At 41.9% G+C, this 138,510-nt stretch overlaps 3 protein-coding genes and 1 pseudogene across 7 annotated transcripts; 3 read left to right on the top strand and 1 right to left on the bottom strand.

Moving 5' to 3' along the window:
- Positions 1 to 19,931: 19,931 nt before the first annotated feature.
- RDH10 (retinol dehydrogenase 10) lies at positions 19,932 to 49,880 on the bottom strand. The gene is made up of 6 exons (XM_033203584.1): positions 48,822 to 49,880; positions 46,974 to 47,209; positions 26,015 to 26,113; positions 24,126 to 24,271; positions 22,394 to 22,525; positions 19,932 to 22,292 (listed from the first exon to the last, which is right to left on the bottom strand). The coding sequence occupies exons 1-6, from the start codon at positions 49,108 to 49,110 to the stop codon at positions 22,169 to 22,171; spliced, it is 1,026 nt and encodes a 341-aa protein (XP_033059475.1). The 5' UTR covers positions 49,111 to 49,880; the 3' UTR covers positions 19,932 to 22,168.
- A 27-nt stretch (positions 49,881 to 49,907) lies between these two features.
- Positions 49,908 to 53,782, top strand: RPL7 (ribosomal protein L7). Of its 4 annotated transcripts, none has more exons than XM_033203588.1 (7): positions 49,908 to 50,536; positions 51,600 to 51,708; positions 51,981 to 52,147; positions 52,497 to 52,634; positions 52,746 to 52,855; positions 53,157 to 53,366; positions 53,717 to 53,782. In XM_033203588.1, the coding sequence occupies exons 2-6, from the start codon at positions 51,706 to 51,708 to the stop codon at positions 53,363 to 53,365; spliced, it is 627 nt and encodes a 208-aa protein (XP_033059479.1). In that variant the 5' UTR covers positions 49,908 to 50,536; positions 51,600 to 51,705; the 3' UTR covers position 53,366; positions 53,717 to 53,782. The 4 variants fall into 4 exon arrangements, with proteins under 4 accessions (XP_033059479.1, XP_033059477.1, XP_033059476.1 ...); XM_033203586.1 differs by having other exon boundaries at positions 49,908 to 50,809; XM_033203585.1 differs by lacking the exon at positions 49,908 to 50,536 and adding an exon at positions 51,013 to 51,086.
- Positions 53,783 to 58,060: 4,278 nt separating this feature from the next.
- CUNH8orf89 (chromosome unknown C8orf89 homolog) lies at positions 58,061 to 117,550 on the top strand. Of its 2 annotated transcripts, none has more exons than XM_033203582.1 (5): positions 58,061 to 58,746; positions 101,238 to 101,404; positions 103,922 to 104,075; positions 108,215 to 108,270; positions 117,345 to 117,550. In XM_033203582.1, the coding sequence occupies exons 1-5, from the start codon at positions 58,355 to 58,357 to the stop codon at positions 117,473 to 117,475; spliced, it is 900 nt and encodes a 299-aa protein (XP_033059473.1). In that variant the 5' UTR covers positions 58,061 to 58,354; the 3' UTR covers positions 117,476 to 117,550. The 2 variants fall into 2 exon arrangements, with proteins under 2 accessions (XP_033059473.1, XP_033059474.1); XM_033203583.1 differs by having other exon boundaries at positions 58,669 to 58,746; positions 101,258 to 101,404.
- LOC117079560 lies at positions 66,122 to 67,306 on the top strand (annotated as a pseudogene).
- Positions 117,551 to 138,510: the final 20,960 nt, after the last annotated feature.

Genomic DNA, 138,510 nt, shown 5'->3' with positions numbered 1-138,510 from the left:
TCTTCAATGACTGACCCAAGACAGTCTAGTCCACGCTCTCAGTTCCACAGATACGTGTAGAAATCCATCCTGAAAACCCAGACCCAACACAGGAAGATTCCTGGGCACTTCCAGGGCAGGCTCAAGACACACATAGGCTCTCTAGTCTCCTCTGAGGAGTTCCAGAGCTGCCACCCAGCATGTGCCACGGAATCTACCAGGCTCCATTGTGGCACGCTAAGTGTGCAGGTCTGCAGTGACTGGAAGCTCAAGTTTCCCACAGCTTCAAATCCAAGTTCCTCTATGAGCATTCGCCTCTACCTACTTATCGATTTAAACTAGTGGATCATTCAGCCTGCTAGTCACTGCACTCCTCATGTTATCTTTCAAGAATTACGGTGGCTCATGCCTGTAATCCCAACATTTTGGGAGGCCAAGGTGGGTGGATCACTTGAGGCCAGGAGTTCGAGACCAGCCTGACCATCATGGTGAAACGCCATCTCTACTAAAAATACAAAAATTAGCCAGTGTGGTGGCAGGCACCTGTAACCTCAGCTATTCAGGAGGCTGAGGCATGAGAATCACTTGAACCCAGGAGGTGGAGGCTGCAGTGAGCTGAGATCATGCCACTGCTCTCCAGCCTGGGTGACAGAATGAGACTCCAACTCAAAAAAAAAAAAAAAAAAAGAAAAGAATTACCAGTAAGAGGTCGCAGACTGAGTTGGGGCAAATTGATGCCATCACCTGGGGGCTTCGGGGAAGCCTGAAGGCCTCAGAGAAGGGAAGGGAAGAGGTGGTGCTCCGGCTCCATACATGGCATTGGCCTTAAACTCTGACACAAATGCTTGCAGCCTCCAAATCTGTGCACCGCTCTTCCCTCATCTTCTCTTTGTAGAGGTACAAAGAATCCCACACCATGTGATTGGGCCTTGGGAGGATCCTTGGGATGAGGTTGACGAGAGGGAGACACAAATGTGCCTGTGCATGTGTGAGTGGAGACCCATCCATGGACTCTAAAGAAGCAAAGGAATATGTCCCTCTGTCTCCATATCTGTAGTCAGCTGTGAGATGACCCTTCTGTTGGATAAGCTCAGGGCTGGGGGCTGGAGGGTCTACTCCTCAAAATTCTTCAAATATGGCTGCTATGCTCCTGCCTCGGGGCCTTTGCACTGGCAGTTTCCTTTGCTTAGAACACTCTCCCCCGGACTTCTCCATGGCTCACACTCTCACCTCCTGCAAGCCTTTGCTTTGAAGTTACCTTTTCAATGACACCCATTCCATCCCCTGACCCTACTGTATTTCCCTCCAAGTCATGTAACATCTTCTATAATTGTCTTATTTCTTGTGTTTTCTGCCCTTGTCTCTCTAGTACAGCATAGTTCCCTGGGGACTTGGTTTGTCACCACTGTACCCCCAGTGCCTGAGATGGTCCCTAACCATCTGTCTCATAGTGGGCTTTCATTAAATATTTGCTAGATGAACTAATAAGGGAATGAATGACTTGTAAGGTATCCATTAGCTTTAAGAAGCTGGAATATTGGATCTTGAATCAGAGGGCCCGGGTTTGAGTTCCAGCTTTGTCACTTGAAAACCAGATTACCTGAAGAAAGTTAGCTGAAAGTGTGGGAGTCTCAGTTTTCTCATCTGTGGAGTGAGGTTAATAATAGATCATATTTATTTTGTGTTTGCTGTGTTCCGGGCACTTACTAAGTGCATCGCCAGCTTAACTGAGTTGTAGCAAGGGAGCCTGTTATTAGGTGTCTCCTAATGTGACTCAATATTCAGTACACACCGTCACTTAGGAAGTATTCTTGCCAAAAATATTTAACCTGAACCTAAATAAGCCTTTTGTTAGTTTACAAGAAAACCAGAAACAGAGAAACATGTTAAAACAATGCTACGAAGGAAAAGCTGACAAATTCAGAATTTAGGACATTTTTCATGACAACTGGCCTAGCCACTGCACACAGATTAGTTTCAGAAAAATAATCATAAAGGTGAAGGATTGTTTTAGATTAAAATGATATAAAGATACATATGATGCATAATGATTTGCTTGGAATGTTGTTAGAAAAAATCATTTGAGTAGGCAAAAACTAGAAACAACAATAATATAGATAATCAGTTGAATGGATCTATAAACATGTATATTATACAATGAAATATTAGACAGCCATGAAACAGGATGTACTATATGACATAAATGTATCTCAAAAATATAACATGAATTAAATAAACCAGACTCAAAAGAAGAAGAAACCCATCATTTGGACACATCTGAATGGGAACCGGGATTTAGATGACATTAGGAAATTGTTACCATTGTCAGGTGTGATGTAACATTATGATTATGAAATAAAACATCCAGGAGATTTATACTGAAGCACTTTGAGATAAAATGTCATGAGATAACCTGAGGTAAGGAGTTCGAGACCAGCCTGGTCAACATGGTGAAATCCTGTCTCTACTAAAAACACAAAAATTATCTGGGCATGGTGGTGTACGCCTGCAGTCCCAGCTACTCGGGAGGCTGAGGCAGGAGAAACTCTTGAACCTAAGAGGCGGAGGTTGCAGTGAGCCGAGATCACACCACTGCACTCCAGCCTGGATGACAGAGTGAGATTCCATCTAAAAAAAAAGTCATGATATCTGCCAGTGATTGAAATAGTTCTATATGTAGATAGATAGATAGACCGATAGAGCTAGTTACAAGTAAATAAAGCCACTGTGACAAAAAGTTTACCACTGTTGAATCTAGGTGGTAGATAAATGGATGTTCACTGTACTGTTTTTTCAAGATTTTGCATATTTGGCAATATTCATAAGAAGGTGGGGAAAAAAAAAATCCAGGGAGTTTCTGTGCCTGTGCACAGCAGGGATTAAGGACAGGAACACCTGGCCTTGATGTCAGCTTGTCTCCAGGTGTCCCTCTTTCTCATGCACATGCCCCGTTGGCAGACCCTGTGCTACTTCTGTAAGGTGCTGTGGGCACCGTGAGTTGATTGTTTAAATCTCCTTGAGGGGAGCTTTGTGTGTGAAAGGAGAGATTCTATTTGTAGCTATTTTTCAAAAATTATATTCAATTTATTTAATACATTGAAAAGAACCCTCGTTTTCTATAAGCTTTTAGTGTCAACTGACAACTCTCATGATTTTATTTATAAATCTAATAAATTTTAACAATCACTTTTAAGGGGGCTTTTTACCTCTTAGTTAATGAAATCCCCTTATATATTTTAAACTGAACTTATAAATTTAGTATATTTGAATTCATTTATAAACACTTGAAATCCTTAACAATCGGAACATTCCCAAACACTTAAACAATTCTAATAAGTATAATAAATTGAACTTTAAAATACAGTGAGTCTCAAGTTCTCATGAACATTCCAATATTGTTTACAAACCTAGTAAAATCACAAATCTAAACAATTACTCAATAACACTTTTGAAATTGGAATCATGAGGCTAATATATTAGAGTATTTTATGCCGACTCCTTTTAAACATTACAAACCCTCAAAATGCCCAATCTAAACAGATCTTTGCTAAACCTAATAGAAAAGCATTGATACAATCTGAACCCTTCCCAAGGTCAACAGACACTCATGGAGGAAACATTCAACAACTTGAACAGTAAGCAAGTTGCAGTTTCCATCTCAGTGGACTGAGGTGATACAGCAGATTTTGCTGTGGACCAAGATCCAGTTTTCCTGATGACACTGACAGGGAAGTTGAACGATCTTAACAGGAACTCCTTGCCTGCAGAGCGGGGCTGGAATCTCTAGCGTTTACGTGATTCTATTGCCTAAGTCTCCCATCAGGTTTGAGTTTCTAACTCCTTATACCTAGGTTGCTTCGCTTTATTTATTGCCTGATTCTGTTCAGAATTCCCTGCAAGTGTATCCCATCCCGGTATATCCTTCCTGTCTAGTGGGACAACAACTCTCAGCTATTTAATGACACCCAGTTGGATTCTGCACTTCTCTAATGACTTTGTTCAGCTCCACACTCAGAACACAAATCTTGCTGGAGAACTGACTGGGGGCCCAGGAGTTGTTTACCGCCTCTAAGGCAGCAGGTAGCCCGAACAATGTCCCTGGGAGAGGGGTACGGGTCTCTTCTATGCTCAAATTCCAAAAAATTGCCTTGGCTGTTGCCACTTCCCCAGGGCTCTGCACGGGGTGAGGGCAGGGACAGGGGCTCTTTATTTGGAAACCACAAAAATCCATATTTTTTTGACGACTCCTCTCTAACTTTCTTCTCTTCATCTGCTAGCCCTGTGTATATTTGTGTATTTTCATAGTGTCAGGGATGAGTGGGATCACTTTATCTTCCTTAAAACCCCTGAACCCAAGAACTTTGTCTATGTGTCCCCTTTCTCTAAGGAGTCAAGTACTCAGGGTTTAGAAAGCAAACACTAGGAAGAGATTCATTTCTCTCTTTCTTTCCTTCCTTTCTTCATTTCTTTCTTTATTTTCCTTCTCTCTCTTTCTTCCTTTCCTTCCTTCCTTCCTCTCTCTTTTCTTTCTTTCTTTCTGTCTTTCTTTCTCTTTCTTTCTCTCTCTTTCCTTCCTTCTTTCCTTCCTTTCTTCCTTCCTTCTTTCTTTCTTTTCTCTTTCTTTCTTTCTTTTCTTTTCTTTTCCTTCCTTCCTTCCTTCCTTCCTTCCTTCCTTCCTTCCTTCCTTCTTCTTTCTTTCTCTTTCTTTCTTTCTTTCTTTTCTTTTCCTTCCTTCCTTCCTTCCTTCCTTCCTTCCTTCCTTCCTTCCTTCCTTCTTTCTTCTTTCTTTCTTTCTTTCTTTTCTTTTCTTTTCTTTTCTCTTTTTCTTCCTTTCTCTCTTGCTTGCTTTCCTTCCTTCTTTCTCTTTTTCCTTCCTTCCTTCTTTCTTTCTCCCTTCCTTCCTTCCTTCCTTCTTTCCTTCCTATTCTCTTTCTTCCTCTCTCTTCTTCCTCTCCCTTCCTTTTCCCTTCTTTTTACATTTTTACTTTTAGAAAACTATGAAGTATTTCAAGCATGCAAGAAAGAATAAAAGTTAATATAAAGAAAACCCAGCTATTCATCACCCAGTCTGTTCAAGCTTAGCATTTTGCCATATTTGCTTCAGCTACACATACTTTAAAAAGGAAACACAAAGCATTATACAGTGGAAGCCCCTGTATACTCGTCTCTCATCTGATCTTATTCTTTTTCCTCTAAGGAGATAAGCACTACCTGACATTTGGTGCTTAGAATTTTGAGTATGCTTTTCTACTCTTATTTAATATGTGCATCCATAAATCAACATAAAACAGTTTTGCATCTTTTTTTTTTTTGAGGCAATCTTGCTCTGTCACCCAGGCTGGAGTGCAGTGGTGCAGTCTTGGCTCACTGCAACCTCTGCTTTCTGGGTTCAAGCAATTCTTGTGCCTCAGCCTCCCAAGTAGCTGGAATTACAGGCACATGCCACCACGCCCTACTAATTTTTATTTATTTATTTTTATTTTATTTTTTTGAGATGGAGTTTCGCTCTTGTTGCCCAGGCTGGAGTGCAATGATATGATCTTGGCTCATCGCAACCTCTGCCTCCCGAGTTCAAGCGATTCTCTTGCCTCAGCCTCCCGAGTAGCTGGGATTACAGGCATGTGCCACCATGCTCAACTAATTTTGTGTTTTTAGTAGAGACAGGATTTCTCCATGTTGGTAAGGCTGGTCTCGAATTCGCAACCTCAGGTGATCCGCCTGCCTCGGCCTCCCAAAGTGCTGGGATTACAGGCGTGAGCCACTGTACTTGGCCAGTTTTGCATCTTTTAAACTGTAAATACATGATATTGTATAATGTGTCCTTCTGCGGTTTACTTTTTGTATCCAATAATAGGTTTTGTAAAACAACAGCAGTACCTTTTGAGGTGTATCCATGTTGGTGCATATACCAATAGTTCAATTCTTTTTCCATTGTTTTGTAACAATTAATTGAATGAACATATCACGATGTATTAATTCTCCTGTTAATAGACATTTAGGTTGTTTCCAGTTTATTTATATAAACATGCTACAATGGCATTCTTGTTGACATCCCCTGTGCCCACATGTGAGGACTTCTCTAGGCTTTCCGTATAGGGGTGGGCTGTTGGATAATTCAGCATGTGCTGTCTTCAGTTTTGTTGGGTGTCAGAGGTTATATGCTCTTTCCAGCAATTATGAGAGTTCTTGTTGCTCTATACCCCAGACGAGTATTTGTATTGCTGGGGTTCACTTTTGCAATCTGATAGCCATGAAATGGTATCTCTTTGTGTTTGTTTTTAATTTTTTAATTTTTTTTTTCTTAAAACAATGTTTTTTTCTTTGTAGAGACAAAGTCTAACTATATTGCCTAGGCTGGTCTTGAACTCCAGCCTCAAGTGATCCTCTTGCCTCGGCCTCCCAAACTTTTGGGATTACAGGCATGAGCCCCTGCACCCAGCCTCTTTTGTGATTTTAAATTGCATCCCCCTGATTACTTCAGTTTCTAATGAGGGTGAACATTTGTTTATTGATCTTTTACTGCAGTTTTCTAGTCTGTGGCCTCTCGCCCAACTGTTTTAAAGAGGTGGGGGATGTGAAACAGGTTTGGGAAAGAACTAATAGTTTCAGCAACCATTCTAACCAAAAAAGAATAATTCGTTTTGTTATTCTGTAAACGTGTGGTGGTTGGCTATAAGTGCAAGAGAATCCATGTGCCATTGCTGTCATATATCCTTGTCTACCAATCTTGCTTGATCAATTTTGCACTGCCTTCACCAGCAAAGTCTCATTCCCCTATTTCTCCCTAAGCAACTCCAGTGCCAAAGGTGAGGTTCAGTTGCCTAGGACTGGCTATCCTTGGCCCCAAAGGCTTGCTACCTGCCTGGAAAAGTCTTTATCTCCAGCCAGTGTGCTTTGTTGGTGTTCTAATACTAACTTGGAGTTACTCTCCTGAAATGAGCACTGCAAATCTTGACATTCTGCCTCTAGATTCATGATGTCTTCCTCCCTTCTCTAAAAGGCAGGGTTCTAAATATTAGAATCTCAATATTTCACATGAAAACTCAAAGACTTTCATGAAACTCTAAAATAGTGAACAACATCATCTGTTTATACTTACTGACTTTATGGCTGTCTTCCTCTCACCCCAATCAGGGCCATTTTTTCCCCGAAAAGAAAGTGATATTAGAGGTCGGGCCCGGTGGCTCATGCCTGTAATCCCAGCACTTTGGGAGGCCGAGACAGGTGGATCACCTGAGGTCAGGAGTTTGAGACCATCCTGGCCAACATGGGGAAACCCCGTCTCTACTAAAAATACAAAAATCAGCCAGGCATGGTGGTGCATTCTTGTAATCCTAGCTACTTGGAAGGCTGAGGCAGGAGGATCGCTTAAACCTGGGAGGCAGAGGTTGCAGTGAGCCAAGATGGCACCACAGCACTCCAGCTTGGGCGACATAGTGAGACTCCATCTCAAAAAAACAAAACAAAACAAAACAAAAAACAGAAAAAAAAGTAGTATTAGAGTTTCTATCTCTGCTCTTTCATCTTAATTTATAAAGCGCACTGATGTTGCATGGGTGAAGGAATATAGCTGGCATCCAGTCTTCCCACTTGGCCCAGGGACTCCCTAGAGTATGGCAGCCTCTTGGCTTATGGAATTCAAATTGTATGTCAGCAATTTTAAATGATGGCATATCATAGAACGCTGGGGTATTACATGCATATTCTTAGACATGAATGCTAAAACTTGAATGCTTATTAAACATATTCATTCATTCTGTCTTTAAGAAAATGCTCTATCGGAATATAATTTACAAACCATACAATTTACCCATTTAAGGAGTGTGAGTCAATTATTTTTAGTATAGTCACAGATATGTGCAACCATCACCACAGTCAATTTTATCACCCCAAAGAGGAACCCCATACCCTTCAGCTATCACACTCCCATCTTCCCATGTCCAGTCCTGCACAACCACTGATCTTCTTTCTGTCTCTATAGGTTTCGCCTATTCTGAACATTTCATATGAATGGAATTGTACATAATATAAGGTCTTTTGTGTCTGACTTCTTTCATTAAGCATAATGTTTCCAAGGCTCATTCATGCTGTAGCAAGTATAGTACTTCATTCTTTTTTATGGCTAAATAATATCCCACTGTATGGATGTACCACATTTTCTTTATCTATTCATCCACTGACAGACATTTGGATTGTTTCCACCTTTTAACTATTGTGAATAATGCTGCTACAAACATTTGTGTACAGGCTTTTGTTCGAATATGTAGTTTTAATTCTTTTGGGTATGTAGCTAGGAGTGGAATTGCTGGATCATTTGATAATTCTGTGTTTAACTTTTTGAGGCACTACCAAACAGATTTCCACAGCAGATGCACCATTTTACATTCCCATCACCAATGAACTAGTGTTTCAATTTCTCCACATCCTTGCCAACACTTATTTTCTGTTTTTCAAAAAATATTATTATAACTACCTTAGTGGGTATGAAGTGGTATCTCATTGTGGTTTTGATTTGTATTTTTCTAATGACTAATGATGTTGAGCATCTTTTCACATGCTTTGTAGCCATTTATATATCTCCTTTGGAGAAATATATATTCAAGTCTTCTGCCAACCTTCTAATCGGGCCATTTGAATTTTTGTTGTTGGGTGACATGCATCCTTCAGTTAACATTTTCTGAGCACAAATTGTGTGCTGGGCATGGGGCTGTGGCACTTGGGAGGAGGAATGCAAAGATGAGTAAGGTACAGCCCCTGTCTCGCAGCTGCCTTCAGCTGTCATGTGCACAGTGAGTGACTCTAGTAAGGGACCCTGCACGCTGAGAGGTCAGTGGAGGGAAGGAGATGGCACTTCCACCTGGCCAATTCTGGGACTCTGCGGAAGGAGTAGGGCCTGAGCTGGGCCCAGGGAAATGGGAGCTGAGTGAACTTGGGAGCCAGTGTTGGAGGTGGGAAAGCAGTAGGAATGCCTGGTTAGAGCCCAGGGATCCCCACGGGGACAGTGAATCCAAGAGGATGTCAAGTGTGGAGGTGGTGGAAGGCACATGGATACAGGAAAATGCATAAATGAGATGATACACAGTTAAAAATTGACAGGGAGGCTGGACGCCGTGGCTCATGCCTGTAATCCCAGCACTTTGGGAGGGCAAGGTGGGTGGATCACCTGAGGTCAGGAGTTCGAGACCAGCCTGACCAACATGGTGAAACCCTGTCTCTACTAAAAAAAAAAAAAAATACAAAAATTAGCTGGGTATGATGATGCACTCCTGTAATCCCAGTTACTCCGGAGGCTGAGGCAGAATGATCACTTGAATCTTGGAGGTGGAGGCTGCAGTGAGCTGAGGTCGTGTCACTGCACTCCATCCTGGGTGACAGAGCGAGATTCTGTCTAAAAAAATAAAAATAAAAATAAATAAATAAATAAATTGACAGGGAGACGGGTGAGGCTGTAGCCTGTAGCTCCAGTTACTCAGGAGGCTGAGGTGAGCGGATTGCTTGAGAACAGGAGTTTGAGGCTGCAGTGTGTACTGTGGTGGTGCCTATGAATGACCACTGCCCTCCAGCCTGGGCAACAAAGCAAGACCCTGTTTGTAAAAAAAAGTAAATAAAATACAAGGTAAAACTACCAAAAAGAAAAAAAATGAACGGGAAGTTTTGCCTGATGACCATAAGTGCCTGGATCGTGAGTAACAAGGTGCCAAGAATGGCCTGTAGATGTAGCAACAAGTGGGTTGTACTGAACTGTGATTGGGCTGTTATACTCAAGTATATGAGTATGCCCAAGAAAAGGTGGCCCAGTGACCTTGGAGCCCAGAGGTGTCCTGTTTCTTACTAGAGAGTGTCTGCATTAATAGCTGGGCTGGTTTGCAAGGCCTAGATTGGTTGGTGTGGCGTCACTCCCTGTCTCCGGGGTCTCTGCTCAGCTTCTTGGGAGCCACAGCTAGCTCTGCCAGCTGCCTTTGCACTGTCGGTTCCCCAGCAGTGCTTCAGCCTCACGGCTCTTTGTCAAACCTCAAGTCATCTACACATCTTCACCCACAGAGGTGAAGGACCAGAAAACTTGTGGAAAAAGCCAGCCTGGCTTCATTACTTTCCACCCCAGGCCAGTCAGAGAGTTAATTTCCAACTGGGTAAACTCCTTCCTTATCTTGGCAGGAAGACAGGCGTGGAGGACAATAGCTCATGTGCCCTGAATACCTACTGGGTACCAAGCACTCCAAGGGGAGGAAGGAAAGCAAGATTTCACCCTGATTCCAAAAGGCTACCCAGTCCAGCCAGGATCAAACACACCAGGAAGTATAAAAGCTGCATTCCCAGGGTTGCTCAGCAGGGAGTTGTTCCAGTGGGCAGGTCTAAGCAAACCTACCTCAAAGTCTGAGGAAACTGAGAGGCCCAAGTGAGAGGCTGACATATCCATTTCTCAGAAGGAAACATTTAATAAGGACTTAGAAAAAGAAACCATGTCTGTGACAAGATGGTGGATCTGCTTGGCATTACCTCTCAAACTCAAAACCTATACATACCATAGAAAAAGAAGCTGAAGCTGACACCTCAGGGAAAAGCAAGAATGCCATGTGAATCTGCCCAAGGGCAGGATTTATGGTTAAGGTTGTTTTGACCTAAGGGCAGGATTTACAGTAAGTACATGCTCTTACACAAGGAACTCTAGACACAATAGAAACCTTAGAGGTATTCCTGGAACAGGGGTTAATTAGAAGTCAACATGGCGGATCAGCATCCAAGATGCAGTTACTTTAGCCTCTACACGAGTGCCCCTCAGCACTGAGGGGTGTTCATGGTGCAACTGGGAACAGTCTTTGGCCATGGAGTGCTTGTCTTCTCTTTTTTTGAGAGAGTCTCGCTCTGTCGTCCAGGCTGGAATGCAATGGTGTGATTTCGGCTCTTTGCGAACTCCGCCTCCTGGGTTCAAGTGATTCTCCTACCTCAGCCTCCCGAGTAGCTGGGATTACAGGTGTGCACCACCACGCCTGGCTAATTTTTGTATTTTTAGTAGAGATGGGGTTTCACCATGTTGGCCAGGTTGGTCTCGAACTCGTGACCTCAGGTGATCCACCCGCCTGGGCCTCCCAAAGTGCTGGGATCACAGGCGTGAGCCATGGCGCCTGGCCCATGGAGTTCTTTTCTAATAGTATCTCATGAGACCAGTGCTCCAAGTGACACACTTGGGAAATGGTGCCTTATGGCCTCTTGTACATGCTTGACCTTATGTCTGGGTGTGTTACCAGTTTTAAGGTATCTGAGTTACCAGCAGTGAATCCACACAGGTCTGCAGTAACCTCAGTTCTTACCTCCTCAGAAGAAATAATTCGACTGAGGGGATAAGGCTGAAAAGGAGACTGAGGCAAGTTTCAGAGCAGGAGTGGAAGTTTATTTTTTTATTTTATTTTATTTATTTATTTATTTATTTATTTATTTATTTTTTTGAGACGGAGTCTCGCTCTGTTGCCCAGGCTGGAGTGCAGTGGCCAGATCTCAGCTCAGTGCAAGCTCCGCCTCCCGGGTTCACGCCATTCTCCTGCCTCAGCCTCCCGAGTAGCTGGGACTACAGGCGCCCGCCACCTCGCCCGGCTAGTTTTTATTTTGTATTTTAGTAGAGACGGGGTTTCACCGTGTTAGCCAGGATGGTCTCGGTCTCCTGACCTCGTGATCCGCCCGTCTCGGCCTCCCAAAGTGCTGGGATTACAGGCCTGAGCCACCGCGCCCGGCTGGAAGTTTATTTAAAATGGCTTTAGAACAAGAAAGAAAGGAAAATACACTCAGAAGAGACCCAAGCAGGACACAGAGGTCAAGGGCGATATTTAACCTTGATCCTAGGACTTGATAGGCTGGCCCCTTTCCCATACTTCTTCCCTGAGAGTGGGCTGCCCACATGCGCAGTGCCCTCCTTACCCTTGGAAAGTGAGCATGTGCAGCGTGTTTAGGAAGTTGTACGCATGCCCATTTGAGGCTTTCTTCCTTTTTCCAGTGGAATGCCCTAGAAGGTCATATGCTGCCATTTTGTCCCTTAACGCACATGCCCAGGAAGTTGCTTCTCCCTGGCAGCTGCATTCAGTTAACACTTTAGTGCAATAGGTGTGGACCATCAGGAAATGCCCTCTCCCTAGCGCTGGCTGCCCGTTTATCACTTTTACAGAGGCAAAGCAATAATTCTGAAACCGTCACTTGGCATTCCTAGGGGCGGGGGAGAGCCTTCTCCTGGTCTGCTCATGCCTGTCTAACTACCTGTAACAGGTGCAGCCTAGGAGTGGTCAGGGGAGCTGGAGAAACCACGGAAGCCAGGGAAGACATTGCTAGATGACTTAGGATGTACAAATAGCAAAAGCCTTTGTACTGTTCATAGGGAAATTATTTCATCTAAATATTTTGGCCTTTGGTGCCCTGAGAACAGGGGACTTCTGTGTCCTGGCCCCCTTTGGGTTTTCAGTCCCCAGCAAGTGGCATCAGCTAACAGTGTTTGTTCTGTGATCTATCCTCTCTTGTCATAGGCAAGCATGACATAGAGTTAAGAGACCATCTGCTGCAGCTACTTATAGATGGAAAGCTGTCTTCTCAATAGTGGCTCCAAAGGCCAGGTCATTCTAGTCTTTTCTTAAAAAAAGAAAAACTGCGGTAAAATACCCATGACATAAAATATACCAGCTGGATCATTTTAAAGTGTATAGTTCTGCAGAGTTAAGTATATTTACACTGTTGTGCAACCAATCTCCAGAATTTTTTCATCTTGCAAAGCTGAAACTTTGTACCTATTAAACAGTAGCTCCCCATTCCCCCTTTCCCACCCGTTCTTGGCAACAACCATTCTACTTTCTGTGTCTGTGATTTTGACTACTCTAAGTACTTCATATAAGTGGAATCTCACGATATCCTTTTATGACTGGTTTATTTCACTTAGTATAATCTCCTCAAGGTTCATCCTTGTTGTGGTATGTGTAAGAATGTCCTTCTTTTTTAAGGGTGAATAATATTTCACAGTAAGTGTATGTCATATCTTGTTTAAGCCGTTCATGTACCAGTGGATCTATGTGGTGGTTCCACCTTTTAGTTACTGTGAATAGTGTTGCTATAAAGATGGGTGTATGAATGATCTCTTCAAGACTCTGCTTGCAATCCCTTGGATATATACACAGAAGTGGAATTGCTAAATCATATGGCACTTCCAAGGTTTAATTTTTTGAGGAACTGCCATACTATTTTTTTACAGCGGCGGCACCATCTTACATTCCCTCCAAAAGTACCCAGGGGTTCTAGTTTTTTAAATAGCTCTTGTAAGAGCAGAGTGTGTTCTCTAAATAGGTTTCACTTAAAGTTGGAAATATAGACCGTTTTCTTTTCTGCGTCTCTTACAACTTTCTGCTTCCCAAAATTTCCAGTATGTCAATAATTTTGCTTGCAAATGGATCTAATTTTAGGGGCCTGATACAATGAAAAAACACTAGAAACCCCAAGGCTGATAAAGAAATCAACGTCAGTCTGCAAGCCTCCACTGCCAGGGAAAGCAAAGCAAACTGACCTGGTGAACCCTGCCATTTTGTGCATTTTTCTCTCTAGTCCTCCAGAACCTCTCCTTTTCCTTTTAAGCTGACATTTAACTGATCTCTGAAGTTACTTAAATTCTTTTTCTCATACATAAAATACTTCTTCCCTTCTAAGATAAATCATTTCAAACTGACACTTCCTCATGAAGAATAAGCCAGAAGCACCCACATTGCACAAATTTCTTATGCGTGGCTCATTGAGCTAAAACCCTGAGGTACAAGTGAAACTCATTCCCAAAAGCCCAGTCCCAGAGAGGGAAATCTGGCGGATCCCTCTTCTCCAGAATGTGCTCAGTTCCCTATGGCCTCTGTAGCAGGTAAGGAGAAATGGTTCCTGGGCTTTCAGCTGGCTGTGGGGAGGTCTTCAGGGACAGACTCCAGGCGGCGGTGAAGCAGGAAGTTGGAGCAGCTGGAGGAACTGTGGTTAGGGAATCTCCCCCGGGGCTGCAGCTTTTGCTCCATCTACTTCCTTCCCTGACAGCCTATTCATTTCTTCACTCCCTGGCCAGATTCTGCATTTCCCGGCTCTCAGTCCTCAAGGGCCTCCGCTTCAGGAGCGTGCAGGGCAGTGGATTGGGCTCCCAGAGTGGTGGTGAGAAAAGCATCTCAGGTCCACTTCTGGGGGTGTTTCAAAGACCCCCTCAGCGTACTGCAGTGAGTCTGAGGAAATCTGACAATGCCAAGCCATCGCCAAAATCAGAGAAAAGGGCAGAAAATAAAGATGGCTTCTGGAGAATACAGACCACTATTTATTCTTTTTTTTCTTCCCCCCGAAAGGATAAGCTTTCCATTGTCACTGCAAGCCAGAAGAAAATGGTGTTTATAGGGGTCAGATGGAAGTTCTCTCTGTTTGCATCTGCCTCAATGTTTGTCCTATTCAGAACCTGGCTAACTTGTTTTACTCTCTGAACTTTCCAAGACTGGCCAGATATTCTGAGGGCTTGTTTAATTTTGGTAGAAGGAGCATCTGTGCGGTTGCCTTACAGACTTTTCTGGCTTTCGGTAACCTCTGGCATACAGGTGAGGTTGCTCAAAGCAAAGTCTCAAAGAGCATGTAAGTAGTGAATTCCTATGTCCTCATAGCTTGTTTAGAAGTAACAGGGCAGGAAAAAAAAATTCTTTAGTGCACAGACTTGGGAAAGCCGTTTTCTTGGGTATTCCTATTTCACAGACCACCAAGTATTTGAAGAGCACAAAGAGCCATGAAGATCAACATTTATTGAGCATCTACTGTGTGCTTGGGTCTATGTGAGGTGTTGGAACTAAGACTACCAAGATCGATAGAACAGGACACTTGTCTTCAGATGTACCAATAACTAATTGCAACACGCTAGGTACTTGCGGTAGAGTGAAGACTGTATTTGGTCTTTGTCCCTAGTTTCTGGCACAGAGCTCCTAAAACCCTTGGAATTTCCAGAGTGACATGAGTGTCTTTTGTTATTCATAACCAGCCTCTTTCCATCCTACCTGAGTCTAAGCTAATGAGGTGGGCAGGGTGGGCCCCGAAGAGTTTCAAGGGAGGAGTTGAAGTTTCAAACCCCGCCACTTCTGGGGAGAAAAGAGGGGTAGAGACTGAATTGATTCACCAGTGGCCAATGGTTTGATCAATCATGTCTACATAATAAAACTTCAGTAAAAACTCTTTACTGAGAAGGTTTGGAGAACTTCGGGGTTGGTGAACACATGGAGGTGCCGGGAGGGTGGCTCCTGGGGAAGGCATGGGAAGCCTGCACCCTTCCCACATGACTTGCTCTGTGCATCACTTCCGTCTGGCTGTGCCTGTGCCACCCTTTCTAATAAACTGTAATTAAGGACTGCATAGTGTTTTCCTGAGTTCTGGATCATTCTAGTGAATTATCAAACCTGAGCAGAGGTCTTGGGAACCCCTGAATTTGTAGTCAGCTGGGCAGAAGCATGGGTAGCCTGGGGACCCCATTTGCGATTCTCTGGCTGGTGTCTGAAGTGGAGGCAGTCTTGTGGGATCAAGACCTTAACCTGTGGGACCTGCACTAACTCTGGGGAGTGTCAGAATTGGACTGAACTGTAGGACATCCAGTGGGTGTCAGGAAGTGAGAATTGTTGGAAACACAAAACAGTACTATAAATAGAGACTCTGATCTAAGTACTGTCACTATCTATCCCCCATTATCACTGTTAGTTGAACGAGATAAAAGTGCCTTTTTTGTAGGTCAAAAGAATTCAGTCACAGCAACTTCATATGATTCAACCTAATGCAACCTATTGCACAACTCCAAGGTGTAGTAGGCACAGTCCTAAGTGCTTTACCTGTGTCCTCCCACATTCCTCACGATGCTCTTGATATAGGTACTGCTGTTATTCCCAGTGTACCCATGAGGAGACTGAGACTTATGAGGGTTAAGACAAAGACCTGGGATCCATGGCTAGGGAGATGCAGAGCTGGACTTGCACTCAGTCTGTTTGACAACAGACCTTGAGTGTATTCATTTGCTAGGGCTGCTGTACCAAACCGTCACAAACTGGGTGATACTTAAAATAACAGAAATCTATGCTCTCACAGTTCTATAGACTATGTGTCTGAAATCAAGGTGTCAGCAGGGTTGGTTCCTTTTTGGAGGCACTGAGGAAGGGTCTGCTGCATGCCTCTCTTCTAGCTGCTGGTCCTTGATACAATTCCTTGGCATTCCATGGCTTGCAGCTACATCAGTCCAATCTCTGCCTATTGTTACATGGCATGTTCTCTGTGTGTGTGTCTGTGTCTCTTTGTATAAGAACACACCAGTGATGGGATTTATGGCTTATTCTAATCGAAAATGACCTCATTTTTTTCATTGTTGAGACAGGGACTCCCTCTGTCTCCCATGCTGGAGTGCAGTGGCATGATCACGGCTCACTGCAACCTCAAACTCCTGGGCTTAAGCGATTCTTCGGACTACAGGTGTGCACCACCACACCCAGCTGATTTTCGCATTTGTTGTAGACATGGGGTCTCACTATGTCATCCAGGCTGGGCTCGAACTCTTGGACTCAAGTGATCCTCCCACCTCAGCCTCCCAAAGTGCTGGGATTACAGGCATGAGCCACTGAGCCTAGCCAAAATGATCTCATCTTGATTACATCTGCAAATACCCTGTTTCCAAATAAGGACACATTTGCAGGGACTAGGGGTTAGGATTTCAACATATCTTTTGAGGGGACATGATCCAATCCACAACACTGAGCTCTTAAGCAGGAACTCTGTGGTTGCCGGATACTATGCTGTCAACATACTTAAGTATGCCTGTGTCCAGGCAGGACTCCCATCTGCTCATTAGCCTCCTGGACCACTCAGGCCCTCGATGAGCTGGGCTGGCCAGGAGATGGCCACCTGCTAGCAGAGGGCTGGGGTGGAGAAGCCAGGCTCGGGTTTCTCCCTAGGGGGAGGGGATGCCTGCTGAGTGGCATTCAGGTGGACCACCCATGAGATATGGACAAGGAGAGGGGCAGTCTTCATAGCTGCTATGCACACACATTTCTCCCTGCAGCATGGTTTCAATCACCTTGACAGGAAAACCTCAAACTTAGAATCTGGGCTGAAGATGCTTTGTTTTTCTTGCTAATCTATTCTCTCGCATTTTGCTAGTGGTAAGAAAGGTTTCAACAGTCACAGCTCAAAAGCCTGTGAGGAGCTCCTGAAAGACATTGTGTAAGTTCTCTACAGCAACGGAGCAAGTTAAATGAGAAATAGTTACTCAATGAGCAGGATTCTCTGGCCTGTGTGGCTGTGTGTTGTCAATGCTTTCCCCCAAATAATAGATGAGTTGTGAAATGTGTAAATTCTTTGGTATAGCTATTGTAATGTAGGAACTGCAATCCCCAGAAAGGGTCATAATAAACAGTAGCAAGACTGTGGTTCCACACTGCTCTGCCGTGACATTTCCTGGGAAAGCTGGGAGTCACTGCATGTTTACCTGGATCCAGGACCTGCCTGAAAGGTTCTTGGCCCGCCGTGAGTTTAGTGCTTCAAGGACCAGATAGGAACCCGTCTTTTTCAGCACCCTGATAGAAGCTAGTCCTGTCTCATCTTTTTGGCATATAAAAATAGTTCATTTGCACTAACATGTATCCATCTGGTGATACTGGAAGTGCATTTTGTTTTTCCCCAGGGTTCTGATGAAACATTGCCTGCGCATTTAAGCGAGTCATGCTTCTGAGGCCAAGCAAAGAAAATCGCCAAAGAACGACAGTTTCCAGGGTTCACTTAGGAAGAAATTTTCCTTTGGTTCTTTTAACAATGGATTCAGTTACTAGAAACCTGAGTGCACGGTCGAAGCCTCCATGTGCTATCTGTTAACACTGCCCTTCACCTTTTGGACCTCTGCCCCAGGGCTGGCCACACAGACTCTTTTTCTTGGGCCAGACTGAGGTTTCTCAAGTGTGACTCAGCCTGGGGATTAGGTCCAAGCAGAGAAGATAATTGTTTCTAGTTTGGTTTCTCCTTGGGAGGAGGAAGTTCCCTTCTTAACTTTACTCCGTCACCTTTTACACCTTCTGCTGCTGCTCCCCCACACTCCCCAAGCTGGGTCCTTGGATCTCCACTCATTCTGTGCTTTCCCCCTCCCAGGTTTGTTCACTTCACAGCTTCTATGTAGATGACTTCTGGATCCCAGTACCAACCTGTTTCCTGAGGACCAGAGTTAATATCTGCCTGTCCACCAGCTATTGTCACCCAGCATCTCAAATGCAACATTTCTAAATCAGATTCACTGTTGGTGAATTCTGTTCTTCCCATTTAAAACCACTCGGCTCATCTCGAGTGATAAGCTATCTTCAGTCACCTGGGCTTGCAAGTTCAACCTCCTGTGGGAAGAGTTGCTCAGCCTGGGTTTCTCCCTCCATTCCCTGTCCCCTCTCTTGTGGGCCCATTCCTACCACCTCCCTGTGGACTACTGCAATAGCTGCCCTCCTCACTGCTCCCTGCTTCTTGTGCTTTGAAATTCTTCACAGCGGCTTCATTGATCCTATTAACTCACAGCTCTGCTCCTGTTACTTTCCTGCTAAAAAAAACTTTCTAGGGCTTCTCTCTTCCGTATCAAATGAAGGGTCCATTCCTCAGCCTGGAAGGAAGGCCATTCTCAAGATAGGATCTCCTTAGGGAATGCATGTCATTCTCTTCCCATGTTCTATGCTTCAGTCATGAGTATAATCTAACTTTTTTTATCTTTAGGCCTTTCCGGAGAATCTGTTCCCTGGAATCCCCAAACTCCCATTCCCAAATTCATCTACTGCATCACCAACCTTCCAGGCCACGTTTCCCTCTGTACTGAGATGAGATGTCATCATACTCTGGGGCTTCATTTGTGGCATGTGCACACAGATACATACATGTATACTTGTGAGTTACCTGCAGGCTCCTTGAGTCCCTGGGATGGGCGCTTCGGCCTAGCAGATGCCTGGTGTGCAAATGCTGACTATGCAAACCCAGGGCCCACATCTCACCACTTCGGAACCATTACATCCTTGCTTTCCCCACTCTTCTGATTCAGGCACAGGCAATACATTTGGCATAGAAAGAATGACCCTGTTCCCCCAACCCCTACTGATTTTATACTTTGTTGGAGGCAAAAGCAGATTTCCAAGATTCAGATCAATGTCAATTTAGAATTGTTTCTGCCAGTTGGAAAACATTTTGAGAAAATTTGAAAGCTATAGCCTTCTAAGGAAACAGGATACCAAACACATACATGCACCACACCCACCCACCCACACACACACACACACACACATACAAACCCAGCCTGGCTTTACATAGCTCAATCCTGTCAGGCTAATCTTTTGTGACAGAGCAGCAGACCTGGTAGATCAAGGGGGAAACAATAGTTGGAATTTATCTTTGCTGGCTTCAAAACTTTGGAGTCCTGGGTCCCACTCAATGTAATTATCATTAACTTGGTTGAAAGGTTAGAGAAAGGGAGAGTGCCAGTATGAGCTGGGGGTGGTGCTCCTTAGGGGATCAGCCTTGAGTCCAGTGGCCCTGAACACCCACATGAATGGGCCAGATGACAAAAAAGAGAATATATTCAGAGTCAGCATTCATGTTAAGGGGTGGGGGTAGGTGTAGATAAATAACCAGCCAGAAAAGCAACCTTGGCAATTACATAAGTGATCAACACAAACAGGCAGACTTGTCTAGAAGAGATTTCATGTTTAGAAATAATCACACACACAATCAGCAACACAGCATTAGTAAGAACATGATATTGGGATGAAGAAATGCAACTTGCAGGAATTCCATAGTTCTAAACCTGCATTAACTGTATCCCTTTCCAAACTCCACAGCTAAAGATGGGAGGGAGAATTTGGACAACATTCAAGGAAGTGCCACAGAAGTGACTGAACTGGGCTGGGACGTGGGAATGTAAGACTTCTACAAAAAAGTTAAATGAATTAGGTTTATTGAACTTGGAGATAGACACCTTTATAAGGGCAATACTAAAAATAGACAAAGGTTTAAGTTAAAACACACAAGAATAAAATTAGATGTAAAGAAGACTTTCCTCAGTTTTAAGGTGGATAAGTGGGTTGTTAAATTACAACAGATTTCTCTAGGAGGGTCTGTTGTACTCCAGGCTCGCTGGGAGGCAGACCTGGATAACCTCTGAGTATATCTGTCCCCACCTGGCACTGCTGAGACTACTAGAGTACTTATTTAGGTCCATGATTGAAAATTAAGAGGCAGCCAGTGCCTCCATTGTTATAAAGGCCACAAGATTTGGTTATCTTTTATAAAGAGAAATGGAAACATATAACAGAGCTCTTCCTCAAGTCCTGCATTGGGAACATTAGCACACAGCAGGACCTTTCCTATGTAGACACAGTGCAGATTTGATCTGTGGTGCAGCCAAACTAAAACACAGGTCATGGATTGTTTCCCCACTTTTGGTACGAACAAGCCCTTAATCAAGTATCTAATCTGGCTATTTGAGTGCAGGCACCCTAGGTTGTTAATGTCTGTTTCCCAACACTATTCCATTCCAACATTTTTCTTTACCTAAAGTGGGATAATGATCATTAAAAAAGAACACAATAATTTTCCTTACAACACTGCTGATAACTAATAATCACACAGTTGCATGTAAGTTAATTCTTTAAATTTAATCAGTCATTTATAAAACTCCCCAATTAGTAAAAGTTGGCTTATTTTAATAGCCTTAAACATTGGCCACTATTTAAAGAAGACATTCTAAAAAAAAAAAAAAAAAGCAATCACATAATAGTTTATAGTAATTTACAAGTGGATGGTATACATTTAGATACAGAGGTAGAAGTTCACTTTTACAATGTTTCACTAATACACATATACCAAATTCAAGGCACAAAATAGTTTGCTTTACAAAAAAATACTGTAAAAATGTCATTTGCTGTTCTACAACGTGAATAAAACTTTCAAAAGAATCTTTACACCTTTCCATACATATGCCATAGAATAAGATTTCTCCCTCTCACTCATCATAGTTGGCACAAAAATGGGGATTTTCAATGTAGAAGTTCCCATTTTTAAAAACTGTTTCTTTGCAGAGCTGCTATGTATTCTAGGTAAGAGTCCATCCAAAGAAACGAAACACAGCAACTTCCTGAGGAAAGGGCACTTTCTGTATGCAGCAAAATTCATAGGTAGAAAATGGATGATCTTTTAGGATAATTAGGTCTCCAGACACTTAATGAAGTATTTCAGAGATAAAATTAAAAATTCAAGGCTGGGTGCAGTGGCTCATGCCTGTAATCCCAGCACTTTGGGAGGCTGAGGCAGGCGGATCACGATGTCAAGAGATGGAGACAATCGTGACCAACATGGTGAAACCCCATCTCTACTAAAAATATAAAAATTAGCTGGGCGTGGTGGCGCGCGCCTGTAGTCCCAGCTACTCGGGAGGCTGAGGCAGGAGAATCACCTGAACCCGCGAGGCAGAGACTGCAGTGAGCCGAGATTGTGCTACTGCACTCCAGCCTGGTACAGAGCGAGACTCTGTCTCAAAAAAAAAAAAAAAAAAAAATCAGCTAATACTTTAGTCATTGTGACTTTAAGAAAGAGACTTGGTCACCTTTACTGTAATACTCAGACATCATTTACTTCAGTTGATGCAGATTTCAAAATTCCTTTTCAAAAGAGCTAAACGTACAAACACCATGAAAAAGCCACCTAGGCCTTGCAAAACGGAAACTTAGAAAACATGAGAAAATATAGCACTATCAGTCCTTGAAATTGCAAAGATGTCAACTGGCTGGAGTTTAATAACAAGAATGAGTAAACTCTATAGGAATTCTGAAAAATCACACACATGAAATATACAGTCTAGTTATCATTTCTAGACTTCCTGCTCATTAAAAAAATAATGGTAACCTGAAGATGTCACACAGTGCTTCTCTAAAGATTTGACTGGTTTTTGGGTTCTGCCTAAAAGGACCCTGTTGGCAACAACCTAAGTTCACTTTTACTGATCACATTTTCCAAGTACTCTAGTCGGTTCATTTACACTTTATTTTTTTAAAAAGTTGATTAAAAAAAGAAACAACACAAGTTTAGAATCCATAAAACGTCAGCAACGCTGATGTGCATTGGACTGAAACATCTGGATCATCTTCTGACAGAAGTAATATTCCATCTAAAAAGATTCTTAGATTCCATTTTTTGCTTCATTATTGTTTGTGGCTTGTTTTCTTTGAGCAATAAAGGGGTACATGCACTTGTCCGCTCCTAGGAACCGATACATGCACACAACTGCTTCAAACGGGAGGATACTGAAAAAGGAAAGTCACAGCTGTTAGCAAACTTGAAGTTTCAGCTAAGACACTGGGCAGGCATGGAGAGACCCGGTCAGTGAGGGAACCCTCCCAGTTACCTCTTCATGAAGGTCACGATATACATGAGGCGAGGGGTGCAGATCATGGGCTGGTCAGTGAGGATGGCCTTCATGGCCTGCTTCACACAGTAATCAGGCTTCAGAGGTGGCAGAAAAGGCTCAATTTCTTTCCTGAAAGTTATTTATTCAAAAACAAAATGAAGAATTAACACAATAGAAAAGACTGGAAATACATATCAAAACATTAACAGTGACGTTATCTGAGTGATGGGATTTTGGGTACATTTTGTTTTCTTCATAGCGCTTTTCTGTATTTTCCAAATTTTCCTACTATGAACACATTTTATTGGCACAGTCTAGAAAACAAGTTGGGGGAAAAAAAGTAAAATTGGTCTGCTTTTCCATAAGATGAAAAAGTCATGTTTTTAAGATGCCTTAAAATGTATTTCAAATTATTTTCCTATGTTTTGCTTTCAATAGAAAGAGGAGAGGGTGTTTGGCATAGCAAACACTAATCCCAAGCAAGATGCCAAGCTTTTAGTATTAGGTGTAGTCAAAATGAGGGCATAAGCTTTCAAAGTGAAAGGAAGGCCAGGTATCTACTTTCCAGGATGCTGGAAGAGGGAAAGCTAAGGTATATTCTCTAGGGGCCCCTGAAATGAAGGGCATATAGACATCCTACCTTCAGTTTAATTCACTAGGTTACATGTTGGAATGATGGTGTGCAATTTATTCCTTTCATTCTTCATTTTGCCACCATAGTTTTGGACCCCTGCACCTGCTGCTATGCTACACTGGAGGAAACAGAGCTCTGCAAGACCCTCAGCAACTGCTTCCCAAGTACATAAGAGGAAAACAAAACAAAACATAACAAACCACCAACACACACACACGTTCACACAAACACACACGTGTGTGGGATAAGAGGCAGAGCTGGAGTCCATTTTCCAGTTCAGACTTGGAGTCACCCTGACTTTGGAGTGATTCAAATCACCTTCCACCTATTTTGCTGCCTGTTCAGTTCAGTACACGTTAAGAATGGCCCCCAACCAACAGGGAACTGGTTTGGTTATCTTCCTTTGCCTTTCAAATTCACCCAAGCAAAGATTTCAAAGTAAGCATGTCTTCACAAGCATCCTCTTAATGATTCACGGTTTTGTTTATTCTGCTGAGCTCAAGTCAGATGTAACTTGACATTTATATTCCCACATGCCTCCTTTCTATGTGTGTGGGTATTTTATTTCATTTTTCAGTACATCTAAATGGTTCTTCTCATTCTGCCAGAGTGAATCTAGTTACATACGCTTGCTGCAAAAAGGACGTTTCCAAATCTGGAGTGTAATATTCAATGGTCTTTTCAGAAGAAAGGCACGTTAATCTCTGTGACAGTGACATAGTTTCATATCCAGACCCAAGTCACATGAAGGAATTTTCTTCTGGAATCCCTATTTACCAATACCAGTATTAAAGAAACAAAGTAACTCCAAAAGATGAGCTTCTAAGGAAAAGACTGGATATCTATGTTTTCTCTTTACAGAGAAGCCATTTCCTATCTGATGATTCTGGATTAATTTCTGCAAATTAGTATCAGTGTGGCACCAGTCTCTCCCTTGCCAATCTTATACACCAATTTTACAAACTAAATCTTGACCAATGAAAGCCACAGATTGTCAAATGATAGTTAAAATACAAGGCTATGTTTGAAAGTCCAATTCCACATATTCTCCCAATATTATTCTTTTTATCAGTAATAATATGGGTTCTCACTGACCTGATTCGGCAGCCTCGGAACATGCCAGTGTCTACAAGATAAGGGCAAACCAAAGTTGTTTTAATTCCATCCTTTTCAGCAGCCTTTAGTTCATGGCTCAGGGATTCATGAAAACCCACAACTCCAAATTTACTGGCACAGTAATCCTGAGTTAAAGAGGGGAGAAAGCAGAAATACTAAGCCCCATCCCCAGAAATAATATGCCCCATCCCCAACCAAACTGAAGCCTCCCTGGTCCTATTACTATGGTTGGATGTCTAATACATAGGGTTACAGGTGACTACACAAAGAAAAGGAAATCATTTTAAAAAACAGATACCTGGCTGGGCGCGGTGGCTCACGCCTGTAATCCCAGCACTTTGGGAGGCCAAGGTGGCTGGATCATTTGAGGTCAGGAGTTCGAGACCAGCCTGGCCAAAATGGTGAAACCCCGCCTCTACTAAAAATACAAAAATTAGCTGGGCATGGTGGGCATGTGCCTGTAGTCCCAGCTACTCAGGAGGCTGAGGCAGGAGAATTGCTTGAACCTGGGACGTGGAGGTTGTAATTAGCTGAGATCATGCCACTGCACTCCAGCCTGCGCAATAAGAGTGAGACTCCATCTCAAAAAAAAAAAAAAAAAAAGAAAAAAAAAAAAAACAAAGACAGATACCTGATGTGGTTCAGTGCAGAAATAATATTTTCAAAGCAACAGCAGAAACAGATGAATGCTTTTTGTCACATCAACTAAGTATCATATTACTTTGGGGAAGTTACCATAAAGGATTCTGTGAAAGCTAACAAGCTAACAAAGCTAAAGTTAAAATGGAGAGAGGTTCACTTTGAAGTGTCTGGAAAATTTACAAATGGTCTCTTGTTCAGTAAAGGAGAAAGAAAAACCAGTTTGTTTAAATTAATGCAAGAAGAATAAAGGCAAATCTAGCTTAGCCTATAAATTGTTATGATTTGACTTTCTTTGTATGGTGAAGTTAAAATGAAAATGATAACCATGCCTTGTAATCTTAAACTAGAACTTAACCTAAGGGCACACAATATAGGAAAAAAGTTATTGTCCATGGCCCAACTTTAGAAATGGAATCCCTTGATATGGGTGCTATTTAAATAATGTGTCCTTTTGCATATTTGCATGGAGTGATGTTTTCAGTTTTACAAGCATGCAGAGGACAAACAGGATAGAACAATATACATATTCATGCTTTATCATCTGAATATCGTGAAGAACAGGGTTTGATGAAATCCAGTTCTACAATTCTACAAACTTACAATGCAGGATACCTGACCACCTCATCTGATGGGCTAATACAAGATAGCTCAGTTTTGGCAAGGTGACCACAACCGAATGTGAACCTCTGGCCTCATTCTTCTGTTCCCCGCAGCCTCCCATGGTTCTATTCTTGGCCCTGTGCCTCCTGCCATCGTCAAGCGAAGCTGCTAATAAAAATGGGCACACTGAGGGCTGGCCCATATACTTTTCTTGTTGCTGCTGCTTTGTCAAACTAGTGTAAGAGATTTTATGGCAGAAGAGGCAGAAGTCCATTCCCTTTTTTCATTTTGTTTTAGAGACAGGGTCTTGCTCTGTCTCCCAGGCTGAAGTGCAGTGGTGCCATCACAGCTCACTGCAGTCTTGAACACCTGGGCTCAAGCGATTCTCCCACCTCAGCATCCCAAGTAGCTAGGACTACAGGTGTGCGCCACCACACCTGACTTAGAATTCCCTTCCGGTGGCTGGCCCTGGGTTCCTGTGGAACATCCTACACGCAGCACACATGCAGAGTGCCTTTGTGCAGCTTTCATGAATGGAGGGGCAGCAGGTGCTCTCCTGGAGGTTCTGATGTACTTATCACAGGATAAACAGATTGAATGAAAGAAATGCTATATATCTGACAAACCTCAACTCCGGCAGTACTGAACAATCCCAAGGAACTTGCAACTGTCACAATATGACCATGATTAATCTCCAGCATCGTAGGAAGAAAAGCCTTAGTGGTCTGAAACAAAGTTAGATTCAAGTTTTAGAACTGACATCATGAATTTCATCTAAAACCCAATCCAAGATCACAAAACAAATTTTTATTCACATGATGTTACATTTCCCAATTCCTTTAAAAATATTTTACGTTTATCAAAAAAATCTTTTAATTGTCTGGTTAGCTTAGCACTGTATCATCGGCATGGCAGGCCTATTATAAGTCATGACCGACAAGACTGTAATGTAAGAGCTTTTGTGGACAGTGTCTAGAGATGAAAAGAGCCATTGGCAGAAGGTTCTTCATCACCTTTCAAGTGACAGTTATCTGCCCAAGCCAGAGATTTGTTTCTGCTCATGACACTTCAATGCAGCTATCTCATGGTTTGGGAGGGACCACAGCCTACTACAAACATTGCCTTGTATTAATGTGTGCCTTATGGTGATGTCTACATAGTAACAGACCCATCAATGAAGAGATACTCCAGCAGTGTGCTCTGGAATCCCAAGGCTTACCACCAAAGTGAACTAGCAGGAGACAAAGTATTTTAGGATATAAAAAACAGGGTAAATTATAGAACTATTTTTGTGAAAAACATATTATAATGCCAACTGTACACTGACAAGAACGTGTATCATTCTGAACAGTCACATTCCAATGTGGGTTTCACTGCAAGGACTCTGCCACAGATGCAGGTGACTGGCCACAGAGTGAGGCAGAGTGTGGCACACATTCCAGGGTGGGGGACCCAGAGGCCCTGGAACTTGTGCCAGAGGTGGCACAAAATCAGAGGCGGAGCTGATTTCTTACTCACTAAACTCTTTTCTCTCTAGCTCGCTTGTCTTCAAAACGCAAGGCTGTATCAGACAAAAAAAAAAAAAAAAAAAAAATTACTTCAAATTGCTTACAATGATCTATTAACTACTCTACCAGGCTCCCAACAGTTTTATAACCTGCTTCTTAAAAGAAAGCAGTGAAGAGCAATCTGTCTACTGCTGAGTTATCTCCTATTGCCAGCACAGCTTCCCATGATTTATGAAGTTAAAAAAACCCACACAACCAAACACTACAGAGCAGACTTAAGGAAGAGCTGCATTCCCTTCTCAGAGGATTTACTGGCTAAGGTATCACTGAGTTTTTGCATGAAACCTAATTTGGGTTTGTGGGTTTTTTTTGGGGGGGGGGTGCGCATGGGGTGGGGGACAGGGTTTTGCAGTGTTGCCCAGGTTGGAGTGCAATGGCATAATCATAGCCTCGAACTCCTGGGCTCAAGTGATCCTTCTGCCTCAGCCTCCCGAGTAGCTGGGACTACAGATGCACGTCACCATGCCCAGCTAATTTTTAATTTTTTGTAGAGAAGGGATCTATGTTGCCCAGGCCAGTCTTGAATTCCTGGGCTCAAGTGATCCTCCCATCTCGGCCTCCTAAAGTGCTGGGATTACAGGCATGAGCCGCTGCCCTTGACCCTATCTAATTTGTTATAATTTTTGTGTGTAAAGATTGAAAACAGCAATTCCATTAATTCTGATGTTTTTCTATGCTCCCATCAATTATTCATACAGATGCCACATGAATTTTTGTGAAGTATCCCAAGGTCTTCCCCAGTCATCATGCAGCACCCCAGTCCCAACTCACACCGTTTTGAGTTTCCTCATCAGTACCCATGAAATGCTTATTCTCACCTGTGTCATTTGACCCAGGAACTCTTCTGATAATCTATCCCAGACCCTTCCTATGTAAATCAAAGTGTAATATTCATCACATATTTATATAGTCTCTCATACTTTTCAAAGTGCTTTATGTCACTGGAGTCTCCTAATAATTCTTTATTGAAGGTAGTTAGGGTGTTAAACCTTTATCTAGTATTATTCTAGGTCAGCCTGACTTTGTCTATATTTCTGTAAGACGTATAGTCAGTACCATTCACCTTAATACGATTATGTTTTATAGTGTTTTGATTTTGATTGTCTTATACTTATTTGTCTGACTGTTCCAGACTAAGCTGGAAGACCCAGATCAATCTTCCAAATATTAAGGGAAAATTACTTTGCTACACAGAGACAGGCACTGTGGAGGAGAGCTAGTGATACGGTTTGGATCTGTGCCCCTACCCAAATCTCATGTCAACTATAATCCCCAATGTCAGAGGTATGGCCTGGTGGGAGGTAACTGGACCATGGGAGTGATCTTTCATGTATGGTTCAGGACCATTTCCTGGTGCTGCTCTAGTGATAATGAGTGAGTTCTTGCGAGATCGGGTTGTTAAAATGTGTGCAGCCCCCACCCCCACACCCCCCTCACTTCCTCCTGCTTCTGCAGTGTTTACTGCTGTACCCCCTTTGCCTTCTACGATGATTGAAAGCTCCCTGAGGCTTCCCCAGAAATGGAGCAGAAGCCTCTATGCTTCCTGTACGGACTGCAGAACCACAAGCCAATTAGACTTCTTTTCTTTGTAAATTACCCAGTCTCACGTATTTCTGTATGGCAGTATGAGAACAGACTAATACAGCAAGTGAACTCACTCCTTATTACTGCATTGCCCAAGTACAGTGCTGAGGAAGAGAGACACATGTTTCAGCTTGATTGTATTTCTTTGTAGTAGTAAAAACAGAAAGAGTAATTATGACAGTAATTATTATTTTGATCTGTTAGCAAAAAAAGTCAATAACTGGTACTTCAGGTTATTATGGGTTCAACTTTAGGCTCTATAATTTATACATGGGTATTATATCACAGAATTGGAAAAAAGTAACATCACAATGGAATTTATGTATTCCAATCTAAACTAGAAAACAGCCGGGCACAGTGGCTCACACTTGTAATCCCCAAGCTTTGCAGGAGGCTAAGGCAGGAGGTTCACTTGAGCCCAGGAGTTCAAGACCACCCTAGGAAACACTGTGAAACCCTGACTCTACAAAAAATACAAAAAGTTAGCCGGGCATGTACTTGGTTACCTGACAAATCTGAATCACTCACTCACATGTCCACTCTAACTCGAGCCAGCGGCTGGGTCTGACTAGAAACTCAGACATCATAGCAGGTTGGCTCTAATGACTTCCCTGTATTCACGTGCTCTGGTCTTGCCTGCAGGTGTTAAATGACTAATCCAGATCCCCAGCACCAATCAAGGTAGGTGACAGAAGATTAACAAGTTCCTAACTGTTCTTTAAGTGTAATTTGTTGCAAGGTTCTGAAACTGATTAATGTCCCCTCCCCTTCTTGCCCTGAAATGAATCTGGTGGTATTGTTATATAAAATAGTTCCAGTTTCTCCATAAGGAGGGTACTATGGCTGCATGTTCTAAAAAATGTGATTTGGGGACACATTTCCCCGTGTGGGACCCTCCCCCCACCCCCAAATTGTTTGAAGAAGAGTTGAGCTACTGGTTTAAAGAAAAAGGAAAGAAAAAAGGGCGAGGGGGACAGAGAGAGAGAGAGAGGAGGCGGGAAGAGAGAAGAAGGGAGAGAAAGAGAAACCAAACAATCGAGATATGGCTATGTGAAAAAAATCGTTTCCAATTGTGGGCTATAAACATTTGGGGAAATACATTCCAATTTTAAAGAGTAAAGTATGACACAGATTGGCTTGTTGTAATATGAAGCTTTCTTTTGAGAGGGAGATTGTTTTGCTTTGTAAAGCACAGATGGGTCAATGTTCAGTTTAAAACGTGATTTCTTTGCCTAATCAAGGACAAATTTGGCCTTCTGTATAAATTAAATCCAATGTATCTTTGCATTTTCTACATTTTAAGACAAAGATCCATATTCTTTATCTGAAAGGCTCATTAATTATAGGCAACACTGCAATTACTATAACAACCACTCACAGCGTCAACAACCACCAAAGAGCTGCGCGGAGGGAACTGAGAGGTGAAGAAAGCTATCTAGGGCCGCTAATCAGCCTGAGATCCCAGACAGCTTGTTTCTAAGGCTGGTGTCAAACATTTACTCAGCTCTGCTCTGTGTCGGGCAAAGGCAGGCTTGGGGTAGGAGCACCCACATGAGGACCACTCGGGTTTCTTTTAAGCCTGTGCTCAGGTTCCTGCTAGAGCCCAGTACACGTGACTGAGCACGAAGGCTGTTAATCATTTCCTTTGCTGCCTGAATAGAGGCGAGCAATTACTCCAAACTCCTGCCTTATGTCTGGGGCGCATTATTAAACAAACTTTGATCAACATGAATTCTATTCCATACTTTGCAAGAAAAATGCTATAGTTGGGTGACTAGAAAGCATCACATTTTCAGGAATTTTCCCAAGTAACCTGACTAGTTTTCTTTTCTAATTACTCTTGCCCTCAACAGTCTGGTAGATGACATTTGAGATAGCACAGCATATTCTGTCCTTGACACTGCTTGACAGCACAAAGAAATCTGGCACTTTGCAATGAATTATTAATGTGCACAAATATTGTAGCATGTATGAGGTAGAGACCAGCAAAAGGTGAAGTGCTAGTTGCCATGACACCAGTCAGTTCAAGCTAAGGTTCATAATCTTTAACTTTGTCTCAAAGAGTCGTCAGAAGAACATAAAGGGCAAATCTGAAACACACAGCCAAACGGCTTCAGTATAAATTAATGCCTGTGAGGCATGGGCGGATCTGAGAGGGCAGCACAGATAATCTGCTGACCAATAGGACTGCTGAGTTATACCAACTATAAGGATGGATAGATCAGGAGTTATCATCTAGTAAAGGGGTCTCCAAATGCAGTACATGTGATCAGTCTCCAGAGTGAGCTGGTACCCATGCTGGTTGGCAAGGTTTGCTAGATGCTAACTGTAAATCAGAGAATTGCACTCTATTGCAGTGTCCTCTTGCCTGTCTAAAAAACAGAAGAAGACATCAAGTTCTTCCGCAGAAAAATATGGTTGACTCTTGATCTGGGGGGGGTCTCAAAGTCAGTAACCAATATGTGAACCAAGAAGTCTACAGAATTTAGAGTTGGAAGGGGCCTAGGGATTTTCTTATCTGCAAAAGAGAAAACTTTTAATAACTGACTTTGTCTATTAAGTGTGGAGCTAGAGCTTTGATTACCATGATTAATTTGATCACAAGATTCCAGTATCATAATCTGCTACCAGCTGACGGGGTTGCTGTGTGATTTAAAAAAAAAAAAAAAAAAAAGGAAGGACATTCAAACGGACACTGACATTCCTATGAAATATGCTTAACAAGTCTAGTATCTCCTTAGCTCCTCAGGGCTCCTCTTCAAAGCACTGGGCACGTTGAAAGATAACTGTAAAGGTCACATTTGTGATATAAGCAAGAACTTCTTAAACAGACATGTAAGTAACTGCACATAGACATGACATGTCATAGCTTGAGAAATCTTTTAAAGTAAAGTTTACGCCAAATTAACTTCCAACAGCTCCGACTCTCCAGACCATTACTGGTACTCTTAATGACAGACTGTGCAGCCCAGAGCCTGCAGCTGCAGTGTCAGGACAAATTAGCCTAAAGTGGAACAAAAGTCAATGTGAAGAAATGTGGTATCCGGCAAAGTCTGACTTTTGAAATTCTGAGATTGATGACATTTTAAAGGTGTAAGTACGACAGAATGTGTTTTCCATATTTGTAAGCAATTCTAGGTTCCTGAGCACTAAGAGAAAAGCAAAGTTAGTTTCTCACCATAGGAGAAGGCCTCATTATTTTTGTGCACATACACGACTGTCCTGTGATCAATTCAAGAGAAGGTATCTTTTTAAAGAATGGTTTTGAAATGTTTATCTCTTATTTGAAATCCAAGAATGAGAGTAGACATTCATTTCCAAAGAGGACCATAAATCACATAACGCTGGGAGAAAGGCCACCACCACCAGCACAGTACAGTTTTCTCACATCTGCTTACGTTTTTTCAGAATTTCCAAATATTAGCATGATAGAAACTTTGAACAAAAAAGAACACCATCAAGACTCCACTGAACAAAGAACGTCTGACCGGAAATGCTTACGGCACCCATCACATGGCTGGGCAACTTTCCTCTACTGTTCCACCCTTTCTGCCTGTGCAGCTGCCGGAGTTAACTTATCTTTATCAGAATCACAAAGGAACACTCTCCCACTTATTTACAAGGCTAAAATGACATCTGGTGGCGCTCTTCTCTGAGAACTCAGTCACTGTTCCTGGAAAATGATTCAAAAACACAAACTTTTGTGGGGCAACTGTAGGAGTATTCTTGTGCATGTGGTAAGTACTAACTGCTGATGTTGCTGAAATGTTCCACTAGTCCCTGTAGCCTCACAATGTTTTATTCATTGTCCTGTGATCAATTCAAAAAAGCCATCTTTTAAAAGAATCGTTTTGAAGTGTTTATCTTTTATTTGAACATCCAAGAAAGAGTACGCATTCACTTCCGAAGGGGACCATACATCCTATCATGCCTGAAGGTGCTTAAAATACAGTGAACTGTGTTAAAGTTAACAGGATACATCATTCGTGTGTTCAAAAATGTAAAATGGTGACATACTACCAGCTCACCTGGGTAAGGAAAATATGGTTAAAGTACCTCTAAAGGTATCTATTTATTAAGTATACTGACCAAACTTTAGACATTTTACTTTGACCGTAGAAAGTATTATTTGAAAAAAACAATCTTCATTACAAAATTATATCTTTAATTAGGAAGAAAAACCTACATCTGTATTTGCTAGCAGTACCAACTTTAAATATTCTAGCTGCAGCTGACAACAGAAATTCTAACATGCATATGTTGTTGCATAATAGCCTCTTTTTCCTACTTGGGTATGTTTGTAGAGACAGAAAGGTCTCCTGACCAATTGTGCAACAGAGCCCCAAGATATTAAGCCTGGAACTACTATCTCAGACTTAACAAAATGTTCATCTTAATTTCTATCACATTGAGACAAAACATTCACTCTTTAGATAATACAGGAGAGACTAAAGAACATGTCATAATAGTCAAATTTGCGCCAATGTTAAATCTATCCTTTTAAAAACATGTATTATTGTGAGGCCACAGGGATTAGCGTAACATTTGAACAGAATCAGCAGTTAGTACTCAACGCACATGCACAAGAATACTCCTACAGTTGCCCTGCAACCAAGAAGCTAATAAAAGAGCCAGGCTTTTCAAATGAACACCTCGATGATGACACCATTAATTATTCAGCAAAAATAAATGCTTCATTAACTTCTCTTCACACTGTTAAAGGATAGGATGAATTTACCTCAAGGCAGCAACTCAGATATCAACATTCCCTTACATTTTAGAGCTCACTATGCAGAAATACCAGAAATAAGATGACTTAAAACTCAATTTGTCTGTAAAATACACTGGCCTTTGGAATCTAGAAACCCACTTGGTCCTGACTGCCATTACTTAACCTTCCTTTTGTTACTTGACCTCTCTGGATCTTGACTGAACTCATTTGTGAGACAAAAGAGGAGATCTCCAAAGTTTTTTCATCTCAAATATGTTACGATTTATATTCAACAATTATTTTTCCAACTCCTACCACACACCCCAAATACTGAGGTCACGCTGAGGTATTATTTGCCTAAGACTCTCGTAAATGACTCAATAAGGGATCAACTCCATTAGTGCAGTGGCCAGCATTGAGTGATCAGCAAAAATCTCATTGAGTATTTCTATGATGTCACGGCTGTGCCTTTCAACATAACTTGAACGTATGCCTCTTATCTATTAAAAAAATTACAAATTATTTGTTCGAAACAATCATCCTTTTTCTGTGTTTTACTTGAGTCCATGGAGGCTCAATGTGTTAAACAATGAATGCTCAGCACTGTTTCTGAAATGCTGTTTTCCCCGATCTTTCCCCTGCCGGGCCCTAGATGATCAAATGAGTGTTCAATGATCTCCTTAAGCCTCAGGCCCCTCCCCCTATTTAATAACTCTTGATGGAATAATGAAAATAACCCACAAAATTGCAGCCAAATAGCTTGCCAAACAACAGGCTGTCATTAATCTCTTTGCTTTGCCCCAAACTCAAATTGCATCTTAGAAATTGTAATAAAGACAGATCTTCCAAAGGGCAGAGGCTTCGGTTCTGCTCTAGTGACCAGTTAACTACTTCCATGATGCATAAACACATGCGTGTGAGCTTAGCCACTGCTCAGGCCATCTGCAGTGGCAGACTTCCTAGCCCCTGTTCCAACAGCATGGCTCTCAATGTGCCCATGATCATCAACCCCTGTAATTCCTAATTGTAAATAGTTTAAATTCTTCCCTGCTTTCTAGTTTGCTTACTGTGAAATCTTTAAAAAAATTTAAATCTTTACCTAAATGAAGGGTAAATATATTCAAGAGATTACAGTTGAAAACTTAATGTTTTTAAACATGCACTGCTAGAACTTAGAATTCATTCAACATGTATTAGGGTCTATGAAGTACCTACATTGGGATAGGCATTGTTAAAAAACAAAAATAAATATTTGTGAACCTCTTAAAGGATTTTAAAGATTGCAGATGGCAACTTTCCTATAAATCAGTGGTTTGCTACATTAGAATCACCTAGGGAGCTTTTCTTCCTGGTGTTCAGGACACATCTCAGACCAGTTATACCAGAATCTCCAATGGGAGAATCAGGCATCAGGAGGCAACGTCCCTCAGGTGGTTCCCATTTGTAGCTGAGTTTGAGAACCAGTGCTCTAGAACAGCGTTTCTCAATCTCAGCACCATTACATTTGGGGCCGGGTAATTTTAAGCCATAGGATTGCCCTATGCATGGAAGGATGTTTAAGCAGCATCCCTGACCTCGCTCCACTAGATGCCAGTAGCAGCTCCACCAGTCTGACAAGAAAAATGTCTCCAGATGTTACCAATGTCCCCTGGGGGCAAAATCACCCACATGAGAACTGCTCACTAGAAAGAACATGTACATTAGGAAAGGAAGTCCCATATACTCCAGTGATGATTTTCCCTTAAGCTTTCATTCTCATATTGTAATGACATTTTCCTAGGTTTGGAATATATTTGGGGCTGAAAATTGAAAAAAAAAAAAAAAAAAGGCAACAACTTAAATCTGGATTCAAAACTTCATCACTTGCAGTTTCTGTACTTCAAACCACCACTCCACCATGAAATTAAGGACAATAATACTGATCCAACAAGTCTGATATATTCTAGCTACCTCACAGAGGAACAATATTGAAATGTAATAGAAGATCACACCAATCACTTACCAATCACAACTCTGGTTAAACCACCTAAAATATTATTACTAAATTATGAGAACTGAAAAAAGAAAACTTCCTTTTAAGGACAACAAATATACATGAGACACCATTCCTTCCATTATCTAGCAACACCACACAGTTCTTCACTGGCTAGCCCTGACTTTCTGCTGCGGTGCTTAGGGCAGCTGTGAAAACTCCACCCTGGGCAGAGCAACCAAGAGGAAGCATGAGCTAAAGGGCACCTGGACTCTTCCTTTCAGACACTGGACCTGAATCAAAATTTAAAAAATAAACCTAGATCAGAGTGGGCCCCAGAGTGCGCAGTCTGACATCTTCCTAGGTACAAGATTCCTAAAGGGCTGGTTAGCTCAGGAAAAAAAAAATTGTGTGTGTGTGTGGGTAGGGGGGAGATGGAATATTGAAAAAGTGGGAAGAGTAGTTCCTCTTCAAACTTTGACACATATGCGCGTAGGAATCACCTGGGCTCTGAATCAAATGCAGACTTGGATTCAGTAGTTAGGTTGTGCTGCTGTGGCTGCTTGGGACCACAAGCCAAGCACAAGATTCTAGAGTGAGCCTGAGCATTTATCAGGTAAAGTCTGGTTCAAATCAACTCCAAGAGCCCCTAGTATGAATGACCATGGGACTTTGTGGACTAACTCTATGTCTGTTTGCCTTGGATCCATTTTTAGCATGAGCAAGCCACCCAATCCCATTAGAACAAAGTTTATAAAGAAGAAACCTAAAAGACTTCAAATCCTCCCCACCACATCCACAGAGGCTTTGAAGGCTTATCTTTCAAGACAGGGACTGTAGACTCCATCATCCTCAGCACTTCCCTCACTAGCTTTCCAACTGTACCTTGGACAAGTGAACCATAGAGGCTTTTATACTCTGGTAAGCCTCATTTAGGGAAAAATTACCCCTTTATAGATCACATGCTTGGACCATAAGTTTGGACACTACCAGTGGCCCAAAGTGCACAATTTTGAAAATTCATGATTAACATTTCAAAGGCAAAGCTTATGAAGCTATCTGGAATTCTGATCCCATAAGAATATTATATAACAGAATAAAGGTTTTACATTTTGTTAGGAGATAAGCTAACAAAATGAACTAAACTAAAACCACACTTAACTGATATTTTGGTACCAATTGTTAATAGAACTTTGTTCAGCCAGTCCTTGTAGAAGAGCTCTTTCCATTCGTGACTATTTTTGTGTCCAGTTTGTCAATACTGATACGCAAACTAGGAAGAGAAAGAAGGAAGCTGGGTGGCCCAAGGATGCACTACACTATTCTCAAGGAAATAACTCTCTCCAATACAAGCTATGGAAAAGTACAGAAAAGGCCCAGAAACACACAAGTGGGACTTTGGTAATAAAATTCTAGTACAGTATTGGTTCTTCAGGCTTGAATTTTACATGCTTGTCTAATCTACAGAGCAAGCTTTCTGGGGATATTAAGCTAGGGTTAATCAGTTATTGCTAAACTAACCATGCTAACAAAAAATCAACATCTGAAGACTAATTCTTATACCACAGGGCAAAACCCATAAGTGACTCACAGGAAAATCTACCTACTGTACCAGGAGCTTTGAACTTGTAGCCCACAGCTAAGTATTTGTACAGGCTTTAACCTGGAAGCCTAGGCTGAGGGTTTGGGTCCTAGCTTCTTCCTTCCCTGGCAGTGACCTTAGGGAAGTCCCTTCACCTCTCTGGGTTTGTTTCCTCATCCATAAACATGAGGATAGTGGCTCTACTTAATTCAGAGTTGCTGTGAGGCTCAAATGAGAGAAGTGTTTATGAAAAGGCTTTGTAAATTTAAGTGCTATAAAAAAGCTCAGTAAATGTACACAAGGCTCATTAAGCATATATTTACAGACTATTTTTGTTATAAGTGCTATCTATTTTTGGTTAGGTTTCCTCAAGTTCCTGCAAGTCCTGGTTCTTACTATGTATGGCTCCCAGTCCTCCCTGCCCTCCACGCAGTGCCAGACCATACTTTCGGTTAAAACACAGTATCTGACCTAAGAAAAGAAGTCTCAAAATCATTGCTAAGCAGTTGCTTCAGCTGCCTAGTCCCTTTCATCCCGAGTCCTAGATGACGATGGAAAACAACAAAACTTTCCAACACCACCTCCTTTCTAATTCTTCTTATTCAGTCCCATTTTACTATAGGCAAAAAATGACTGTTATAAATAAAAATTGCAACACTTTAACAGTCCAGCAAACATAATAAAAATATAATACAAAATCATTTAAAAATAATTCATTACACCTTATGCTTCTCTTTCCAAAGAGACTGTAGGACTAGCCCATGTAAAAAACCCTTAAGAAATCAGTAGGGGGCAGTATGTTAATTACAACTTACAGGTGGGAAAATTCAGGCTTTGAATTTTAAGTTTCATTTGTTCTCAAAATACCCCTGTGTTTACATAAGTAACACTTATGCTATTTTGAGCCCTATTGTTTAGGATAACACTTAAGAAGCTGCACCATGTTAATATTCAAAAATTCCAGTACTAACCTATTTGAAGGAAAGGCAAGAAATTCACATTTTATGCAAGCAGCATATAAGAAATACTTGTCGTTTTTTCCAAACCAAAAAATACAATGTTAACACCACTGCCACTTTTCACACATTTTTGTGTGATCTTTGAAAGTTTCACAGACCAAGTAATGTTTTGTTTCCAAATGTGAATTCATTGTAATTGGCTTGTCATTGTAAGGGGCTAATTTGACAGCACTCAAGGTTGTGGCAGTAATTGCCCTTACTTGTTAAATATTCTAGCAGCATTTGCTGCAGTGTTGAAAGTTTTACGATGATTATAAGAGGATATTCATTTTTTTTCCCCCTGTGGCTCACTTCATTTTAGTTTCAGAGCATTTAGGAAAATGGTCCCTGACAGGTGTGAACTTCAGTTTTAAGAGAATTGACAAATAAAGTAAAAAAGAAAAAAAAAAAATTCAAGAATGAAATACACTGGGGAAGCTCTTCAAGTGAAAAATGTTAGCATTCCTTCAGACCACATGAAAAGGTGTGCGTCCCCTCGCATCCCCTCCAGTACGGGGATGGCATAGGCCTGTATAAACCCAGGGATGCAGGTGACTGAAACTAGCCAGCCAGGTATGTCAAGGCAAATGTGACTGAATCCCAAGGCCATGCTCTGCCAGCCTAGGCTCTGAACAATGGTATCTTAACAGAATGATAATTCACAATACAGGGAAGCTTCCGAAGGCTACCTATTATGGGAACCAGCTGGCAGTGACCTTAGGGAAGCTGTATGCTTTAGAAAGAATCAGAAACCCCCATCTTCTGAGTTATTTTCCAATTATGTCTATATGGGGTCTCAGCCTAAAGGAGCTTCTAGGTCAGTTGATAGAATCTAGAAGTGTTAGTTCTTTGAATACCTAACTACTATACTGACTTCTGATAAGAAAGATTAACACATTTTAATCTGATATCTGGAGTTAGAGGCTCAAAACATTGAACTTAACCCATTCAGCTGAGGCAGGAAATACTTCTCTATTTAAGGACTATTAGATTTTGTCATACTCCAAAGATTAGTTACAAAAGACCCTTTCTCTCAGGAAAATACTGGTTCCATGTGCAGGAAATAAGATACAAATCCACCCTGCCAGTACACCCCCTAGTGGAACTTCAGCATAGTACAGTTTAGGGGTCCAAAAACATCCCAGGTATTTAGGACTTTCCCAGGTCCAGTGGCTGTAACTCCACCATAATAATGTCTTCTACTTATTACTGAGCATACGAAAACAAGCAAGCAAGCAAACATAGCATGTCATCTGCACATTCATCCATATAGGCAGATATCTGAATTAGACACATGCAAATAGACTACTTATTATCATTGAAACAGGCTTAATTTTAGTTTCTGAAAGAACTAAAGCAGAAAGTTTAGATGAATTTGCTATTAATATTTCTCAACTCAAGACAAAACTTAAATGTAAAGGGGTTTCCTACTTAAAATTCTTCTAACTCTCAAGTGAGGCTATTAAATTTTCTCAAATTGTCATGGCTTAGATATATTCAAGTTACTAAAATCGATTCAATAGAATTTGCCAAAGATCTCGAAAATCTGCAGCATGATCAGAGTAAAAACAAATGTAAGGGAAGAGAATAAGCAGAGTAAGAGCAGTTAAGTATTAAACTATAGGGTTCGTAGTGACCCAATCCTGCAATGAATAGCTAAGGACTCTGCCGGGGCACTCTGCATTCAGTCTTTTTGAGAAAGCTATTCAGTCAGTGTTAGTGTTAGCATTAGCACAGGCTACACGATGCTTCCACTTTGACATCTCCTATAGATTAATTTTTATTTGGGCAAATAATGGATAAAGCCTGGGATGTAGAAATAATGAAGCAGAAAACAACAAATACCAACTTTGCTTCCTTCCAGGAATTGAGATAAATAGCACAACTCACTCCATGATCAAACAAGAAAGGACCATTCCCTGAGCCGAGAATTTCATGACTATTTTACAGGGACTGCCACCTTAATATATAAAAATATTATTAAGTGAACATGAAAATATTTTGAATTTGTTTTTCTCATGAACAGTGACAGATTTTTTTTCTGAACTATTTAAGTTATGTTGTCTTCAAGTAAAACAGGACTCAAATGGCAGAACAGCCAAGCAGAGGCTCTTGTGTGAAGCTTAAGTGTGTGCAAGGCTCTCTCCAGGCACAGTGAGGAGTCCAGCCCATCTGAAGTTTACAGTAGATGAGGGGATAAAATAGGTGTTGACCTGGAAAAGCAGGTGGAAATCAGCTTTGAAAGGCCCAGGATGCCATGCTAATGAGCCTGGACTTCACGCTGTGAGCAATATGGTCATACAAGGGTTTTAAGCAGGCAAATAACCAACTCAAGGCTGCTTAGATGACCATACCTTGGAAACCCAAAAGCGAACGCAGGAAAAGAAGATCAGAGGCACTTTCAAGAGTCCACGCAAGAAGTGATGGAGGCACACAGGAGGAAGTAGGAAAGGAAAGAGGGGATCAATCAAAGCACAGGGGCCCAAGAGAATGGTCAGGATTTAGGGACCCATGAATGTGTGCAGGCTGGAGAGGTGAAGATAATGTTGATGTTTCTAAGTCTGGTGACCAGAGAATGCAAGAAGGAGCAAAGAGGAGTTTGTTCAGTTTTGTGACATGCTGCTTTAAGAGAATGTGTGGCGCAGTCAAGGTAGTTGTGTGAACTTGGGAACTATCCTAGAGATCACAGTTGAAGCCACTGCAATAGATTACCCAGCTAGATGGAGGTTCTGAGAAGAGGTCTGAGCATACAAGACTAAACAGTCATTACAAGTTGGAGGTGGGGAGGCTAAAAGGATTCGGAAGGCACACAGAGAAGCACAACAAAGTGGGCTTATCATGGAAGCTAAAGCACTTGAGTTTCAAGGAGACGGTCAAGAGGGTCACATTCTGTAGAAAGACGAAGCTGCACACTGGATTTGGCAATGAGGGGAGTGCTGCTGTTTTTTTCATTTAGGTTAGAAATGATGACATTGGTTATTTAGGAGTATTTTTTAAACAACAGAAAAACAGACACAGATTAGAACGTATTGAAGATGTTGGAGAACTTTTTATCTGATGTAACGTCTGGTTCCCTATTCACACCAGCTACGTAAAGTGATATTTTATCATGTCATAGATTTTTATTTCTAGTAGCAACAGATTTGGGCCCAGCATGTAATGTATCAAATACAGAAACTCAAAGTTCAATGAGCATGTGATCCTATTTTGTGTATACAGGTATACAGTCCCAGGTACCAAGCAGTTCCTATCAAAAGAGATGTTTTACTCAGTTTTCAACTGTGACTACAAGAATAAGATAAAATTGACCTCAGGTCAATTTACAACTCTGTTTAAGACATTGAAAGTACTTCTAAAGTTCAAACATTTTTATACATATGACATATATTTAATAACAGAAACCAGTTCTAGTGAAGACTTTTAAAAATAGGCCATGAATTCCAAGTGTTTAGTACCTATCTTAAGATAGGAAATCAATACTCTCTATAAACTACTTAGTCTTACACCTATTATGGTAAGGAAGAAGAAATACTGGCCAAATATTTTTATGAATACTTTAGAAATGAATGTAAGAAGCCTTGAACAAAACTAGGTTTCTGTAACCAGAGAACAGAGGAATGCAGTATGTGAGATTAAAAACCAGTAAATCACATAAGAACCTAAACATTAATGATTAGGGACCATTCATGAGATATTAGGTACAACCGCAGCACTAATGTCTTTAAGTGCTACATTACTCAGATCTAGCTGGTGGGCTTTTACTTTTCCTGGATAGATTTTAACTAAATAGACTTTAGACATTTGGATATAGATAAATGCTTAATTCAGTAATTAGTATTTTAAAACTGTGAAACCTTTTAAGTTAAGTGGTCTATTAATTAACTACCAATTATCTTGTCTGACTACCATATCAATAGAAGTAAATTACCTACTAGCTATTTGACAGATTTAGTCCTTTACCATGCAAAAATTCTTCAGAATATAAAAAGCCTGGAGTTAAATGCTTTTGCTTCCCCCTTTTGGTTAATCAGGGATCAATTTGCTGCTCACGTATAAAGGCCAAATGCAGCTCTTTGGTCAAAAAGGATCTACAGATAAACTTTGGCTTTTAGAAATAGCAAGGTAAGATTCTGTTCCTCTTAAAAAATATACAAGTAAAGCAATGTTAGTATTTTGAGGGAAACATGGGTTTGCATGGAGACCAACTTTCCATATTTCAAAGTAGAATACAGAGAGGTATTTTTCTTTTCCTTTTCTTGAGACAGAGTCTGGTTCTCGTCACCCAAGATGGAGTGCAGTGTTGCGATCTCAGCTCACTGCAGTCTACAACCCCTGGGCTCAAGCCATCCTCCTACCTCAGCCTCCTGAGGAGCTGGGACTACAGCACATGCCACCACGCCCAGCTAATTTTTGTATTTTGGTAAAGACGGGGTTTCACCATGTTGCCAACCCTGGTCTTGAACTCCTGGGTTCAAGCAATCCACCCTCCTCGGCCTCCCAAAGTGTTGGGATTACAGGCTCGAGTCACTGCACCCTGACCAAGAGCGGTATCTTTCAAGTTTTTACATCTCACCCAGATACAGACAGCCCACATGAGTAATTTCTTTGCTAGTGTTAAAGTGCATGATAGTGCATTCATTTTCCATGGTCTTGTACCAGGTGTTTCACAGTAGATTATGCTGACTTGAACCTACCCCAAATCTATCACTAAGTCTTGACTGGTGACCAGGAGAAGGTTCCTAGGAGAGCTACTGGTGATAGAACAACACTGGAAGATGAAGTGTCACAGCAGACTGGAAGGCTGTACAGAATTATGTCAGGCTGAGGAAAGGCTTCCAAAGGGTACAGAAATGGTACATGGTTAAGAGGGAAGGAAAGAATTGCTATGGGGGTCCTCTTTTTGAGGACTGATCATTGGTAAATATGAATGGCTGTTACACATTCAATGTGAGCTTGATTCAAATAGGCATACCAACACCAGCCTTCTCAAGTCACTAGCCTCACACCAATGAGCAGAGTTCTAACACAAAATAGTAAAAATCAGAACACATGTGGGACAGGGAGAATGGAAAGTTATGTAGGAAAGCAAAAGAAATTGTAAGTGATAACAAGGGTAAGACAGCCCTGTTTTGCAATAATGGTCTCACACAGCTTTAGTCCAACACAGTGCTCACCTTTTTCTTTCTTTTTTTGAGATGGAATATTGTTCTGTCACCCAGGCTGGAATGCAGTGGCACCATGTCTGCTCACTGCAACCTTGGCCTCCCGGGTTCAAACAATTCTCCTGCCTCAGCCTCCTGAGTAGCTGGGATAACAGGCTAGCACCACCATGCCCATCTAATTTTTTTGTATTTTTAGTAGAGACAGGGTTTCTCCATGTTGACCAGGCTGGTCTCGAACTCCTGACATCAAGTGATCCGCCTGTCTTGGCCTCCTAAAGTGCTGGGATTACAGGTGTGAGCCACCGTGCCCATCCTATAATGCTTACCTTTTAAAACTTCAGAACATAGATCCATGTGAGTATTCTCTGAATAGGTTATCTTCTAAATATTTAAGCCTATTATTATCAAATATTTATTGAGTGCCTTAAGAATAGAGTTGTGTTTCAGGCAGAGGAAGATGAAAGATGTATATAACAAACTGCCTTCAGACAGCTTGCCATCTACTTTGGGAGAATAACCAATGCTGTGAGAGATTAATGGAAAGAAACGAAAAACCTCAGATGAGTCATTTAACCCCTGCTTCACTGGAAAACAAAGGGTTGAACAAGAAGGTCTCTGGATTCTTGCAACTGTAATATCCGAAAAGGCCAGAAGTGCTGCAGTGGGGAGGAAAGGTTATATTGAGACTTGAGCGACACCTTAAGACACGTGGAATGGAGGAAGAGGGTGTTTCAGGTAGGGGGAATAGTATGCAGACTGGTTTGGGAGTGCCCACAGCTCTTCAGTGAAAGTCCACATGGTTTTCTATTTCACTCACTTCTGCTCGAGTCAGGATCAAAATGCTATTTGTTATTTATGAAAACAGATATTAACTGTTACTTAAACGTCTGGCTCAGGATGGTCTGTTCAAATGACTGAACAGTTCTTTTCTCAGCTGATGGACTTTTAAAAATGTATGGGGTAACTCCCGCACCCAGATACAGTAAAAAGACACACTCATTATTTTTTCTGGAAGGAAAACAGCACATGCCAATGTCAACACGTTTGAAAAGTTGCCACCAATGCTTCGCTTAAGAGGACTACTGGAAGGGAAGCTGAATTCAGGTGGCTCTTGTGACGCTCTTTAACCCCTGTTAAAAAATTCACTGTAAAAATTATACTGAGTTTTCCTTTAAATTCATTGCTGAATCAGAACTTCTCAAAAGATTTGTAAATTTTAGCAAGTCAGAAATTCCAACTCTAAAATGAATTTTCTGACTCAATATTGAAAATAAATTCTTAAGTTTAGATGCTTAGGGGAAAAACAGCTGGAGAATTCAGGAGCCTCCCATACTTTAATACAAAATGATGTCATTACCATCAAGGCTTCCAAGAACTCCCTAAATTGTGTGGTTAAGCAACATCTCAAAGCACAGTGATGACTCTAGGAAGGTGCTATGCTCCTTCTTGGTATACAGATTCAGGTCCAGAATAATTTTCCTATTTAGAGATTTGATTTGACTTCCTCCTTATGTTAAAAAGTAGCCTAATATTAGAAAGACGGTATATCAAGTTATGTGCATTTTCAAAGCTAAAGCTATGAAATTTTCCGTGCTTTACACACACTAAATCAGTACTCATTTTATTGGATGCCTTCCTGGAGCTGGTTCCTTGTTTTAAATATTTAACTGCAGATTGCATGAGGCTTCTTAAAAACATGATTACATTTGAAATTTTACAATTAAGCAAAATAATCATGCAGAGAAAGTAGCCAGGATGACTAAACTTTAGAATACCTTGTGTAGGTAAAAGTTTACAGTTATGTAATCTTGCATCATCTTAGTCAAAGATGAGTGAAGAAAACAATCCCAGTCAGTGTCTTAGGTTCATAATGAACCTACTGATAGTGCTGTAACTGTTTAGGGCTGGCTTAAATCAACTGCAGTTTTTATGGCAGCTTCATCTTTATCATTCTTCAAATATGAAAATGACACTCCATCTCCCACTTATGTATGTCTTTTATTTCAAATGGTAGTTGTTTTACTCAGGAGTAGTCATAAACACACAAGATTCTTGATAAATTCTATGTCAAGTTTATTTGGTTGGTCTGCCTTTTATTCATCTAACCCGTCCCTTTGACACCTGCTGCCTGTTCCTGGGGACCCAGCCACAGCCAGGACTTTAATTCAGTTCCCCACCCCCACTGAACACAACACACACCTACAGGCAAGCTGAAGTTCCCCCAGCTGTATTTGGTGATCTCCTTACTTGTTCAAAACATACATAAGCTCAGGTCATTTATATATTCATTTCTAGAAGTTTGTAAATGAATTAAATAAAGTTCATGTTGGCCGGGTGCAGTGGCTTACACCTGTAATCCCAGCACTTTGGAAGGCTGAGGTGGGTGGATCACCTGAGTTCAGGAGTTCGCCACCAGCCTGATCAATGTGGTGAAACCCCACTTCTACTAAAAATACAAAATTAGCCTGGCGTGGTGGCACATGCCTGCAATCCCAGCTCCTCGGGAGACTGAGACAGGAGAACTGCTTGAACCCGGGAGGTGGAGGTTACAGTGAGTTGAGATCATGCCATTGCACTCCAGCCTGGGCAACAAGAGCAAAATTCCATCTCAAAATAAATAAATAGGCCGGGTGCAGTGGCTCACGCCTGTAATCCCAGCACTTTGGGAGGCTGAGGTGGGTGGATTGCCTGAGCTCAGGAGTTCGCGACCAGCCTGGGCAACACCATGAAACCCCATCTCTACTAAAATACAAAAAATTAGCCAGGTGTGGCGGCATGTGCCTGTAGTCCCAGCTACTTGAGAGGCTGAGGCAGGAGAATTGCTTGAACTTGGGAGGCAGAGGTTGCAGTGAGCCAAGATCGCGTCACTGCACTCCAACCTGGGCAACAGAGTGAGACTCCATCTCAATAAATAAATAAATAAAGTTCATGTTTAAAAATAAAACATCAAAATAAGCTTCTCCAAGAGCAGAGAAAAGGTTTGATGTTTGAGGTGCAACATTTGAATAAGTACTTCTAAAGCCAGACTAAGTTTTTAAGCAGTTGCTAAAAAATTAATGAGGTTTAATGTGACCTATTTAGGAGAAACAGTTCTTTGTTGTGTTCTATTAGAAGGCTAATCCGTCTATGGAAAAAAAAAAGTAGAATCCTATTTCTTTACTCCTTCTTTATTGAATCTTATTTGTCTACAAAAGTAAAGAGAAAATACCGTGAGGAAAAAGAGCATAAAGTGGGTCAGCAGTGTGCAGTTATAGGGGAGAGAGTCACACCTACCTTTACTGAAGACAAGTTGAACTGAAAAACTGGGGTTACCTTTGCCCTTAGAGCAGCAGAGGGCCCTGCTCCCCTCCGTAGATCCTGACATTGTTTAATGATGAGAAGTGGACATTGTTTAAATCCCCAGCTTACCAGGTTTCACCACCTCACTTCCCTCTCTAGGGTCCTATCAGGGTGATATTCGCGAGGCACTGTCTAACCCAAGAGAGTCCTGAGGCGTCCTCCAACAGGAAGATGCCCTGGACCCTGTGGATGGTCAGGGATGCGAAGTGACTGCCAGGGTGGCCTGGCCACTCCCAACAGAGCACAAATGTTGATTTCAGAATCTTTGGCACTTTCCAAAATGTGGCTGAGCAGTAATTTGGAAGCCTAAATCCTGACTTTAGGAATTCATAAGAACAACCAATGTTTTATAAACTCAACAGAAAGTAAAATAAACAAACCCAGGGTTTTACACTCCCTCTTGTTATTTTTATGGCAATCTTTCAAACTAGTTCAAAATGTTCAATCCTCTGCCCTCTCAAAAACACTGAGTTGGGGGGTGGCGGTGACGGGGGAGACAAAATGACTAATAGTAACCAGCATACACTGCAGTTTACCATAGGTAAGAGCTAAGGAGATCTCGTGGTGAAAGAGTACAGGTTGCTTTCAGGCTGGCACTGAAGTCTTTCTCCTTCCCAACCTTCTCATTGAGGAGGGCCCAGCAAAGAAAACAAGGATGTTTATATTTACCCAGAAGTGTGCATGGCAATTGACCATCATGGTTCTCTCAATGAGCTCATCAGGACATTCCAGAAGGTGATGCCCAGAGACCACACCAGCATTATTGACCAGGACTGAGACTTCGCCAACCTCCTTGCGGACTCTTTCAGCCGTCAGGTAGACATTCTCCCTCTTCCCCACATCACAGGTGTAGGTAAAAACCTGCAAGTTACAGTGGGGCAGAATTTCTTCCTCACCATTCCCAGCTGTCCTCAGAAGTCCAGATGAGGAGAAAACATGCAAAAGAGAAGGGAGTGCAGAAAGTGAGTCACATGGCGATCAGTAGGACAAAGATCACACAAAACGAAAATACTACAGTGAGCTTCAAATTTCTAACGCTGCAAGGCTTGCCAACGACTGAGCTTTACAGCTGCCTTCCTCCCATGAAGTCTTTGGGAATTACAGCAATTTACTGGATAACTTTGCTTAGGGGAAAGTCATGTAATTGTGACAAGCCCAATACAAGTAGACCACATGGGATCAGCTTGTTGGAGCTAAAGACACCTGCAAAGAACTGATCTCAGCCCAGAGCTCAGAGAACAACACACACACACTACACACTCCTCTTTTTTGGGGAAACAGTGGCCCAGGAGAAACAGCTCTTAGTCTTAGTATGAGAACCCTCAAAATGGAAACTCACTTCAAGACTCACAAACCAAAACTGCAATTAATAATCTAAATTCATCCAAATCCAAGAAATAAATCCACAATTTTTAATGAAGAAGTAGGGGTCACTGACTTGTTCTAACTGGGCTAGCTGACTCCTCTAAAAAGTACTCTCACAAATCAAGTTACAGGTAAATATGCAATTGTACCACATAAGAGCTTGACAATTTAAAAACCAAAATCGGTATCCTGGAAAATGAATATCCTTATCTTTCAGGTTTTGGCAGGGAGCACAAAAATCTGTATTTGCTACCCTCCATACCACCAATGAAAATGGTACCTTTTCACCCTTAAATTAAAAACGCAGGTATCAATAAGTTTGGTGATAAATTATCAATACAGGGGAGAAGTGCCCAAGTCAATTTTCTCCGTACAGGTAAATGTTTTCCCTAAAAATGAAAAATTTTGTTAAAAAGCAAGAGCCATTATCAAATTTCCTGGACCAATATTTATGGTTGGTTATGGACTTTGCTTTGGCTTAAAAAAAAAAAAAATCTCAGATTCAGGTTAGTTAATAAGTATTCAGAAATGCAGATTTCCTGGGGTGACCAAAAACATGCAAGAAATTTACAACGAAGCCTAAATTCTCCAAGAGCTTTCTCTTAGGAAGCAAGGCGTCTTTCAGTCACGCTCAGGGAATGTAACTAAAGCACTTATCGCTGGCGAAACAATGTAATTATGTTCCTCAGGCTAAACTTATAGTGAAATGGTCAATACTGCCCTCGTTTAAGGGGTTCAGACCACAGTAACACAGACACTTCTTCAGTCGAGTCAGAACTTCCCAAAGACGCTTCCGTTTCCCATCGCGCCGCTTCTAAGTCGGAGCGAGACATTTCTTTGGGATCCAAACCTGTGGTAACAAGTTCCCTCAGCCTTCCCTACCCCAAAGGGCTTAGGAACCCGCCCCTGCCTCCGTGGTCCCCAAAGAGACCGAACCTCCGCGAGGACTGGGCACCTTCTCCCTGGTAATACAAAGGTGATCGCGTTCCTGTATCAGGGAGCAAATTCCACTCGTCTCCCAAAAGACCGGTGGGGTGCTCCTTTCCTCCGCAGCGGGGCTGACCCGACAGCGGGGTTTTGGGGCCTGCCGTGGTAGGGCGCGGGGTGGAAAGAGGCTTGACCCAACAATGCTCCCGCGCGGGTCCGGGTTACCTTGCAGCGCGGCGGCGTCGGCCGCCTCCAGGTCGCGGTAGATGTGGCGCACCATGCCAGCCGTCTCCTCGTTGCTCTGCGTGTTGATGTCCCACAGCACCAGCAGCGCCCGGCGCCGAGCGAACTCCAGCGCGAAGAGGCGGCCCAGGCCGCTGCCGGCGCCGGTGATCAGGCACACCTGGCCCGCCACGCTCTTCTCCTTGGGCCGCACCAGCCAGCGCGCCGCGGCCAGCACGAACGCCCAGAGCACTTTGAAAGTGACCACGAAGAACTCCACCACGATGTTCATCGCGACGCCCGGGGCCCCGCACGAGCCCAGTGCCTGCGTCCGCGCCCACCCCGAGCCCGGCAGTCGGGCTCCCGGCCCCGGCGCACTTGTCACAGAGGCCGGGACGAGAAGGCTGCGCCCCGCGCCCGCCCACGAGGTGCCCGCCGGGTTGGAGTGCGCGGCGCCGCTCCCTGCCTGCGCGGGGCCACTCCCGCCCGGGCTCGGCGCTGTGGCCCCGGACTGTGCCCGCCGCGGCAGTCACCCGGCTCGGCGCCTCCCTGCCGGCAGCCGCCCGCCCGTCCCGCAGCGCCCGGCCGGCCGGCTCCGCTGCAGTGGCGGTGACAGCCGCGAGTTAGACGACTCGCGCTGCCCTCATGGCCAAGCCGCTGCCGCCCGAGCGTCCTCGGAGCCGGCGAGCCTGCTCTCTCTCACCCCGGGAGAGGGGTGCGCAGCGGAGGCGGCACGGGCCAGCGGGTCGCCGCGGGAGTTGTCAACTCGACCCAAGTTGCTAGAGGGTGGGAGAGTGGGGTGCGGGGCGGCGGAGCACCAGAAAGAGGAGACTCGCTCGGCGCAGGCGAGCGCTGCCCAACGCCTTGCAGCTGCCCCTGAGGGCTCGCGTCCTCCGGCCCTGCACTCCCCACGGCTGTCACTCGGGCACCGGGCTCCGCAGCGCAGCCCGCTTGCAAGTCGGAGCGCTCCGGGCCGGCTCTGAGCGGGCTCCACGCTCCGCGCTATATAACCCCGCGATCGGGAAGAGCCCGCACCAGCCTCGGCATCGGCCCTCCCCCCGCCCGGCCTCCCCGCCCCCGGGCGCACCCCGCCCCCGGCCCAGCCCCCCGCCCGCCAGCCGTCCGCAGAGCCGAGCGGGGTATCCCCTCTCACACGGCCGTGGCCGCAACCTCAGCCCTCCTCGCACCTCCCTTCGCAGCTCACGCCTCCTCCCGTGGGGTGTCCCGGCCTCCGCCTGCCGATGTCGGCAGTCAGCAGAGCCCCGGCCATCTTCCTCCGGCCGTCCAGTCCCCGCTGCTCCCTGGCTCGCCACTTTTCGTTAACCAGGGCACTCCGGACCGCCCCGCCTGCGATCAGGCGCTGCGGAAGACAGCCCTGTGGGCTGGAGAGACGACAAGGACCTCGCGGCGCGGCGAAAGGGGTGTAGTCTGCTACTACCGCGGCAGGGAGTTGGGAGGGCGGCCAAAAGTGACTTCGAATTGCAGCTAGCCGTTTGGAACGTGGCCCAAAAGGCTCTCATTTTCCTGGCTGGAACTGCCGCCGCGGTGCTTGCCTGTGGTCCGGGTCAGGCGTTGCCCTCCCGCCGTGCGGGCGAGGAGCGGTGCATGCTGGGATTTGTAGTTCGTCCCCATGAGGCTCGTCCTGGGAACATTAAGGGGAGGAACCCGAGCCTAATCTTGTCAGCGCAGCCTGGAGATTAGGACCCGGAGTTGCCGAGGTGTCAGCATCCTTTGCTCTTGAATTGATTAAAAAGTGTAATCAAATGCATATATTTTCTTCAGACAAGTTTTACCCGAAAGTTGGTTGAAAGAGGCTAAATCAGGGAGTTCTTAATTTTGCGTCTGCAAGGCGGCTTTTTAGTTCTGGATTCTTTTCCGGCTTATTCTAAGACACCTATGAGTCGTGGGGCTTCTCTTTCGAAGTCTTTAAGTGGACAGTGCGCATGAGCCAACTTCCTCTTTTTTCCGGTTGGAACCATGGAGGTTGCAGAGTAAGTTTCACGTCCTCTCGAGAATCCTTCTCCATCTCCAGAGCCAGATACTTTTTGAGTCACTTTTTCTCTCTCTGGCCGTAGCTTGCACCTTTGCCCACCTTCCTGCTTGTTTGTGACGCTTTGTGACACCAGTGGGGACCCGAGGCTAGGATGGGGATGCAGGCGGCTTTAGGACAGAGGTTTTGGAGAGCCCGGGAACGAGATGTCGAGTTGGAATGTGTGTGGAACCCGTTTGTTGGCTGACGGCCCAGTCCTCGGTAGAGGGTCTTTCGGGGTAGGCGCAGAACCTCTGAATTGGGTTCTGAATCAGCTGGTGCTTGGCTCAGGCCCCCCTGCCGCCAGGCCTTTGCTTTCAACATGTGGATCTTGATTGAACCAGGGTGGTGGTGGCTTGCCTTTTATGTTTATTTTTATTTTTGCGCTTGAAGTCCGGGGATCAGTGCCTTGCAGCAGTCTTTAAGCTAGTACATTTTGTTATTCGGCTGTTCGTGTGTTTTTTGTTTTAATTAGTCGTCGGAGGCCGGGCCTCTTGGTTGAAATAGGTAAAAGCGTATTGCTATTGTGTCATATTTGTGATTGGGTTTTAGGCAACGTGGTTGGTGTTAAAGGTTATTGACATGGAGCTAAAATGTGCATCCTACACTGTAGCACGCCGGAGCAAGTAAAGTTATACCAGTGACTAAAGTCAGTGACAGCATTTCTGTTAAACAGCATTGTTCAGTACGGGAGTAATACAGCACTGTGAGCCTTTTGAGCTGTTGATAACGTTTTTGTTTGTTAACGTTAGAGAGAAGAAGAAGAAGGTTCCTGCTGTGCCAGAAACCCTTAAGAAAAAGCGAAGGAATTTCGCAGAGCTGAAGGTCAAGCGCCTGAGAAAGAAGTTTGCCCAAAAGATGGTAAGTAAACTTTTTGAGGCACTAGCACATAAGGAGATGCCTTGTTGGGATTGAGAATGAGGTGAATGTTCTTGGCAAGATTTACTTCCTAACTGTGCCGAGTAATTGCTTAGCTTCCTAATGTTACAATCTGAAGGTGGTGGGGGATGTAATTGCATACTGTGGCAAGAAAAGATTTAAAGGAAACGTGTTTTTGTTTTCTTTTTAGTAACTAGCATTGCTAATTGTAATTGAGAGCTAAAAATCATGAATAACTGATGATTGGTTTTCAGCTTCGAAAGGCAAGGAGGAAGCTTATCTATGAAAAAGCGAAGCACTATCACAAGGAATATAGGCAGATGTACAGAACTGAAATTCGAATGGCGAGGATGGCAAGAAAAGCTGGCAACTTCTATGTACCTGCTGAACCCAAATTGGCGTTTGTCATCAGGATCAGAGGGTAAATTCAGTTTTACTGCATTCAGGTTTCAAAGGGAGAGTTAGCACCGGTTTAAAAAAAAAAAAAAAAAACACTTCACATTAATTCTGGGAGCCCTGATTCTGAAACACTGGAGTAACAATATTTTAGGGGAAGCTAAAACAAGGAGGGTGGTGATCACTCATGGTTTAGTTGCAAGCCATGTTCCCCAAGCTCCTATCCTTCTCTTAATCGAATACAGAAGTTCAGTGTGTAATGTGAGAGGATTCCTATCTGTTTAGGTAGGACTCGATATTCCAAACTAGAATGGTTAGTATTAATAAAAATTTCGATGAAAGGCAAATGCATTTCTGGTCCCTTTTCACCATAGTATCAATGGCGTGAGCCCAAAGGTCCGAAAGGTATTGCAGCTTCTTCGCCTCCGTCAAATCTTCAATGGAACCTTTGTGAAGCTCAACAAGGCTTCGATTAACATGCTGAGGATTGTAGAACCATATATTGCATGGGGGTAAGTCTCTTTTCTCCTTTGATTTCTGTTTGGCAAATTGGCTATGTGTCAACATGAATTTTAAATGTTTTAACAGTGGTCACCTTATTTATGTTTGCTTTTTCACTTCAGGTACCCCAATCTGAAGTCAGTAAATGAGCTAATCTACAAGCGTGGTTATGGCAAAATCAATAAGAAGCGAATTGCTTTGACAGATAACGCTTTGATTGCTCGATCTCTTGGTAGGTTCTGTTTGGGGGAAAGTTTGACCATGCGATAACTTCCTATCCTCTTGTGGCTGTACATTTCTCACTATTGTAAATTTTCATATATTCCCTGTGATTCTTGATTAAGCTTAAAGAAAACGTAAGGCATGGTTTCATTGACTTGAACCTTATCTTCGTAAAGCCATGCATTTACCTTGTTTATTCCTGGTGTGTTTTTATTTCACAGCCTACAGTTGCTCTTGTTGGGTGTCCTAAAGTCTAACAATTAATTCAAAACTTTTTGCAACTTTAATAATCTTAACCTTAAAATATGTAGGTAAATATGGCATCATCTGCATGGAGGATCTGATTCATGAGATCTATACTGTTGGAAAACGCTTCAAAGAGGCAAATAACTTCCTGTGGCCCTTCAAATTATCTTCTCCACGAGGTGGAATGAAGAAAAAGACCACCCATTTTGTAGAAGGTGGAGATGCTGGCAACAGGGAGGACCAGATCAACAGGCTTATTAGAAGAATGAACTAAGGTGAGAGACCTCATCCTGAGAAAGGTCGAGTTAATGCTAGAGTGCAAGTGCTGGTAATCTTGAATACTTTTCCCATTAAATATTGAGGGAGGTCTGAATTTTAATCAGTGCTTTTGTGGGGAGCGGGATCAACTATCTTAATGATTACATTTGGTTTGTTACTTAATGATTACAGTTGGTTAGCTTTTGAGGACCTTTCCGGAGGAAAGGAAAAGCCTGTTTGGGGGCGTTTTTAAAGATGGAAATTGGGTGATCTTAAAAATGTAAACTCAATAGTTACTTTTTAACTGTCTATGTTAATTGTTAGCTGGCTAAAGTGTTTTCTAATGGTTTTACTTTTTTCCTTTCAGGTGTCTACCATGATTATTTTTCGAGTCTCCTCAGCTTAATAAACAGTACCTGCTCTCAAAATGAAATACGTTGTTGTATTTGTGATTTTTTTTTGTTGTTAGCCTGCCTCTGTCTTCCCATAACTATTGTGGTAAGTCTGGTGTGTGATAAAATTAAGCCAAATCAACTGCCTGTTTTGTGCAAAATCAGGGTCGAGTCTGTGAAAAACATCTCTCTTAGGTTTTTAAAAGGCTTTTCTCTACAAAAGATTTTGTTTTTAACTGTGCTGAGTGATTCAAAATGGGTTTATTCTAAGCCTGTTTCACAAGCATTTGCACATAATTTGTAGGTACAGTAATCCAACTTTGGTTTACAGAAAAAATTGAATTCAGTTTCTAAAATTTATTTCTTGGGCCTTTGCTTGTTTATAAACTACCATATAAATGTGTTTTTCTTTTGCCTTCCATTTTTGTGTTCTTGTTTTGCATCTTTTGCCATACTTTGTGAATTACTAATAGTTGTTACACACTGGCCATTATGAAGGAAAACATGAAATTTATGCCCAGGGATACAGATTGTTTCAGAGCATCTGGTGAAATTAATGGGCAAAAACTTGAAAGGTTTTGGTATTTTATAAATAACTCCTTTATATTTCATGTATTGTCTCATCTAGATTAGTGAACAATGTAGAGTGTAACATGAAGTATATAGAATGAAAGTAAAAATTTTTGTGGTCCTCGTTTAGTTGTGTCAAAAGTCTGATGCACTGTGAAACAACTCCCTTAGTAATTATTTTGATACTACTGCACCACAGTTATTTATTGCTTTTTAATATTCAGAAGTTGCTAGACAAATAGAGTTTCTTTGAGTTCTTCATCAGTGGCCTCTGCAGGGTCGGAATTAAGACTAATGATGGGATGAAGTTGTACAGATGGCATATTGCTTACTTAATCTAGGTGCAGATGGGTGGGTGCATGAAATGTGGCAAGTTTTCATTGGGATAGGAATAAGCACTTCATGTACAGAGTGATACTTAGCAAAGCTTTTTTTTTATTTTAAATTAATGGTCTTTACTTTTTAAAGCAGTTTTCATTTCTTTTTTTTTTTTTTTTTTGGAGTCTCGCTCTGTCGCCCAAGCTGGAGTGCAGTGGCCGGATCTCAGCTCACTGCAAGCTCTGCCTCCCGGGTTCACGCCATTCTCCTGCCTCAGCCTCCCAAGTAGCTGGGACTACAGGCGCCCGCCACCTCGCCCGGCTAGTTTTTTGTACTTTTTAGTAGAGACGGGGTTTCACTGTGTTAGCCAGGATGGTCTCGATCTCCTGACCTTGTGATCCGCCCGCCTCGGCCTCCCAAAGTGCTGGGATTACAGGCTTGAGCCACCGTGCCCGGCCAGCAGTTTTCATTTCACAGTAAAACTGGAAAGTAGAGAAGGTTCCCATATGCCCAGTGTCGCCCAACCCGCATGTCCAGTTGTCGTGTGCCCAACCTCCCCCTGTTGACTCCTCACCACCACAGTGGTACATTTGTCAATTAACCTACGTTGATACATTATCACCCAAAGTAGTAAAACTGTTTCAGCTGGTCAGGGAGGGCTAAGATTGTGTAGGAATACCTAAAATGAAGTGGGCAAAGTATTGACTGTATAGCCTGTGTGGCCTGGGGCCAGAGAGGATGGGGAAATGTGGGAGGGGTTGCAGAGAACCAGGATTGCCACACAGAACTCTTGAGAGTAAAGTGGGATAACCAATCTGCTTTTATAAGGATTGTGAGGAACAGTAATAGGTATGAAAATGTTCATGAGCTGGTGGAACCTGTTCAAAAGCAGATTCACCTGATTGGGAAACTCACCTCTTATAAATGTCATTGCTTTCAAGGGATCCTCTGGAAGGCCTAACCAACCTTAGGGGTCTGGGCACCCAGTAGGTTCTACAAGATTTCACCTCATATATGTTTGTTGTTTATCCTTCTAAGGTCTGGCTTTCTCTAGTGGATCGTCCCCTAGCTATCTTATTTTTTGTAAAGTTTTCTTGGACTCAGTGGCCTTTAACCAGTGTTAACCTAGTAACTTCTTTGAAGGTTCATTTGTGGTTGGCTGGATTAGGAGTGTTGGCTTTGGAGCCAGACTGCTTGGGTTCATACTCAGTCTCCACTTATTTGTTAGCTTGAGCCAATAAATTATCTCTGTCTCGGTTTCCATATCAGCAAAATGGAGATAATTGTGCCTAATTTCATAGGATTTTAATGAAGATTTAATGTTACAGGTCATGTAAAATGCTTAGAGCAGTGCCTAGCTCGAAAGTGCTCAATGCTGCTGTGCAGTATAGCTTCAGCACTTAATGTGGGCATACAACAGTGAATTATGGAAAATAGCCTCTGCTTTCAGGTGTGGGTCTAGTGGGAAGACAGGCAACAGATACAGTGAAATGAATGCCTTGGGGATGTATAGGATGTGATAGAGCCTCTTGCGGGTGTCTGGTGTCTTTGGGCCCACCTCCATGGGACGATGACAGCTTTCCGCCCCCACTGTTTTTCCTTACAGGTTTGGTGTCAACGAGCTAACACATTCCTCTCATACGTGTGCCTCCCTTCTGTTAAGTAGTAAACTTGAAGGCCAGGCCTTTTAATTGCCCATTTGCTGACATGTAGTAGGCACTCACTGTTAAATGAATGTATTAGTTTTCTTTTGCTGCTGTAACAAATCACCATAAACTTAAATGACTTAGTTTGTTCTAACTTTTCTGGAGGTCAGAAATCTAAAAGAGGTTTCACAGCCAAATCAAGGGGTCGGCAGGCCTGTGTTCCTTCGGAAGGCTAGAGAAACTTTTCTTTGCCTTTTCCAGTTCTAGGAGCCCCTTGCATTTCTTGACTCGTGGCATCTCTGCTTACATCGTCTGATCTTCCTCCTGCGTCCCTCAATATAAAAACTGTTGTGATTACATTGGGCTACTTGAATAATTGAGGATAATCTCCCCTTCTCAAAATCCTTAAGCACATCTACAAAGTCCCTTTTGTTGCTACGTAAGGTAACATATTTACAGGTCCCTGTAATTAGGGCATGGAAACGGGGAGGCCCATTTGATATTTGATTTCTGGCTCCCCAGTTATATTCTATGTTCAAAAGTGACTTCAGCCTCCAGGTCTGGGTACTTGGCTTCCTCATTCTGGAAAAAGGTCTTTTCTGACACGTCTTCCTGTATCACCTTTTTTCATAGCATTAATTACTATCTGAAACTGTTGACTTGCTTTTCCCAGCTGTTCTCCAATGTAAGGTTTGAGTCTTAGCTTTCTCTTTTCTGGCACTTAGAACAATACCTGGTGCATTGTAGGTACTTCACTTTTTTAAGGGAATCTAACCTCATCAGGGAAATAGCCATTTAAAATCTTGAGACTTCAGTTACTGGCATATTGTAGTCCTTGAGTATTTGGTGATGGGGGATGGCAAAAGGAGGAATGGGGTAGAGTGTGGATTTATGGATATATATCTGTATATGTAATTTACTTTGGAGGACTCAGAAATTGCATTTTGTATGAATAATGATTTGTAATATTAGAAAACCATGTTAGGAGAGTACAGGAGATATTTCATGCTGTAAAGGTTGGAAAGTTTCACAGAAGAGGTAGAATTTGGTCACCTGAAGTGTCAGGTAGGGGTGTGATAGCAAAACTAAAGAGGAGACCGTTTAATAAACATTTGATCACTTGCTGAGTGCCAATGTATCACTTGATCCACATAATCCTAGGTTAGTGTTTCGCCATTTTGATTGCAACCCCGGAACTGAATTCGTAATTGGTTTTGGGATGAGCCCTAGACTTTTTTCTAATTAAGTACTCCATGTGATTTTTAATATGCAGCCTAGTTCTTGTTAGGTGGGTTAACTTTACCTCACCCAGGATCACATAACTAATAGTGGGGCCAGTGTTACAATTCCAGGCCTAATTTGAGTGTTAAAAAAGTAACCAAATGACCTAGGAAAGGTTAGTGTAGCGCTTAATAAGAACGGAGAAAAGTGTGTTGAGAGCCGTTTCAGGAGTTTTTGTGGGATCTGAAACCACATTACCAGGGATAAGCTTGCAGCTCTAGTGGGGAGTCAAGTCATGAAGGTAGAGGCTTTATATGATAACTATCTGGCAAGAGTACAGATGCTAAGACCCACTGTGCAAAAGGTGCTAGATGTCCAAGCCAGAGAGGGCACACACACCTAACCTTTTACAAAGGAAACAAAACAAAGGAGTCAGAACATGGAATTTGGCCGACTGGTGAGGGAACTCGTCCTTGTCATTTACCTGTAATTTGAGCTAGTCAGGTATTAACTGGCTAACATTTGAAAGGTACAGCTCATCAGTACTCTGGAAAGCCTGGTTATTTTGAACCTGAAAAATAAGTCTTTGACACAAGCTGATGTGCAAACAACCCAGAAAATTGAATTACACCAAACTTGCCCAACTACCCCCTCCGTGCCCTATACATGCTGCCTGGTGCTGTTTGCCATTGGGCACCTCACCTTGTGTCACCACTGACCAGTGTTCACCCAGTCTTGATTCAGCTCGCTCCCCCACCACACCCGCATCTCCGGCAGCAGTGACCTGAAGGCAGAGGCACTAGTGCTGGTCGAGGCGCCCCGGTGGCTTCCACTGCCCAAGTTGTCCAAGCAGCCATCATGGCCCTGAACCCTAACATAGGCCCCTTGCCCTATGGAACTGAGGCCCGAGTCCCCGGGCGCCTAGCAACTGGTGCGCGTCGGGCAGGCAGGGCTGCAGCCTCGGGAGACGCTGGCGAGGCCGGGCCCAGCGTCGCTGGGCTGCTGGCCGCGGGGCATGCTCACCCCAGGAGCGGTGAACGTGGGAGCTCGCGGCCACGTGCACCGCCTGTCCAGCCCCGCGACAAAGCCGGACTGGGCCGGGGGCTTGGGTGGGCGCCGGCCTGCCGCTGGCTCCCACACTGCCGGCTGTGCCCGCTTCCCCAGCCACCCCTGCTGCCGGAGCCTCCGACCTGGGCCCCAAGGGCCAGGATCGCAAAGAAGTCCCTCCCCTCGGTGCAGCTACGGGCACAGTGAGTGCGGACGGCTGGCCCGTCTCAGGATGAGCCCTGGCCAAGGAGCGGGAGGGCCAGGGGACTTGCCAGGTCAGGGCTGGATGGGAGGTCGGGTCCGCAGGTCATCTAGTCCCACTCCCTCCCACGAAGGGGACACTGAGGCTCAGAGAGGCAAGTGGGTCACTCTGAGGATGCTCTAGATGCACTTTATGATGGGACCCAGCAGAAAGGCCTGGGCATTAAGGACCTGAGGAAGGCTACCAGGCGGGGTCGGGGGATGAGATTGAGGGAAGCGGGTCTGCCTGCGGGATCTGTGTATTCTTTATGCACCCCAGCCCCTTACTTCTGGTAAGTAAGTACTTATATCTATCCCTTAAGTGGACACACCCTTACAGATTGACCCTCCTAGGCTTAAACTGGAGTGAGGGGTAATGTGTTTACTTTTCTTCCCTTGCCTACCCCTGTGTCTCCCTTCTCCCACACTTGCACCCAGCCATGCAGTGGGACATGGGAAACTAACCCAGTTAGATTGTTACAACCCTGTTTCTGTTGCCAACTTTACTTTGAACCGTTTCTGATTTACGTATAGTTTGTGTGTGTGTTACTTTTCTCACCAGAAGTTAAAAATACTAGAAATTATTTGTGTAACATAGGTAGTCTTTTCTATTGTACTGGTCATTTTCCCATACAACCTTTTTGGAGTCATAGACATCATAAAAACTGGAACTTCTCTCCAGACAAATGCAAACAATTTTGTGAGTACTTTTAGGGTATTATAATCCCTGAAGCAGAAGAATTCTTGCTCCTCTTTATTAACTTGTTATGTACATTGTTAATGAGTTAAAATCTCTTGTTACGATGGTGTTTCTTCAGAAATGCTCTGACATTTCCTTTTTTAAGTTCTTCTGTAAATTTTTCAAATTACATTATAATGTATTAGTACTTATTGAAACAGTACAGAAGTATATGGAGTTGGAAAGGAGAGGCCTATGCCTTTCTTTACTTTTTAATCCTTGCTAGAATTAATTTGGTGTTCATTCTTCCATTTTTTTCCTTTTTTTTTGGTCATAAGGGAATCATATATGAATTATTTCGAGAAATGTCTTTTTTCACTTATGGAGAGGGCCAGGCGTGGTGGCACACGCCTGTAATCCCAGCACTTTGAGAGGCCGAGGTGGGCGGATCACGAGGTCAGGAGTTTTGAGACCAGCCTGACCAACATGGCGAAACCCCATCTCCACTAAAAATACAAAAATTAGCTGGGTGTGGTGGCCTGCACCTGTAATCCAAGCTACTCAGAGGCTGAGGCAGAAGAATCGCTTGAAACTGGGAGGCGGAGATTGCAGTGAGCCAAGATTGTACCACTGCACTCCAGCCTGAGTGACAGTGAGACTCAGTCTCAAAAAAAAAAAAAAAAGATATGATGGAGAGTACCATTCATATCAGTTTACTTAGGTCCGCACTGAGTATTTCATAGTACAGATGTATCAGTTTATGTGAACATTCCTCATTGAGATTGGTTTCAGTTTTTCCCTGTTACAAACAATGAAACAATAGACAATCTTTTTATTTTATTTTTTTTTTTAAGACAGAGTTTCATTCTTGTTGCCCAGGCTGGAGTGCAGTGGTGCAGTCCCGACTTCCTGCAACCTCCACCTCCTGGGTTCAAGCAGTTCTCTTGCCTCAGCCTCCCGAGTAGCTGGGATTATAGGCGTGTGCCACCACGCCCGGGTAATTAATTTTTTTTGTATTTTTAATAGAGATGGGGTTTCATCCTGTTGGCCAGGGTGGTCTAACTCCTGATGTCAGGTGATCCACCTGCCTCGGGCTCCCAAAGTGCTGGGATTACAGGTATGAGCCACCACGCCCAGCCACAGTAGACATTCTTACACAGGGGAACAGTTCTACAGAATAAAGTCCTTGAAGCAGAAGTGCTAAGTCAGATGTATGCACATTTAAAAATTTTGATAGACTCTTGCCTTTAAGAATCTTGAATGATTTATCTTTTTTTCAACAGACTGTATTGAGAAAAATCTGTATTTATTCTTTAAAAGAGGAGAATAGCTTCCACGTAGTGTTTATAATGTCAGGTACTGTGCTGAACACTTCACATGCATTTTAAAATTTAATCCTCACCTTATGAGAGTCAGAGGCAGGATTATTTTCTTCTTGACCCTGTGTTTCTGCAGCTTTTGAGGGGCACATTTAAGATTAGAATCCAAGTTCATTTTACTTCAGTGCCTGGGTTCTTTGCAGGGTCTGAATCTCTGCTCAGTCATTGACTGGAATCTGTGTTTCTTTGGGTGACTTGAGGATTAAATTGGATTGTGTATTTGCTGTTACAGTAATGTTATTAATAATTACCTTCTCCAATAACTTGTAGAATTGGACATGGTCCAATGCTTCCTATGATGCTAGTTCCCCTGAACTGTCTGCCTCTCCATTCCTTCTCTGCCGTTTGTTCTTCCTGCTTTGCATATATTTTAAGGAAATCTCTGGCTTTTCTTCTTTCTCTCAAATCTCCTTTGCCAACTTTATTACAGTCTCTGGCCTTATTTCTCACGTGTAAATAGATAACTCTTAACATTTTCATCTTCAGACCTGTGCACCTCAATTCCTACTGCATAGGTCCAGATTATATATCTCCATTGGATGTCCTGTACTCACTTTTTTCTAAAACAGAGCTCCTTGTTGCCCTCTACCTCCAGACTAGCATGTCCTCTTTGAATTTAATTCATGGTTCCATAATCCTCTCAGTTACCTCAATTCCCAGCCTCAGTCAGCTTTGACTCCTTTTTCGCTGCCGAATCTCCCAAATTCAATAATCAATCTTGCATTTTCACTATGACCACTCTTAAGTACTCTGGACTATTATGATTGCCTTGTAATTTCTCTTTTGGGTTCCAGTCTCTGCCATATTAATTGTTCTAAAGCATAACTGTGAATAGAAACCATACCTCTGTTCAGAATATATACCATACGTCTGTTCTGTGGTACTGCATTACTCAAGGAAATATAGACCACTTTGTCCAGCATTCAGATTTGTCTGTAATCTCATCCAATTTATCATTTCATTATTTCTCACACTGCCTTTATCTGAACCCCTCCCTCCAGGCAATCCATAGTACTTACGTTACATTCTCTGTGACATCTTTCCCATCTATATCTTTTTCTGGAATGCCTCTACCTACATTTCTGCCATCTAAATCCTGTTTAAATGCCATTTTCTAATTTCTTTAAAGTATTTTTTGAACCTCCCCCTGAAAGTAATATCTCCCTCCTTTTAACTCCTCTACTACTATATATATCTCCTAAGGATTTAATTTATACACACTGCTTTGTATTAGAGTTGTAGAAGTGGCCACTGTTTTTTCTTCTGGACTGGAAATTCTGTGCAGGCAGAATCTCTTTAGTTATTTTTGTGTTTTTCGTGCACTTGACACATTGATGTGTATATCGTACATGCTTAGTGAATATATTTAAGTGAGTTACTACATTATTTTAGAATAAAAAGTCACATGTATGAGCCTATTGCTAGCTGTAGTGACAAACAGATCCCAACATTTTCTTGATTTAACGTGGAAAAGTTATTTCTTGCTTGCGTAACTATTTCAAGGTAGGCGTCCCTGGTCAGCAAGCGGCTTGCTTTCACTTGGTAGAAGGACCCAGACTCTGCCATTCGTCAGCATTTCACTTTTGTCTAAATCCAGTCAGCAGAAAGGCAAGGAGAAAGTATGGAGAAAGCATACTTGCTTAGCTTCCTAGAAGCTTCTTGCAGTGTTACACATTACATTCACTCACATTCCAATCACAGGGAGGCAGCCACTTCCTAGAACAAACACTGTTCTCTGAAGGAAGAGCCAGGATTTTAGTGGACATCCAAGCTTCTCTCCCATAGTTAATTTCTACTTGTGAAAACCTCTGGCACTTAGCTTGAACATCACTTGTCAAAAAGCAAAAAAAAAAAAAAACCCTCCTACTTCTCCAGTCTGGTTAAGGTCAGCAAAAGTTCTGTTGTGCCATAGAATTTGAACATAGCTTTACCATAATGAACTAATCACTCCTCTTCACCCCTTCCCATAGACTGTATGCTTTATCTTTAATCCTCATTGTATTACGACTCCTAGCACAATACATGACATTATTAATAAATAAATATTTTTCTCAATGAATCTATAATTCATCTTTCTTTATGTTCACTTGGTAATTATTTTGGTACAAACAACCCTAAAATTAAAGATGATTTTGCCACCTGCTGTTGGACATTTGAGTTATTTTCATTCTCTTTTATAAGAAATACAGGAATTGATATTCATGTATCAATGATTATTTCTTTTTTTTTTTTTCTTTTTGTGGAGACAGGGTCTCACTATGTTGCCCAGGCTGGTCTCAAACTCCTGGGCTCAAGAGATCCTTCTGCCTCTGCCTTCTAAAGTGCTAGGATGACAGGCGTGAGCCACCATACCTGGCCAGTGATTATTTCTTTAGGATAAATTCCCAGAAGTAGAATTGCTGGGTCAAAGATATATACAATTATAAGAACATATATATTACTAGATTATTTGCTGGGAATATTACATCAATATATACTCCCACTGAAACCTTATGAGAGTGCCTATTTTCTTGCACTTCATCTTATTCTATTAATAGTAAAGAAAAAAATCCCTGCCATTTTGATTGGTGAAAGTAGTAGTTCATTATATTATCTGCCTTTTATTTGAGTACTAGAGAGAATGAATTTTTTATTGAGTGTATTTTCTCTGCAACAAGTTACCTGGTCTTTAATAAATGCACTCTCGATAGGATTATTTTTCTTTCCTTTTTTAAGATGTATATATATAAAATAAATTACTGGCCAGGCGTGTAACCCCAGCACTTTGGGAGGCCGAGGTGGGTGGATTACCTGAGGTCAGGCGTTCGAGACCAGCCTGGCCAACATGGTGAAACCCTATCTCTACTAAAAATGCAAAAAAAATTTAGCTGGGCCTGGGGCCATGGGCCTGTAATCCCAGCTACTCAGGAGGCTGAGGCAGGAGAACTACTAGAACCTGGGAGGTGGAGGTTGCAGTGAGCCGAGATTACGCCACTGCACTCCAGCCTAGGCAACAGAGTGAGACTCTGTTTCAAAAAAAACAAAAAATAAATTATTCAGTTCTTTATGTCATTATTTATAAAGCTATTCTGGGAAATTCTGGGCAATGTGGCAGACTGAGCCGGCATGGAAGGGTCCCCATTCTGCTTCAGTATATTTCAAATGCTGAGTAAATATAATTTATGGAAATGTGGCTAAGCTAGGAACAAAGAAAAGGAAATCCCCAGGTGCCTGAAATGAAGGAATGTTCACAGAGAAAGCCACCGTTGAGCCATCTGCTGAAAACTGGGAGTCACAAAGAAGTACTGTTCCAGTTACTATGACTTCATAACAAATTTCTCCAAAACTTAGTGGTATAAAACAACCATTTATTGTGCTCATGGATTCTGTGGCTCAGGAATTCGGACAGTGCACAGCAGGGACAGCTTGGCTCTGCTTCAGGATGTCTGGAGCCTCAGCTGGAAGAGTTGAAGGCTCAGGACTGGAATCTCCTGAAGGTTTATTCACTCGCATGTCTGGCGGTTGATGCTGGCTCTTGGCTGAGACCTTAGCTGTAGATGTCAGCTGTAATCTTTATATGTGGTCTCTCCATGTCACCTGGCTTCCTCACAAAATGGTAGCTGGATTTCAAAGGTGAGTGTCCTGAGAGCCAAGTGGAAGTCATATCACTTTTATGACCTGGCTTTGGAAATCACATAGTGTGGTTTCTGCTGGGTTTTTTTTTTTTTTTTTTTTGATTGGCTGAGGGAGTTGGTTTCAGGAAAAGAAACACAGATCTCACCTCTTGATGGAGGAGAAGAGGAACATCACAGTGAAGGAAGAGCATGTGGGACTGGATATGCATTAGTACACCTACCTTTGAAAAATAAAATCTACCACAAGAACCCTTTGACCCTAAGATGATAACTAGAAAAACATCCCCTCATTGACCTGAGGAGGCTAGAAGGAAGCTTGCCATCTACTTGAACTATGGTAAGAAAAAGGTCAGCTGCTAGAGATTAGAGATTAATGGTCCATACTAGCTCAAGTCTGGGGTCTGAATTCATATTACTACATGGTCAGGACCGCAGTTCAAGAAACTGATATTTTAGCTGGTCTGGTACCTCCAAAACCCAGGGCCAGGCCAAGATCAATGGAAAACCTCTCTGTATAGCAAAGTTCCCATAATTCAAGGAATCCTTGACTTCTGTAGATACTGATTTCTCCATAGATGAGTTTGCAAAAATTACAGAATATGTAAGGAAATTAACTTCAAGGAAGCAGACTTGGCAGATGCTGCAAACAGGAGATTTGTACCCTAAAACTAAATAGAATGGCATAGAAAAAAATTTAAATTTTTCATATTCAAGAAGGTGAAGGAATGGAAACCATAAGACAAGAACAGGACCAGATGAAGAAGAGCAGAAGGACTGGGAAAATGTCCTGTAATACTTAGGACAGTTTGGGACAAGAAAGAATTGTTCTTTTAGTTAACAGGGTAGCTAAAATGAGAATAAAAAAGGAGGAAAAAAAGAATGAATAAAAGAATTGTCCTACCTAAGATGCTTGGGTTGAAACTCTCAGTATAGAAAGTAGTGGGAGTTATGTATCACTAAAATGACTATAGTTAAAGATAGTCACTGAACATACTCATTAACTCACTTCCTTTTAAAATTCTATTGAAATGATAGGAAATGGTTTAAAAAAATTTTTTAATAGCATGGATTTATAAGGTCTTAGAGAATAATAGAGATAGTATCAACAAAATTTGGAAGTTGGAATCAGAACAGTGTTGGGCTTCTCAACAATAAGAATCAAAACATGTAGACTATGGAATAGTCCTTTCAACATTTTTGGAAAAATAATTTATAATCTAAGATTCTGTTCTCACCCCAAGTTATCAATAAGTATGGGGATGAAATGTAGAAAAATTTCAGGCACACAGTTTCTTAAAAAATTTTACTTCCGGGAGCCTGCCCCTGGGACCCTTGGGGCCAGGTGGTTTGGCCCCTTAGTGCCCGGGTGTCAGGGTAGGAGAAGGCCAGCAGAAAGGAGGCACTTGTGGTTTTTAAAAAGAAAATAATGAGGATTTATTTTGAAAAGCATTGTGAAGGAGTCAGCTTGAATAGTCTTGAATGCTCCTGCTTGGGCCCAGCCTTGGAGAATGAGAATGGGGATTCTGACTGCAAACTCTGACTCCTTACCATACTCATTCATCAGAAAACTCTCCGTTTTGTGTACAAATAACGTTTTGAGGGTAATCATTGTTCTAGAAATGAGAAAGAATTATACATCTTATTTATGGCACTTTTTGTAAGCGTGTATTCAGAGGTTTCTGAATCTGGCATTTGAGAGTAGGGCTGGGCCAGAACCAGGCAGACACACACCCCAAGGAGCAGAGCTGAGAGCTGGAGTCTGAGGCAGAAATGTCTTTCCTCCAGGACCCAGATTTCTTCACCGTGGGCTTGTGGTCCATTGGTGCAGGAACCCCGGGGGCCTCTGCCTTGGCATTGCTGCTGGCCAACACAGATATGTTCTGTCTAAGTCCCAGAAAGTGGCACTGGAGTACCTGGAGGATATAGACCTGAAAACTCTGGAGAAGGAACCAAGGACTTTGAAAGCAAAGGAGCTATGGGGGGTGGGGCGCAGAGAATAGAGCTGTGATTATGGCTGTGCGGAGGCCAGGCTGTTTCCTCTGTTGAGAGGAAGCTGCGGATCTGTCCTCCCTGAAACCCATATTGGACGAGCTGGGTGTCCCCCTCTTTGCAGTGGTAAAGGAGCACATCAGGACTGAAGTGAAGGATTTCCAGCCTTATTTCAAAGGAGAAATCTTCCTGGATGAAAAGAAAAAGTTCTATGGTCCACAAAGGCGGAAGATGATGTTTATGGGATTTATCCATCTGGGATTGTGGTACTTATTCTGAGCCTGGAATGGAGGCTTCTCTGGAAACCTGGAAGGAGAAGCCTTCATCCTCAAGGACGTTTTCGTGGTGGGATCAGGAAACTTGGGGATTCTTCTCGAGCACTGAGAAAAATAATTTGGAGACAAAGTAAATCTGCTTTGTCTGGTTCGGGAAGCTGCTGAGATGATCAAACCACAGACTTTAGCCTCAGAGAAAAAATGATTGTGTGAAACTGCCCGGCTCAGGGATAACCAGGGGCATTCATCTGTGTTCATGGGATGTGTTGCTTCCACTTATGTCCCTAAGGAGTGAGAAACCCATTTATACTCTATTCTCAGTATGGATTATTAATGTATTTTAATATTTTGTTTAGGCCTAGTAAGGCAAAATAGCCCCAAAACAAGGCTAACAAAAATCTAAAAAACTAATGAGGATTATTAAGCTAAAATTTGGAAGATTTGAGGCTTAAAATTGACTGCCGAGCTGGGCGTGGTGGCTCATGCCTGTAATCCCAGCACTTTGGGAGGCTGAGATGGGCAGGTCACTTGAGGTCAGGAGTTCGAGACCAGCCTGGGCATCATGGCAAAACCCTGTCTCTACTAAAAATACAAAAATCAGCCGAGCATGGTGGCGTGCACCTGTAGTCCCAGCTATTCAGGAGGCTGAGGCAGGAGAATCACTTGAACCTGGGAGGTGGAGGTTGCAGTGAGACAAGATCATGCCACTGCACTCCATCCTGGATGACTGAGACTCCATCTCAAACAAACAAACAAAAAAATTGACTGCTGTGCCTCATTACAAATGTATATGGTGTTTGAGTGCTGTTGTTTGAAATTATTTTTCTTTTCGGGTCTTCAGAAATCTAAGAATTGATGATTGACTTGAAGATTGCAGAATTTAAAGTTTTTTGGCTTACATGTTTTCTACTAATAATTTGTTATATAATGTCAAAGTAATAATTTCATAATAGAATTGACATGCTCTGGGAGAGTTTGACAAAGGTAAATTATAAAGTGAAATATCTTGTTTCATTGTCTTCCATTCTAACCTCAGAGATTTGTTTCTCTAGAATAAATAACCATCTCTGGCTTTAATAAAAGTATGCATCAGAAGGCCGGGTGTGGTGGCTCACTCCTGTAATCTCAGCACTTTGGGAGGCCAAGGCGGGTGGATCACCTGAGGTCAGGAGTTCAAGAATAGGCTGGCCATCATGGTGAAACCCCGTCTCCACTAAAAATACAAAAAATTAGCAGGGTGTGGTGGCATGCACCTGTGATCCTAGCTACTCGGGAGGCTGAGGCAGGAGAATCGCTTGAACCTGGGAGGCGGAGGTTGCAGTAAGCCACGATTGCACCACTGCACTCTCGCCTGGGTGACAGAGCAAGACTCCATCTCAAAAAAAAAAAAAAAATGCATCAGAAGTCACCTGTATATACAAGCTTTTCTGATAAAACTAATAATAAAAATATATTTACCATAAAAAATTTTACTTCCTATGAACCCTTTCTCAGGAAGCTTCATAAAACAAGGGAGAAAACAAAAACCAAACAAAAATAAGCTTATATGCACACATAAATGCATACATAATTTTTAGAAATTAAGGCAATGTGATATTGGCTCAGGGGTAGTTAATAAGATCAGAGAAACAGTATCAAAATCAGACTCAAATATTAGGGGATCTTGGCTTTATCTCTATGTCTTAGAGTAGGAAAGAGGATTTCTTCAATATGATTATAGAAAAAGAAATAGACAAATTTGACTATATCAAAATTTAAAGTTTCTGATAAACTAAAAGACATAAACAGGTTAAAAATAAGCTAATAGTGGGAGAGATATTTGCAACATACATAACATATAAAGAATTCGTACTCACAAAATATAAGGCACTACAAGTAAGAATAAAACAAAACCCTGTACAAAAACGGGCAAAGCATAGAAATAGGCATTTCACAGAAGAGGAAACCTAAGTGGCAAATAAACACTTTTAGGGAAGTAAAAATTAACAAGGTACCATTTAACATCCAAAGATTAGCAAAAATTAAAATAGCTTAATTGGCAGGGTACAGTGGCTCATGCCTATAATTCCAGCACTTAGGGAAGCTGAGGTGGGTTGATCACTTGAGGTCAGGAGTTTGAGACCAGCCTGGGCAACATGGTGAAAATCTGTCTATACTAAAAATACAAAAAATTAGCCAGGTGTGGTGGGGCATGTCTGTAATTCCTGCTACTCGGGAGGCTGAGGCAGGAGAATTGCTTGAACCTGGGAGCCAGAGGTTGCAGTGAGCTGAGATCAAGCCACTGCATTCCAGCCTGGATGAAAGCAAAACTCTGTTTCAAAAACAAACAAACAATTACAAGTGTACATAAGAATGTGGGTAAACAAAATTTACAGGAATACAGGTAGATATAACCACTTATTCAGTATAAATTAAGATTAGTACATGGAGAATAATCTATTAATAGTAAGTAAAGTTAAATATCTGCACATCTTACAAACCAGTGAATCCAATTTTAGGTATATTTCCCTGCAGAAACACACACGTGCATTAGGAGTCGTATACAAATATATTAACTGCCATATTGTTTGTAATATTAGAAAATTCTAAACAATTCACCTGACCACGTGTAGGAAGATAGATAATTACATATTCATATAATCGATATGATATAGACAGCAGCTAAAATGAATAAACTAAATCTATATGTACACTCAATCTCGGTCTCATGTGACTCAATCTCAATGACTCAATCTCAAGTGAAAAAAGTGTAGAAGATATATGTAACTTATTTACGTAAAACTAATAAAATATCAGACAACTCAGTATCCTTTCTCCTATACCTACATGCAGTTAAAGTATAAAAGCAGACTTCAAGGATTCACACCAAATTTATGAGAGTGGTTGTCCCTGGAAAAGGAGCATGATAGAGGGATAGAAAAATATTTGCTGTCTTTCCATTAAAAACATAGGAAACAAACGTGCAAATTCTTAAATTTTGCTAATATTTAAGTAAATATTAGCATATGTTTATCATAATATTAGGGTGGCAGGGAAACAAATGTTACATTTCTCTCTGTACTAATGCAGTTTTTAAAACATAGCAAAAGATAACCTAAAAAAGATGAAATGGCCAGGCGCAGTGGCTCACGCCTGTAATCCCGGCACTTGGGGAGGCCGAGGTGGGCAGATCACAAGGTCAGGAGATTGAGACAAGCCTGGCTAACACAGTGAAACCCCAACTCTACTAAAAATACAAAAAAATTAGCCGGGCGTGGTAGTGGGTGCCTGTAGTCCCAGCTACTAGGGAGGCTGAGTCAGGAGAAAGGCGTGAACCCAGGAGGCAGAGCTTACAGTGAGCCGAGATCGCGCCACTGCACTCCAGCCTGGGCGACAGAGCAACATTCCATCTCCAAAAAGAAAAAAAAAAGATGAAATATGGTCTGCTGTATACTAAATAATAGTATGGTGTCAGGTAAGCACCTCTCTCCCCCCACCAAAAAAAAGTCCTTTTGACAAGCAATATAATATAAAAGAGAAAATAGTTAACAGTTATCTCAAGGTGGTAAAAAAAAAATTAGATGAACGTTTCAGAAAAGCATAATTTGGATGATATGTCAGTACGAAATATAACATTTTAACCTTTTAATGGTATTTCTTAGTTCTATTTAGTAGTTTTAAGAGTCATAAAATAAACTTAACTAAGAAATAAAATAATTAGAATACATTCCATATAGTTACCAAGGTTAAGCAAGATAGTTGGATATTAAGAAGACCATCTTATGTATCAATCTCCCATTTAAAATTTGAAGTTTGAAGTATCTTTCAGAAAAAAAAACTAGCATCACCAACAAAACTGCAAATTTCCTCCTAGCTCATGAAATTTCATACTTTCTGCTTATCAAGATTTAGAAATATAACATGTTAAAATAAAGTCTACATACAGAATAAATCCCCACTCCTCGTGTGGAACTATTTGACATTTTTTTTTTTTTTTTATTATACTTTAAGTTCTAGGGTACATGTGCATGATGTTTATATCATGTATAACTCCCCAATGCAATCCCTCCCTCCTCCCCCCTCCCCATGATAGGCCCCAGTGTGTGATGTTCCCCTTCCTGAGTCCAAGTGATCTCATTGTTCAGTTCCCACCTATGAGTGAGAACATGCGGTGTTTGGTTTCTCTTCTTGTGATAGTTTGCTAAGAATGATGGTTTCCAGCTGCATCCATGTCCCTACAAAGGACGCAAACTCATCCTTTTTGATGGCTGCATAGTATTCCATGGTGTATATGTGCCACATTTTCTTAATCCAGTCTGTCACAGATGGACATTTGGGTTGATTCCAAGTCTTTGCTATTGTGAATAGTGCCGCAATAAACATACGTGTGCATGTATCTTTGTAGTAGAGTAATTTATAATCCTTTGGGTATATACCCAGTAGTGGGATGGCTGGGTCATATGGTACATCTAGTTCTAGATCCTTGAGGAATCGCCATACTGTTTTCCATAATGGTTGAACTAGTTTACAATCCCACCAACAGTGTAAAAGTGTTCCTATTTCTCCACATCCTCTCCAACACCTGTTGTTTCCTGACTTCTTAATGATTGCCATTCTAACTGGTGTGAGATGGTATCTCATTGTGGTTTTGATTTGCATTTCTCTGATGGCAGTGATGATGAGCATTTTTTCATGTGTCTGTTGGCTGTATGGATGTCTTCTTTTGAGAAATGTCTGTTCATATCCTTTCCCCACTTTTTGATGGGGTTGTTTGTTTTTTTCTTGTATATTTGTTTGAGTTCTTGGTAGATTCTGGATATTAGCCCTTTGTCAGATGAGTAGGTTGCAAAAATTTTTTCCCATTCTGTAGGTTGCCTGTTCACTCTGATGGTAGTTTCTTTAGCTGTGCAAAAGCTCTTTAGTTTAATTAGATCCCATGTGTCAATTTTGCTTTTGCTGCCGTTGCTTTTGGTGTTTTAGACATGAAGTCCTTGCCCATGCCTATGTCCTGAATGGTACTACCTAGATTTTCTTCTAGGGTTTTTATGGTATTAGGTCTAACATTTAAGTCTCTAATCCATCTTGAATTAATCTTCGTATAAGGGGTAAGGAAAGGATCCAGTTTCAGCTTTCTACTTATGGCTAGCCAATTTTCCCAGCACCATTTATTAAATAGGGAATCCTTTCCCCATTTCTTGTTTCTCTCAGGTTTGTCAAAGATCAGATGGCTGTAGATGTGTGGTATTATTTCTGAGGACTCTGTTCTGTTCCATTGGTCTATATCTCTGTTGTGGTACCAGTACCATGCTGTTTTGGTTACTGTAGCCTTGTAGTATAGTTTGAAGTCAGGTAGCGTGACGCCTCCAGCTTTGTCCTTTTGACTTAGGATTGTCTTGGCAATGCGGGCTCTTTTTTGGTTCCATATGAACTTTAAAGCCGTTTTTTCCAATTCTGTGAAGAAAGTCATTGGTAGCTTGATGGGGATGGCATTGAATCTATAAATCACCTTGGGCAGTATGGCCATTTTCACGATATTGATTCTTCCTATCTATGAGCATGGTATGTTCTTCCATTTGTTTGTGTCCTCTTTGATTTCACTGAGCAGTGGTTTGTAGTTCTCCTTGAAGAGGTCCTTTACATCCCTTGTAAGCTGGATTCCTAGGTATTTGATTCTCTTTGAAGCAATTGTGAATGGAAGTTGATTCCTGATTTGGCTCTCTGCTTGTCTGTTACTGGTGTATAAGAATGCTTGTGATTTTTGCACATTAATTTTGTATCCTGAGACTTTGCTGAAGTTGCTTATCAGCTTAAGGAGATTTTGGGCTGAGACAATGGGGTTTTCTAAATATACAATCATGTCATCTGCAAACAGGGACAATTTGACTTCTTCTTTTCCTAACTGGATACCTTTGATTTCTTTCTCTTGCCTGATTGCCCTAGCCAGAACTTCCAACACTATGTTGAATAGGAGTGGTGAGAGAGGGCATCCCTGTCTTGTGCCAGTTTTCAAAGGGAATTTTTCCAGTTTTTGCCCATTCAGTATGATATTAGCTGTGGGTTTGTCATAAATAGCTCTTATTATTTTGAGGTACGTTCCATCAATACCAAATTTATTGAGCGTTTTTAGCATAAAGGGCTGTTGAATTTTGTCAAAAGCCTTTTCTGCATCTATTGAGATAATCATGTGGTTCTTGTCTTTGGTTCTGTTTATATGCTGGATTACGTTTATTGATTTGCGAATGTTGAACCAGCCTTGCATCCCAGGGATGAAGCCCACTTGATCATGGTGGATAAGCTTTTTGATGTGCTGCTGAATCCGGTTTGCCAGTATTTTATTGAGGATTTTTGCATCGATGTTCATCAGGGATATTGGTCTAAAATTCTCTCTTTTTGTTGTGTCTCTGCCAGGCTTTGGTATCAGGATGATGTTGGCCTCATAAAAAGAGTTAGGGAGGATTCCCTCTTTTTCTATTGATTGAAATAGTTTCAGAAGGAATGGTACCAGCTCCTCCTTGTACCTCTGGTAGAATTCAGCTGTGAATCCATCTGGTCCTGGACTTTTTTTGGTGGTAGGCTATTAATTGTTGCCTCAATTTCAGAGCCTGCTATTGGTCTATTCAGGGATTCAACTTCTTCCTGGTTTAGTCTTGGGAGAGTGTAAGTGTCCAGGAAATTATCCATTTCTTCTAGATTTTCTAGTTGATTTGCGTAGAGGCATTTATAGTATTCTCTGATGGTTGTTTGTATTTCTGTGGGGTCGGTGGTGATATCCCCTTTATCATTTTTTATTGCGTCTATTTGATTCCTCTCTCTTTTCTTCTTTATTAGTCTAGCTAGCGGTCTGTCAATTTTGTTGATCTTTTCAAAAAACCAACTCCTGGATTCATTGATTTTTTGGAGGGTTTTTTGTGTCTCTATCTCCTTCAGTTCTGCTCTGATCTTAGTTATTTCTTGCCTTCTGCTAGCTTTTGGATGTGTTTGCTCTTGCCTCTCTAGTTCTTTTAATTGTGATGTTAGAGTGTCAATTTTAGATCTCTCCTGCTTTCTCTTGTGGGCATTTAGTGCTATAAATTTCCCTCTACACACTGCTTTAAATGTGTCCCAGAGATTCTGGTTTGTTGTATCTTTGTTCTCATTGGTTTCAAAGAACATCTTTATTTCTGCTTTCATTTCGTTATGTACCCAGTAGTCATTCAGGAGCAGGTTGTTCAGTTTCCATGTAGTTGAGCGGTTTTGATTGAGTTTCTTAGTCCTGAGTTCTAGTTTGATTGCACTGTGGTCTGAGAGACAGTTTGTTATAATTTCTGTTCTTGTACATTTGCTGAGGAGTGCTTTACTTCCAATTATGTGGTCAATTTTGGAATAAGTGCGATGTGGTGCTGAGAAGAATGTATATTCTGTTGATTTGGGGTGGAGAGTTCTATAGATGTCTATTAGGTCCGCTTGGTGCAGAGATGAGTTCAATTCCTGGATATCCTTGTTAACTTTCTGTCTCGTTGATCTGTCTAATGTTGACAGTGGAGTGTTGAAGTCTCCCATTATTATTGTATGGGAGTCTAAGTCTCTTTGTAGGTCTCTAAGGACTTGCTTTATGAATCTGGGTGCTCCTGTATTGGGTGCATATATATTTAGGAGAGTTAGCTCTTCCTGTTGAATTGATCCCTTTACCATGATGTAATGGCCTTCTTTGTCTCTTTTGATCTTTGATGGTTTAAAGTCTGTTTTATCAGAGACTAGGATTGCAACCCCTGCTTTTTTTTGTTCTCCATTTGCTTGGTAGATCTTCCTCCATCCCTTTATTTTGAGCCTATGTATGTCTCTGCATGTGAGATGGGTCTCCTGAATACAGCAGACTGATGGGTCTTGACTCTTGATCCAGTTTGCCAGTCTGTGTCTTTTAATTGGAGCATTTAGTCCATTGACATTTAAGGTTAATATTGTTATGTGTGAACTTGATCCTGTCATTATGATATTAACTGGTTATTTTGCTCGTTAGTTGATGCAGTTTCTTCCTAGCCTCGATGGTCTTTACATTTTGGCATGTTTTTGCAATGGCTGGTACCGGTTGTTCCTTTCCATGTTTAGGGCTTCCTTCAGGGTCTCTTGTAAGGCAGGCCTGGTGGTGACAAAATCTCTAAGCATTTGCTTATCTGTAAAGGATTTTATTTCTCCTTCACTGATGAAGCTTAGTTTGGCTGGATATGAAATTCTGGGTTGAAAATTCTTTTCTTTAAGAACGTTGAATATTGGCCCCCACTCTCTTCTGGCTTGTAGAGTTTCTGCCGAGAGATCTGCTGTTATTCTGATGGGCTTCCCTTTGTGGGTAACCCGACCTTTCTCTCTGGCTGCCCTTAAGATTTTTTCTTTCATTTCAACTTTGGTGAATCTGGCAATTATGTGTCTTGGAGTTGCTCTTCTGGAGGAGTATCTTTGTGGCGTTCTCTGTATTTCCTGAATTTGAATGTTGGCCTGCCCTACTAGGTTGGGGAAGTTCTCCTGGATGATATCCTGAAGAGTGTTTTCCAACTTGGTTCCATTTTCCCCCTCACTTTCAGGCACCCCAATCAGACGTAGATTTGGTCTTTTTACATAATCCCATACTTCTTGCAGGCTTTGTTCATTTCTTTTTCTTCTTTTTTCTTTTGGTTTCTCTTCTCGCTTCATTTCATTCATTTGATCCTCAATCGCTGATACTCTTTCTTCCAGTTGATCGAGTCGGTTACTGAAGCTTGTGCATTTGTCACGTATTTCTCGTGTCATGGTTTTCATCTCTGTCATTTCGTTTATGATCTTCTCTGCATTAATTAATCTAGCTGTCAATTCTTCCACTTTTTTTTCAAGATTTTTAGTTTCTTTGCGCTGGGTACGTAATTCCTCCTTTAGCTCTGAGAGGTTTGATGGACTGAAGCCTTCTTCTCTCATCTCGTCAAAGTCATTCTCTGACCAGCTTTGATCCGTTGCTGGCGATGGGCTGCGCTCCTTTGCAGGGGGAGATGCGCTCTTATTTTTTGAATTTCCAGCTTTTCTGCCCTGCTTCTTCCCCATCTTTGTGGTTTTATCTGTCTCTGGACTTTGATGATGGTGACGTACGGATGGGGTTTTGGTATAGGTGTCCTTCCTGTTTGATAGTTTTCCGTCTGACAGTCAGAAGGACTGTCTGTTGGTCTGTTGGAGATTGCTTGAGGTCCACTCCAGACCCTGTTTGCCTGGGTATCAGCAGCAGAGGTTGCCGAAGATAGAATATTGCTGAACAGCGAGTGTACCTGTCTGATTCTTTCTTTGGAAGTTTCCTCTCAGGGGTGATGCCACCCTGTGAGGTGTGGGGTGTCAGACTGCCCCTAGTGGGGGATGTCTCCCAGCTAGGCTACTCAGGGGTCAGGGACCCACTGAGCAGGCAGTCTGTCCGTTCTCAGATCTCAACCTCCGCTTAGGAGATCCACGGCTCTCCCCAAAGCTGTCAGACAGAGTCGTTCGCGTCTGCACCGCCCCCGCTCTTTCCCCTAATGGACTGCAGCTGTGCGCTGTCCGCAGAGGTAGAGTCTACAGAGACAGGCAGGCTTCCTTGAGCTGCTGTGAGCTCCACCCAGTTCGAGCTTCCCAGCGGCTTTGTTTACCTACTTAAGCCTCAGCAATGGCGGGCGCCCCTCCCCCAGCCTCGCTGCTGCCTTGCGGATAGATCGCCGCAGACGGCTGTGTTAGCAGTGAGGGAGGCTCCGTGGGCGTGGGACCCTCCCGGCCAGGTGTGGGATATATTCTCCTGGTGTGCCTGTTTCCTTAAAGCGCAGTATTGGGGTGGGAGTTACCCGATTTTCCAGGTGTTGTGTGTCTCAGTTCCCCTGGCTAGGAAAAAGGGATTCCTTTCCCCCTTGCGCTTCCAGGTGAGGCGATGCCTCGCCCTGCTTCAGCTCACGCTGGTCAGGCTGCAGCAGCTGACCAGCACCGATTGTCTGGCACTCCCTAGCGAGATGACCCCAGTACCTCAGTTGAAAACGCAGAAATCACCGGTCTTCTGTGTCGCTCGCGCTGGGAGTTGGAGACTGGAGCTGCTCCTATTCGGCCATCTTGCTCCGCCCCCCCCGACATTTTTAACATATAGTTATTCATTGATTTTACTAAAGTTTTAGACCATCTAATATCAACTAGAACCTCAGTGTAGTCAAACAGTCCTTTTAGCTCCCATGTTACTCACTTCTTTACCCATGGTCCTTTTCCTACAGCAAGAAATTTTCAGTAGTGAAAGTCAGCCAGAAACCTCTTTGGCTGGCGGTACCTTCTGCCTGAGTATTGCTGGTGCCTGCTGGGCTCATTCCGCCTACTTGGCCCAGCATGAGCCAAGTAGCCAACCAGGCTCATGCTACCAGCCCAGATCCCACACCTGCCAAGTGCGAGCCAGATGTGGAGTGGCCAGGTGTGTATGAGTGATTGAGCATAGGGTCCAGCCACTGCATCTAGCTGCCATGTTGGCTGCTGCAGTGTGGCCGGCACCTCTTTGGCTGGCGGTACCTTCTGCCTGAGTATTGCTGGTGCCTGCTGGGCTCATTCCGCCTACTTGGCCCAGCATGAGCCAAGTAGCCAACCAGGCTCATGCTACCAGCCCAGATCCCACACCTGCCAAGTGCGAGCCAGATGTGGAGTGGCCAGGGGTGTATGAGTGATTGAGCATAGGGTCCAGGCACTGCATCTAGCTGCCATGTTGGCTGCTGCAGTGTGGCCGGCACTGACTCTGTGGCTGAACCAGATGTACTGCATGCAGCTTCTGCTGCAGGCACCTGTGTCTGGACAAGGGGAATGTGGTGGGACCTGGAAGGTTGGAAATGCCAGGAACCGCAGACACCCAAATAGGGTGTCACAGCCCTGGCTCGGGGAGCTTCTAGCTCAGGGCTCCCCAAAGGGTCACGACTCTTCTCTCCTTATCACCTGCAACATTGCCTGCAATGTGGCAAGTGGGGGTGAGGTGTGTTTCAGCCCTGTTTATTACATTTCTTCTAGTCCAGCCATTCAGCAGATTCCAAGTTCTTGTCCTGTATCCAGGAAGAATGAGGTACGCAAACAACTGGAGGGTGAGCAAGGTGGAGAGGAGCTTCACTGAGCGGCAGCATAGATCTCAGGAGACCCAAAGTGGGTAACTCCTTTCTGCACGCAGGTCATCCCAAGGCGTGTCCAGCTCTCAGCAGAAAGGAGACCCAACCGAAGTGGATAGCTTTCTCCCACAGGCAGGTCATCCCAACATCTGTGCAGCCCTCAGTGGAGAGGAGACCCAGAGTGGGTAGCTCCTATCCGCAGGCAGGTCGTCCCAATGTCCGTGCAGCCCTCAGTGGAGAGGAGACCTGGAGTGGGTGGCCCCTATCCTCAGGCAGCTTGTCCTGATGTCTGTGCAGCCCTCAGTGGGAAGGAGACCTGGAGTCAGTAACTTCTATTGGCAGGCAGATCGTCCTGATGAGTGTACCGTACTAGGCAGAGAGGAGACCCACCATGGATAGCTCCACTCTGCAAGCTGGTTATCCTATTGTCTGCCCAAATCTGGCTGAGTCAGGGGTTTTTTATGGGCTTCAGAGGGGTGGAAATGCATGCTGATTGGTCCATGGGCGGCCATGAGTGGGCCTAGAAAAAGCACTGCAAGTTCTCACGCTGGGCGCCAACTTAACATGGAACTGACAGTCCTGGCCCCAGGCTTCAGGCTTCGCTGGGAACTACCCCTTTTCACCCAGGAGCCTGTCTGACTCCTGCCGCCATCAACCTGCCATCCATGGTGCCTATGGTGCCCAGGCTATTCATGCAGAGGGGTTCCTGCAGGGCCAAACTGAGCTGCCCTCAGCCCCACCTCGGCCTCCCTCCTGTGCTCATCAGTGACCATAGTCTGGAGAGGGCCAAGGTGGCAGGCAGCTGGCATGTTAGTGCTGCCCTGAGCCAGCGCATGCCCAGCCAGGTTGTGACAGTGCCCCGCCTTGGCCATAATTTGCTCTAAAATCAGAGGGCACTGGGAGCTGGGAGAGGCCAGGCAAGGGAACCAAGCACTTTCAAGCCTAAAGGGGCAAGTGGTTTCCAGGGCCCTGAGAGTGCAGGGATGCCCAGGTCTGCAGCCATGGCTGGGCGAATGCAGCTGTGCCCAGAAGCACAGGGCTGCTGCCCCGCCAACTCAAAAAGGGGCATGGCTTCTGCCTGTTCCTGGCTCCCACTGGCTCCATGGAGCATGCAGCCCTGGCTGCACCTCCCCCACTGCAGCTGGCATCATGGCAGTGACCACTCCAGACCGGTTGCCACTGCCATCAGAAGTTTTGAACAAAATTCTGAAAACTTTTGAGACTCCTAATTTCTCTGATTTTACTTGCCTTTTTCCTTGGCATTATATAGAAGAGAGATTAAGAGCCTCATCTTTGCAGTTGGGAAGATGGCCTGAGTTAGATTTCCATCTCAAACAATTAGTAGCTATGGGATTTTGTTATCTAAACCCCAGGTTTCTCAATGTAAAATAGAGATGATAATAATAATAGTGCCATCCTCCAAGGTAGGCTCAATATTAATACCTCACAAGAATTAAGTGGGCTGGTATAATGTACATGTCATAGTGCTTGGCATGGTGAGTATTCAAGGAATGTTAGATGTTTTAATTTTTTTTTTTTTTGAGACGAAGTCTTGCTCTGTCGCCCAGGCTGGGGTGCAGTGGCCGGATCTCAGCTCACTGCAAGCTCCGCCTCCCGGGTTTATGCCATTCTCCTGCCTCAGCCTCCCAAGTAGCTGGGACTACAGGCGCCCGCCACCTCGCCCGGCTAGTTTTTTGTATTTTTAGTAGAGACGAGGTTTCACCGTGTTAGCCAGGATGGTCTCGATCTCCTGACCTCGTGATCCGCCCATCTCAGCCTCCCAAAGTGCTGGGATTACAGGCTTGAGCCACCGTGCCCAGCCAGATGTTTTAATTTTATTATGATTACAATAATAAGTATATTAAGCCCTGATTAGGTCCTTTCACAAATGGGCATAGAAATGGACAATTTTCCTGAGTTAACTGGTTAAAGGAGGGAGAGAGGAGAAAAGAAAAAGGAACTTAGAAAATGTTTCTGAATCTGCAAGAAAGATATACTTCTCTCATTAGGAATTATTTGAATTGCCAGTGGCAAAGGGGGAAAAGGTAGAGATCTAAGTTTGTAGTTTCACCCTGAAAGGAAAGGGGAAGAGGCATTGAGTCAAGCTATACCTCCCCTACCCCAGCCACTAGTTGATTCTTGCCCTTTAATAATAGTCATGATGATTATGATAATAATTGCAGCTATCATTTGTTTCTGTGCATAAGAAGGATCCCTTACTGTGTTCTGAAATGAAGATTCTTGCTTGAGAATTAAAGCAGTGTACTAGGTTATATGGTTTGGCTCTGTGTCCCCATCCATATCTGATCTTGAATTATTCTCCCATAATTCCCGCATGTTGTGGGAGGGGCCTGGTGGGAGATAATTGAATCATGGAGGTGGTTTCCCCCATACTGTTCTTATGGTTGTGAGTAAGTCTCACGGTTTGATATCAAGGTCTCATGGTTTGATAAGGGGAAAGCTGTTTCACTTGGTTCTCATTCTCTCTCTTGCTGCCACCATATGAGATGTGCCTTTCACCTTCCACCATGATTGTGAGGCCTGTCCAGCCATGTGGAATTGTAAGCACAATAATCCTCTTTCTTTTGTAAATTGCACAGTTTCAGGTATGTCTTTATCAGCAGCATGAAAATGCACTATACAGTAGGCCTTTAGTTAGGTGCTGTCTTAGTACGTTTAGTGTTGCTATTAAAGAATACCTGAGGTTGGGTAATTTATAAAGGAAAGTAGTTTATTTCACTCATGTTTATGCAAGCTGTACAAGAAGTGTGGCTCTGGCATCTGGTTGGCTTCTGGCAAGGGCTTTTGTGTTGCATCAAAAAATGGCAGAGAAAGTCTAAGGGGAAGTGGGCACGTGCAAAGAGGGACCTAACGCAAGGGGCATCCTGGCTTTATCACAACTCCCTCTCCTGAGATGTAATCCATTTCCCCAGAATCAATCCAGTCTCATGAGAGTGAGAACTCACTCACTGCCAGGAGAAGAGGCACACAGCCATTCGTGAGAGATCCACTCCCATGACCCAAACACCTCCCACTAGGCCTCACCTCCCACCACCACCACACTGGGGGTAAAAGTCAACATGAGATTTGGGAAGGGAACAAACCATATTCAAGCCACAGCAGGTGTTTTCCTTAAGTTACCTTTAAACTTCACAATAACTCTGTAAGGCAGAGTGTGCTAGTTCCCAAGACTGGGAGACTGAGCCATAGACAGGTTGACATGAAAATAAGTGGCTTCCTTATCCAGGAATGGGGGATTGGCAAAGGGCTTTGAGGTGGCATGGATGGGGATGTAGATATCACTCACCATTGCATCTATATTCATTCATTTCTTCACTTCTTGATTCACAGGCTGTGAAGTTTTATTTCATAGAACTTTATTTGGGGAAAGCTTAAATGTAACTTTTCCTGTAAGTTGAATATTTAGACACAAATAAGCAAATTAATTGCTTTCAGATTTTGGAAGTGGGAAATACTTTTGTTCAGGTAAGCACTTTGCAAGTGTTTTTCCTAATTTTCCTGAATGCTGCTTATTTTGTTAATTTTTATTTATTTATTTATAAGATTAGAGACCAGGTCTCCCTATGTTTCTCAGACTGGGCTCGAACTCCTGGGCTCAAGTGATCCGCTTGCCCTGGCCTCCCAAAGTGCTGGGATTACAGGTGTAAGCCACCACATCTGGACTATTTTTTTAATTTTGTTAGAGCTTCATTTTAATATTTCCTCTTCAGTTGTATTGCTTCAGCCATCTCCCCTCCTTCCTGAAGGATAATTTGATAAAAGTAATAGTTTTTGTTTTGTTTTGTTTTTTGTTGTGTAACATTTGATGCAAACCATTTAACTTCCTCAAATCTCAGTTTGTTTAACTCAAAAATTAGGGGATTAGGTATCTTACAGGTCTCTTAATCAGTGATTTCTGTTGAACCATTCTGTTAATTTTCAAGTAAGGATCTCAATTCAGACAGGAGTTAGATATTCTTTTTATACAGATATGTAGACCTGACTTTGAAAAATTGATTATTACTCTATTAAATTTTCAATGACTTTCATTTATCTCCTTGCTTATTTTTAGATATTTGGTATTGGGATGGGGGTGCATGGGCAATTCTAATTCTAGAAATCTTGCACAGAATAAATTTTTATTATAATGACTGAGGTTTTAAAAATGAAAATTTGAAAAAAAAAACTGCTGTTCTTCATTTCACTCAATGATTCTATTCTCTTTCACTAAGTAATTAAAGATTTTTCTTGCTATTATAAGTTTTTAATTATAAGTCCTGTTCTTTTATTAACAGGAACAACTTTCCATTAACATACTAGTGTTGCTTCAGTGAGTTTAATCTCTGTAAACAGGAACCCCTTACCTTCTTAATATCTTCAAAAATACAGATAAATATAACCAGATCTCTATGTTGAGGTCACCTTTTAATACATTTTAAATTTTTTGTTTAAGAATTCTGCTTTTGAAACAATATGTGGCAAGTGCTGAGTAGTGCTGATTTTTAAAATAGCAGTGAAAGCTACAGCTTTTCGAAGCTTACTCTGTTTCACATACTATATTGAGTTATTATGTCATGGGAGCCCCTAAGGAGCTGGGGTTTGTGTTGTATTGCTGGAGGAGGCAGACAGTAGTATCTTAGTGCACAGCCTGCAGGAATGCTGGATAGATGATTGCTTAAATCTGCCTGCATATATTAAGTGCTTTGAAGGTTTGCTGGGTGGGTGAATTTATCCTGAGGCAGCCCAGAGTCCCTGTAGGGGTTGGTGGTTCTGCTAAAGGAAAAGAACGCTGTGCATCTGCCTTTGCTTCTCACCCAGTGCAGATCAGACTGTAATGAATGTTCAAAGTTTTCTATTGTATTAGGTTTGGAAAAATTCTGTATTAGAGCTGAGACTATTGTTTCAATGTGATTTATGACCGTGGTGGTTAACCAAGAGGTTTTCGTCTTTTCATTTTAGGAGAGCAAAAACTTAATTGTCAGTTTTTTAGGGAGATTGTGGCATAACAACAAAATATCTTTTATACTCGAAGTCACTTTTCCTCAAATTCTACAGGACCATTATTAAATATTCCCTCTATTATATTATGAGACATAAAGGGAGAGGATGACATGTTTAGACTAATTTTTAAACAGAGATTTTTGCCCTAGCCAGTGTAGTAGGGATTGCTAAAGTTTTCTCACAGTACCTGTTCCTTCTTTTTTTTAGTAAAAAGATTCCTGACATTTTTGCTGGATACTTGATCCCCACATTAAAGTTTGCATTTTCCACCTTCTTTTGCAACCTGATGTGACCACATGGCTAAGTTCTAATCAATAGGATATAATCAAAACTCTATATGACTTCTGGAAAGTGACCTTAAAAGGAAGGAGAATGTCTCTTCCTTACTTCTTCCTGTAGGCAGGAGCTCAAACTGTTTTGTTTCGTTTTTCAATTGTGAAATATGCTCAGAACATCCCAAAGTAGAAAGAATTATATAATAAGGCCCAATATACCAGTCCCTCAGTTGCAACAATTAGCAGCTCATGGCTGATCTGGTTTAACTCATACTCTCACCACTACCCTCTCCCTCCCATGCCCATTATATGGAAGCAAATCACAAACATTGTATCATTTTATCCATAAATATTTCCATATGTATCTGGAAAGATGAGAGTTCTTTTGAAAACACAAACCATTATGACATCTTAAAAAAATAATCATAATTCTTTAATGTTATCAAATATCCTGTCAGTGCTCAGATTACCCTGATGGTCTCATAGAGTATCTTTTAAAAAGCAATTCATGCAAAGTTCATACACTGCAATTGTTTGCTGTGTTTCTGTTTTTTTTTTTTTTTTTTTTTTTTTTGAGAGAGTCTCGCCTTGTCACCCAGGCTGGAGTGCAAAGGCGCGATCTCGGCTCACTGCAACTTCTGCCTCCCAGGTTCAAGCAGTTCTGCCCCAGCCTCCTGAGTAGCTGGGATTACAGGTGCATGTCATCACACCTGGCTAGTTTTTTTTATCTTTAGTAGAGACAGGGTTTCACCATTTTGGCTAGGCTGGTCTCAAACTCCTGACCTCGTGATCTGCCTACCTTGGCCTCCCAAAGTGCTGGGATTACAGGCATGAGGCACCGTGCCCAGCCTGCTATGTTCCTTAAATCTCTTTTAATCTATAGATTATCCCTTCCCCCTCTACTGATTGATTGATTGATTGTAATTTATTTGTGGAAATAAACAGTTTATTTGTCTCAGGTCAAAACTGCAGTCTGATTTTGCTGATTGTATCCCTGCGATGCCGTTTAATATGTTGTTTTGTCTCTCTATTCCTCTAAATCAGGAGTTAGATCTAAAGGCTTCATCAGAGTTGGGTTTGATTTTTTTTCTGGCAAGAATACTATATAGATGGTGGTGTTCTGCCAGGAGACACATCTCCAGCAGGAGTTAGTACTGCAGTGTTGAGGTAGAATTTCCTTCCTCAAGGAAACATCAGTTTTTCTCCACGGACTTTCAACTAATTAGATAAAGCCTACTCAGATTATTGAGGAAAATCTCCTGTACTTAAAGTCAACTGACTGTAGATGGTAACTACAGCTACAAAATACTGTCCCAGCAACACCCAGAGTACTGTTTAATTAGATAACTAGGTACTATATAGCCTAACCAAGCTGAAACAAAACATTAATCCTCATAATTGCCAAGCTCCATTTATTAATTAAGGTTTGCAAAATGGTAATATTTTATAATAATACTCTAATTCCTTCATTTATTAGTTGAGACACTGTGAGAAACTTTCCTATCATCATTTATTTCTATAAATGCTTGGTTATTTCCTGATATGTGTTGGGTTTCAAATTAAGTTGATTCTTTAGTATCCTCCAAAGATGAGTAAGGTTTTTGTTTGTTTTTGTTGTTGTTTTGTTTTTCAGTGCTGTACAGCAGTTCCCCCTCATCCTCAGTTTCACTTTTTGTGATTTCAGTTATCCATCATCAACTGAGGTCAGAAAATATGATGTACAATAAAATATTTTGAGAGAAAGAGAAAGGGCACATTCACGTAACTTTTATTATAGTACATTGTTATTGTTCTATTTTATTATTAGCTATTGGGGTTAATCTCTTACTGTGCCTAATTTATAAATTATCATAGGTATGTATATATAGGAAAAAACATAGTATATATAGGGTTCAGTACTATCCACAGCTTCAGGCACACTCTGGAAGTCTTGAGCTGTATTCCCCAGGGATAAGCGGGGATTACTGTATATTCACACATTTATGTATTCTACATGCTTAACATATTTTAATCCATTAACGTTAATATCCTTATTGAGGTTTATAGTCCTATCTTTGGTCAGTTGGCACCTTATTACATTGGCGACTGCCATGATTGTAGCTGTCTTTGGTAGATTCCTAGACTTCTGGAATGACAAGTTATTACAGGTTTGTTTTGTGTATTTCTTATCACAGACCTGGAATCAGCTACTTCTTCCAGGGGCCCTAGTTTTGTTTTTGTTTTGTTTTGTTTTCAGGAATGAGATCACAGCCTGGTTATTAGGGGGTTTTAATGCTCCTGGTTTGGTGATTGTTTCTGGGCCCCTGCTGTTCAGTGGACAGTGCTAGGAAACATTTTTTCATGGTTATTTTAAATAAAAGCCAGTATAATGACACTTCCAATTCATGTTTAGGACCTTGGGAGTTTTCACTTAATCTTATTGATCTTAAATCTTTATCTTTTCTGCAACACTGGAAACCTTGGTTGCCATCAGCGCCATACAAACATTCACTTACTGAAAAGCCACCTCGAACCGTAAGGTAGATCCTGTATATTCAGGGAGGTACAGCAGTAAGATAGAAGTAGTCTGGCTCCCTGACACCCTAGCACCAGCCCTGAGGGATCTGGCCAGGCTTTTTTATGGGAGAAATATTCTTGTGTAAGCCGTTCATATTCCAGCCATCATTTCCTATGTCATGATGACACCTCAAATGAGTGGATAGAAGCTTTGAGCAATCTACCCCAAGATAGAAGGGCTTCATGGATTGCTTCATCTCAGAGTTCTGTGAGGGACCATGAGCAGGTCCATTCACTCACTGAAAAGCCCAGAAGGCTGCCTACCAGCTCCACAGTCATCCTAAATCAGCCAGCGGTGGCCAAAGGTTTTTCACTCTTCTGTCTCCCTCCTTATCAGTTTCTTTTCTGTTCTCCAGATGAATGGAGATACAAGAAAAGGTAAGAATCATTTTTTAAAAGTTAAGATACCTTCATTAGTGTTTTGAAATTCAAATTTTAGACTGTGGGAATGTGATTGGATATGAGGAGATCAGTTAAATCCTAATGCAACAACCCAGGCATGAAATGACGGTAGCTTGGAGTAGGGTGGAGATGGAGAGAAGTAGACAGATTAAGAAATATGTAAGAGATAAAACCAACAGCTCTTGTTGAATGACTAGATTTAAGAGGAAAGAGAGGTGTCCATGTTGGCATCCAGGTTTCTAGCTTGTGTTATTGGAGCATGATGATTTCAGGTACTGTTAGGGAGTATGGAAGGAAACATACTTCAGTTGGAAAACGTGGCTAGTTTGGGGGCATTTTTAATTTGAGATGCCCTTGAGATATCCAGGTAAAGCTCTGTAATAAGCAGTTCTTTTTATATGCTGATTGCCCAGAAGAGACGCCTGAAGATGCAGATTTAGGATTCTTTGAAGAATGGCATGGGAGAGATCACCATGCTAGCCATATTTAACTGCTTGCATTCCTTGAACAGAGCAGTTCTTTTGATATCTCTGTGTCATTGCCCAGCGACGACTCTTTAAAGAGGTCTGACCACTCCTCCAACCTGGACTTAGCTTAGGGGGTCATCTCCGTAAAGCCTTTCCTGAGAATTAACAACTCCCTTCTTTGTATTCCACAGTGTCCTTTATGTGCTTTTAAACCAGAGATTTGCTTTTAACCCAACTCTAAGATGTTTCTTCCTATTCAAAGCCTTCTGATGGATTTTTGATGCACTTAGAATAAAATCCAAACTCTGTTGTGACTTATAAAGCCCTAAAGCACCTGATATCTGCTATCTTTCCAACCTTGTCTTATTCTCCTCTCCCCTTTGCTAGCTTCATATATAATTTAAAAATTTTTGAAAGCCACATTAAAAACATAAAAAGAGACAGGTGAAATTAATGTAAATAAACTTATTTAATCCAACGTATCCAAACTAGTATCATTTCAATATAAAATCAATACAGCATATAAATTATTAATGAGCTATTTTAGATTCCCTTTTTTTCCCCACAAGGAGTGTTTGCAATTGGATGTGTATTTTACACATACAGCACATCACAGTTCTGACTAGCACACTTTTAAGTGCTCAGTAGCTACCTATGACTAGGGTCTACCATATTGGATACCATAGCTGTGATACAAAGAGCTTGTCTGCTTATAGAACATGCCAACCTCATTCTGGTTTTATAGCCTTTGCACTCACTGTTCTCTTTGTGAAGAGTGCTCTTCATTTTTAGACACTCCCCCAGATATCTGTGGCTACTCTGGTCCATTGAGATCTCAGCTCAAGATCACCTCATTGCCAGGTGCAGTGGCTCACGCCTGTAATCCCAGCACTTTGGGAGGCTGAGGCAGGTGGATCACTTGAGGTCAGGAGTTTGAGACCAGCCTGGTCAACATGGCAAAACACTGTCTCTACTAAAAATACAAAAATTAGCCAGGTGTGGTAGTGGGTACCTGTAATCCCAGCTCCTCAGGAGGCAGAAGCAGGAGAATCACATGAACCCGGGAGGTGGAGGTTGCAGTGAGCTGAGATCGCACCACTGCACTCCAGCTTGGGCGACAAGAGCGAAACTCCTTCTCAAAAAGAAAAAAAGAAAAGATCACTTTGTCAATAAGACTTTCCTTAGCCACGCAGTCTGAAGCCCTTCTTGCCCCTCAGCACATTGCCAAGTCAACCCTCATTATTCACAGATTCTGCCTTTACAGATTCATCTGCTCACTAAAATGTATTTGTAACCCCAGAGTCAATACTTATGATGCTTTCCTGGTCTCCTGTGGACATATGCAGAGCAGCGAAAAATTCACCAGACATATATTTTCCCAGCTGAAGTCGAACAAGGCAATGCTCTGCCTTCTTGTTTTAGCTCCCATACTGTAAACAAGTGTCTTTTTCACTATTTAGTACCATGTTCTTTGCATTTCTGTCCTTTTTGTTGGTGATTTTTCTATTTAAGAAAATCCCCAAGTGTAGTTACACTGAAGTGCTGTTCAGTGTTCCTCAGCACAAGAAGGCTGTGATGTATCTTGTGGAGAAAATACGTGTGTGAGATTAACTTTTTTGACCATGAGTTTCATATTAATGAATCAATAATGTATATATTAAATAAGGTGTCTTTAAACAGAAACACAAATATAAACAAAGTGATGTATGGATTGGTTGATAAAAATGTTGGGACCAGAGGCTCATAGGAACCTAGCCTTATAATTCCCTCTAGGAACAATGGTTTAGTATTTGCTAATTCAGTGTTCACAGTGATTTTATAGAAATTAATCATCATCAATATAGAACTCTACTTTTATTGTACTTTATCTGAAATAAACTTGGTTCATTCATTTACTTACCTATTGTCTGAGTCCCCCAACTGAGCTTCAGGAGAGCAGGGACCTTATGTCCTTGGGTTCACTATTACATCTTCCATGCCTGACATGACAGATGTTCAATACATTTTGCTAAGTGAGTGAACAAATGGGTGGATGAATAATAAAAATGTGAGCCAATATTTAACATTTCCTTTGAGTTCTAAGCTAGGTGATAAAAGGAAATCTTAATTTAAACATATTTGAAATATTTTATTATTTTTTTTTTGAGATGAAGCCTCTCTGTCACCCAGGCTGGAGTGCAGCTATATGATCTCGACTCACTGCAAGCTCTACCTCTTAGGTTCAAGCAATTCTCATGCCTCAGTTTCTCAGTAGCTGGGATTACAGGTGTGCACCACCACACATGGCTAATTTTTTTTGTATTTTTAATACAGATGAGGTTTTGCCATGTTGACCAGACTGGTCTTGAACTCCTGGCCTCAACTGATCCACCCACCTCAGCCTCCCAAATTGTTGGGATTACAGGTGTTAGCCACCATCCCCAGCTGAAATATTTTTAAAATGTTTAAATACACTCATATTTGGGGGTGCCTTAAAAATACAGTAATTTTTTCACAGCTGTTAGTTTTAAACAATTAGTTTATCTCAACACTAATTCTCTTTACTGGTAATTTGAGAAAGCATTTTTTCAGTGAGTTTTTAATTGCTTGCCCTAGAACATAAGTACTTTGTTCTTTTTATTATCTCTTCCTATGTGTGTGTGTGTGTGTTTTAAATAGCCTTTTTATTAGTTCTGTAAAGTATCCTTAATTTTTCTCTTTCTACTAGCATTAGGTAGAGACCGTGTTTACACGAAACATCACATCAAAAACATTTGGTTTTTCATGATTTCAGCATATTCCTTAAGTTATATATTCTTGCAGATGTGGCTCTTTGATTTTGATTTTTTCAATTTTTTCTTTTTTTTTTTGAGCCAGGATCTTACTCTGTTGCCCAAGCTAGAATACAGTGGCATGATCATGGCTCACTGCAGCTTAGAACTCCTGGGCTTAAGCAGTCCTACCGCCTCATCCTTCTCAGTAGCTAGGACTACAGATGTATGCCACTATGCTTGGCTGTTTTAAAAGTTTTTGTATATTAGGGGGTCTCACTATGTTACCTGGGTTGGTCTTAAATTTCTGGCCTCAAGTGATCCTCCTGCCTCAGCCTCTCAAAGTGCTGGGATTACATTTGTGAGCCATTATGCCCAGCCAGCTGTGACTTAAAATAATTTTTTTATTTTGGAAAATTTCAAACACACACAAAAGTGTAAAGATAACAATAGTATAATGAATGTGTATTTATCATGTGACCTTTACTAAAAAGCCAGTTTTAAGAAAGCTTTATCTTGATCTGATAGAATAAAATGCCCCTAAGAGGGTTGTTCTTTGGTGTAACCTTGGTCTGGAAGGTTCAGAAATGCAGAAGTCCACTGGAGGGTGTGAGGCATTTATTGTTAGTTCCTGATGGCCTCTTCTGTCCTAGAAGAGGGGCTTCGAAGAGGGAGAGAAGGCTGACTTAAAGCTGAAAGAAAGTTGTCTGGTCTTCTTCACGTTTACAAATAAAATGAGAAAGAAGCTCTTAGAATAGAGTCTGGATTGTGATTCTGAGTTCTTTAAGACTGGAAATTATAATTTACTCCATATTTTTGTTTAGTTTTGTTGTCGTTTTCATTATTATTGTTGCCTTTATAATTGTCTTATTTGTTTTCTCAAGTCTTTAGCAACAAATCCTGTGAAATCAAAAGAACTTGTCTTCAAGAACATCAAAGACAGAAGGAGCCACTCTTCTTTCTTTGTTGCTTGGAAAGAGGATCAACTCCAAGAATAGAGAGGGTGGTGGCAGCATTAGAGAACAAGCCTGGAGTCTTGCTGCAGGGAAGGAAGCGGGGGCTGGGCCCAGAGGACCTGGCAGGTCAGGTCGCAGCTGCCAAAACGGGGCTTTGGAACCAGTGCTGAGCTGGATTCTCCCCTCCCTTTGCTGTCCCTGACTATATTTCCTAATGCTCTTCACCTGTGCTCTGTCGCTCCTTATTGTCTGGTCTCCATCCTCACTTTTAACTCCCAACACTGCCATTTCAAGCAGTGTAAAAAGCATGTCCAAGATCTCATCACAAAATCTAAAGACTTTCCCTCATTTATTTTTAGCTAATTTCTCACTTTGTAATAAATAACTTTCCAGGATCCGAGTCAGTGGGCCCTTAGGAGCAGCTTCTTGGAGAGGGCTCGCCTCTCCCTACTCCTCCGTTACTGAGACTACCTTTGTGTCTCCCCCTCCTCTCTTTCCTCCCCTTCTCCCTCTTTCTCCTTTTCCCTCTTTCTCTTCTCCTCTTTGCCCTCACCATTTGCCCTCTCTCTCCACGTTCTGGGCCACATTCTTGTTTTTCGCCTTCCCTGCCTGCTGGTGTGCAGCACATACACTACGGCTGTGTTAAACTACATTCTGGAGCCCTGTTGTCTCTCACCTGAGAGAGGCATGCTTTTTATGTGCTTGTATTAGTCAGGGTTCTCTAGAGGGACAGAACTAATAGGATAGATGAGTCACACGCATCTGCGTGAAGAGACCACCAAACAGGCTTTGTGTGAGCAACAAGGCTGTTTATTTCACCTGGGTGCAGGCAGGCTGCGTTTGAAGAGTCAGCAAAGGGTGGTGGGATTAGCATTCGTTCTTAAAGGTTTTGGGATAGGCAGTGGAGTTAGGAGTAATGTTTTGTAGGCAGTGGGTGGATCTCACAAAGTACATTCTCAAGGGTGGGGAGAATTACAAAGAACCTTCTTAAGGGTGGGGGAGATTACAAAGAACCTTCTTAAGGGTGGGGGAGATTACAAAGTACGTTGATCAGTTAGGGTGGGGCAGAAACCCCACGATGGTGGACTGTCATCAGCTAAGGCTGTTTTCACTTCTTTTGTGGATCTTCAGTTGCTTCAGGCCATCTGGATGTATAAGTGCAGGTCACAGGGGATATGATGGCTTAGCTTGGGCTCAGAGGCCTGACATTCTTGTCTTCTTATATTAATAAGAAAAGCAAAACAAAATAGTGGTGAAGTGTTGGAACGGGGAAGATTTTGGGGGTGGTATGGAGAGATAATGGGTGATGTTTCTCAGGGCTGCTTTGAGCGGGATTGGGGCGGTGTGGGAACTTACAGTGGGAGAGATTCAACTGAAGACAGATTTTGGGGTACGGGGTGATATTGTGGGGTTGTTAGAAGGAGCATTTGTCATATAGCATTATTGGTGATGGCCTGGATGCAGTTTTGTATGAATTGAGAAACTAAACGAAAGACACAAGGTCCGAATAAAAGAAGGAGAAAAATAGGTATTAAAGGACTAAGAATTGGGAGGACATTCAATTAGAGAGTGTCCAAGGGGGTTCAATGTTATTGTTTGCTTGGTTGGCAAGTTTTTGGGCTCTATTCTTGAGTTTTTTCATGTTGTCATATACCAGGCCAGATTGATATAGGTAAAAACAACACCCTTCATTTAAAAATATACAGAGTCCTCCTTTTTCAGCAGTGAGTAAATCGAGGCCTGGGCGGTTCTGGAGGACAACTGCAGCTAAAGAGTCAACCTGGGCTTGGAGAAGAGAGAAAGTTTGGGATGTGTCTGCAATGCTAGCAGAGAAGTCATTAGAGAGGCTGCGGAATGTTGTGACAGAGGTTGAGATGCCTGCTATTCCAGTTCCAAGTGCAGTAGTGGAGGCAGCAAGCCCTAGACTTACAAGTAAAGGGATTAGTGGGATGACTCTTTTGTCGTGTTGGTGTCATGAGTGGGACAGGCAGTTGTTCATTCCCATCTGTGAACTGGATTTTGGGGGTAAGGAAGACTAGAGTACATGTGCCTGTCCAGTTGGCAGGAAGGCACATGTAGGTGGAAGAGCGACATAAAAAGAAGAGACCTTGTGTCAGGCAGAACTGGAAATGTAAAGTGAAAAGGTGAGAGGGTATACTGAGAGGAGTCCTGCACCCAAAATCCTAGAGATCCAGCGAGGGCAGCAGTCATTAGAGGTTGTAATGGGGATTGATGGTGCAACTGCATAGAGGGAGGGGTTTGGTTTTCATGGTGTATGAGAAAGCGCATAGTGTCTACAAGTAACCTTTCACTGCTATTCATGGGTCTGGGTATAAGCACGCAAGAGGAGGGGCTAGGAAGAGATTCAGACGAGCAGCGGGAGGGTAGCCAAGGATGGAGTGAGATGCAGGGTAGGTGTCTTCCTAAACAATAGTGACTGCCAATGTTTTTGAGTTTGTCAGTAATGATAGAGGGCTTATCAGTAATGCGAAGTTGGAATGCTCCCATCTGTTTGGTAATGTATATGTCTGGGTTCTGGAGATAAAGAGTAAAGGAACATTTGGACAGTGGAAGGTTGCCTAAAGGGATTCCAGTAGGCTGTTGTCGGGAGATGCATAAAGGAACAGGGAATAAGAATAGTTGTTTGTGTGGTTAGGGGTCCAAATATGGTGGGGGGTGGAACTGACATAAGGAGAAAGGTGCCATAAGTAGATGCAGAGAAGTGTGGCAGCTTGTTGGTGTGAAATGTCTGGGGAGTTCTCATCAAATCTGTCTAGAATGTAAAGAAGTTCCTCAGGTGGGTAAAGATGAGGGCTATTAAAGAAAGTTCTGAGGTGCAGGGAGACGGGAGAGGTAGCCCAGTCGGCCTATAGAGCGGGGATGGCTGTGTAAGAGCAGGAAGAAAGGGAAATGCAAAACCAACAATTCTTTGCTAGAGAAGGATTGGAGGCAGTGAGGATAGAGTGGGTGAGATTGATAGTATGCTGGAGGTAACTAGGGAGAGGTAGAGAGTGGCATAAGAATGGGAATGAGAATAAGAGTGAGTATAAAAGTAAAGAATAGAACTTCATCAGGGTGGAAGTATTGGAGGGTGCCTTGTCAGCAAAGATCATCTGTCCACTCCAAGAGGGAGTCAAGAGTGGTAGTTTGGGGATAGCCCCAGGAGATATCAGCTGTGATGTCTTGGAGAAACAATGTAAACTGGCAGTGTAAACGAGCAGGTCATTTATGAGTTGTTGAGAATGGTGAATAGGAGTATGACTAGACAGAAGATAGTAGGGATGACAAGTTTTTGGGGCACAGTCCAAGTAGTGGGGGTGACTGTGTAAAGCCCTGTTGCAAAGAGTAGGCTAAGGATGGATAGACCTAATAGAATGAAGGGATGTATTAGGCTCATAAGGGTTATTATTGTTCTTCAGAAATGCCAGTGAGTTTAAGGGAAGTAGGGGAGAGTACTTGCAACTTCCAGGAGGAAGAGGAGATATCAGGCTGACTGGCTGATGGACACAACTTTTTTCTGGAACGGTTAACCCAATGGGGAGGGTCCTGCAGGCAGACGGTGGTTGAGGTACTGTAGATGACTAAGTAGGGTCCAGTCCATTGAGGTTGTAGTTTGAGGGGTCAGATTCTTAATAAGAACTGATCATCCAGCTAGGGTGTTTTCATATGGCTGGGAGTCTGGAGTAGGCAAGAGAAGATTACCAGCCCAGTGAATTTCCTGTCTAGGCTGCTGGAGGACTGGAAGATAGTCACCTAGAGGGCTGGTGTCTGGGATGAGGTTGGGGCTGAGTAAGAAAGTGCATCCATGTAAAAGTTCAAATGGACTGTACCCTGTAGCATCTCAAGGACAGGCTCTAATTCTGAGAAGGGAACGAGATAAAAGTACTGTCCAGTCCTTTTTAAGTTGAAGGCTGAACTTGATGAGGTGTGTCTTTAAAAGACCATTAGTCTGCTCTACCTTTCCTGAAGATTAAGGGTGGTAAGGGGTATGAAGGTTCCACTGAATACCAAGAGCCTGAGAAACTGCTTGGGTGATTTGACTAATAAAGGCCAGTCTGTTAATTGGACTGTATAGAGGTGGGAAGGCCATACTGAGGAATTATGTCTGACAGAAGGGAATAAATGACTGCAGTGGCCTTCTCAGACCCTGTGTAAAAGTCCTCTATCCATCCAGTGAAAGTGTTTACCCAGACCAAGAGGTATTTTTAGTTTCCTGACTTGAGGCATGTGAGTCAAATCAATTTGACAGTCCTGCGCGGGGGCAAATCCCTGAGCTTGATGTGTAGGGAAGGGAGGGGGCCTGAACAATCCCTGAGGAGTAGTAGAATAGCACATGGAACACTGAGAAGTGATTTCCTTAAGGACAGATTTCCACAATGTAAAGGAAATGAGAGGTTCTAAGAGGCGGGCTAGTGGCTTGTAACCTACATGGAAGAGGTTATGAAATGACAATAGAATAGAATGGGCCTGTGAGGCTGGAAGGAGATATCTTCCTTGATCCAAGAACCACTTGCCTTGTGTGGGAAGAGATCGATAGGTGGAAGTTTCAGTGGGAGAGTAGGTGGGAGTGACCAATGAGAAGGAGAAAAACTGGCCATAAGGGACCGAAGTTGGAATGGTAGCTGCTTCTTTAGCTGCCTTATCAGCATAAGCATTGCCCTGAGCGATGGGATCTGATGCCTTTTGGTGGCCCTTGAAATGTATGACTCCAGCTTCCCTTGAAAGTAAAGCAGCCTTGAGAAGAATTTTTATTAAAGAGGCATTAATGATGGAGGACCCTTGCCTAGTGAGGAAACCTCTTTCAGCCCATATAACAGCATGGTGGTGCAGGATATGGAAGGCATATTTAGAGTCAGTATAAATATTGATGCGTAATTCCTTTGCAAGAGTGAGGGCTCAAGTTAAGGCAATGAATTCAGCTTGCTGAGAGGTAGTGGAGGGGGGCAGAGCGGGAGCCTCAATGATAGATGTGGGAGATACTATAGCATAGCCTGCCTTTGCTGGTGAGTGGCGATTAGGCCTGGTGGAACTGCCATCAATAAACTAGGTGTGATTAGGGTGAGGAACAGGAAAGAAGGAAATATAGGGAAATGGAGTGAATGCCAGGTGTATCAGAGAGATACAGTCATGGGGGTCAGGTGTGGTATAAGGAATAATGTGGGAGGCTGGCTTGAAGTCCAGACTAGGAACAATGGTAACTGTGGGAGACTCAACAAAGAGTGAGCATAGCTGAAGGAGCCGGGGGGCAGAAAGTATATGTGTCAGGTGTGAGGAAGAAAATAGATTTTGGAAGTTATGAGAACTGTAGAGAGTGAGTTGAGCATAGTTTGTGATTTTGAGGGCCTCTAAAAGTATTAGAGTGGGGGCAGCCATCGCACAGAGACATGATGGCCAGCCTAAAACAGTAAGGTCAAGTTGTTTGGACAAAAAGTCTACAGAGCGCGGTCCCAGTCCTTGTGTAAGAATTCCAACTGCATAGCCCTGCACTTCAGCTGTGTATAATGAAAATGGTTGGGATGAGTTAGTGTGGGAGCAGTCTCTAAAGCTGTCTTCAAGGAATGGAACGAGGAGTGGGGAAAGGATTTAGGATCTTTGGGGTCAGCTAGGTTTCCTTTTGTGAGTTTATATAATGGTTTTGTTGGGATGGCAAAACCAGGTATCCAAAGGCAAAAGTATCCAACCATTCCCAGGAAGGAAAGGAGTTGTTGTTTTGTAGAAGGGATTGGGGTTTGAGAGATCAGTCGGACATGATTGGCAGGGAGAGCATGTGTGTTTTTATGAAGAATTACGCCAAGGAGGTAACAGATGGAGAAGAAATTTGAGCTTTGGAGGGGCATACCTGATATCGCTTGGAGAATAAACATTGAAGGAGCAGGAGAGTGTCTTGTTGAGAAGATTCAAAGGAGGGGCGCTACAAAGTAGAAAGTCATCAATATATTGAGTAAGGTGAGAAGCGGAGGGGTGGAAAGAAAGTAAATCATGAGAAAGAGCTTGGCTGAAGTAATGAGGGCTGTCCCTGAAGCCTTGCGGCAGCACAGCCCAGGTCAGCTGCTGGGAGTGATGGGTGTCAGGGTCAGTCCAGGTAAAAGCAAAGAGAGGCTGGGATGAGGGTTGTAGGGTAATAGTGAAAAAAGCATCTTTAAGATCAAGAACGGAATAGTGAGTTATGGAGGAAGGTATTGAGGACAAAAGAGTGTATGGGTTGGGCACCACAGGGTGGATAGACGAAACAATTTGGTTGATAAGGTGCAGATCCTGAACTAACCTGTAAGACTTGTCCGGTTTTTGAACAGGTAAAATGGGAGAATTGTAAGGAGAGTTTATATGTTTTAGAAGCCCATGCTGTAGCAGGTGAGTGGTAACAGGCTTTAATCCCCTTAAAGTCTGTTGTGGGATGGAATACTGGCATTGAGTGGGGTAAGGGTGATTAGGTTTTAATGGGATAGTAATGGGCGTGTGATCCATTGCCAGGGAGGCAGTGGAGGTGTCCCATACTTGTGGGTTAAGGTGGGGGCATACGAGAGGAAGACGTGAAGGAGGCTTGGGGTTGGGAAGAAGGGTGGTAATGAGATGTGGCTGTAGTCCAGGAATAATCAGGAAAGTAGATAATTTGATTAAAATGTCTCAGCCTAATAAGGGAACTGGGCAGGTGGGGATAACTAAAAAGGAGTGCATAAAATAATGTTGTCCAAGTTGGCACCAGAGTGGTGGAGTTTTAAGGGGTTTTGAAGCTTGGCCATCCATACCCACAATAGTTATGGGGGCAAGGGAAACAGGCCCTTGAAAAGAAGGTAATGTGGAGTGGGTACCCCCATGTCGATTAAATAGGGATGGACTTACCCTCCACTGTAAGAGTTATCTGAAGCTTGGCATCAGTGATGGTCCAGGGGGCTTCCGAGGCCAGTGGGCAGCATCAGTCTTCAGCTGCTAAGCTGAGGAGATCTGGGAAGCACTCTGCCAAGGAACGTTGGGTTTGGGCTCCAGGGGCTTTAGGAGCAGCGGCGATGTGGATCGGACAGTCCGAACTCCAGTGGAAGCCCGCACAGACAGGACATGGCTTAGGAGGAATCCTGGGCTGTGGGCATTCTGATACCCAGTGGCCAGGCTTTTGGCATTTGAAGAAAGGTCCATGAGGATGTTTTGAAGGAGCCCCTGGGAGCTGTGGCTTGGATGTTCTGAAGTTTTTGAATGCTGGAGACATGGTTGTGGGTTGTCTTACAGCAGAAGCAAGTAGCTGTAATTCAGAGATGTGTTGCTGTCTGGCTACCTCCTCTCTATTATTGTGCACCCTGAAGGCGAGGTTGATTAATTCCTGTTGTGGGGTGTGAGGGCCGGATTCCAATTTTTGAAGCTTTTTTCTAATATCAGGAGCTGACTGGGTGATAAAATGCATATTAAGAATAAGGCAGCCTTCTGGCCCCTCCCGGTCTAGGGCAATAAAGCGTCTAAGGGTTGCTGCTAAGTGGGCCATGAACTGGGCTGGGTTTTCGTCTTTACCTTGGGTAGTTTCTTTAAGTTTGTCATAATTAACGACTTTGTAAGCTGCCTTTTTAAGCCCTTCAACTAGGCAGGAAACCATATAATCTTGCCTAGCTATACCTGGGGAATCTGCCTGATAGTTCCATTGGGGATCTTCTTGGGAACTGCTCTAATGACTTCCTGGAGGTCTGGCTCATGAAGCCGGCGGTTATCAGCGTGAGACTGGGCTAGAGAAAAAACTTTCCCGTTCATCTGGGGAGAGGGTAGAAGTTAGGATGACATTTAAATCACTCCAGGTTAAATTGTAGGACAGAATTAGATATCGGAACTCCTGTATATGTTTAGTGGGATCTGATGAGAAAGAGCCTAAACGCTGGCTGATTTGGGAAAGGTCTAATAGAGAAAAAGGTACACGTACACTGACTATGCCTTCAGCTCCAGCCACTAAGAGGAAATTGTTGGGCAGGTTGGGGAGAGCTAGTCGCAGGACGAAACTGTAAACCGGACAGGGTGTGGGGAGGGGGGTAATAGAAAGGTTATAGGGTGGGGGAGCAGAGGCTAAATAAGAGTTGGAGCCTGATTCAGCCTAGCTGGGAGTGACCTGAGGAGGAGCAGTCTGGGGAGGAGGTGAGAGATCAGATGGTTCAGTAGAAAAGGAAGATTCACAAGACTCAGCAATACTTGGGGTTGGGACTGAAGGGACAGGCGGGAGGGAAAGAAGGAGGATTTGGGACGAGTTGCATTGGAAACAGAGACTAGGGAGGGAACGAAGTGTGAAAAATGTCTGGACGTAAGGCACCTCAGACCATCTGCCCATTTTTCGACAAAAATTATCTAGGTCTCGTAGGATGGAGAAATCAAAAGTGTCATTTTTTGGCCATTTATAACCATTGTCGTGTTTGTATTGGGGCCAAGTGGTGTTGCAGAAGAAAATAAGATGCTTAGATTTTAGGTCAGGCGAGAGTTGAAGAGGTTTTAAGTTCTTGAGAACACAGGCTAAGGGAGAAGAAGGAGGAATGAAGGGTGGAAGGTTGCCCATAGTGAAGGAGGCAAGTTTAAAGAGAAGGGTAGAGACACGAAGAAGCGGGGTGGGGAGCAGCCCCGAGCTGCAATGTGGGTGAGCAACCAAAGCAGGAGTTCCCACAATTGACTTGCCACCAAGGGGATGTGGGTGAATGACCAAGGCAGGTGTCCCTGCAGTGATCAGACACCAAGGGAAGACTGTCTTCCCCAGTCCGTGACCGGCGCCAGAGTTTTGGGTCCACAGATAAAATGTGTCTTCTTTGTCTCCTCTACTAGAGAGGAAAAACAATGGGAATTGGAAGGACAGGGAGATTGAAAGGTAGCGAGAGAGGCTGGAGAAGAGAGTGAAAAGACCGCTTACCCGATTTGAAACTGGTGAGATGTTCCTTGGGGTGGTTGGTCTGAGGACCCGAGGTCATAGGTGGATCTCTTCACAGAGTGAGGGTGAGGACAGGGGGCTGGTCTCCCGAAGGAGTCCCTCTGACCCGAGTCTTCAGCACCAAATGTCACACACGTCCATGTGAAGAGACCACCAAACAGGCTCTGTGTGAGCAACAAGGCTGTTTATTTCACCTGGGTGTAAGTGGACTTAGTCCGAAAAGAGAGTCAGCAAAGGGTGGTGGGATTATCATTAGTTCTTATAGGTTTTGGGATAGGCAGTGGAGTTAGGAGCAATGTTTTGCAGGTAGTGGGTGGATCTCACAAAGTACATTTTCAAGGGTGGGGAGAATTACAAAGAACCTTCTTAAGGCTGGGGGAGATTATAAAGTACATTGATCACTTAGGGTGGGGAAGAAACGAATCACAATGGTGGAATATCATCAGCTAAGGCTGTTTTCACTTCTTTTGTGGATCTTCAGTTGGCCGTCTGGATGTATAAGTGTAGGTCACAGGGGATATGATGGCTTAGCTTGGGCTCAGAGGCCTGACAAAAAATAGGGAAACTGACAGTACCGAGAACCCCTGACAAATCACTGGGTGTAAGTCAAAGAGTCCAAAATCTGAAGAACTTGGAGTTCAATGTTCGAGGGCAGGAAACATCCAACATGGGAGGAAGATGAAGGCCAGAAGACTCAACAGGTCAAGTCCTTCCAAGTTCTGCCTGCTTTATTCCTACTCTGCTGACAACTGATTAGATGGTGCCTACCCAGATTAAGGGAGAATCTGCATCTCCCAGTCCACTGTCTTAAATGTTTATCTCCTTTGACAACACCCTCACAGACACACCCAAGAAAAATACTTTGCATCCTTCAATCCAATCAAGTTGACACTCAATATTAACCATCACAATGCTCTTCCTCTGCTGGAAGCCATCTCTTCTTCCTGCTCTCCCACATCCTTGCTTTGTTGGCTTCCTCCAGAAAGGCTTCCCTGATGCCCAAGACTGGGGTGGGAATCCCTCCTGTGTGCTCCCATGGCACCCTTATTTTTTGCCCCCCATCATAGCACTTACTAAAACTGTATTATCCATTTTCTTATCTGTGTTTCTTTTACTAGATTCCAAGCTCCTCAAGGGCAGGGACTGTTTTGATTAGCATATTTCTCTAAGGTTTTGTGTAATTCTTGGCATAAAATCAGCACTCAGTAAATAATTTATTTTGGGGCCGGGCGCGGTGGCTCAAGCCTGTAATCCCAGCACTTTGGGAGGCCGAGACGGGCGGATCACGAGGTCAGGAGATCGAGACCATCCTGGCTAACACAGTGAAACCCCGTCTCTACTAAAAAATACAAAAAAAAAAACTAGCCGGGCGAGGTGGCAGGCGCCTGTAGTCCCAGCTACTCGGGAGGCTGAGGCAGGAGAATGGCGTAAACCCGGGAGGTGGAGCTTGCAGTGAGCTGAGATCCGGTCTCTGCACTCCAGCCTGGGCGGCAGAGCGAGACTCTGTCTCAAAATAATAATAATAATAATAATAATAATAATAATAATAATTTATTTTGTATGAATGAATAAGCATAGCTGAATCTGGCTATCTCTAATTCTTTGTTGTGATCACTGGAAAAAATGGATGCAAAATGCCCAGCAAGGATCCTGGAAAAATAGACATTTCATAAATGGTAGCTGTCATGGTGGTGTCGCTCCTCACCATTCCCATGGGACTCCTCATAGTTGCTCATGGTTGTACTCTTTGGATGTATGCCTTGCTTGTGATAGGTAATGTATATGACTGAATTGAATATGTGTTTAATATATTAAGTAGGCAGGGTACGTGATTTTCCTTCTGTGTCCATGTTTAGAATAAAGGTGATGATTATCTAGAGAACATATTTATTTTCCATGGAGCATTAAATTTGTCTGTTTTTTTTTTTTTAGGCACAAATGCATTTTATAATGATAATGTTTTTGAGACAATCCAAGTATTCCGTTGTCTTGTAGGTGATAACTTGCTATTGGACTTTACTTTTTAAAATATTACCCAATATCTGTAACCTGGAGTTTGAAAGAATTCATTAAAATGTTCACAGTTTGAAAGAGAAACTTGCTGACACATTTGTTTGCCTTGCCTCCGACGTGCCTTGTTTTCTTTGTATTTTGTGTCCTGTCTCTGCAGCAGCATCTCCCTCTCAGCAGCACTGTTGAAAGAAGACAGCATGTCAGTGTCATCTCCTGAAATCAAATGTGAGACTTCTATAGTCACCAGAAGTTCCTTTGGCAGTTGTTTCATTTTTGAGAGTAGTTGGAAGAAAGCAGTTTTAGAAACACAAAAGATTGAGAAAGGTAACTTTATTGTTATTATTTTCTTTAAGAAAATAGAAATAGTGCCTTGAATTTACATGTATTTTTTTCATCAGGCAAGAGACATTTTCTGTGACATTTATATAAGAATTATATCTTAAGTTGATGAAAATGAAAAATGGAAGCGGCCGGGCGCGGTGGCTCAAGCCTGTAATCCCAGCACTTTGGGAGGCCGAGACGGGCGGATCACGAGGTCAGGAGATCGAGACCATCCTGGCTAACACGGTGAAACCCCGTCTCTACTAAAAAATACAAAAAACTAGCCGGGCGAGGTAGCGGGCGCCTGTAGTCCCAGCTATTCGGGAGGCTGAGGCAGGAGAATGGCGTAAACCCCGGAGGCGGAGTTTGCAGTGAGCTGAGATCCGGCCACTGCACTCCAGCCCGGGTGACAGAGCGAGACTCCGTCTCAAAAAAAAAAAAAAAAAAAAAAAAAGAAAAATGGAAGCAAACTAAAATTGATTTAATTAATGTAATTCTGTGACTCATGATGGAAACAAATTGTAAAGAGCTGCATTTCTTCTTTTTAAACTCAAATTTGTCTGAAAGAACTGCATTTCTTAATATCCATTGCAGTACTGTCTTTGTTGAATCGCACTCCATTTTATAAATGACATTTTCCTTAAAATAACTCAAGGTGATTTTTATATTTTAAGACATCCAAATCTTTAACAATGCTTTTATATATTAATAATTCTAACCAAAGCCAGGCACAGTGGCTTAGCCTGTAATCTGAGTACTTTGGGAGGCCAAGGCAGGTGGATCGCTTGAGCCCAGGAGTTAGAGGACAGCCTGGGCAACATGGTGATACTCCATCTCTACAAAAAACACAAAAATTAGCTGAACATGTTGGTGCGCGCCTGTGGTCCCAGCTACTCAGAGGCTGAGGGTAGGAGGATCACCTGAGCCTGGGGAGGGTGAGGCTGCAGTGAGCCATGATCATGCCACTATACTTCAGTCTGGGCAACAGAGTAACACCCTGTCTGAAAAAAAAAAAAAAAAATTCTAACCAAAACTTTATTTTTGAGTGAGTAATGTGGAGAGTATCTTAAATCCCATAGTTGCTCAATGAAGACTAGTTTGAGAACTTTTGACATGTAGATGAATATATTAATAGTTATTCCCCCTTACTTTCAAGTTAATGATATTTTCTTGTTTATTCTGAATTTGCTTCCACCTTTATTAATGGAGAAATAATTCTTTTTTTTTTTTTTTCTTGAGATGGAGTCTAGCGTTGTCACCAGGCTAGAGTGCAGTGGTGCGATCTTGGCTCACTGCAACCTCTGCCTCCCGGGTTCAAGTGATTCTCCTGCCTCAGCCTCCTGAGCAGCAAGGATTACAGGCACGTGCTGCCATGCCCAGCACGTTTTTGTATTTTTAGTAGAGATGGGTTTTCACCATGTTGGCCAGGATGGTCTTGATCTCCTGATCTTGTGCTCCACCCACCTCGGCCTCCCAAAGTGCTGGGATTATAGGCGTAAGCCACCACGCCCAGCCAGTCATTCTTGAAAATAGTAAAATGCAAACTACTCAATGATTTGTCCCTCTTTGGCTTTGAATGTGTTGCTATATATTTTTTTCAACTTTCTTACCACGTTCCCATTAAAGGTACTCAGACAACAGTTTATCCACCCTTCTACTCCCCAAATCTAATAGACGAAAAGAGAGTCTATATGCTTTTTGACCAAGAGAAACTATTTTTTCCAAAAGAGGAAAAAATCAAAAGTTAGAAAATAACATTTTGAACATTCAATATAATAATTTTAGTCCCATTGAATATCATTGTTGTTGCTGTATTACATTTACTTTGTAGAGAATATTTTTTTAAAAAAATTCACTATGTTTAGTTCAAAGAACACCCAAACCTTTAACCTCTTAATCTCCTTTTTCTTTTCATTTAATGCCTTGAAAATTTTAAAAAATAATTTGACCATCTCTCTGTGCAATGGATATGTGAGGCTAGTAGAAGAAACAATCTTGGTGCTTCAATGTTATGGTTTACAGATTTGGTCTGGAATTTTGTGGACATAAAATGAAAATCAGTGCCTCAAGTAGAATTCTTTGACTCTCATTGCTAGCTCAGATGATCATGTGTTTACACCTCTTATTTACATAAAAGCAGGAAAATGGAAAGACTCTAAGTGCTAGATAATATCAGACTCTTGAAAGTGCCTTTTATTTCAGTGTGAAGGTATCTAATATTCTGGGCATTCTAACTAAATAAAATAATGAAGGCAGAGGATAGTGATGACTGTGGAAGATCTGTGAAGCTGTTCTTTTTCTTTATTCTACTCTTGGCCTCTTAATCGACTCCTTCTTGCAGTCCCTATAGTCAGGATGTAGAATGAAAGCCATTCTCCTGGGAAAGAAGCTAGATAAATTACAGTTGCTTAATTTTCTTTACTAAATAACTGATTTTGTGTATTTTATTATGTATTTTAGTATGTAGTAAAACAAGTAGTATACATTTAATCAAGATGATTCTTATATATTTTTAACCAGAATATACCACAGCATTTGGTCTAGGAGAGCTCAAAGAATGTATCAAAATGCCATATTTACCAGGACTACAAAGTTACCAAAAAAGTGTAAGTTCAACTCCACTAGAGATTCCTAAAAGACTGCCACCTGCTGATGCCGAGGTGTCTGCAATCAGGGAGATCATTGCTATTTAATTATCATTTGTTGAATGTGTATTTGTAGTAATACTGCTGAATGTAGAGGTTTTTCTGGCCAGTGAATTGAATTCATTTTTGCCGGTTTTTGTGTTTTTTTTTTTTTTTTACATAAAGGATTTAATTTTTTAAATCGAAGCCATTTTATTCAGTTTGACAACTCGGTGCTTTTCTGTTTTCGGGTGTTGTTACCAGAAAAGATTTAAGGCTTCTTTTTTCTTTTCTTTTCTTTTTTTGGACAGTCCTGCTCTCTAGCCAGGCTGGAGTGCAGTGGTATGATCTCGGCTCACTGCATCCTCTGCCTCCCGGATTCCAGTGTTCTCCTGCCTCAGCCTCCTGAGTAGCTGGGATTACAGGCGCCCACCACCATGTCCGGCTAATTTTTGTATTTTTAGTAGAGATGGGGTATCACCAAGTTGGCCAGGATGGTCTTGATCTCTTGACCTCGTGATCCACCTGCCTTGGCTTCCCAAAGTGCTGGGATTACAGGCGTGAGCCACGGCACCTGGCCCCGATTTAAGGGCATTTAAAAAAATCTTGGCCGGGCGCGGTGGCTCAAGCCTGTAATCCCAGCACTTTGGGAGGCCGAGACGGGCGGATCACGAGGTCAGGAGATCGAGACCATCCTGGCTAACACGGTGAAACCCCCGTCTCTACTAAAAAAAAAAATACAAAAAACTAGCCGGGCGAGGTGGCGGGCGCCTGTAGTCCCAGCTACTCCGGAGGCTGAGGCAGGAGAATGGCGTGAACCTGGGAGGCGGAGCTTGCAGTGAACTGAGATCCGGCCACTGCACTCCAGCCCGGGCGACAGGGCGAGACTCCGTCTCAAAAAAAAAAAGAAAAAAATCTTGATTGCCCTAGCCTAAATCATCCCCATGAGAACAATGGAATTTTTAGTATTAGAAAAAAAAAAAAAATTAACTCTCTGCAATATTAAAAAGTTTCTGTACCCTGTATATAGAACCTTGTACTTCATTTCTGGTCTGACTGAAGTAATGTGAAGGGAGATTCTGAATGAGATGTTGGCCTAATTAACATCCTGCATTGACTATCAGAAATGAATTTTTCAGCCAGAAAAGTCTCCCTGACTTTGAACACTGACATTTGAAAACATTATTACAAATACTTTTCCTGCTAGAAATCAGACTGACTGACATACCATTAAAACTCTCCAAAGGGATCTCTAAGTTAGTAAGATAGTCTCACATTCTACTCAGCTTCTGCTTTGGTTCATTTATTTGTTCTTCAGATATTTGTTGAATGTCTAGTTTTTTTTCTTTTTTTGAGACGGAGTCTAGCTCTGTCGCCCAGGCTGGAGTGCAGTGGTGCTATCTCGGCTCACTGCAAGCTCCACCTCCTGGGTTCAAGCAATTCTCGCGCCTCAGCCTCCTGAGTAGCTGGGACTACAGGCACCCGCCATCACGCCCGGCTAATTTTTTGTATTTTTTTAGTAGAGACGGGGTTTCGCCATGTTAGCCAAGATGGTCTCGATCTCCTGACCTCGTAATCTGCCCGCCTCGGCCTCCCAAAGTGCTGGGATTACAGGCGTGAGCCACCGCGCCCAGATGAATGTCTAGTTCTTATTCACTCTGGTAGTATTTAAAAAGGTGAAGCACTTATAGCATTCTGAGTTGCAACTCTCTTTAGGGAAGGATTTACATTTTTATATTATCTTCCTATTATAATGAACTTTAAAGTCATCCAGTCATGCCTAGCACACAAGATTGAAGTTTCAAAATATGTTTCTTGAGTTTTCCAGCTAATACTATTGTTCTTTTTAAGTACTCTTGAAATAAATTCTGGTAATATAGATAGAGAGCTGGAACAGGTTAAAATGAAAAGTTGATAATTTTTATTTAAATTATGAAAATAAGAATAAGAACTTCGCAGAAAAAAAGGAAAATAATTATTTGATAATCTACCCATCATAACATATCCATTTTTATTGTTGGATATTCCCTTCTTTCAAAAGAAAGAAAAAATTCTTTTTCATGGATTTCATTTTCGTGGTGATTTTAGTGTACTTAAAATTTTTATCCTGCCTTTTTAAAAATTTTATGTATATGCATTTCATCATGCCACTATGTATTCTTTAAACAGTCTTACCAACCACATTATATTTCACTGATGGATCCACAGTTCACTTAATCACTTCCTATTGTTGGATTTTTTAAATGCTTTGATTTTTTGGTTTTTAAGTAACACCACAATAAACAATATCATACATATAGCTTTTCTCATCATTTTTAATATTATCTGAAGAAAGATTTTCAAGCTATAAAAATAGAAAATGCAGAATTGTTCTTTCTGAAGTAAGGTTAGAATAAAATAAGGTAGGATTAGAAATGGAAGAGAGAGGGAGTCGCTACTGGATGGTAACTTAAGTCAAAGTGGAAAATGGCGGGGATGCAGAAAAAGGAGGGACTGTTTGAAACATGACTATAAAGCTACTACGGGCAGTCAGTTACATTGTAACCAAGACACTTGTGTCCCTGACTCTCAACTTATGTCATTTTTATCAAAGGTCACAGCGCCCTTTGGGGAGGGGGCAGGAGTGTGTAGGGTTGCCTGTGCCAATGGTCTTTGTATCAGTATGAACCCGTCTTGTTACCCTTCCTTTGATACACATGATCATCTTAAAGATACTGGAAGCCTGGAAAACACCCGTGAATTAGCCCTTTCTGACTCTAAATTTGGAGTCTTTATTTTGCTTCTTATTGTTTCCACCCTATTTCAGGTTTTTGTTTGTTTGTTTCTGTTTTTCATTTGTGATTTGACTGTGAAATTATTTCTAAACATTTTACATTGATTTGAGTGTGAATTTACTTAAGTCAATGAAAGATAATTGAATATATTTTATTCATGTTATGACAAGTGTTCTTCATATATGAAGTGGAATAGTAATGGCTAAGTGACATAATATATATGAAGTGCTTGGCAAACATAAACATTAGTTCTTTTCCCTGCCTTTAACTCAAGTGTCTTCATTTTAGCTGTTGTAGTGAGAACATGTCAAATTGCCTGCAAGTATTTTATTCTCCTGTGCACATTGCACAGCGCCCTGTGAAGGAGCAGTTTTGGCAAAGCAGAGAAATACTCATTTTTGTTCATTTTATGTACAACCCCTTACTCTCTTTTTTCCCCTCCTTGTGTGAATATTTGATTGAAAGTGTAATAGTTTTTCAAATTTCCTTATTGGTAAGCAAAATTTTTTAGTGATTCTCAAAGCACGTTCTAGTAATACAAATAACAATAGTAATCCTAGAGGTGGAGTACTTAAAAGTGGCTGCTGACTTTTAAAGTGTAAAATAGTTTCAAGAGGCTGGGCGTGGTGGCTCACGCTTGGAAACCCAGCACTTTGGGAGGCTGAGGCTGGAGGATTGCTTGAGGCCAGCAGTTTGAGGCCAGCAGTTTGAGACCAGCTTTGGCAACATAGTGAGACCCCCGTCTTTACAAACTTTTTTTTTTTTTTTTTTTTTTTAATTAGCTTGTGTGGTGACATGCACCTACCATACCAGCTACTCAAGAAGCTGAGGCAGGAAAATTGCTTGAGCCTAAGAGTTCAAAGTTACAGTGAGTTATATGATTGTGCCACTCCAGCCTGGGAGACAGTGAGACCTTGTCTCAAAAAGAATATTGTTACAAGAAATTTGAGATTTTTATAATGGATTATTTCACCCACAGCAGATTCAATCATGATATATTTTCCCTAATAATCTTATTATCTAGATGTATTTCAGTGGGAACAGAATTATGACAAAATTCAGATAGAGGTGATTGATAGGTAAAAAGTGTACAAAAAAGTGATAGTTGGTATTCAACATATCCAAATGGCCTGTTTATCTTGATTCCCTCCCACTTAGCATTGCTTGAGTCATGACTAGTCAGAGGTATGATAAAGGTCTGTGGGAGAAGTTAGACCTAGCACTCAGCCACTGGTAAAATTTGCTAGCAAGATGTTGGGTTGGCTCATATCTGCTTCTGATGGAATTAGTTATAATGGAAAAACTTTCCTTTCCTTAACATTTATTTAATGTCCATGTGATGTTATTCAACAAGTGAGTTTCACTGTACCCTGAATTTATATGTAAGTAATTTTATGATAATATATAATATTCAGGCTAAAGAAGACTAAGGAGACATGCAGTGTGGCACCACTTCGGGAGAAATCAAAAGGTAAGCTGACTTGTCCTTTTTTCTGCCACCTGTCTTGGGTGTCATATACCTTATCTTTTAAAAAAATAAAATTCCTTTCTTTTCATTGATTTAATTTTCTTTGTTTTATTACTACTTTTTTTACACTTTGTTTATTTTATAAACTAAGTGGATGTTGGGTTCGTTATAAACATACTTTTATAATTTCAGGACCCTAGGGTAGGCCCTCATCATATCTCACTGGGGCCATTTAGTGCCTGCAAACTGGTCTTCTTGTTTTGAATGTCTGATCTTTGAAATCCTTCAATGCCACAAAAAAGCCTAAAATTTTGACTTCTAATCACATTACTCTCTTCTTCAAAAACAGTGACTCCCTCATTACCCACAGACTGAGTATGAACTCTTTAGCTTAACATTGAACCCTTTACCATCTTCCCTCAGCTTTCCTTTCTAGCTTTATCTTCTAATTGCTATTTTTGTGAGTCCTGTGTACTTATGACTTCTCATACAGAAACTTATCTATATACCAACAGTTTTGGTCCCGAAAAACTACTCTTAAGTCAACTTACTCCTAAGTTCATGGTGACTAAAAGGGTTTATGGTACTAAGGTATATTTTATTTGCCATTTGTCCTTCAGTCTATCAAATGATTCATCCTTTCCCTATGTGCAACGAATATTTTCTTAAAAGCTTAAGCTTTTTATTGAATCAGTACAAATAGCCTAACATCCGAGAAAAGGCCAGGACCAGACAGATTCACAGCTGAATTCTACTAGATGTACAAAGAAGAGTGGGTACCATTCACACTGAAACTATCTAAAAATTTGAGGAGGAGGGATTCCTCTGTAACTCATTCTATGAGACCAGCATCATCCTGATACCAAAACATGCAGAGATACAACAAAAAAAGAAAACTTCTGATCAATATCCCTGATGAACATTGATGTAAAAATCCTCAACAAAATACTGGCAAGCTGAATCCAGCAGCACACCAAAAAGCTTATGCACCACAATTAAGTAGGCTTGATCCCTGCAATGCAAGGTTGGTTTAACATATCCAAATCAATAAGGGGATTCATCACATAAACAGAACTAAAGACAAAACAACATGATTATCTCAACAGATGCAGAAAGGCTTTTGATAAAATTCAATACCCTTTCATGTTAAAAATTCTCAGTAAACTAGGTATTGAAGGACATACCATAAAATAATAAGAGCCATCTATGAAAAACCCACAGCCAACATCATACTGAATGGGCAAAAGCTAGACGCATTCCCCCTGAAAACCAGCACGAGACACTCACCACTCTTATTCAACATAGTATTGGAAGTTCTGACCATAGCAATCAGTCAAGAGAGAGAAATAAAGTGCATTCCAATAAGAAGAGAGAAAGTCAAATGTTGTGGGAAGTCAAGGACCCCAAATGGAGGGACTGGCTGGAGCTACAGCAGAGGAACATAAATTGTGATTTCATGGACTTTTATCAGTTCCCAAATAATACTTTTATTATTTCTTATGCCTGTCTTTTCTTTAATCTCTTAATCCTGTTATCTTCGTAAGCTGAGGATGTACTTCACCTCAGGACCACTGTGATAATTGTGTTAACTGTACAAATTGATTGCAAAACAATCAGACTGGTTCTCTCCTCTCAAACCCTGTTTTCTGTTCTTTAAGATGTTTATCAAGACAATATGTGCACCGCTGAACATAAACCCTTATCAGTAGTTCTGCTTTTGCAATTTGTCCTGTTCCCTCAGAAGCATGTGATCTTTGTTAGACCCTTATTAGTAGTTCTGCTTTTTGCCCTTTGAAGCATGTGATCTTTGTACCTACTCCCTGTTCTTATGGCCCCTCCCCTTTTTAAATCCCTTAATAAAAACTTGCTGGTTTGAGGCTCAGGTGGGCATCATGGTTCTACCGATATGAGATGGCCCAGCTGTAAAATTCCTCTCTCTGTGGACTGTCTCTCTTTATTTCTCAGTCGGCTGACACTTAGGGAAAATAGAAAGAACCTACGTTGAAATATTGGGGGCGGGTTCCCTCAATAGTCAAACTATCCCTGTTTGTAGATGACATGATCCTATATCCAGAAAACCCCATAGTCTTGGCCCAAAAGCTCCTTAAGCTGATAACTTCAGCAAAATTTCAGGATACAAAATCAATGTGCAAAAATTGATAGCATTCCTATACACCAACAACAGTCAAGCCAAGAGTCAAATCATGAACACAATCCCATTCACAATTGGCACAAAAAGAATAGTATACCTAGGAATACAGCTAACCAGGGAGGTGAAAGATCTCTACAAGGAAACTACAAAACACTACTCAAAGAAATCAGAGATGACACAAACAAGTGGAAAAACATTCCATGTTCATGGATAGGAAGACTCAATATAGTTAAAATAACTATGCTACCCAAAGCAGTTTGTAGATTCAATGTGATTCCTATTAAACTACCAATGACATTCTTCATAGAACTAGAAAAAACTATTTTAAAATTCACATGGAACCAGAAAAGAGCCCAAATAGCCAAGGCAAACCTAAAAAAAAAGAACAAAGCTGGAGGTATCATACAACCTGACTTCAAACCATGGTACAGGGCTGTGGTAACCAAAACAGCATGGTACTGGTACAAAAGCAGACACATAGATCAATGGAACACAATAGAGAGATCAGAAATAAGGCCACATACCTACAACAACAAAATAGAGCAGGATAAGGGAAACCAGGAGTTTGAGATGGCCAGGCTGGTCTCAAACTCCTGACCTGAAGTGATCCGCCCACCTTGACCTCCCATAGTGCTGGGGTTACAGGCATGAGCCGCCATGCCTGACTTAATAGACTAGCTTTAACAAAAACTAAAACCCAGTCTTGACTGGATTAAATTGACCTTCCTGACAGAAAAAAATGAAATTCTCTCTGGAGAACTATAAGATGAACCAGAGCCTTGTAAGTTTTCATACACAGTGTCTAGCATCCAGTCAAAACTTAACAGGCATAGAAGAATAACAAAAAGTAAGAGGAGAAACAGACAACAGAAGCAGACCCATAAATAATACAAGCATCTTAGTCTGTGCTGCTATAACAAAATACTGTAAACTGGGTAGCTTATAAATAATACAAATTTAGTATCTTTAGTAACAAGGCTATAATTAGCTCTAAAGCAAGCTGAGAAATGTAATCTATACCTGGATGACCATGTGCCCAGTTAAAATTCTGTTATGGAAGAAGAGGTAAAAGGTTTTAAGAGATTGATTAATAGTTTGCCACAATTCTATTTAAATTAAAATGACTAACTTTCTATTATGGGTATTTTGAAATGCAGTTTTGTCATTTGGTCTTACAGTCATCTACCTTGCCAAAGACACATTATTTCTTGTAATTATTAAATAGATTATTTTGAATTGTCTATGTAGATTATCATAATCATCTATAAATAATGTCAATTTTGTTTCCTCCTTTCCAAATTCTATGCCTTTCTTTCTTTTACTAAGCTGGCTAGAACCACAAATACAATGCTGAGTAGAAGTGAATAGTAGGCATTTTTGGCTTGTTTCTAATTTTAAAGAAAATCCCTTTAATGTTTGTTCATTAAGAATGATGCTTGCCACCAGGCACGGTGGCTCACGCCTGTAATTCCAGCACTTTGGGAGGCCGAGGTGGGTGGATCACGAGGTCAGGAGACGGAGACCATCCTGGCTAACACAGTGAAATCCTGTCTCTACTAAAAAATACAAAAAATTAGCCGGGTGTGGTGGTAGGCACCGGTAATTCCAGCTACTCGGGAGGCTGAAGCAGGAGAATGGCGTGAACCGGGGAGGCGGAGCTTGCCGTGAGCTGAGATTGAGCCACTGCACTCCAGCCTGGGCGACAGAGCGAGACTCCGTCTCAAAAAAAAAAAAAGGAATGATGCTTGCTTTGGGTTTTGAACAGATATACTTAATGAAATTAAAGAAGTTCCCTTTAATTTGCTAAGAGTTTTTTTTCTTTTAAATGAAAGTTGAATTTTACTAAATAATTTCCCTGAACTGATTGAGGTGATCATATTTTTTGTTTAATATTTTAATGTGAAGAATAACATTTACAGATTTTGTAATGTTAAGTCTCTCTTGGATTCCTGAAATACACCCAACTTAGAAGTGACTTATTATTTGTTTATGTTCTGCCATATTTAATTTGCTAATATCTCACTTGCGAGTTTTTACCTATACTGGTAAGGAGAGTGAGATTGCCATGAATTTTCTTTTTTTTTTTTTTTTTTTTTTTTGAGACGGAGTCTCGCGCTGTCACCCAGGCTGGAGTGCTGTGGCCGGATCTCAGCTCACTGCAAGCTCCGCCTCCCGGGTTCACGCCATTCTCCTGCCTCAGCCTCCCGAGTAGCTGGGACTACAGGCGCCGCCACCTCGCCCGGCTAGTTTTTTGTAGTTTTTAGTAGAGACGGGGTTTCACCGTGTTAGTCAGGATGGTCTCGATCTCCTGACCTCGTGATCCGCCCGTCTCGGCCTCCCAAAGTGCTAGGATTACAGGCTTGAGCCACCGCGCCCGGCCGAATTTTCTTTTTTGTTCTGTCCTTGTCTGGATTCAGTGTCCACATTATAATGGTCTTATGGAATGAATTGGGGACTATTCCTTCTCTTTCTACTCTCTGAAGGATACGACCTAAAATTGGAATGATTTTTCTCTCAAAAGTTAGAGGAAATTCATTTGTAAAATTCATTTGGGTTACTTGTTTTCTTTGGGAGAATCTTTTAATATTGGCTCAATCATTTTAAATTTAGGGCTCTTAAGGTATTCTAATTTTTCAATCAGTTTTGGTAAGTTATATTTTCTAGAAACTTTTGCATTTTGTCTAAGTTTTAAAAATTTATTAGCATTAAGTTTAGTCTTTGCTTTATCTGTAATTCTGTTCCTCTTTTCCCAATATTATGTATTTTGTGCCTTCTTTTATTGTCTTGAGTAATGTCACCAGAGGCTTTCCTTTTTTATTAGTTTTTTCAATGAAGAGCTTTTGTCTTTTTAAAAAATCTCTTTTATTGTAACTTGGTTTTCTACTTCATTGATTTCTCCCCTTTCCTATATTATCTTTTTCCTTCATGTTCTTTGGGTTTACTCTTTTCCTAATGTGTATCTAATACCTATGTTTTAAATTTTCAACCTTCTTTACTAACATAGACATTTTAGGATATAAACCTCTCTCTTTTGCTCCATTACACAACTTTTGTGGTATTTATCATTTAGCAACAAATATTTTATATTTATTATGATTTCTTTTTTGACTGATAATTTAGAAAGTGTGTTGATATGGTTTGACTGTGTCCCCACCGAAATCTCATCTTGAATTGTCCTTCCCATAGTTCCCATGTGTTGTGGGATGGACTCAGAGGGAAATAATTGAATCATGGGGGTGGTTCCCCCATACCGTTCTCGTGGTAGTGAATAATTCTCAGGAAATCTGATTTTTTTTTTTTTTTTTTTTTTTTGAGACGGAGTCTTGCTTTGTCACTCAGGCTGGAGTGCAGTGGCGCGATCTCTGCTCACGGTTATCTCCACCTCCCGGGGTCCTGCCATTCTCCTGCCTCAGCCTCCCGAGTAGCTGGGACTACAGGCGCCCCCACCACGCCCGGCTGATTTTTTGTATTTTTAGTAGAGACGGGGTTTCACCGTGTTAGCCAGGATGGTCTCAATCTCCTGACCTCGTGATCTGCCCGCCTGGGTCTCCCAAAGTGCTGGGATTACAGGCGTGAGCCACCGCGCCCGTTGGTTTTATAAGAGGAAACCCCTTTTGCTTGGTTCTCATTCTCTCTTATCTAACGCCATGTAAGACGTGTCTTTCGCCTTCTGGCGATTGTGAGGCTTCCCCAGCCAGGTTTCGGAACTGTGAGTCCATTAAACCTCTTTTTCTTTACAGATTACCCAGTCTCAGTGTGTCCTTATCAGCAGTGTGAAAATGGACTAACACATGTGTATACATTTCTAAATATTTCAGAATTTTAAATTTATCTTATTATTAACAACTTCTAACTTAATTGCATTTGTGTGTATGATACTGATTCTTTGAAGTTTTTTCAGGTTTGCCTAATGCCTGCAATCTAGTTATTTTGCTGCCAGAGGGTCTTTTAAAGTGTCAAGTCCATTGTACTGCTAAGAACAGAAGTCCTGATCATATTCTTAACTCTCAGCTATTTCTCTCTGAACTCCTCACTCATATTACCCCTGCAAACAAAACAAACAGAAAAATAACAACTACATTGGAGAACTGACGATAGTGCTTTTTTTGACACTTGAAACTGAAGTTAAATAATAGTATTTTAAAGTAACATAGGTCAGTATATTATTGTCAACGCTCCATATATGTTTTTAAATAGAAGTATTTCTACATATTTATGTATTTGGGGTAATATGTAGTGATTTGAACTTTGATGAATCTGGGTTCAAATCCTGACTTTGACAGTTACTAAGTATGTGCACTTGGGCCAGTTATTTAGCATCCCTAAATTGTCTTTTTAAAATCTGTAACTCGGGATAGTACAGATGACTCGTTCATAGTAGTGTTGTATGGATAAAATAGATGTAAAATACTTGACAAAGATCATTCAACAAATGCTATCTGTTGTATTACTGCCACCCTATGATAGAAGCTTAATGCTATTTCAGTTAAGTGAATAAGTTTATTTTACGTTACAATTTTACTTCACTTAGCATTTATGATAAATGTTTTTACTAGAATAAAATAACTTGATAGGCATGTAAAATATGAAATGAGTTAATTATTTGTGGAGATGATGCCTTTTGCTTTGAAATAAATCTCACAGTTGTCCTATGTTTTAAAAAGTATTGTACAGGCCGGGCGCAGTGGCTCACGCCTGTAATCCCAGCACTTTGGGAGGCCCAGGCGGGCGGATCACGAGGTCAGGAGATTGAGACCATGCTGGCTAACACTGTGAAACCCCGTCTCTACTAAAAATACAAAAAATTAGCCAGCGTGGTGGCAGGCGCCTGTAGTCCCAGCTACTTGAGGGGCTGAGCCGGGAGAATGGTGTGAAGCCGGGAGAATGGTGTGAACCCGGGAGGTGGAGCTTGCAGTGAGCCGAGATTGGGCCACTGCACTCCAGCCTGGGCGACAGAATGAGACTCCATCCTCCATTTCAAAAAAAAGAAAGAAAAAAGAAAGTAAACATGGCATTTCTAATTCAAAATATATGTTATATCAAAAACTAGTAGTTTTTTTTTATTTTCTGAGTACATAGTGGGTGTATATGTTTATGGGGTATTTGAGATATTTTGATACAGGCATACAATGTGTAATAATCACATATGGGTGAATGGAGTATCCATCCCCTCAGGCATTTCTCCTTTGTGTTACAAACAATCCAATTATACTCTTTTAGTTATTTTTAAATGTACAATTAGATTATTATTGACTATAATTGCCCTATTGTGCTATCAAATACATGTTCTTATTCATTCTTTGTATTTTTTGTACCTATTAACCATCCCCACTTCCCCCCTCCCCCCATCTCTCCTCCACTATCCTTCCCAGCTTCTGGTAACCATCCTTCTATTCTCTATCTCCATGAGTTCAATTGTTCTAGTTTTTAGCATCCACAAATAAGTGAGAATATGTGAAATTTGTCTTTCTGTGCCTGGCTTATTTAACCTAACATAATGATCTCCGGTTCCATCCATAATGTTGCAAATGACAGGATCTCATACTTTTTTATGGCTGAATAGTACTCCATTGTGTATATGTACCACATTTTCTTCATCCATTCATCTGTTGATGGACATTTCAGTTGCTTCCAAATCTTGGTTATTGTGAACAGTGCTGCAGTAAACATAGGAGTGCAGATACCTCTTTGATACACTAATTTCCTTTCTTTTGGGTATATACCTAGCAATAGGATTGCTGGACCATGCGGTAGCTCCATTTTTGGTTTTCTGAGAAACCTCCAAACTGTTCTTCACAGTGGTTGTAGTAATTTACATTCCCACTAACAGTGAATGAGGGTTCTCTTTTCTCTACGTCCTGGCCAGCATGTGTTATTTCCTGTCTGTTAGATAAAAGCCATTTTAATTGGGGTTAAATGATATCTCATCGTAGTTTTGATGTCTCTGATAATCAGTGATGTTGACCACCTTTTCATATGCCTGTTTGCTGTTTGCATATCTTCTTTTTGGAAATGTCTATTCAAGTCTTTTGCCCACTTAATTAATTAATTTTTATTAACATGAGAGTTTAAATGAGACAGAGTCTTGCTATGTTGCCCAGGCTGGTCTTGAACTTCTGAGCTCAAGGGATCTGCTCACCTCAGCCTCCCAAAGTGCTGGGATTATAGACGTGAGCCACCCTGCTCAGCCCTTTTGTCCATTTTTAAATGGGATTATTAGACTTTTCCCATAGAGTTGTTTAAGCTCCTTATATATTCTGTTTGTTAATCCTTCGTAAGATGGGTAGTTTGCAAATATTTTCTCCCATTCTGTAGGTTCTTTTTGTTTTGTTGTTTCCTTTGCTGTACAGAAGCTTTTTATTAATAACTTGATGTGATCCCATTTGTCCGTTTTTGCTTTGTTTGCCTGGTCTTCTAGGGTATGACTCAGGAAATCTTTGACCTCTCCAATATCCTGGAGAGTTCCCCCAATGTTTTCTTTTAGTATTCATAGTTTGAGATCTTAGATTTAAGTCTTTAATCCATTTTGATTTGATTTTTTTATATGGTGAGGGATGGGGTGTGGTTTCATTTTTCTGCATAATATCCAGTTTTATAATATCCATAATATCCAGTTTTCCCAGCACCATTTATTGATGAGACTGTCTTTTCCCTAGTGTATATTCTTGGCCCTTTTGTTGAAAATGAATCCACTATAGATGTATAGATTTGTTTCTGCATTGTTTATTCTGTTCCATTGGTCTATGTGTCTGTTTTTATGGCAGTACCATGCTTTTTCTGGGTTGATATACCTCAGTAGTGTAAGAACTGGTAATGTGTAATAGTCATTTGTGGAAGAAATATTTCAGTCACATTATATTTAATAGAATATCATTCGTGTATGCTTAATTCATTTTAATAGCTGATTCCCCACCTCCTCCTCCAGGTTCTGGCTTCAGTGATCCTCTCACTGGAGCACCATCTCAATACTTAGAGAGACTTTCCAAAATAGCCATATTGGAATATGATACCATTCGTCAGGAAACAACCAAAAAATCAAAAAAAGGCAAGAAATGAGAGCTCCGAGACTGCTGAGAAATGTCGTACAGTGTGATGCTTTCTTCAGTGACTTTTATTTTTTTTTATTTTTATTTTTTTTGAGACGGAGTCTCGCTCTGTCACCCAGGCTAGAGTGCTGTGGCCGGATCTCAGCTCACTGCAAGCTCCGCCTCCCGGGTTCACACCATTCTCCTGCCTCAGCCTCCCGAGTAGCTGGGACTACAGGCGCCCGCCACCTCGCCCGGCTAATTTTTTTATATTTTTTAGTAGAGACAGGGTTTCACCGTGTTAGCCAGGATGGTCTCGATCTCCTGACCTTGTGATCCGCCCGTCTCGGCCTCCCAAAGTGCTGGGATTACAGGCTTGAGCCACCGCGCCCGGCTCTTCAGTGACTTTTAAGCTTTATATTTTCTTTTTTTATGTGATACGATGCAAAATGATTTATATAAAAATGGAAATGTAAATAGGAAATAAATATGTTATAGATGAGTCATTGTATTTTGTTAACATTACAGAGACAAGTTATATTTTTTCCTTATTTATGTTGAAGGACTATAAATTATGGTTTATGGGAAAATAAGCATAAGATAAATTTTATTCCATGAGTTTTACATACATTGATTGTGTGTTTTGATTCAATTTGATACTCTTGAGTGTCTATTTTGTGCAATGACCTTGGCTAGCTGCTAGGGAAGATTTAAGATAACGTGAGGTCTTGAGGGCAGCACAAGATGGCTGAATAGGAACAGCTCCGGTCTGCAGCAACCAGCATGATCAACACAGGAGATGGGTGATTTCTGCATTTCCAACTGAGGTACATGGTTCATCTCACTGGGACTGGTTGAACAGTGGATGCAGCCCATGGGGGGTGAACCGAAGCAGGGCAGGGCATCGCCTCACCCGGGAAGTGCAAGGGGTTGGGGGATTTCCCTTTCCTAGCCAAGGGAAGCCATGACAGACTGTACCTGGAAAAATGGGATACTCCTGCCCAAATACTGTGCTTTCCCAAGGTCTTAGCAACTGACAGACAAGAAGATTCTCTCCTGTGCCTGGTTCAGTGGGTCCTATGCCCATGGAGCCTTGCTCACTGCTAGGGCAGCAGTCTGAGATGAAACTGTAAGATGGCAGCCTGGCCGGGGGAGGGGCGTCTGCCATTGCTGAGGCTTGAGTAGGTAAACAAAGCAGCTGGGAAGCTCAAACTGAGCACAGCCCACCGCAGCTCAGCAAGGCCTCTAAAGACTCCACCTCTTGGACAGGGCATAGCTGAACAAAAGGCAGCAGACAGTTTCTGCAGACTTAAATGTACCTGTCTGATAGCTCTGGAGATAGCAGTGGTTCTCCCACCATGGTGATTGAGCTCTGAGAATGGACAGACTGCCTTCTCAAGTGGGTCGCTGACCCCTGTGTGACCTAACTGGGAGACACCTCCCAATAAGGGCCAACAGACACCTCATATAGGCAGGTGCCCCTCTGGGACTAAGCTTTCAGAGGAAGGATCAGGCAGCAATATTTGCTGTTCTGCAATATTTGCTGTTCTGCAGCCTCCACTGGTAAACAGGGTCTGGAATGGACCTCCAGCCAACTACAACAGACCTGCAGCTATTGCAGCTATTCTGCGGCCTCCGCTGGTGAACAGGGTCTGAAGTGGACCTCCCAGGCAAACAGGGTCTGGATTGGACCTCCAGCAAACCCAAACAGACCTGCAGCTGAGGGACCTGACTATTTGAAGGAAAACTAATGAACAGAAGGGAATAGCACCAACATCAACAAAAAGGACATCTACACCAAAACCCCATCTGTAGGTCACCAACAGCAGAGACCAAAGGTAGACAAAACCACAAAGACGGGGAGAAACCAGAGTAGAAAAGCTGAAAATTCTAAAAACTAGAGTGCCTCTCCTCCGCTTCTTGCCAGCAATGGGACAAAGCTGGATGCAGAATGATTTTGATGAGTTGACAGAAGTAGGCTTCAGAAGGTTGGTAATAACAAACTTCTCCGAGCTAAAGGAGCATGTTCAAACCCATTCCAAGTAAGCTAAAAACCTTGAAAAAAGGTTAGACAAACGGCTAACTAGAATAAACTGTAGAGAAGACCTTAAATGACCTGATGGAGCTGAAAACCATGGCACGAGAACTTTGTGACACATGCACAAGCTTCAATAGCCGATTTGATCAAGTGGAAGAAAGGGTAGCAGTGATTAAAGATCAAATTAATGAAATAAAGCAAGAAGAGAAGTTTAGAGAAAAAAGGGTAAAAAGAAATGAACAAAACCTCCAAGAAATATGGGACTATGTGAAAACACCAAATCTATGTTTGATTGGTGTATCTGAAAGTGATGGGGAGAATGGAGCCAAGTTGGAAAACACTCTTCAGGATATTATCCAGGAGAACTTCCCCAGCCTAGCAAGGGAGGCCGACATTGAAATTCAGGAAATACAGAGAACACCACAAAGATACTCCTCAAGAAGAGCAACCCCAAGACACATAATTGTCAGATTCACCAAGGTTGAAATGGAGGAAAAAATGTTAAGGGCAGCCAGAGAGAAAGGTCGGGTTACCCACAAAGGGAAGCCCACCAGACTAACAGTGGATCTCTTGGTGGAAACCTTACAAGCCAGAAGAGAGTGGGGGCCAATATTCACCATTCTTAAAGAAAAGAATTTTTTTCAACCCAGAAGTTCATATCCAGCCAAACTAAGTTTCATAAGTGAAGGATAAATAAAATCCTTTACAGACAAGCAAATGCTGAGAAATTCTGTCACCACCAGGCCTGCCTTACAAGAGCTCCTGAAGGAAGCACTAAACATGGAAAGAAACAACCAGTACCAGCCACTGCAAAAACATGCCAAATAGTAAAGACCATCGATGCTATGAAGAAACTGCATCAATTAATGGGCAAAATAACCAGCAAACATCATAATCACAGGATCAAATTCACACATAACAATATTAACCTTATATGTAAATGGGCTAAATGCCCCAATTAAAAGACACAGACTGGCAAATTGGATAAAGAGTCAAGACCCATCAGTGTGCTGTATTCAGGAGACCCATCTCATGTGCAGAGACACACATAGGCTCAAAATAAAGGGATAGAGGAAGATCTACCAAGAAAATGGAAAGCAAAAAAAAGCAGCGGTTGCAATCCTAGTCTCTGATAGAACAGACTTTAAACCAACAAAGATCAAAAGAGATAAAGAAGGCCATTACATAATGGTAAAGGGATCAATTCAACAAGAAGAGCTAACCTAAATATATATGCACCCAATACAGGAGCACCCAGATTCATAAAGTGAGTCCTTAGAGACCTACAAAGAGACTTAGATTCCCACACAATAATAATGGGAGACTTTAACACCCACTGTCAACATTAGACAGATCAACGAGACAGAAGGTTAACAAGGATATCCAGGACTTGAACTCAACTCTGCACCAAGCAGACCTAATAGACATCTACAGAACTCTCCACCCTAGTCAACAGAATATACATTTTCAATACCACTTCACACTTATTCTAAAATTGACCACATAATTGGAAGTAAGCACTCCTCAGCAAATGTAAAAGAACAGAAATCAAAAAAACTGTCTCTGAGACCACAGTACAATCAAATTAGAACTCAGGATTAAGAAACTCACTCAAAACCACACAACTACATGGAAATTGAACAACTTGCTCCTGAATGACTACTGGGTAAAGAACAAAATGAAGGCAGAAATAAAGATGTTATTTGAAACCAATGAGAACAAAGACACAATGTACCAGAATCTCTGGGACGCATTTAAAGCAGTGTGTAGAGGGAAATTTATAGCACTAAATGTCCACAAAAAAGCAGGAAAGATCTAAAATCAACACCCTAACACCACAATTAAAAGAACTAGAGAAGCAAGAGCAAACAAATCCAAAAGCTAGCAGAAGTCAAGAAATAACTACAATCAGAGCATAACTGAAAGAGATAGAGACACAAAAAACCCTTCAAAAAATCAATGAATCCAGTAGCTGGTTTTTTGAAAAGATCAACAAAATTGATAGACCACTAGCAAGACTAATGAAGAAGAAAAGAGAGAAGAATCAAATAGATGCAATAAAAAATGATAGACCACTGATACCACAGATATACATACTACCATCATAGAATACTATAAACACCTCTATGCAAATAAAGTAGAAAATCTAGAAGAAATTGATAAAATTTCTGGACACATACACTCTCCCAAGACTAAAATAGGAAGAAGTTGAATCACTGAATAGAACAATAACAGGCTGTGAAATTGAGGCAATAATTAATAGGCTACCAACCAAAACAAGTCCAGGACCAGATAGATTCACAGCTGAATTCTACCAGAGGTATAGAGAGGAGCTGGTACAATTCCTTCTGAAACTATTCCAATCCATAGAAAAAGAGAGAATCCTCCCTAACTCACTTTATGAGGCCAGCATCATTCTGATAGCAAATCCTGGCAGAGACACAACAAAAAAAGAAAATTTTTAGACCAATATCCCTGATGAACATTGATGCAATAATCCTCAGTAAAATACTGGCAAACCGAATCCAGCAGCACATCAAAAAGCTTATCCACCATGATCAAGTTGGCTTCATCCCTGGGATGCAAGGCTGGTTCAACATATGCAAATCAATAAATGTAACCCATCACATAAACAGAACCAATGACAAAAACCACACGATTATCTCAATAGATGCAGAAAAGGCCTTCGACAAAATTCAACAGCCCTTCATGCTAAAAACTATCAATAAACTAGGTATTGATGAAACATATCTCAAAATTATAAGAGCTATTTATGATAAACCCATAGCCAATATCATAATGAATGGGCAAAAACTGGAAGCATTCCCTTTGAAAACTGGCACAAGACAGGGATGCCCTCTCTCACCACTCCTATTCAACATAGTGTTGGAAGTTCTGGCCAGGGCAATCAGGCAAGAGAAAGAAATAAATGGTATTCAATTAGGAAAAGAAGAAGTCAAATTGCCCCTGTTTGCAGATTACATGATTGTATATTTAGAAAACCCCATTTTCAGCCCCAAATCTCCTTAAGCTGATAAGCAACTTCAGCAAAATCTCAGGATACAAAATCAATGTGCAAAAATCACAAGCATTCTTGTAGGGGGCAAACAGCCAAATCATGAGTGAACTCCCATTCACAATTGCTACAAAGATAACAAAATACCTAGGAATCCAGCTTACAAGGGATGTGAAAGGCCTCTTCAAGGAGAACTACAAACCACTGCTCAACAAAATTAAAGAAGACACAGACAAATGGAAGAACATTCCATGCTCATGGATAGGAAGAATCAATATCGTGAAAATGGCCATACTGCCTAAGGTAATTTATAGATTTAAGCTACCATCGAGCTACCAATGGCTTTTTTCACAGAATTGGAAAAAATTAATTTAAAGTTCATATGGAACCAAAAAAGAGCCCACATTGCCAAGACAATCCTAAGCAAAAAGAGCAAAGCTGGAGGCATCATGCTACTTGACTTCAAACTATACTAAAAGGCTACAGTAACTAAAACAGCATGGTACTGGTACCAAAACAGAGATATAGACCAATGGAACAGAACAGAGGCCTTAGAAATAACACCACACATCTACAACCATATGATCTTTGACAAACCTGACAGAAACAAGCAATAGGGAAAGGATTCCCTATTTAATAAATGGTGGTGGGGAAACTGGCTAGCCATATGTAGAAAGCTGAAACTGGATCCCTTCCTTACACCTTATATGAAAATTAACTCAAGATGGATTAAAGACTTAAATGTTAGACCCAAAACCATAAAAATCCTAGAAGAAAGCCTAGGCAATACCATTCAGGACATAGGCATAGGCAAGGACTTCATGACTAAAACACCAAAACCAATGGCAACAAAAGCCAAAATAGACAAATAGGATCTAATTAAACTAAAGAGCTTCTGCACAGCAAAAGAAACTACCATCAGAGTGAACAGGCAACCTACAGAATGGGAGAAAATTTTTGCAATCTACCCATCTGACACAGGGCCAATATCCAGAATCTACAAAGAACTCAAAGAAATTTACAAGAAAAAGCAAACAATCCTATCAAAAAGTGGGCAAAGGATATGAACAGATACTTTTCAAAAGAAGACATTTTGAAACATGAAAAAAGGCTCATCGTTACTGGTCATGAGAGAAATGCAAATGAAAACCACAATGAGATACCATCTCACACCAGTTAGAATGGCGATCATTAAAAAGTCAGGAAACAACAGATGCTAGAGAGGATAGGGAGAAATAGGAACACTTTTACACTGTTGGTGGGCCTGTAAACTATTTCAACCATTGTGGAAGACAGTGTGGCAATTCCTCAAGGATCTAGAACTAGAAATACCATTTGACCCACCAATTCCATTACTGGGTATATACCCAAAGGATTATAAATCATGCTACTATAAAGACACATGCACAGGTATGTTTATTGTGGCACTATTCACAGTAGCAAAGACTTGGAACAAACCCAAATGTCCATCAGTGATAGACTGAATTAAGCAAATGTGGCACATATACACCATGGAATACTATGCAGCCATAAAAAAGGATGACTTTAGGTCCTTTGCAGGGACATCAATGAAGCTGGAAACTATCATTCTCAGCAAACTATCACAAAGACAGAAAACCAAACACGGCGTGTTCTCACTCATAGGTGAGAATTGAAAAAGGAGAACACTTGGACACAGTGAGCAGGGAACATCACACACCAGAGCCTATTGGGGGATGGAGGGCTGGGAGAGGGATAGCATTAGGAGAAATACCTAATGTAAGTGACGAGTTGATGGGTGCAACAAACCAACATGACACATGTATAGCTATGTATCAAACCTGCACCTTGTGCACATGTACCCTAGAACTTAAAGTATAATAATTTTTAAAGAAGTGAGGTCTTACTGTTGAGGTCAGAAAAATGTCTTCTTTTTCCCTGCTTGAGTTTGGAAACAGTTGCTAGATAAGTATTCAAGCTGATGACGATGAAAATTGAGCTTGGTTTGCTGATCAACGCAGGATAGGAAGCCCTGTCTTAGATGTGTAGCAATAAGGGGGCTTCCCATTACTGGCCTTCAGAATCGGGCAGATGAACACGCACAGGTAGTGCGAACACCCTCAGTTTCACCTGCACATCAGTTCCTTTACTGTCGTGTATAACAGGGCCTCTTCACTGTGTAGACAGGCAGGTCCCTGAGGGGAAAAGGGAGGTGGGGACAAATGCTCTTCGTCTCCATGGGGAGGAGAACGAAAGTCTAGGTCAAGATGAAAACCCCTTTTTGAAAAAGCCTGAGGAGTGGGGAAAAGTGTACATCTCTATCCCTTTCTGAGACACAGGGAGAAAGCAAGGATATGACTGTGATGCCAAGGAGGGTGGGCTCTGGGCCATAAGAGAGTCACAGAATGTTACAGAGGTTTACAAATGGGAAGTCACATCCAGCAGGGTGCTCACAGAAAGCTCCAAGGAAGATATGGTGTTGGAAATGGGCTGTAAAGACAGGAAAGAAGGAAAGAGGGCATTTTCAGAAAGGGGGAAATAGAAGTAAAGATGCTGTGCATTCAGGAATGTCGCACTTGGCTGGAGCACTAGGTATTCTAGAGCAAGTGTCATAAATCCATGTGCCTGCAGGCACCAAGGCAGCACCAGATTGAGTGACACCAGTCAGGTGAAGGCTGTAGTGAACTGGGGCCTGTTTCTGCCTTTCAAAGGGCTCTAGTTGCCTAGCCTCAGCCCTTTGTGCCATGCGGGTTCAAAGTTGCCAGACATCCCAGCTTTTCATGTTGGGATCCAGAAGCCAGAATCTGGATTTCTACATGAAACCTTCCAATGTATAAATGTTAGCAACTAATTTGAAATAAGCAACTAATTCAAAATTTATAAAGCCATTGTGTTTCCCAAAGAAAATTATATATGCAAGCTAGATCTGGCTTTGTGGGGCAATTCATGCACAACCTCAGGGACAAAGGAATAGAGGGCAGTAGGTCCCAAAAGATAACTTGATCATCTGTGGTAGAGAGCCTCAGATGCCAAGCATGAATTTATATTTAATCTTTCCCAGTGGGAGATTTTGAGAATGCAAGTAAGTTATTGCTTCTGTGATTAAGGATGAAGGTTCATCATTTGTAGGCTAGATGGTAACAGGGGGACGTTGAAGGTTGAGAAACCATTGGGAAGCAGGAATGGGAAGGAGGGACTGGATAATTAGGATATCAAGGGAGAGGACTTAAGATTAATTGTTTAGCTATAGAACATCAAGAAAGGAAGAATCAAAAGTAGCTCAGGTTTCCAATCTTAGAGATAAGAATCTCAGAAGGATATGCTAATTTGGTGGGGAATAAGAGCATAAATGCAACTTCAGACATATTTGGTTTAAGGTGCCATCAGGATGTCCACATTGAGATGCCAGGCAGGTATTTGAAAAGCAGCTCTGTAGTTATGGAAAAAAGACACTGACTAGAGTTAGAACTCTGAGAAACATTTGCACAGCAAAGACTGAGTTTCCCTGATAAAAATGTAGAAAGAGAAGGAGTCCAAATTCATGAGGGATGAGAGGAAATAGGAAGAAGACAGAAGAGAAAGAAAGGAGGAGAAGAGGGAGGGGGAAGGGGAAGAAGAAGAAGGAAGGAGAAGGAGAAGCAGCAGCAGCTATCACAGATATAGGAGAATGAGTGTATTCTATGTCCTTGCATGCTTTATATTAATTTATACATAATGCATTAATACATATATGTTTGTATACATTACGATACATTAGCTCCTAGGAGAATAATTAAATGGACATGTTTCTGCTTACATCTGAATTTTGGTTAAGAATGATTTAGATTTACCTTTCTTCTGATCACCTCTTCCAAGTGTGGCCAATGATTTAAGAAATGGGAAGCAGGAGAAAATTTTCAAAGAAAATTTTAACTATTTTTTGGATGAACACTCTTAAACATCTTTGATTATCGGATGGATTTAATGTTGAACTCCTACTATGTACTCTTAGTATTATTTATAAATCTTATGAAAACCCTAAAAATAAGTAGGTGATATTATTTCTGCTTCATAAATAAGGTAAATTTGGAGTCTGTGTTTTATACTAGGTCTCTAGCCAGAAAGTGGAGAACTAGGATTTCAATCTATTAGGATTCAAAGCTCATATAGTAAATCCATAGAATAATAATTCTTTTTTTTTTTTTTTTTTTTTTCTGAGACGGAGTCTTGCTCTGCCACCCAGGCTGGAGTGCAGTGGCCGGTTCTCAGCTCACTGCAAGCTCCGCCTCCCGGGTTTACGCCATTCTTCTGCCTCAGCTCCCGAGTAGCTGGGACTACAGGCGCTCACCACCTCGCCCGGCTAGTTTTTTTGTATTTTTTAGTAGAGACGGGGTTTCACCGTATTAGCCAGGATGGTCTCGATCTCCTGACCTCGTGATCCGCCCGTCTCGGCCTCCCAAAGTGCTGGGATTACAGGCTTGAGCCACCGCGCCCAGCCTGAATAATAATTCTTAAAACCTTAAACCTAGCTGATGCATGTAATAATGGTTTAATAACTTAAAATTTAGGGCAAGATAGTACTTCTGTTACTGAAACTCCAGGGGTTTGGTCTAGATCCTGCTACTCGCCACACAGAAAGCCAATCACTGAGACAAGGATTATCATGAAGGAAGAAGGCTTTAATAGGGTGCTACAGCCAAGGTGATGGGAGTTCAGTCTCAAATCCATCTCCTTGACCTACTAAAACTAGAGGTGTATATAGCAGGGAAGAAATGTAACAATGTGTAAGAAAACAGAAACTAGGAACTAGGGAGGAGCATGGAACCAATCACGATGAATGAGTGATCCAGACTCACTGTCTGGATGTGGTGATCTGATGAGTTTCAGTTCTTTGATACTTTCTGTTTTGAGATGCCTGAAGGTCCTTCCCTGAGAAAGGAATTCAGATAAAACAAATGTAACTTTCAAGTTTTAAGACTAGAAGGATCAATTTCCATGTTTTTCCAAAATAAAATTACTTATGGGACTATTTGGTCAGTTTCATTTCCACAGACAAAAATATATCTCACGGGGACTGCTGGTGGTGGTGGTGGCTCATGCCTGTAATCCCAGCATTTTGAGGCCAGGAGTTTGAGACCAGCCTGGCCAACATGGAGAAACCTTGTCCCTATTAAAAATACATAAAAATTAGCCGGGCATGCAGACACATGCCTGTAATCCCAACTACTCAGGAGGCTGAGGCACAAGAATCGCTTGAGCCTGGGAGGCAGAGGTTGCAGTGAGCCAAGATTGTGCCACTGCACTCCAGCCTGGGTGACAGAGAGAGATTATCTTAAAAAAAAAAAAAAATCTGAAGATTGAGCTGAGTTCCTGACACGAACACATCATCATGGAGCATTTACACTGGTAGAATGGAAAGCAGGGATCGTGTACATGAATAATTATGTCTGCTCCCTGCCCTAATCTTCCCTAGGAAAGAGTTAACTGAAACCAGTTCAAGAAAGGAGTGGAATGTTTATGGAATGTTTATTTCTTTTTTAATAAACAGGATGTGCTGACATTAATAATTATTCACCTTTTTAGCCTTGGGATTGGATTTATGTTTTTCATTATTATTATTTTTTAACCACAAGCTCTACTTCCTTACTCACATTTACTGTTTTCATTTCTCATGAAGTTTTACGAAAAACCAGTGTATATTTTATTCACAGAAAGCTCAAATCACCCTCAAGTAAGATAAACTCAAGATTTAGAGATAAGCATGAGATGCCAAGTTCTGATATTGCAGTTGCTGTGGATGTTCATCCTTGGGATGGAACACAATGACTCTTCTGCATTTGTGGTTTAGAAATTCCTCCAGTGTAAGCAATATCAATCATAACCTTGGGAAACTGTACCTTATGATAAATATTTAGGATGGGAAGATGGACTCCTGATCTTAGACTGAAAAACAGTTCTTTACAAAGAATAATTACTTTGGTGAAGGACAAATCATTAGTGATAGTTTCAAAGAAATTTCCTAAGAAAACTCATTTCCTTTTCTGTAATTCTCTGCTTACCAAGCAGCCTTCTAGTGTGTAATTTAGACTCTTGAGTACATATGTCCACTAAAAATCAGATGCTTTCTCTTCATGACATGTTTTAGATCTGGGATTGAGTATGTTAATTAATGAATTGCTATTCTGATTCACAGTCTCTGTGAATTTGGTTGGTATGAATTGATACACAGATCATGATCATCCTCATCAGATTAACATATAGAGGGTTTTTTTTTTAATGAGAAAAATCACTTCAGTAATTTTGAAAAATAATAGATGTTTTTGGAATTTCAGCAATGTGGAATAGTATAAAAAAGAAGTCTAAAAAGCACCTCAGATCTCATCACTCATAAATAACATCAGATGTCATTTAAAATGGGATGATTCTATGTATGCTATACTTAAAAGTTATTCAACTTAATTTTTACTCTGCTGTAAGAAAAACTTCAGCAAAAATGTGACCTTGCTTAAATTCAAATATTATTACTTTTAAAATTTATATTATAAATTCATATTTAAATCTATTTTTAGATTTATCTTCAAACCTAGATCTAGGTCTTCTTTCCTTAAATATTCCTCTGTAAGGCTTTTCAAACTGAAGCATGTCTCCAGATGTCCTGGAGAGCTTGTTAAAATCCAGATTCTTGTAGGTCTGGAGCGGGGTCTGAGAACTTGTGTTTCTCACAAACTCCCAGGTGATGCTGATGCTGCCTGTCCACAGACCACACTTTCCATAGACCTGCTTGAGAATCATCTGCACTCAGAATCACCTGGTGAACATCTGCAAATTACCATTGTCCAGGTTCTAGCCCCACAGATTCTGATCTAATTGGATTGGGGTGGCCTTTTGAACTGGAGTTATTTTTAAAAGCTCTTCTCGCGACCATCCTGGCCAACATGGTAAAACTCTGCCACTACTAAAAATACAAAAATTAGCTGGACATAATGGCGGGTGCCTGTAATCCCAGCTACCCAGGAGGCTGAGACATGAGAATCGCCTGAACCCGGGACGCAGAGGTTGTAGTGAGCCAGGATCGTGCCATTGCACTCTAGCCTGGGCAACAAGAACGAAACTCCGTCTCGTTTTTCTTCCCTTCAGAGCTGCATGGATGTTTTCCGTTGTCTTCTGGTATTAATTGTTACCATGGAGAAATCTGATTCCTCACCATGTTTTATCCCTTGTATATATTATTTGCTGTTTCTGTGGGGATGCCTGAAGATTTTCTTGATTCTTGAAACTGAATTATAGAGTATGATTCACTTAGGTTGTACCAGTTCAAAATGTCCTGGAACATGGTGTGTTCTTTCAAGGCTGTAGAGTTAATTCTTTCTGCATTTTTGGAAATTTTTCTTGGGAGGCCGAGACGGGCGGATCACGAGGTCAGGAGATCGAGACCATCCTGGCTAACACGGTGAAACCCCGTCTCTACTAAAAATACAAAAAAAAAAAAAAAAAAAAAAAAACAAAAAAAAAACTAGCCGGGCGAGGTAGCGGGCGCCTGTAGTCCCAGCTATTCGGGAGGCTGAGGCAGGAGAATGGCGTAAACCCCGGAGGCGGAGTTTGCAGTGAGCTGAGATCCGGCCACTGCACTCCAGCCCGGGTGACAGAGCGAGACTCCATCTCAAAAAAAAAAAAAAAAAAAAGGAAATTTTTCTTTTATTAAATCTTTGAATACTTACTCTTCTGTTCCATATTTTTGAGTTCTTTACTTCAGGAACACCAAATATCCTTATTTGGGATCATCTTCATCTGTTCTAACTATCTAGAGAACTGGAGAATAAGAATTTGTCAATATTTTCTATTTTCTTTCTGATTCCTTGAATCTGTGGAATTTTTTCTCCCACAGGTGCATTCACTATTGATTATCTTAGCATTTCTTCTAAGTCAGCAGTTCAGTTTCTAGTTGTGACTCTTCTTCCTTGCTGTTTCTAATGTATTAATTCTGTAATGATATTGTGAGTCCAATTTATTTTCTTAGATCTACAATCACTCTTTATTTAATCCTATGTCCAGGGATTGGCAAACTTTTTTTTGGTAAAAGGCTAGAGGGTAAATATTTTAGGCTTTGCTGACCATGCAGTCTCTATTGAAGCTACTTAACTCTGACATTGTAGCATGAAAATGGTTATAGACAATCTGTAAATTAACGGGCATGACTGTGTTCCAATAACATGTGATTTACAAAAACAAGCCGCTGGCTCGCTCATTTTCAGTGGCAGTAGTATGTTTAGCACATGGTGTTCTTTAAGTAATTGTAATCGTCCTCCTCTCTCTTTTCAAGACCAGCACTTAACTCACTGCCTCTGGGGATAGTTTCCTAATTCTTCCTAAAGTGGATGCTTCTTCTCTGTTCTCAGAACACTTTGTTTACAGGCAGCATGATCATCACTGGGTTGATTTAATAATAACTAATGTTTTTTGCAGGCGAATTATGTACAGGCCATTGCACTAAATGCTTTTTATCTACTATCTTGTTGAAACTTCCCAGCAACCCAACTTTACAATTCCTAGTCAACTCATCCTTACTCCATTCCCCTGGGTGACTATTAGGCACCTCTTTTTCTTTTCAAATCACCAGTGCCTTCCCTCAGTCTCCTATTCTGAGCTTATGACCTATCTCTTTATTTCATTAAGAAAATATTAAATAGACGGAGTCAGAAGAGAACTTCCAGCACCCCAAATGCTAATCTATAACCTTACCTGCTTCTGTTCTTGGACGTGCACTACCCACATTCCCAAGAGCAACTTCTTCACTTGTGCACCAAATACATCTTGATCTCCTCTTGCTGCAGCAATGTATCCCCAAACCATCACAGTTTTCCTCTTAATTTGATCATTTCCACCAGCATAGAAACTTGCTACAAAATCTGTCTTAAATGAACAAGCATCCCCCTTGTCACCTGCTATTTCATTTCTTTGCTTCCCTTTACAACAAAACTCCAGAGTGCCCTGTACTCAGTCTTCCTTCCTCAACTTCCTGGTTCTCTTGAACCCACTCCAATTAGGCAGTTGGTGTCACCACTGTACTAAAACAGCTCTTGTCAAGGTTTCTGGTAACCTCCATGTGACCAAAGCCAGTGATAATTCTCAGTCTTTATTTGCTCTGTCAAGCACCTTTTGACACAGTGGATCTCTCTTCCTTGAGGAGGCTTCCAGAGCATTATTTTCTTTCTCCTTTTACTTTTCAAGCCACTTCTTCTCATTCTCCTTAACAAAGTGTACAGCTGGTAAATTGGCACATGTGGGATTCAAGCTCCTCCATGGCAGAAACTACTTCTTATTCATTTCTCTGCCCCTAGTACCTAGCACTGTCCCCAGCACCTCATGTGAACTGAGAAGAGTCTTTATTATTTTGCAAGAAAGGATGTCAGTTGGTGATGAGATGGTTCAGATCAGAGATGCTGGACTCTGAGTAAGGTGAGGGAGATGGGATGGAATTTCCAAAGGGTAGAGAACAGGTAGGAGACCTGGACAGCTAAGTGGCAAACATAGGGTATGGAAGAAGGAAATTGAGTCTAGTCTGGCAGGCCCTGTCTTCAAAGACTAGCAGCATATAGTTGAGAGACCACTTCCTGGTCTTTAGTCAGGAACTCATTGCCTACGGACATGTTCCCAGGGAAGGGGACTCCAAGTTGGAGATACATGCGCAAGAATTTTACTGGGTGCGCCTTCAGTAACAGTTCCGAGGAGGGAGGGCCAGCAAAATGATTGGACAGAGGACTTGAACAGCAGTGCAGCCTCAGTGAAGGCTTCCTCCAATCCCACATGGATCTGTGGAACTGGAAAAGACCTTCAGGGTTTTCCTCCTGTGAGACAAGGAGATTTCACCTTTATAAACTCCGCCCCTCCCTGCACTGGTCAGTCACAAGATCATGGGATCATGGATCGTGGGCTGCGACCCTGGGCAAGGTGGATCTCTTCTGCTGAGGGAAATTTCTCAGGAAGGCCTCTCCTGTGAACACTCTCAGCAACTGAGAAGCAAGTACTGCAGCTCTCAGGGGGCAATCTGGATGGCACACTATAGTATGCACTACACCTCTCCCCAGAGAAACCAAAGTACCGTATTAGGTAGGAATGAAGATAAGCACCCAGGAATAGAAGAAGATGGCTTGACGATGTATTGGTAGGGCTCCTGTTAGGAAATGGCTCAAATGAAGATTCTTTATGGACAGGGTTAAAGAAGTAGACACGATTGTGATGTACCTGGAGACTAACACAGTGAAAAGCTGTTGCCATCCTTAGGGCTAAAGGTCCAAAGGCAGAGTCAGTAGGAACAGGCACTGCGGAAGAAGCACTGCCTGGTAGGAGCTGTGGTTATGCAGGATGCCGGATATGGTGCTGCATGGGGAGTAGGGAAGTTCCTGACTCTTTCTACCCCCTCTTTCCACCTCCTGCCTGTGTGCCTCCTGTGGCCAACCCCAGTTCACAGTCTGTTGATAATGGAGGTCCTGCATTCCACAGGAGTCAGCTTCTTGGGGTGCAGAGCAGGGTGAACAGAGAGTGGATGTGGGTAAGGAGATGGAGAATGATCGGCAGAGATCACAAGGTAAAAGCAGTACAGCGATTAGAACCAGAGGCCAGGGGTGCGTCTGAGATGCTACTTTGCTCTGCCTTCCAGGGTTTTCTACTAACTGAGACTGAGGCTGAAGTAGAGTCTGGGCGCGACTGAGTCCGGGGTGGTTCCCTAATGTGAGGATTGAATGCAAAATTGAGGGCAATTTTGAGTGGTAGGCGTGCTAAGTGTTCCCAGGTGGGGAGGTGGGAGGGACTGAGGGGAAAAGAGACATGGAGGAGAATACGATGTCCAAGGAAGCAAAAACTCAATGAAACCCACTCAGAACCCTGAGGCCATTTGACGTTGCCTCCAGTCCCACCAAGTCTGTTGTTTTTGTTTGGTTCTAGCTGAGGTCTCTAACACAGAGATCAGATGGAGGACTAGATCTTCCTTCCAGGGGCACCTGAACTAGTGAACTTGGATGTGCCATTCAGCCTGAACAACCTGTGAAATGCAGGGAGAGGGAGTGGTGAGAGCAGGGAACCTTTACTGTAAGGAGTTGGGCTGGATGGGGAGCAACATCTTCCTATGGAAAGGCCGTGTGTCACTGCCCGTCACCATAAAAAAGTCTTGTGGGCATCTGGTTATCGACACTTCAACACTTATGGAGCCCAAATGGTAGTGGAAAATGCTTTTGATTTTACTCATATAGTCAGAGTGAATTGGGCATCCAGGAATCCTGTCTTCCTGGTGTCCTCCCTTTGTTTTTAACCTCTGTGGCTTACCTGCTCCCCCACCTTGGCAGGGGGGATCAAAGTTCTGGAGATTATTTTTCCCAAGGAGATGGGATGGTAGCAGCTTGTAAATGGTCCTTCTCCTTAGAGGTAATCCTGGTCTTTTAGACTTTTCACAGTGGAACACCTACAAGACAAACACATTTCCCTCCTAGCAAATGAGGCCACTCCCACACACTTCTTTGATGATTCAAGTGAAGCTTTCTTCCAAGCAAGGGTGAGGGCAGGAGCCAAAAAATGGGTGGTGGTAGGGGGCGGGGGGTGGTGAGGGAGAAAAGCCTTGTCCTTCCACATGAAAAATAGTGATAATAATTATTACTCTAGTGGGCTATTATTGAGCAGTGGTTCATCTATTCTGTGGCTACCGTATGTCAGGTACATATTAAATGCATGTTGAATATCCCTAATTGGAAAACTGAAAGTGCTACAAAATCCAAAACTTTTTGAGCACTGACGTGATCCCACAAGTGGAAAATCCCAGACCTGACCTCATGTGATGGATCACAGTCAACACACAGGTGTGTGACACAGTGTATTCGGTGTCCCCAAGGAAAAAAGACCCTGTCCGCTTCAGCTGCAATATATCTGTGCAGACTCAAATTTCCCCATGCAAGGGCAGCCACAAAAAGTAATAAAATGGTATGTGTGCAGGCCGGACACCCCAACAGCAGCTTCCCCACGATGCCCCACGTGGGGCTAAGGCTGACGTGCATTGCTCACTGTTTTTTGGCTTATGCTCTGTGGTATAAAGATATTGTTGAAAATGTCAGAAAAGCTTCATGATATCCATAGGGTAATGCAAATATTCCAAAATCTGAACATAGTCAAAATCCAAGACACTTCTGGTCCCAACTCATTTCCACAGGTTGAATATGAGGGATACTCAACCTGTACTATTGTGGCTTTCAATTGTGGCCCTCCCAAAAGATATGTTTATATCCTAACCCCTGGAACCCATGAATGTGAACTTACTGGAGAAAGGGCCTTAGCAAATGTTATTAAGTAAAGGATCTCAAAATGAGATCATCCTGGATTATCTGGGTCGACCCTAAATCCAAAGACAAATATAGTGTCCTTATAAGAGACAGATAAAGGGATCCAGGAGAAGAGGAGAAGACCATGTGGAGACAGGAGAAGAGACTGAAGTGATGCAACTACCAGCCAGGGATCTGAACCACCAGAAGCTGGAAGAGGGGAGTGATTCTCTACTATGGCCTTCAGAGGGAGCATGTCCCCTTGATCTCACACTTCTGGCCTCCAGAACTTCAAGAGGATAAATTCCTGTTGTTTTAAGCCATCCAGTTTATGTTTGTAGGTTTTGGTGACTCTAGGAATTTAAAACTAATGTTTACATTCATTATTTCTAATCCTCACAGTGACTGGTAAGATGAAGGAATTTTTCCCCCATTTTATAGGCAAATAAATTGCCAGTTAGTAACTTACCCAAGTTTCCACAGCTGGTAAATTGCAGAGCCAGGATTTGAACCTGGACTTGCCTGAATCCCAAATCCAAGTTTCTCCTTCATGATGCAGTTCTCTTTGAATATTTCATTTCTGATGTCCTTTCCATGAAAAAGTCCTCTTCTGCAGTCCTGACTCATGGGCATGTCTCTGCTTGCCCCAGTCATACTCATTCACTCAGCAACATTTACAGGCACACCTCATTTTATGGCACTTTGCTTTATTGCATCTTGCAGATACTGCAGTTTTTACATACTGAAGGTTTGTGGCGACCCTACATTGGGCAAGTCTATTGGCATCATTGTTCCAACAGCATGTACTCACTTCATGTCTCTGTGTCACATTTTGATGATTCTTGCAATATTTCAAAGTTTCTCTTTATTATTATTTCTGTTACAGTGATCTGTGATCAGTGATCTTTGATGTTACTATTGTAATTGTTTTGGGGCATCATCAACTGCACCCACATAAGAGGGTTAACTTAATTGATAGTTATGTGTGTTCCGACTGCTCCATTGACCAGTCATTCCTCATCTCTCTCCCTCTCCTCAAACTCCCTATTTCCTGAGACACAGCAATATTGAAATTAGGCCAATTAATAACCCTACAATAGTTTCTAAGTGTTCAACTGAAAAGGAGCATCACATGTCTATTACTTTTTTATTTTATTTTATTTTATTTTATTATACTTTAAGTTCTAGGGTACATGTGCATAACGTGCAGGTTTGTTACATATGTATACTTATGCCATGTTGGTGTGCTGCACCCATCAACTCGTCAGGACCCATCAATTCATCATTTATATCATGTATAACTCCCCAATGCAATCCCTCCCTCCTCCCCCCTCCCCATGATAGGCCCCAGTGTGTGATGTTCCCCTTCACGAGTCCAAGTGATCTCATTGTTCAGTTCCCACCTATGAGTGAGAACATGCGGTGTTTGGTTTTCTGTTCTTGTGATAGTTTGCTAAGAATGATGGTTTCCAGCTGCATCCATGTCCCTACAAAGGACGCAAACTCATCCTTTTTGATGGCTGCATAGTATTCCATGGTGTATATGTGCCACATTTTCTTAATCCAGTCTGTCACAGATGGACATTTGGGTTGATTCCAAGTCTTTGCTATTGTGAATAGTGCCGCAATAAACATACGTGTGCATGTGTCTTTGTAGTAGAGTAATTTATAATCCTTTGGGTATATACCCAGTAGTGGGATGGCTGGGTCATATGGTACATCTAGTTCTAGATCCTTGAGGAAACGCCATACTGTTTTCCATAATGGTTGAACTAGTTTACAATCCCACCAACAGTGTAAAAGTGTTCCTATTTCTCCACATCCTCTCCAACACCTGTTGTTTCCTGACTTCTTAATGATTGCCATTCTAACTGGTGTGAGATGGTATCTCATTGTGGTTTTGATTTGCATTTCTCTGATGGCAAGTGATGATGAGCATTTTTTCATGTGTCTGTTGGTTGTATGGATGTCTTCTTTTGAGAAATGTCTGTTCATATCCTTTCCCCACTTTTTGATGGGGTTGTTTGTTTTTTCTTGTAAATTTGTTTGAGTTCTTTGTAGATTCTGGATATTAGCCCTTTGTCAGATGAGTAGGTTGCAAAAATTTTCTCCCATTCTGTAGGTTGCCTGTTCACTCTGATGGTAGTTTCTTTTGCTGTGCAAAAGCTCTTTAGTTTAATGAGATCCCATTTGTCAATTTTTGCTTTTGCTGCCATTGCTTTTGGTGTTTTAGACATGAAGTCCTTGCCCATGCCTATGTCCTGAATGGTACTACCTAGATTTTCTTCTAGGGTTTTTATGGTGTTAGGTCTAACATTTAAGTCTCTAATCCATCTTGAATTAATCTTCGTATAAGGGGTAAGGAAAGGATCCAGTTTCAGCTTTCTACTTATGGCTAGCCAATTTTCCCAGCACCATTTATTAAATAGGGAATCCTTTCCCCATTTCTTGTTTCTCTCAGGTTTGTCAAAGATCAGATGGCTGTAGGTGTGTGGTATTATTTCTGAGGACTCTGTTCTGTTCCATTGGTCTATAGCTCTGTTGTGGTACCAGTACCATGCTGTTTTGGTTACTGTAGCCTTGTAGTATAGTTTGAAGTCAGGTAGCGTGACGCCTCCAGCTTTGTCCTTTTGACTTAGGATTGTCTTGGCAATGTGGGCTCTTTTTTGGTTCCATATGAACTTTAAAGCAATTTTTTCCAATTCTGTGAAGAAAGTCATTGGTAGCTTGATGGGGATGGCATTGAATCTATAAATAATCTTGGGCAGTATGGCCATTTTCACGATATTGATTCTTCCTATCCATGAGCATGGTATGTTCTTCCATTTGTTTGTGTCCTCTTTGATTTCACTGAGCAGTGGTTTGTAGTTCTCCTTGAAGAGGTCCTTGACATCCCTTGTAAGTTGGATTCCTAGGTATTTTATTCTCTTTGAAGCAATTGTGAATGGAAGTTCATTCCTGATTTGGCTCTCTGCTTGTCTGTTACTGGTGTATAAGAATGCTTGTGATTTTTGCACATTAATTTTGTATCCTGAGACTTTGCTGAAGTTGCTTATCAGCTTAAGGAGATTTTGGGCTGAGACAATGGGGTTTTCTAAATATACCATCATGTCATCTGCAAACAGGGACAATTTGACTTCTTCTTTTCCTAACTGGATACCCTTGATTTCTTTCTCTTGCCTGATTGCCCTAACCAGAACTTCCAAGACTATGTTGAATAGGAGTGGTGAGAGAGGGCATCCCTGTCTTGTGCCAGTTTTCAAAGGGAATTTTTCCAGTTTTTGCCCATTCAGTATGATATTAGCTGTGGGTTTGTCATAAATAGCTCTTATTATTTTGAGGTACGTTCCATCAATACCGAATTTATTGAGCGTTTTTAGCATAAAGGGCTGTTGAATTTTGTCAAAAGCCTTTTCTGCATCTATTGAGATAATCATGTGGTTCTTGTCTTTGGTTCTGTTTATATGCTGGATTACGTTTATTGATTTGCGAATGTTGAACCAGCCTTGCATCCCAGGGATGAAGCCCACTTGATCGTGGTGGATAAGCTTTTTGATGTGCTGCTGAATCCGGTTTGCCAGTATTTTATTGAGGATTTTTGCATCGATGTTCATCAGGGATATTGATCTAAAATTCTCTTTTTTTGTTGTGTCTCTGCCAGGCTTTGGTATCAGGATGATGTTGGCCTCATAAAAAGAGTTAGGGAGGATTCCCTCTTTTTCTATTGATTGGAATAGTTTCAGAAGGACTGG

Source organism: Trachypithecus francoisi, unplaced genomic scaffold (assembly GCF_009764315.1).
Source record: "Trachypithecus francoisi isolate TF-2019V2 unplaced genomic scaffold, Tfra_2.0 Lachesis_group7, whole genome shotgun sequence".
Classification (NCBI taxonomy): Eukaryota; Metazoa; Chordata; class Mammalia; order Primates; family Cercopithecidae; genus Trachypithecus; species Trachypithecus francoisi.
This window is presented reverse-complemented; position numbering and strand designations above follow the sequence as displayed.

Excerpts from the sequence above, each read along its gene's own strand:
- CUNH8orf89 (XM_033203582.1), top strand. The coding sequence starts at position 58,355 with ATGGCCCTGAACCCTAACATAGGCCCCTTGCCCTATGGAACTGAGGCC. Across the intron at positions 101,405-103,921 it reads AACACAAAAGATTGAGAAAG|AATATACCACAGCATTTGGT; the intron begins GTAACTTTATTG and ends ATTTTTAACCAG. Across the intron at positions 104,076-108,214 it reads GCCGAGGTGTCTGCAATCAG|GCTAAAGAAGACTAAGGAGA; the intron begins GGAGATCATTGC and ends TATAATATTCAG.
- RDH10 (XM_033203584.1), bottom strand. The coding sequence starts at position 49,110 with ATGAACATCGTGGTGGAGTTCTTCGTGGTCACTTTCAAAGTGCTCTGG. Across the intron at positions 24,272-26,014 it reads TCAGTACTGCCGGAGTTGAG|GATTACTGTGCCAGTAAATT; the intron begins GTTTGTCAGATA and ends TCTTTAACTCAG. Across the intron at positions 22,526-24,125 it reads TTCCGAGGCTGCCGAATCAG|GAAAGAAATTGAGCCTTTTC; the intron begins GTCAGTGAGAAC and ends AATAACTTTCAG.
- RPL7 (XM_033203585.1), top strand. The coding sequence starts at position 51,028 with ATGTGTGTGGAACCCGTTTGTTGGCTGACGGCCCAGTCCTCGGTAGAG. Across the intron at positions 51,087-51,599 it reads TCGGTAGAGGGTCTTTCGGG|AGAGAAGAAGAAGAAGGTTC; the intron begins GTAGGCGCAGAA and ends TGTTAACGTTAG. Across the intron at positions 51,709-51,980 it reads AGAAGTTTGCCCAAAAGATG|CTTCGAAAGGCAAGGAGGAA; the intron begins GTAAGTAAACTT and ends ATTGGTTTTCAG.